Genomic DNA, 144179 nt, shown 5'->3' with positions numbered 1-144179 from the left:
CTCTCCAACTCGACCTCCTTTCACCAGAGGCTCTGCAACTCCACCAAGCCAAGGATCAATGTTTTCCGGTGTGCCATAGAGATCCAGAATCTTTCTTGCCAATTCCGGATTTTTCAGTACTTCCGCCAGCTCCCTCTCATTTTGCGGTTGTGAAAGACCACAGAACTTGCGCCATTTGTTGTATCCTGTGAACATATACGCTGTGTTGAGGAAAAAGCTTTTTGGCGATTCTGACAGCTCGTGTATGCTTGAAGACAGGAACAGATACCGGGGATGGCGTGGTCACGTCCACGCTGCATGTTAAGAGCGGCCAGATCTAGCGCCATCTCAAAAGAGAATCTAAATATCATGTCTCTCAGCTCATCAGTCAAGATGGCGTCCTGCACATTCAACTTGGCCGGACGACTTATGATGCCCCTCAGGACCGGATCTAAGCCACCTGAAAGCATTTTCAAATACACAGTCCTACATTTAAATGCAAAGATACAGAGGTAGAAACCAACAATGGATGTTGTGTCTACCTTCAAAGACAATCCTCCATGGTGTGTTCAAAGCTGTGTGAAGCAATGGCGATGGATACAATGGATGTTCATTGTAGGCCGCGTCAAGACGCGCGACAAACGGCTGAATCAGGGTGTGCCCGAATCGATAAGCAGCTGCTGCAAATACGTTTGCGATACTTGGGTCTATGTATTTGTCATAGCCTGGATAGATGGAAAGCTTTCTGGATACGACGTCAGGGCCGACTATGTTGCCAATATAATCCCTGAAAATAAAAACCTGGGAGACAAAAAGAGAGCAGTTACTGCGTGTCCCCAAATATTGGCAGGGAAAAGCCAGCGCTCACTTGTTGGTAAGCTCCCACAATCTTGCGTGCTTCTTGGTACAATCTCTCTCCGCTCCAGCTAGGGTTGAGTTTGGCCAGGGCCCGAGCCAGACGGTTGTGCTCACGTAGAAACAAGGTATGGATCGAGGTCAGAATAATGTTCTCGTTGGCGCGTTCGTCACCTGTGGAGTAGATGTCCAATTAAATGTTTGCCACTGGAATCCAGAATCTCCTTGGAAAAAGGCCTTTCAAAACTGCCCCTTACCAGCCAAAAAGCAAAGCACTTCCTCAGCATTTTTATCATTGGTGATGCGGGCTCTGGTTGCGCAAATGTTAGCCATCGCTTTGGTGAAGGGTAGAAGTTCACGACCCTTGTCAGTGAATTTTTCATTAACCCTCAACAAGCCCCTGTCTGTGGTTAGGTCGCGGAGATCTTTAGCTTTCTCCTCGTCTGAGCCGTACACCTGACTTGCGTCGATGAAGGCCGTGAGGGCATTCAGCTGCTCGCGTACTGCGGGAGCGCCAAATATACTGCTGGTGTGGCCCGATCCGCAAGTGGCCGTTGATCGGAAGAAGGGGATGCACTCCTGGATTCCGAAGCGTGGGTCGTCCTTGGGAATCTGTATAGGGGCAAGACGAGATGAGAGGGTGGACCCGCAATTCACAAAGCTTTTTAAGGATGCTGACCTCAATAGGGAAGCAAGGCTCAGTGCGTTCACAGCTCTCATCACAGTCGAGTCCATTGCTGAACGAACGGATGACTGGAGAGTGGGGTGCCAAAGTCTGGTCGTGATCAGTCCATTGTCCGAAGGAGGGTAACAGGTGGGTAAACATTGTATCGTCCACCACAGAATCAATGGCTGTAGCTAGGATGCGGTTGGACACCTCTCTAACCTGAAACAATGAAAGCAACGTTTAATCAACCAAAAAATGTAATTACGATTCTACTTGACATTGATTCTGGACCTATTTTTACTTAAGTCAATTACAGCGTACCCAAAATATTTTTTAACCAAGTAACCCCAGCCAGTAGTGTTGGTTAGAGATACTAAAATAAATTATGGATAAATAGATAAGTAAAACGACTAATAAATAAGACTACGGACCAATCATTGGGTATAAGTCCTTAATGATTCGAAATCAAATGATCTACTGGATTTTGTATGAAACTACCCGATGTTTGGAAGAAATTAAGAAGTGGATGGGGGCACTCCTGACCCAAATGTGGTTTTATATGAGCTGTTTTTAGCCTATTGAATGTATTTTTAAATCTAGTCTCTTTTAAATAATTACATGATTTAGGAATTACTTTAAAATGTTATTTTGCAATATACTTTTGAAATGTATTTTAAAATCTCACGTATCCCCCAAAGGGCCGCAATGGTTACTCAGGGTGAACAAGAACCACCCTATGAGAACAAATGCTCTATGGTAAGGTAATTTGGATTTTACAAACACTTGATTGAACATACCAAAGGAAGGAGGAAACCATTGACGTTTCTTGTTGGGTCCCACCCTCGGGGCACAGACACTCCATCCTCGTATTCAGCCGGTAGTAATCGTAAGAAAGGGATGTTAGAGGCTCCCCAACGTGGATTTTCCCTAGAAGAACGTGAAATCAATCAGAAAGTTTGGTGAGCAAAAACCAATCAAAACTTCAGATCTGGAAGGGGGTGGCCTCCAGGAAATAGGAATTTTTGTTTTCTTACTCGTTGTTACAAACGCCACTAGCAGTACGGAAGGTATTAACATTGGGAGTTGTCTTGCAATAAGGAGGGCGGTGTTTAGGTGAGCAGCCTGTCAGCTCCGCAACAAATTCCAAATCCTCTTCAGACAGAAGGTCTAGAAACATAATTATACCAGCGACCATGAGACGTACAGACAATCAAGAAAAATGTAATGCAGAACCAATGAAAGTAAGCAATCAATCTTGGAACTCCTCAATTGTTGAGGACTTAGAAACATTGATAGTATTTTCACTCACCAGTGGCATTAATGGAGCGTCTTGTACGCCTTAGCGCTGAACTTTTGATAATATTCAGTGCAGTGTCCATGTAATCAGCAGATCGGGCCACTTCGCGGGTAAGTCCGGTTGGTTGCTTGAAAAAGCGCAGCACATCCTGAGGTCTGGCTCCGTTGCGCTTTATCCGATCAAGGCACCTGTGCATACATCAAGAGGTTAAATTTATCAGCCACAAAGCTCTTTTACTTGACCAAAAACTGGCGCATCTTCATTTAGGTGCCAAGTCTAGTTTAACCTGTTTGGCAATTTGGCAAAAGCATCGCGCCTTACTCCGTGTTCTGGTGGCACATATGACAATTTAGTCACAGACGGTACAGTGAAACCGTAAAGTAGGTCTAGAATGTGGTTTTGGTTGTTTGGGAGGGTTTGAAACACTGTAGACGCCACTTCATCAGTGTGTTTTTGGTATTATCATCACATTCAAACCAACTTTGCCAAGGGGGTAGAGCCGAAGTGATCCTGGTATGTGTTACTCCCCAATTGCCTACTCCACTTAACTCCATCTCAACATCATTCGCTTCTGTTTTAACAAATTCCCTGCACGTAACACTCGAGAATCTTTTTGTCATGTGGAACAAGTTCTTCTCCTGCAACAAATTTAAAGGTAATAAAGCGGCCGTCGCCATTAGATGGCAATCAAGGTGCCTATGTTCATTCCCACAACAATGCATCAACGCCACATTATACCTTTGCCCATCTACAACACCACATACACTTGACACATTGGTTTGACATGGGAGATCTTGTGCTGTGCTGTGGAAAATTATCCTATTAGTTTAATTGAGACATTATGTACTTACCTTGAATATGTGGTGACGTGTAGTTACCAGCAAAACAAGTAAAGGCTGTTCCACTAGATGGTATGTTCAAATTAACCTTGCTGGATCCTATCCCAGTCGACTTATGGTGAGACGTGTAATAGCCAATCATAGGGCACAAATGGTCGACTAACGTTTGGCAAGTCTTTAAACTTTATAAATGAGATGGGAAATTATGTTACAAGAAACTGTTGTAAATGCCTGTCAACAGGATAACCTGAGTAGGGTCTATTACATAAAGTCAAATACAATGATTTTGTTATACAATGCAAATTCTATAACTGCAAAACATTTTTTTATAATCTTTATATTAGAAAGGCATTATTTTGTTTTCATAATCAAAATCATAACATAACAACATTCTATCTCTTTCAAAACATTCACAATTTATGCCAACTAAGTTCCTCATTTTATTACTCTTTAAGCACATTGTCAAAGTAGCCCAAAATGGAATTATCACTTGTAAGAAAGGTTGGAAAAATCTTGAAAGGAGTGCACACTTTAAACTCAGAATTTTGAAATAAAAGCATCACGACAATTGTGTTTGCTTGCTTCTGATGCAAAAGAAGAGGAGTGTGTAAAAGCTTAACAGTATATTCCTGCTAGGTTTGCCAATGGGTAAAACGTATTGACAGGTCTATTAATAATCAGAGAATAATGTAAATAGTAATGTAAAATAGATTAGATGGATTGCCTGGGAGATGGTTCCATGAAAATGTTTGCTTTATTCCTTCAATACTCATGAAAACCTTTATCAAAACAGAATAAAATATAATAACAAGAGAACAATAAACCTGTTAGGATAAGCAATATTTTCAGATTTCAGCACCTGAAAAATATGGTGTTTGTCAAAAATATGAACTCACTCTGTTCTTGAGTATTCATAAGCTGCGTCCACTTGATCTATGGCTGTGTTGACAGCCTTTTCGAGGGTCTCCCTACTCAGATGTTCTGGGGGAAATTTCAAAATAAAATCTCAGTAATAATCAATAATATCAACAAAGATAAAACATAGATTTGGGTATACTTACGGGCATTCACCTGCCACTGCAAGCAAAGCGCTGCGAGCACCAGGCACGCACGCCAAAACATCTCTGGTTAGAAAAAAAAGCAAGAAAATAGCAATATCTGGTCAACATCACAGAATTACAACCAGCATGATAAATATGAATGCTAAATAAAAGTGAAGCAAATTTTTGAGGTATTTTTGGATTAAAAAATTATTGACCTGTAATGTAGAAGCCCCAAGATATGTAAATGTAAGCAGCAGGGACTGCTTACTAAGGAAGTCGTTACAAGTTCGCTGCTTTTATAAAGCCGCGTCACTGGAAAGACTGTAATCGTCACCAAGAATTTAGAGCATTTTGTTTTCCTTGTTTCATTTTTTCTTTTGTTCTTGCCTTGAGCTCCCGGTTCAACCACTTTTAGCTTCTGATAATTATGGAAAGTATACACTGACAGTCGGCTCAAATCTGTCAACTTATGCTTTATTACAATTAAACAAAACCCTTCTTCCAGCCCAAAAAACACTCTGTATTAAGATATTTCGTCCGAAATACGACAAGATAGATTAAATTTCACTCTTTTGATTTATTTTATTTTTATTTTGTTATTTGAATTAGGGATCAATTGTTGTAAAATGTTTCCAAATTATTGTACAGTCAGAAATATGAAATCATGCAGAGTGTAGCAAGGCGTGTTTAAAATTAAAACACGAAAATTTCAATAACTCAAGGTATGTATGGAAAAACAGACACACAAAACCTGTTGCTAGCTGATACATAACTACTTCCTGAAGAAGCTTTCGTGACAAGCCTGATTATCAGTTCATTTCCCAGGTTCCCTTAAAACACTTGTGCAAAATTCACAACCACAACCACATTTATTTTATTTCCTCTTCTTTTTTTAATTGAATGAAATATTTTCTTTTCTACTTTTATTACCGGACTCGCAAAAAAAATCAATAACTGCATTATTTTTGATAACATTTCAACATTTTCGAATACAGCTGAGAAATGTACCACTAAAGTTTTATTTTTGCATCCACGCAAGAATACAATATTTCATATATGTTTTTTATTTTATTTCCTTATTTTAGTCGGTTTTAATATCCTGTGCTCACAACGATCATGCTTAATAAAGTTAAATAAATAGATCTAAGTCTTATTTCTGTGTCTCATTTACAGTGACTTTAATTATTATGTTCTAAGGTTGGGCGGATAGATCCAAATACCGATATTATCGATACTGAGCAAGTGCTTGAATTGGATCGATACTGTTGTCCTGGGTGCCATACATTCTATCGATTTTATCTAGAACTACAACAATGCTGTTAGTGGATTGTAGGATTATACTAACGTTTTAAATTTTAAATTGGGCGTGATTATATTTCCACTTTATTTGCACTGCTGACTTCATTTTTGAAATTTTGTAGAATGGAAAGTATTTTAATCGTCTCATTGACGTATTTATACAGTAGTTGTATTCTCAATAAATGTTTATTTTGTTTTTTACCCTTGACCTTTGTTCTGAGTCAAATGAGTAATGAAAAGATTTATTTTTTTGTATTGTACTTCTTACGTGGCAGCACGGCGGCTGAGTGGTAAGCGCGTCCGCGGCACAATATTGAGGTAATGAGATCGAACCTTCCTGCGTGGAGTTTGCATGTTCTCCCCGTGCTTGCGTGGGTTTCCCCCGGGCACTCTGGTTTCCTCCCACATTCCAAAAACATACATTTCAGGTTAATTGGCCAGTCCAAATTTTCCATAGGAGTGAATGAGCGAGTGAGTTGTCTGTCTGTGTGCCCTGCGACTGGCCTGCAACCAGTTCAGGGTGTCCCCTGCCCACTGACCGAAGATGTCTGGGATGGGCTCCAGCAACCCCGCGACCCTACTGAGGATAAGTGCTGCAGATAATGGATGGATAGATGGATCTACTACTTACACTATTTGCACTTTCTGACTTTATTTTCAAAATGTTGTGCAATGGAAGGTATTAAAGTTGTAATGTTGAGATTGTAATATATTTATCTGAATTACATTGCTGCTTTTTGTTTTTTGATTTGACGCTTGACTTTGGCTGGCAACCAGTTCAGGCTGTCCCCTGCCCACTGCCCGGAGATGGCTGGGGTGGGCTCCAGCCCCCCCGCGACCCTAATAAGGATAAGCGGCACAGCTAATGAGATGAGATGAATGAGACTTGACTTTGGTTCTTAGACCGTCGTTATAGAAATAGTTCTATTTTCTGTTCATTGATTATTGATTTGGATATTTTTAAGCAAAATCTTCAGTTTCGGATGGGTATCAATGGATACTACTAAGGTTTGGAGTGTTACCCTAAAAACGTAATCTGATATTAGATGCTTCTATTAGGTGATATTACTCGCAAGTATAATATCAGTTTCCATTGCTGCGCTGATGACACTGAACTATATCTTCCGATGGTGAATTCTGCCCCACTAAACTGTGGAAATATGGAGGCCTGCCTCACTGAGATAAAAAGATGGATGTCATTCAACTTCTTGCGCCTTAACTCTGAAATGACCGAAATGTTAATTATTGGTCCATCTAAATGCGGTGACTTCTTCTCAAAAACTGCTCTGAACATTGACAAATGTAATATCACCCAGACTGACTCAGTCAAAAATGTAGGTGTCATATTTGACCCCAATCTGTCCTTTCAAACACACATTAAGAATATTACTAGAACAGCTTTTTTCCATCGTCGCAACATTGCTCAAATTCGCCCTATGCTTTCCCAGTCTGATGCAGGGATTATAATTCTTGCGTTTGTTACCTCCCGTCTCGATTACTGTTATGCACTACTCTCCAGTCTCCTGAAGTCCAAAATCAAGATCCTGCAACTGGTACAAAATGCTGCAGCGAGGCTTTTAACAAAGCTGAGAAAGTTTGATCACATTACCCCGATTTTAGCTAAACTGCATTGGCTCCCTGTTGGCTTAAGAAGTGATTTTAAGGTTCTGTTGGTAATATACAAAATCATCAGGGACTTGCTTCTCATATTTTTCAGATTTGATTTCCCCCATGTTCCGGACCGGATCGTTCGCTCTGAAAATGCTGGTCTACTAGTGATCCCAAGAGCCAAAAAAAGATCCGCAGGTTCGAGAGTGTTCTCCATTCAGGCCCCGGTTGTGGAATGGTCTGCCCCCTGAGATTCGATCTGCAACCTCAGTGGAAATGTTTAAATCATAGCTTTGAACACACTTCTATTCTATAGCATATGAATAACCTATATTTTATGTTGACAATATAATAATAATAATAATAATAATAATAATTTCCTTTGTTTTGTCATTCTTTGTAACAATATACACAGAACGAAATGTCGATACACCTGACCCGTTGTAGCGAGCCGATGCAGCCGCAGCCAACAGAGGGCGCCGCCATTTTACCAATGTTATAAGTCTTAGGTATGACTCGGCAATATCTGTGTATTATTTGCTATTGCAACATCCATTGCAGCTTGGTCATCCTGGAAGGGGGATTACCTCATGTGCGGTCCCTTCTCAAGGTTTCTCCATTTACCTCATTTTGAGGTTTCGAGTTTTTCTTTGCCCTCATGTAGGTTTTAGATCAGGGAATGGTGGAATAATAATCCGTAGTTTACAATAATCTGTGGTCTGTGCAGCCCTTTGAGACTCCTTGTGATTAAGGGCTGTACAAAAAAAACACGATTTGACTTGACTTGATACAGTTACAAGTTACTTGTTGAAAAACGTAATCAGTAACGTGATGCTATAATATTGCAGGACTGTAATGTTTTTTGTAGCCTGATTACGCAACTTTGGTTTCTTGCTATTATGTATTGTGCCCAGCAAAATAAATTTTTGTCATATTCCCACATTTCAGGCTTTGCGCTTAAAGCTAAATAACTGAAAAGCTTTTCTAAGAATCAACAACATGTGAGACGCAATTGTGAAGTGAAACCAAATTATTTCACTATTCTATATTATCTTTACAACGAAAAAAAACTAAAAGTAGATGTTGCAAAAATATTGTCCCCCTGTTCTTTCTGTTCAGCCAACTGACTCCAGAAGTTCTGACTTCTGAATGATCCAATGTTGACCTAAATGACTAATTCTCGAAACATTTACACTTTCGGAGCACTGTGCGAGCAATAATATCAAAATGTGGAGAGCATAACACCACTGCAAACCTACCTGGCCATTCCTCTAAACTGTTGGCCCAAACTAGAAAATACTCATCAGAGAAGCAACCAAGAGGCCCAAGATCACATTGGATGATTCACAGCCATACACAGCTGAGATGGAACAATCTGTGAAAAGAAAATTCGTAGTACTTTGCATAAATCTGCACTTTATGAAGAAGAAAGTGAAGAAAGCCCTTTCTGAAAGAAAGGCGATTGAAAGAAGCCACATGACAGACAAAAATTACAATGCCGAACAAGGTGCACTGGTCGGATGAGACCAAAATCGACATTCTTTGGGTTGAATACAAAGCGTTATTTTTGGCGTGAGATTAACTCTAAACATCACATCGAAAACATCATCCCCACCATCAAACATGGTGGTGGCATCACCATGCCCTGGGGTTGCTTTTCTTTACCAGGAAGTGTGAAGATTGTTAGAGTTGCTGGGAAGATGAATGGAGTCAAATACAGGGCGATTCCGGAATAAAATCTGTTGGAGTCTACGAAGACTTGAAAATGGGGCGCAGAATCACTTTCCAACAAGACAACAACTGTAAATATAAAGCACAATCTACAATGGAATGGTTTTAAACTAACAATATAGAGTTTTAGAATGGCCAATGCTATTACAGCCTGGTCATCTAAGAAGGATTACTACTTGTGTGGCCTCTTCTCAAGGTTTCTTGCATTCCTCATGGGTTTTTTTGAGTTTTTCCTTGCCCGCATGTCGGTTTCAGATCCGGGGATGGGGTAATTGTGACCTGTGCAGTTCTTCGAGACATTTTGTGATTAAGGGTTATACAAATAAATGTCACTTGACTTGACTTGACAAGTCCAGACTTCAATTCTATAGACTATAGCATTTGTGGAAAGATCTGAAAAATGCTGTCCACAAACAATCACCATAAACCCTCAAGGAACTTGAGCTGTTTTGTAAGAAACAACAGGAAAATATTACTGTTCAAAGATGTGCAAAACCTTTAGAGACATACTTAAAAAGACTTGTGGTTGTGATTGGAGCAAAAGGAGGTTGTACAAAGTATTAACTCAAAGAGGTTTCTTGTATTTGTTAGTACAATATAACATGTTGAATACATTTGGTTTCCTTTCACAATAGGAAATATTTTTTGTATTTTTCTGTAAGTTTGAAGACTGAAATTTGGCGATATGTCAAAAAGTTTTTGGTGGGCCAATACTTTTCAAGGCTCTTTATCAGACCAGTATCATTGCAAAAACGCATCAGGGGAGATCTCATATGAAGACACATTCATAATCATTTCACAAAGATCACTTTGCTTATAACATGACAGGTTTACACACAATATCCATCCATTTTCTGCACCCTATATCCTCACATGTGACACGGGGGGTGCTGGGGCCTGTCCCAGTTATCTTCAGGCTGTGTCTGGTTGCCAGCCTGACGCAGGGCACAAAGAGACAGACAACTCACTCGCTGATTCACACCTAGGGACAATTTGAACTGGCCAATTAACCTGACATGCATGTCTTTGGAATGTAGGAGGAAACAGGAGTGCCTGGAGGAAAACCACGCAAGCACGCGGAGAACATGTAACCTCCTCAAAGGGAGGCTGCGGTAGCTGACTTGAACCCTGGACCTCTGCACCCTCGGGCCACCATGCCGCCTCAACACAATTTTATACTGAATAAAACAGTTCATGTGTAAAGATTGTGGCCCAATTGATTTGCTGGTTGAATTGGCATTAAAAAGTTCTGCTTTATGACCAACTAATAATAATATTGACATCATCAACTGCTCTTGCCTGGCATAATTTAAAACCAGAAGTGGGTCGTGAAGGCCTGCTAGGCCTTCTCTGAATGCCTTAAGAAATATCCGAATCATGTAATGTTAATTATATTTTGTCTATCAACATTTTTTAATTAATGATTTTTGTGCCGTGCCTAAATAAATCAGAAAAGGATAAATACAGTAATTCCAAATTGTCAATCAGCTTCCTTTTGTCGTGTCCAGCATGGTCGCCGTGGCAACTGGCTGGCCCCGCCCCCTGGGCAACAGCTGAAGCAGATCGCCTAATTTGCGCGTTTGCTTCTTAAGGGGGGTTTAGGGTTTTGCGGGTGCTGGCTCATTGCATTTTCTGTTTTGCATTTTCTGTCTGCATTTCCCGTTCTGTTTTGCTCTGTCCTGTTTTGTTTGAGTCGGAGGAAACCTGTGTTTGCACGTTTTTTTGTTAAAGCCTGTTTGTTCTGTCTTCTCCCTGAGTTTTGGACGACTTTTATTTTACCAAATAAAAGTTTTGATCGTCAGCGCAATTGAGTTCTCCCTTCCTGCCTCCTGCCTCCGTTCTGGTCCGGTCCACCCCGTGACACCTTTCATTGCTTCTCCCCTGCTTGCACTGCTACCAGGCGCATTTTACCAATTACATTTAAGCCATTACTTGTTGAAAGGTTCAGAAATCTACACAAAGGCCTTCAAAAATGTCTGTAAAGGCGTCCTGCAGCGTAACATAAGTGTGATATCGCTGTTGATTTAGCCAATCAAATTTTGATTTGTTTCAAATGGCCAAGGTGGAAGTCCTAGAGAGATAAAATTTTGGGTGGAAAATAAATGTCTGGGTAAAGTTGTGGCACGATGTTATGGTGCAGCTGTCATGTCGTCTGGATTACAGGTATATACGGGCCAAAGTTAAGGAGAGTGCACCATGTGTTGTTCATGAGCAAACCCGCTCATTGAGTTTACAAACAAAACATCACTAATTCAGACTGGAGTGAAGGCCCAAGTGTAAAATTTACAGCACGCCACTAGGGAGGATCGGCTTTTGTAACCTAAGAGATTTAATGAAGAGAAACGATTTGGAATTTTGTCATTGTGAGGGGTTTTTGTACAGTCATCTCCTTATCTCCTTACAAAGTCAAAACCCATTGATGTCTGGTCTCCTGATGTTGAATGTCTACAAAACTATAAACTTATCAGTAGCATTTCATTGTAATTATGCATTTCCATAGTTATTTACTGTATTTTCCTTCTTATACGGCGCACTGGATTACGTATAAGACGCAGCTGCAAATTTCTGGAAAATTTTTGGGTTTTAGGTGCTCCTTATAGTCCAGGGAATACGGTTCTACTATTTGTTTCCAGAAGATTACCATAAAAAGCATGTATGTGTAATGGACTTCTGTTGTAAATGCATAATTAGTTGAAGGTGGAAGTAGAGAAACCAGAACCTTAGTGATTAAAATGTTCATGAAAAAATAATAACATTCGCAAAACTTTGTTTAGTAATTGTGTGTTGTCACTTATCTTCACTAATTGCAACCTTGCTTTGGCTGTCATGGCAAGTTGGTGGTATTTACGCCACGCCGACGATCTCAGATCAAGATTTAGATGGTTAGTTTGTCCAGCTAAATAAGTTACGGATTGTATTTTCAGTAGGTAATCAACACCTTCAGAGCTTAAACAAGATGCAATTCCAGTCGGTTAAATATAGTTTTCATGGAGACTTGATGAGTCACAAATGTAATGCTGATTGCTCGGCTTACTTTACAGCAGGGGTGTCAAACTCATTTTAACTCCGGGCCACATGGTGGGAAAAACATTCTCACGTTGGCTGGAATCGTAAATTAATCGCATAAAAAGTATACTTCAGTTGGAGTGCCGGGGGTCTTTTCTGAGGCTCACAGCTAAATCATGATTCAGGGATGGAAGATTTTATTATAAAACAATTATTGACGGATTTTTTCCCCCAGCTAAGATTTAATCTCTTCTAGTGTTTATAAACTGTGCATTTGAAAGGCAAAACAACAAATGAAATAATTTCCATTACAGCTTATTTAACTTGGGGAAACCCATGCAAAATGGAAAATGACTAAAAAGCTTACATTAATTTAAAGGATTAATTTTATGATGTGATAGTCTTTCTGCTTCTTATTTTCTTATTAAAATGTTTACCTAGATATTGTAACTTTGCTGTTCAATTTCATATCTATTTTCAATATCTTTAAACTTCTGCAAAGACTCCCAGGTGCTATTTTTTGAATTTGTATTTTTCGTATTGCCTTAACCTCTTAACGTTCCTGTAGAATTTGCCTAAAATCCCAATACAAGATGTATGACGTCAAGTGACTGCTGTTCTTGAAAGGGAGCACTCTGAAGTTTTTTCCCCAAACTGATATAATCACTGCAACATTGAGTAATCTGAATTGGAATACAAAGAAGGTTTTTCGTCCCGCCTGAATTTTTTTTTTAAATCAAATGTCTGCAGATGAGTGTAGCATGGGCATATTAGCTGGAAAACAGGTTATACAATAGCTTGAAGCCTTATCTAGTACCTTGTCAAATTTTATCAAAATCTGAAAAACTAAACATTGTATTTTACACATTTTTCTAATGGTCGGGTAAAATGTGTCCAAAAGTGGCCGTTTGGAGATGACCAGTTCACAGCCCTAAAACCTTTGCAGTTGTGTATTTTACTTTGGCCGATTTTTAGACGTTGTCAAAGAGTTGTATATGTTTGACTTCTCTTTCTAGAAGTCAAGCCATGATTGTGCACACTTGCGCGTAATACTCGCAAGTAAAAAGGGATCTCGGGTTGCGTACGCCCACGTTTATTTTCGGCTTTGATCAGATAGTAAGATGACGTAAAATTACGATGGGAATTTTACTGGCTAGCCCATGTGTCAATCCACATTTTATTAGTCCACTATTGGCTGAAGATATTCAAAGCCGAGTTTTTTTTTTAATATAGGCACTTATAGGTTGTCACAGGCTAAGGATCAGGAAAAAAAGCTCACAATTGTACTTCACAGGAACTATGAAATAGAAATCTGTTTTTATGATAAATGATTGACATACATTTTTCCAAGAGTCTGTTTGAAAGTGCATCAAAGTTTAACAGTTCCGAACAAAACATCCGATAATTGGTGTCAGAGTGTAAACTGTAATGAATTACTGTGGATTAGGAGCCATTGGGCGTGGTTGATGAGAGTAAAAGTATTTAAGTGACTGTTTTTACTACCAGTTGTTTAAAAAACATTTTTTGTTTGTTTTCACAATATGGTATAGGATTTCATTTTATCTTATGACATCAATACAAATAAAATTTTAAGTCGATTTCGCTTTGCTGAAGTGGCAAAAATGAATTCAAGAATATCCTCTTTGGGACTGAAATTTTGCAGGAAAAAAATGTATGCTTTGCTGTTATGCATTACAGTATACGAGTGTTTAAAAAAACAGTTTATGAAATTAAAATGGAGAATTGCATTCTTTAATAAAACACACGCTTCAAGTATAAGAGTTTAAACCCAAAAATCTATTTGGAAAACAGTTGGATTAAATCTTATTTTAAGCCTTGGGATCCATAAAAATGTTTTCACATCACATTCACTGAAAGTTGATCAACAAATAGACTTTAGTGAAAATATCTCATTTGCAGGTTGGATTAGTGTGGTCGCCACTGGTAGGGTCAAAAAATGATGTTGATTCCTCAACTTTTGCCACAACTCCGTGTTAAATAATTTGAACCAGAGCATGGAGGAATGATGATCTGACTGTTATTTTTGAGCTTCATTTTGTATTTAGATTTGTCTTTTGGTGGAACCGCAGAAGGTTTTTCAGATCAGGTTGTGCAACATGCTTTAAATGTCAGCATAAAGGTGCCACTCAAGTGTATAAAGGTATTTTTATGGGTTTTTTTTGTGTCTGTACCTTGTGAGTGCAGTATAAAATGATTATTCCTTAGTGGGAAACAGCACATTGGTTAATGTACAAAGCACAAACAAAAGGTAAAAGTATACATTAAATGAAGGTTATAATTTTGTTATCAGGTTTGTTTTTTTGGGTGTGTCTTTTAAAAGGAAATGGTAGTCTTCACAAATGCATACTTCTTCTTTCATTTTCATCCTCACTCAAGATATTTTAGTAGTTAAGGAACATGGTTTATTTTAAAAAAACATAATGAGTTGATATGAAATCCCTTTTTTTTTTCAAATTCATTATAAAATTTGTAAACTTGGTTCTGCAATTGACAAACCAAATTTGTTCCATAATTGTTTTTTGGAACTCCAGCATCTCCAGCAGCAAGTGTAATCCACATCATGTTTGGAGTAACTCAGGCCTCCCGATGACAAGTCTCACGTTTGAATTTCTGAAGTTGTGTGGGACTTATTTGCTTACCAGGAAGTCCTTTCAATTCCCTCTGCTTTTAGCCCTTGGGTGACTGCTCAAAGGTTGAGCAGCCAAGTTTTGTTCCACATCATTTTGCACACATTTTCAACAATCCTAGTCATGACATTCAACACGCCCTCTAAGTACAGGACTTTTTTCCACTGTTTACTGGAAGGAAATCAAAATGATAAATGAAAAGACCACCCTAAAATAATTTTAAAAAATCAAAATAGAAAAATCATACTGAGAAATTCAAGGATGACTTGATGCTCTGCAATCTTTTTAAATGAGCTTTACCTTACCTTGCAACAGTTCAGTACTTTTTTACTAGTTTATTAAATATAATAAGAATTTATTTTTAAAATATCCTCTTGAACAGGTAGCTCACATCTTACATTGTGAAATCAAAAAGGAGGGAATAAATCACTAAGGCGGGTTCCAATCGAGGAAAGGAAAAGTCACAGAAACAAAAGCTGAAATTATGCTGGTTGAAAAAAAAACTTAAATGAAAGGGTAAAAACACTTGTTGTAAGTGATATATTGTGTTTTGCTGTTTCCCCAAATTAGTAGTTGTTAGGCCTGCACAGTAATAAACCCCTGCCCCTTCCCAGCTCCAAATGCATCTCCAGTGACTCCTTTCCAACCTGGATAAAACTGTTGTCTTATTTGTTTGAAAAATAAAACTCATTAAAAAGTGCTAAGAACTTGTTTAGATTATTCAATCATACCAAGAACTCCATTGTTTTGATGGATGGGTTCCTCATGCCATGGGCACTAGCTAAAACCCCACCCCTGTCACTTGTCCTTTCTCTCATTTAAACAGAGGACATCCATGATTTTCATTACAAATTGAAATGAGGGGCTGGTTAGAAAACATAACAATTTTTCTTCTTTTGCAGATATATTGATATATTGTGAGGACTCCCATTTTTGGGATAGAATAGAATAGAATATAATAGAATAGAATAGTTTTTACTGTCATTACTGCCATTGATAATAACATAGTGAACAAGATAGATATAGAACAAAAAATGTTAGAAAAAAATAAAAAAAGGGGGTTCACACCTAAATACTGATTACAGAATACAGCTGTGTTCTGATCTGTTCTCAATTAAAAGCTATGAGTCTGCAATATCCTTGTCACATATGCGAAAGGTTTTCTCCAGATTCACTGAAAGTGTTGCCGTTCCTAATGTCTGTATGTTATGAAATTCTCCGATTATTTGAATATTGTTGTTTAACTATCTGACAGTTTGCTCACACATATGAGTTGAACCTCAACTCCACCCTTTCCGCCGGTTCCCTTTATAGCTACTAATAATACCTGCTCCTTATTAACTTGTTCTTTGTTCCAAAAGGTGTGTTTATTGACTTTTGCACCGTTTTTTTTGTCTATTTCCATTTTTTGTCTTTTGTGTTGCAGACATGAGATTTAAAACACACAAATATAACAACAAAAATCTAAAACATCAGTTTGTACAATAATGACCTTGTCCAAGTGACGCATTCAATTGAACACAGATGAAAAAATGGATTTGCAAATCTGTTTTCATGAATGTTTTACACTTGCCAACCTAATTACAATCAGCCTTCCTTTGTTCAAATGGCAAAAAAATATTACCTGTTACACACCTTAAACAAGATCTCAACCAGTTGAATGTGTTTGTGCCTGGCATGCGGCAGAGTTTTTTCCCTTTGTACCTGTTTGGTAAGGTGATTTAATGATTCTTGTTGTTCCCCAAGATTCCAACTATTTCCCTTGACTTATAGAATGCTTCATGTAAGTCCGACAACCAGCTTTCTTGGACCTATAAAAGCAACAATATTGCAAATTTAAGTGAAAGATATATATTGAAATAAACAATAGGAAAGGAAAAACAGGGTGAATATAGTCCTTGAAGTCCTTTAAAATGCTTGACTTTGCATGTCGTGTTTTCAAAGATAGAAAAGTGCTTGAATTTTGGGGAAAGTGCTTGTAAATGCTGGAAATTGCTTCTATGTTTCTCAACAAGTCTGCTTAAAGATGATGACGCCGACACTGCTCTTTTGTCATTGCCTTTCTTCTTCCCTCGTAGTTAATAGCAGCTGACACTATTTTGTATGGCTTTGTCCTAATAAGCACCATCGCCTCCTATGGGCTACGCCCAAGAGGTCTGATGCATTCTACACCTACATAGTGCACTACAAAACATGTATTAGTCAAAAAATTACGTATAAAAAACCTTCCATAACTGAAAATGAAAAAGCTACATATTACTTTCATTTTACCCTTACACTTTTATCAGGAGAGATTTGTCTAAAAAATATAACACTATAAAAATTGTATATTTATATTTTCATAATGTTAAAGTTTGCATTGTAGTTATTTAATAAACATATACAAATTTACTAACTTAAACCTATGTATTGTTGTCAAAATGTTGAACTAACTCAAGGGGTGGAAGTTCCACTATTCAATGATCATGATATTTCTAAGCAAAAAGTATCGGATCTGTATCGATCGATACTTCCTTGTATTTTCTTGTAGTGAAAACATCACATTTCAAAATTCCCACTCCTATGGATGAAATGAATCAGTTATGTCCAAACTATGATCCAGAGGCCATTTGTTGCTGATCATCTTCCTTTTGGTTTCCTGCGACATAAACTAAAATTTACGTTCACTACACTAAATCTGTTTTGGGACCTTGTAGAGCATTTATAAACATGCAATAAACCATTTTTGCCTAAATAAGGCAATCAGTTCATGTGTTGTGTATTGGTCAACTACAGCCTGGCTGCGCCCATCCCTTTCTAGGGAGGGGGGTCTGAGGTTGCTCCGCACATAAAACTGAAAGTACTGATTGCCATGGTTACCAGTAGCAGGAGAGACCTTGTGAACTGACTCAGATATTGCTCCTTCATCATCTGGTCGAGGTTGTTGTCAGCGAAGCATTCTCCCACTCTTAAGAGATGAGCGGGATCTCGGCTAGAAGGGCTGCAGGCCCTGCAAGTACAGTGCCTAGTGAAAGTATTGAACTTTTGTCATATTGCCACATTTCAGGCTTCAAACTTTAAACTAAAAAAATGAAAATATTTTCTAAGAATCAACACTATGTGAGTGTTGTAAAAATATTCCCCCATTTTCTTAAAGCTCAGCCAACTGACTCCAGAAGTTCCCTGATGACTTCTGAATAGTTCAATGTCGACCCAAATGACAACGACAGAGTGCAAAACGTGCGTCAGTAAGTCTCAGTTTAATAGCATCTGAACAGAGATTATTATGACGCATTATGACAGCATTATGAAGACCAAAGAAACACATGAGAGGCTCAAGATAAAATTGTGGAAAAGTTCAAAGCAGGAATGAAATACAAAAGGATTTTGCAACGTTTAAACATTTCCCGGACCATTGTGCGAGCAATGATATCAAATTGGAGAGATGATCAAACAACTGCAAACCTACCAAGACCTGGCCATCCCTCTAAACTGTCTAAAAAAACAACGAGAAAACTAATTAGAGAAGCAACCAAGAGGTCCATGATCACATTGGATGACCTGCAGTCACACACAGCTCAGGTGTGACAGTCTGTCCATGAGACAACTATTAGTCACACTCTGCATAAATCTGCCCTTTATGGATGGGTGGCAAGTAGAAATCCCTTTCTGAAGGAATACCGTACGAAGACCAATTTGACGTTTGCAAGAAGCCACGTGGGAGACACAAGTAACACGCGGAACAAGGTGAACTAGTCATAGTAGACCAAAATCAAACTTTTGGGGCTGAATGCAAAGCATTACGTTTGGCATAACCACCCTGAAAACACAAGCCCCACTATCAAACTAGTTGGTGGGAGCATCATGCTCTGATTTCGAAACGGGGACCTTTCGCGTGTTATTTTTAAATATTTCTGGGGGAGTTTTTTTGGGAACTCTTTTTAAGTTTGGGGTACTGATTATGACCGATTACAGGAGTAAATGTGCAAATTGTTTTGTCGTTAAATTAACACGCCCCAAAAATGTGTTCTTTTGGCAGATAACTTTACTATTTTTACAAATTTTGTATTTATTTCACAAACCATTATATTTCATAATTGTTCACAGTTATATTTGCACCCTGGAACTGCAAGTCTTGAGGAAATATAGTATGTTAAAATAAATTTGGTTCAAATTAAACACGATCAAATGAGAATTTGACTTAAGAACCTTACATATTTTTATTCTAGATTCTTCAAATGTTTGAGGTGTATTAACTCTATATTTAATAACTGATGTACTGGACTGTCTCAGAAAATTAGAATATTGTGATAAACTTCTTTATTTTCTGTAATGCAATTAAAAAAACAAAAATGTCATACATTCTGGATTCATTACACATCGACTGAACTATTTCAAGCCTTTTATTATTTGAATATTGCTGATTTTGGCTTACAGCTGAAAAAAACTCAAAAATCCTATCTCAAAATATTAGAATACTTCCTCAGACCAAGTAAAAAAAATAATTTTATAACAGCAAAACTAAATCAAACATTTGAAAATGTCCATTGATGCACTCAGTACTTGGTTGGGAATCCTTTTGCACGGATTACTGCATCAATCCGGCGTGGCATGGAGGCAATCAGCCTGTGGCATTGCTGAGGTGTTATTGATGCCCAGGATGCTTCGATAGCGGCCTTCAGCTCATTTGCATTTGTAGGTCTGGTGTCTTTCATCTTCTTCTTAACTATACCCCACAAATTTTCGATGGGGTTCAGGTCAGGGGAATTAGCAGGCCAATCAAGGACAGTGATGCCGTGGTCAGTGCACCAGTTACTGGTGGTTTTGGCACTGTGGGCAGGTGCCAGATCATGCTGGAAAATGAAATCCTCATCTCCATAGAGCTTTTCAGCAGATGGAAGCATGTAGTGCTCTAAAATCTCTTGGTACACAGTTGCATTTACTCTGGACTTGATGAAACACAGTGGACCAACACCAGCAGCTGACATGGCTCCCCAAACCATTGCTGACTGTGGGAACTTCACACTGGATTTCAAGCAACTTGGATTTTGCTCCTCTCCAGCCTTTCTCCAGACTCTGGCGCCTTGACTTCCAAATGAAATGCAAAACTTGCTTTCGTCTGAAAAGAGGACTTTGGACCACTCTGCAACTGTCCAGTGCTTCTTCTCCATAGCCCAAGTCAGACGCTTCTTCCGTTGTCTTGAGTTCAGAAGTGGCTTGACCATGGGAATACGGCTATTGTAGCGCATTTCCCAGACACGTCTGTGAACTGTGGCTTTTGATACCTGGACTCCAGCTTCAGCCCACTGTCTTTGAAGCTCCCCCAAATTCTGGAAGCGGCTCTTCTTCACAATTTTGTTAAGGCTGCGGTCACCTCTCTTGGTTGTGCAGCGTTTCCGGCCACATTTTTCCCTTCAAACAGACTTTTTGTGGATATGCTTTGAAACTGCACTCTGTGAACAGCCTGCTCTTTGAGAAAATTCTTTTTGTGTCTTACCCTCCTGATGGAGGGTATCAATGATGGTCCTCTGGACAGCAGTCAGATCAGCAGTGATTTAGTTTACTGAACTGAGTGTTTTTAAGGCTCAGGAAACCCTCGCAAGGTGTTTCGAGTTAATTAGATGATTCAGGTGATTAGTTGAATAGCCTACTTGTATACTTTTTCATGATATTCTAATATTTTGAGATAGGATTTTTGAGTTTTCTTAAGCTGTAAACCAAAATCAGCAATATTCAAATAATAAAAGGCTTGAAATAGTTCAGTTGATGTGTAATGAATCCAGAATGTATGACATTTTTGTTTTTTTAATTGCATTACAGAAAATAAAGAAGTTTATTACAATATTCTAATTTTCTGAGACAGTCCAGTATATTCTTATAAACAGTGTGACAAATACATTTTTGAGAGCTGAAATTGCTATGTGTTGAAAATGTGAAATTATTTTGTAAATGCTTCATTAAGTAACGTACGTGCTTACAAATAGTTTTTGCAAAAATGTTGTCCTGTATTTATGTATTTTCTTACTGTCTAATTTAGCTAAGAGAGTGGACTACTCTTCAGTGCTAGGGTCTCAAATTTTTAGGTGGTTTCCAAGAAGGTTGATCTCCCTATATTTTGTAAAATCATTAACTGATTGAATTGCAAAACACAGTTGATAATGTTTCATATTGTTTTTAATTAAAACAATATAAAATTACTTGATTAGCTGGTGTGGTATAATTGATCAAAACGTGTCAGTCGCATACTTTGATTTTTCTGTTTGAAAAGATGAAAAAGTTTGGACACCCCTGGTTAAATAATTTTTTGTTCTTAGATGTGTTGGACTTGTTTTAAACACTTTCATGTGCTGCGATGTTGTGTATTACACAAGGCACAAATACTTGAAAAGTTAATTATTGCATTTTTTGACATCCTTATTTGAAGCAAACTAAAAGAAAACAAAAAAAACTTTCTGGATCAAGAAAATAACGTACTGTAATCTTCTGGAGAACTTACATTTGACTACAGATTCTAATCAATAATTCTTATTGGTTGTGTTTGAATGTTTTCCCTGTGACAGAAGCAAGACGGGGAATTCTACCTTGTGCAATTTCCGCATACAGCCTACCTAGAAGTCACACCTTGAAAAATTGTTGAAAAGAGTTTTGACTTAAAGGTCAGGATATGTCGCAACATATTCAAACTTGAGAATTATATGTTATTTATGATTGTCAGTCTTAATGATGAGATTATCAGGGTGCGATAAATCAGGTTTTAATCATCAATATACACAGGTACCTGTTGTTCAAACACAAGACATACAATTGTGTGAATATTTGTCTTATTGCACAAAACATCTACCCTGTTATTGACACAGCTTGTGAGGCGATTGTAAGGTGAAGAAAAGCTACGTATGTGATGGACTTGGTGAAGCAGTCCTTCTTTTTGTGTGACATTGCGTCAATGGGAACTCATTCATCCATTCATTCATTAATTCATTATCCACACCGCTTATCCTCAGTAGGGTCCCGGGGGTGCTGGAGCCCATTCCAGCTATCTTCGGGCAGTGGGCAGGGGACACCCTGAACTGGTTGCCAGCCAGTGGCAGGGCTGAATGGGAACTGTATGTGAAAATAAATTCTACCGGATAATAAACTCTGCTTTAGGTGCAAACAGTTGTAAAATTGAAACATGCCACTAAATTAAATAGTCCTTTTTCTATTTGTTATGAGCCAATGACTTTTTATTATTTTAGTTATTTATACGCCCTTCGTTTATTTATTCAGTGTATTTGAGTCTAGTTATGATCATTTACATTTTAATGTAGTAACTTGAATTCTTAATGTACCATTCATTCAGTTGTGAAACAATCTCTACATTGTTCCAATTGATGTTTTGGTTTTCTGTTGGGAGGCATGTGGTCTATTTTTAATGAATTTGAATTAATCATTTGTGTTTGGTTTGATTTGTTATATTTCTTACCTTGTACTGTAATATATTTTACTTTCTATTTCAGAGGTAGTGTGGTTTTATGGCTGAAAATCATTCCTATGGGCATCTGCTGTCATCCTTATCAGTGTGGACGAGCCTCCCTTGGATCCCTTTCCTCACAGGGTTAGTCTCTCCCATGCTACAATTGTATTTGTTTTATTATTTGCATTATTTTTATTTCTTTATCTATTTATTTATGTATTTATTTAACCGTTGTTTATGTCAGTGTATTGTACACTCAATCATTTATACAGCACTGTGTGTGTTAAGTAATAGCCTGGTAAGAACTAATCAAATATTTTCTGATTTGATTTTTGATAAACGTTTTTGTCAGAGCCAGTTTTTTAGATATATACATATATGACAGGGCACTTGTGAGAACATCCCAGCCTTGTTCCCGTTGCAATGGTTTTTTCACGTTTTAGTTGAATAAAACCCTCAAAGGAACTGCTATACTCTAGCGTTTGTTATAACCGTCACGTCTCACAACCCAGATGTTAAACAAACACACAAAGGAAGAAAAGTCTGTTCTCTTTAAAAAATTATAATTGTTTATAAAATATCTCAGTGTATTGAAAAAAGTAAACAAACTCATGCTCAAACTTGTGACTTTTGATGAGTAAAATAGGATAGAGGGGGGAAAAAGCTTAGGTCACACTTATTTGACACTATTTAACCATTAATGCTACAAGTCATTTTTTTCCTCATAAATATTTGTTCTTCTGAGGGCAAAATTATTTTGGTCAATTTTAGAAATATTTTTTACTACTTTTTTTTTTAAATAAACATATATCGTTGTCCTATTTTTTTTTCTCAATGATTGGTGCTCCACACTGCAAAAAAAGACAGTTTAAAAAGCCTTGTACAACAAGATACTTTTAGAATGTTCTATCAAGACTAAATATAGCCTTCAATATAAAGGGACAGCGTGTCCACTTGATGTCACTGTATGGTGTAGTGCAACCGAAAAAGAGTATTAAAAAGCACAAGGAAGAATACAAACTACAGAGACTGAAAGTGAACTAGCTACATGATTTTGCTAGGTTTTTGTTATTTGGGTACCCGTAGCACCATGATGTCACACAATTATGTCAGCTCCCTCAAGGTCAGGCTCATGTTATGTATCATAAATGCAAATTGTTCGATATACAAAAATGTTTTTAAAGGCACATTTATATGATAGTTCATGAGTTTTGCTTATTATTCAATTCTGTAATGTTAGCACATTTGCCTAACAAGCGTAAGGTCCCCAGGTCGAGACCGCATGGAAACATACGTTGGCCTGGAGAGGGACGGGCGCCACCAGGCTGTACTTGCCCAAGACACACTACAGGAAATGGTGCCCCTACAACCCCAGTGGTTAACGGATCCAACCAATCAACCATATTGTTTTTTTAATGAATGCATTATTTTTCGTCACGAGAAGGTGCTTAAGAATACACACAGTCAGTTTGAAAAAGTGAAAACAAAGCCATCAGAACGAAATAATTCATTTGACAAAGCAGAGGGAGGAGCCAGTATGAACATTAGAAATAATGTTTTGCAACAATATTCATACTTGTGCTATAGAGAAATTAACCCGCAACTTCCTCCAACTTAAGTGTCCTTTGGTAACCTCGAACGTCACGGAAAGTGATAGAACAATCAGTGGAAGATCGCCAACAATTTTCCAAAGAATTAAGAAGAAAACTGAGCGCATAGACAGCTGTTGTCATAGAATGGGTAAAATAGAAACAACAATAAAACTATACTACTACTACTAAAATATTTAGTTAGTTATAACTATGGACAACTGTACAAAAGTTGTTCAAGCACTGTGTGCATATTTCCGGGAGGGTAGCCACAACTCTCCGATTGGACTCTTGGAAGACATGTGTTTCTGTTTTTTGGGTGTGTTTTTTTTCTTTTTGGTGGGGTTATATGTGTGTTTGTTACTTAGTTTGTTTGTTTTTTCAATTGAGGTGTTAGTAGTTAATGTATATTTTGTGTGCTGCAAAAATCACTGTGGAGGGCAGCACGGTGGCGCAGTGGTTAGCGCGTGTGCGGCACAGTTCTGAGGTCGTGGAAACCTCCTGCGTGGGTTCAAATCCCGCTCCCGGCCTTACTGTGCGGAGTTTGTATGTTCTCCCCGTGCTTGTGTGGGTTTCCTCCGGGCACTCCGGTTTCCTCCCACGTTCCAAAAACATGCATTTTAGGTGAATTGGCCGGTCCAAATTGTCCCTAGGTGTGAATGCGCGAATGAGTTGTCTGTCCCAGTGTGCCCTGCGATTGGCTAGCAACCAGTTCAGGGTGTCTCCTGCCCACTGCCCGATGATTGCTGGGATGGGCTCCAGCAACCCCGCGACCCTACTGAGGATAAGCGGTGCAGCTAATGAGATGAGATGAGATAATGTACCTGGCGCTTGTGCGGCACAGTTCATGTCATGGGAACCTGTTGTGGGTTCAAATCCAGCTCCAGACTTCCTGTGCGGAGTTTGTATGTTCTCCCCGTGCTTGCTTCTGGGCACTCCGGTTTCCTCCCACGTTCCAAAAACATGCATTTTAGGTGAATTGGCCGGTCCAAATTGTCCCTAGGTGTGAATGAGTGAATGGTTGTCCGTCTTTGTGTGCTCTGCGACTGGCTGGAAACCAGTTCAGGGTGTCCCCTGCCCACTGCCGGGAGATGGCTGGGATGGGCTCCAGCCCCCCCGCGACCCTAATGAGGATAAGCGGTACGGCTAATGAGAATGAGATGAGATAATGTACCTGGGCTGAACCACCCCATTAAGAGAAAGAAGATATTCAACTCAAAACATTGCAAAGCTCAGTAGCTTTATTACAAGAGAAACAATTGACGGAGTTTAAACATAAGAAGTTAAAAAGAGAATGGGTTAACAAGGTGTTTATTGCCTCTTATGGTAAGAGAAGGGGAGTTGCAATTTTACCTGGAAAAGGGCTAACGTTTGAAGTTGAAAAAGAAGTGAAGGACAATCTGGGTCGATATGTTATGATTATAGGGTCAATGGCTGGTAGGGAAATATCAATAATGAATGTTTATGCACCAATTTAGGAAAAGGGGACATTTTTTTCCATTTTTAGCCAAAGTAATAATTAATTGTGCGAAGGGAATGTTACTTATTGGGGGTGATTTTAATACTGTACAAAATGGCAAAGTGGACAACTATGCATCATTACATGGACCAAGTACAAAGAGGTCGAGAGTGTTGAATAACATAACTAAAGAATTGGGACTGATAGATCCATGGAGAGATAAGAACCCCCTAACTAAAGACTATACTTTCTATTCAAACCCTCATGGCAGCTATTCAAGAATTGTTTCTTTTGCATTTCAAGACAACATATGCATACAGTAGTGGAGTGTGGTATAGAGAATATTACTATAAGTGGCCATGCCCCAATTACTTTAAAATTAAGTGTAGACAATGAACCAAATTTTAGGTATAGAAGGATGAATGTATCTCTCCTCTCAGATAAAAATGTAGTACAGGAAATAAAACAGTGTATAAAGGAATATTTTCAAATCAATGACAACGGGGAGGTTTTTCCATCAATATTATGGGAGGGAGTGAAAGCTGTAATAAGGGGGAAAATAATTTAAATATCTTCTCGACTGAAACTACCCGGATTAAATATTCAAAAGAAATTGGAGGATAAGATTAAGGAACTAGAAGAAGAACATAAAAGAACACAAAATGAATCCAGATTGCAGGTATTAAAAACAACCAGAGGCAAATTAGATGAACATTTGACAAATAAGGCAGAAGGGGCTTTGCGCTTTGTGAATCAGAGATATTATGAAATGGGCAATAGAGCCAGTCGATTTCTAGTCTCTTGCAGACGCGTTTGCAGATTATTATAAAGATTTATACAATGACTCAGAAAATTATTTGGATAACTGCAAGGCACAAAACCTTTTGGGAAAACTACATTTACCGACTCTGTCTACATTAGAAATTATTCGCCCCATTACAAAACAGGAAGTACAGGATACAATAAAAAACTTAAAAATAAATAAATCACCAGGAACGGATGGATTCCCAAGGGTGACCTTTTGGTAATGCTGAAAGAGCCCTCTTCATCAATACCACCACTGCTGGAGAACCTTAAAATATATGGAGAAGTAGCTGGGTATTTAAATAATGAGAGCAAATCACAGAAGCAATGATGATATCAGGAAAATGTCCAACAGATGTGATAGAAAGATTTGATTTCAAATGGACAAATAAAGGGTTTAAATATTTGGGGGGGACTTTTACACCACATTCCACACAGCTGTTTGATGCAAATTATGGAAAGTTGATGAAAGAAATAAGGAAGGATTTGGAAAGATGGGAAATTTTGCCGTTAAGCCTTACCGGGAGAGTAGAAACAATTAGAATGAACATATTACCAAGACTATTATTTCTGTTTCAATCTCTTCCTATTCTGAAATGTTAAAATGTTAAATAAATTGATAACAAAATTCCTGTGGCAAAATAGGAAACCTAGAATAAAATACAAAACCCTGTTAGCTTCTAAAGAAAAGGGGGGCCTAGACCTACCCAATATTAAATATTATTATTGGGCAGCTCAAATTAAAGCTCTTATTTTGTGGATTACTATAGACAAAGATACAATATGGGTGGACATGGAGGAGCGATCTTGTCCAAATATGCCTGTGGAATCGTTACCATACATATCAGTAGTAATGTGGAAGAAGTTAAAAATCCAGAATGAATGGATTAAGGGAACTATTAAAACATGGTCAACAATGCAAAATATATATATATATATATATATATATATATATATATATATATATATATATATATATATATATATATATATATCAAGGTCTCTGAATAGGGCTACAAAAATAGCGATTTTAAACCTGGGGTTATGGATGTAGGATTTGAAAAATGGGCCCAAAAAGGATTGATGTTAATTACCCAAGTGTTCGAAGGACAGGCAATGAAATCGTTTGAACAACTTCAACAAGAATTTGACCTACCTAGAAATTATTTTTACAAATATTTGCAACTAATGCATTACATCCAGAAACATGATGAATGGGGGAAAATATGTAGGGAGCCTACTAAAGTTGAGGAATTATTAATATCATACTCAAAAGGACAATCAATAAAGGGGGTTATCTCAAAATTATATAAAGCTCTGCGAATGGATCTCAGTAATGATGACATGGTGGTTAAGGAAAAATGGGAACAAGAAGCTAATGTAGTGATAAAAGACGACAAATGGGAAAAAACTTTGAAAGAGGTACACAAAATAACCAGCAGCCAGACATGGAGGGAGTTTGAATGGAAAGTAAAAATGCGATTCTTCTATACACCCTCTATCACTTCAAAATGTAAAAATACCTCAAATCTATGTTGACGTAACTGTGGGAGGGTCGGAAATTTTACGCATATTTTCTGGAATTGCCCTGTAATATTAAATTTCTGGAGAAGTATTCAGACAGGAATAAAATTAATTATTGGTTGGGAGTTGCGGTTGGACCAAGTGACCTATGTATTGGGAATTTTGCCAGAATTATTGACTGGTCAACATAAATATACCTGTATACTCAAGGTTATGCTTCTGGTAGCAAAGAAAATGATCACAGTGTCCTGGCTGAAACCACAACCTCCCGACATAAAACAATGGAGAGACAAATTGAAGCAAATGCTCATTATGGAAAAAATCACTGCAAGACTTCAACTAAAACTAGATCAATTCGAGAAAAGATGGAAGCTTATCACACAATTTTTACTTGATGTCTAAACACCTCACTTTTTATTTTATTTATTTTATTAACATTTTTTGTTGTTGTTTCTTTTTGTTATTTATGGGTATGTCAATTGTATATATTTTTTGTTTGTGTTGCTATATTTTGTTTGTTTGTTGTACATGATTCAATTGTTTGTTTGTTTGTACATGATTCAGATTGAATCGTTTCTTGTACATGATTCAATTGTTTGTTTGTTTGTACATGATTCAAATTGAATCGTTTCTCCGGCGCCGTCACGAATGGCAGCCACTCCAGCAGCTCCCGTGTTATTTTCGATTGTTCTCAGTTATTTTCGATTGTTCTCAGCTTAGGGATGCTGCTGGAAAAGTGAATTTCCCTTCGGGGATGAATAAAGTATCTATCTATCTATCTATCTATCTATCTATCTATCTATCTGTATGATGGAGGAATCAAACCTCTGTCAATATGTGTGTGAGAAATAAAATGTTATAAAAAAAAAAGAAACAACATGATGTCAACATTTAAATTCTCTATAATAAAATAAAAATTCCAAAAGAAGCCTACTAGAACAGATAAGCCTTAATTGTAAAAAAAAAAAAAAAAAGTGGTTTTCTTACTAATTAAGTGTGGCACCACCATGTTCATGATGCAGAAAATGAAAAACAAAAAAGGTGCATAAACATAACTTTCTAAGAAAAATATGATTAGCGTGTCCGCAGCACAGTTCTGAGGTCATGGGTTCAAATCCAGCTACCTTCCTGTGTGGGGTTTGCATGTTCTCCCCGTGCTTGGTCACTCCAGTTTCCTCCTACATCACAATAACATGCATGTCAGATTAAATGGCCGGTCCAAATTGTCCCTAGGTGTAAATGAGAGAGTGAGTAGTCTGTCTCTGAGTGCCCTGTAACTGGGTGGCAACAAGTTAAGGGTGTCATCTGCCCACTGCCCGATGATTGCAGGGATGGACTCCAGCACCCCCGCGACCCTACTGAGGATAAGCCGAGCTGATAATGGATGGATGAGCAAAGCATAGTTGTTCACATTTAACTTTGCATTGCAATCATTGCCGAAAGAAAAGGTTGCATCAGCTATTTCTTTGACGGCTTTCTGCAGTTGTGTCACATTTGTCTTGGCCGACAGTTTATTGAGAATGGGCAAAAACAAAGATATTTACAGCGGTAGCATGGTAGCAACACATCTCACGAAGGGGTGATCGCACATTTACCTTGGATTGCGTACGTACAAGTGAATGACCACGAATTCTCCTGTAACTGTAAAGTTCTTCTTTGAAATAAAATGAAAAAATGGCAAGATTTGAACATGGTCGCAAGTGTTAAGAAATTGTTTTAGTGAGATGAACGGTGCAAAATGACGCTATTTTAATATGCCTGTGCTTTGTGCTTGTTGGCCAAATCGAACTTTAGAGTTTCAAAGTGTTATATTTTACAGCTAACATCCTGAAAAGATAATAGAGGGGGAAAAGTGGTTCATGATAACGTTCGTGGTGATGTTTGAATCCCCCGGGAAAAGTGGCATCATTTTGAAATCTCACTCCATCAATCAAGAACCACAAATGTCACTGCAAAAGCAATGGTTGAAGTGCAAAAGTATGTTGGAGCATCAAAAATCCCCAGAGTTGAAAGTTCCCTTCAGTATTGGGAATCACGGAAACAAAGTCTTCTCATATCTATGCAGCTCTGCTTCACCTTTAACGTGTGAAAGAGTCCTTTCAAAAGCAAGTGAAATTCTCTGCAAAATAAGAAGCCACCTGAGTCCAAAAACTTTGGAAAACATTTTGTTTTTGGTTAAAAAGCACTTTATTTTACCTCTTTATTTCACATAGCACTTCTTGAATTTATATAAACATAGACAAAGTAACACCAAACAATTCATATTAGAATACTCTTCAAATGTATGCAGTAGCTTGCAAAACTATTTGGCCCCCTTGAACTTTGTGACCTTTTGCCACGATTCAGACTTCAAACGTAAATATATAAAACTGTAATTTCTCGTGAAGCATCAACAATAAGTGGGACACAATCATGAAGTGGAACACACTTTATTGGATATTTTAAACTTTTTTAACAAACAAAAAACAAAAAAGTGGTTGTGTAAAATTATTCAGCCCCATTGTGTTATTACTTTGTAGCACTACCTTTTGCTGTGATTACAGCTGCAAGTTGCTTGGGGTATGTCTCTATCAGTTTTTCACATCAAGAAACAGATATTTTTCCCCATTCCTCCTTGCAAAATGGGGATGCATGCTCAGTGAGGTTGGATGGAAAACCGTTTGTGAACAGCAGTTTTCAGTTCTTTCCACAGATTTTCAATTGGATTGAGGTCTGGACTTTGACTTGGCCATTCTAACACCTTGATATGTTTTTTGGTGAACCATTCCATTGTAGCTTTTGCTTTATGTTTTGGATCATTGTCTTGTTGGAAGACAAATCTCCGTCCCAGTCTCAGGTCTTTTGCAGACTCCATCAGGTTTTCTTCCAGAATGGTCCTGTATTTGGCTCCATCCATCCATCTTCCCATCTTGTTTAACTATCTTCCCACTGAAGAAAAGCAGGCCAAAACCATGATACTGCCACCAACATGTTTGACCGTGGGGATGGTGTGTTGAGGGTGATGAGCTGTGCTGCTTTTACGCCAAACATAACTTCTTGCATTGTTTCCAAAAAGTTCGATTTTGGTCTCATCTGACCAGAGCACCTTCTTCCACATATTTGGTGTGTCTCCCAGGTGGCTTGTGGCAAACTTTAAACCACACTTTTTATGCATATCTTTAAGAAATGGCTTCCTTCTTGCCACTCTTCCATAAAGGACAGATTTGTGCAGTATACGACTAATTGTTGTCCTATGGACAGATTCACCCACCTCAGCTGTAGACCTCTGCAGTTCATCCAGATTGATCATGGGCCTCTTGGCTGCATCTCTGATCAGTTTTCTCCTTGTATGAGCTGAAAGTTTAGGGGGACGGCCCAATCTTGGTAGATTTGCAGTGGTCTGATACTCCTTCCTTTTCAATATTATTGCTTGCACAGTGCTCCTTGGGATGTTTAAAGCTTGGGAAACCTTTTTGTATCCAGATCCAGCTTTAAACGTCTCCACAACAGTATCTCGGACCTGCCTGGTGTGTTCCCCGTTCTTCATGATGCTCTCTGTGCTTTAAACAGACCTCTGGGACTATCACAGTGCAGGTGCATTTATACAGAGACTTGATTACACACAGGTGTATTCGATTTATCATCGTTAGTCATTTAGATCAACATTGAATCATTCAGAGATCCTCACTGAACTTCTGGACAGTTTGCTGCACTGAAAGTAAAAGGGCTGAAAAAGTTTGCACACCCGCTTTTTCGTTGTTAAAAAGGTTTAAAATATCCAATAAAGTGTGTTCCACTCCGTTATTGTGTCCCACTTATTGTTGATGCTTCACAATAAATTACAGTTTTATATCTTGATGTTTGAATCCTGAAATGTGGCAAAAGGTCACAATGTTCAAGGGGGCCAAATAGTTTCACAAGCTACTGTATGTTTTGTATTCAGATGATAATTTACACCCCACAATTGAATTGCATGCAGCCAAGCATGTTATACATGTTTCTGTCCACATGATGACGTTGTCGAGGTAACGGATCATCTTGAAGCCCCTACGTGTGTGAAGTATTTCCCTGTGGGGCTGGACTGCTTTATGGGGTTTAATTTAGCCACCACGGCAACCACCAAAGACAACAACTAAAAGACAAATTTTCTTGTCTATGTTGCAATTTATTCTCTTCAGTATGGTTGCCCTACAGCATTGTCATCTAGAACTACAAGGCCCACCTTTTACGCAGCACTTGTTTGAGTTTTCTTTTCAGCGCAGTAGTAAATATGTGCTTGTTTCTTAATCCATATCTGACTCTGTTGTAGTTGCCATTTTGAAAGGCTTCAGGCGTGCGAGAGCACCGCACCTTTAACGTTCTGCAGCCAAAGAACGTTAACGTCAACCCCAAATTCTTCACGCAGTTTGTGACAGGTGTGCTTCAGGCTTTATAGTTTCGAAGTGCTTTATTTTGTGAGCTGACATCTTTTTTGATCTTGATTTAGTGTTCATTAATTTCTGAAAAGAACACAATTAAGTAAAAATAATTCTTAACATGTTTGTGTAATAGGTAGAGACGGCGACAGAGAGCTGACGAAAAGTTTCATGAGTAATTAACTGTACCTGAGATAAAGGTTACCTGCTGGGTTTTAAACCTATGTGCTGTGAGACCTTTTCTAGTGTGTCACAGGAAATTACTCAATTTTATCTTTGCAAAAGGCATGCCATTCTTCAAAATCTTCGCTTTTTTAACATTGATCAGCCAAGTAACTGTAACAATATTCTATAAAAGTGGGTAGCAGCATATTACTGTATATTTTCTATATATACTAATTATCTGGTCATGAGGCAGTACAGGAAAAATAATCACACACTATAAACTGTTTAATTTAATAAAGTTGTTTAAAGGGAAGTATGTATTGTTTGGCCACTAGATGTTACTGCATTGTGTTGAGCAACCAAAAGACACAAGAATACAAACTACAAAGACTTAAAGTGACCAAACCGCACCGTTTTTTTTTTCTCTTTCTTTCTATTTTTGCCCAGACTTTTTGGAGATGTTTCGTTTCTGGGTTTGCGTGGCAGCAAGATGGCGTAAAATTGTACCAGCTCACTCTAAGTGAGGCTCATCTTATGGGAAACGAAAGCAAATCAACCCTAGCGTATATAAATAATGCCTGTAAATATGACACTTAGTGTAAAGTTTTACTAAATGGCTGTATGACAATAAAAACGGATTTGGGGTGACAAGGAGCAACAGGTAAGTTAGTGATGGGCAAAAGGAAGCGCGGCTTTGAAGCTTGTTCAAAGTAAGAGTGGGCGCAACAAATGAAGCTTCGCTTGAAGCGTGTGTCAGTGATGTAGCATCACGTGTCTGGGAAAATGAAGCATCGTTTCCGGGCGAGCTCATCGAGCAGATTTGGTCATGTGACCAAGCCCGTCCCATCGATTGCTCTTACTGACATTTTACGTAGCTTGAAATTTGTCTCGAATCCGTTGCAAATGTGGCGCAAGTAAATACGGAAATTTCGGCTCTGTCGGCTCAACTCAGCTGTCTCTCAGTTCCTAAATGGTTCTTTCGATTGTTTTTGTTGTTTTAATCCATATTATTATGAAACATTATGCATGAAATAAGTCAATTCAAAACGATTTCTCATAATATGAAATGAAATGAAATGATCTGCATTTTATTAGCTCTTTTCAAGTCAAGACTTCCCAAAGCGCTTTACAGTTTGCTTCACATTTCCCAATAGCAGCCGTGCAACCATGTAAGGCGCTAACCTGCTTATTGGGGGCATTAGGGGTTCAGTGTCCTGCCCAAGGACACTTCGACGTGTAACACGGAGGAGCCGGGATTCGAACATGGGATGATCCCATGACGAGCACTCTACCTCCTGAGCCACTGACGCCCAGTTAGTACAAAATTATAACACCTTTTAATTTGCCACGCTACAGTGAACTTTTAACTTTTTCAAAAGCATATTCAACTAAAAAAAATTTAACTGGATGAAAGTTTTTTTGTCCCACTAGAGGGCACTAAATATTACACACTGTACTTTAAACTTTGAACCTTGTGATACAAAGCAACTTTAAAGTCAAGCAACTCAAAATACTGTGGTACCTCTACTTACAAATGTCTTTACCTACAAAAGTTTCAGGTTACAAAATACCTGAACGGGACAATATTGCCTGTAGTTACAAAGATGTTTCAGGATACAAAGCCAAAAATACTGTACAGTGAGTGCTAGCATTCGCCACTCTCAGAGTTCTACCTGGCAACTCCCAGCATGCTCTTCGTTTCCCCTTCCCGCTCTGTAAGCAGTCAACTGTATGGTACCACTACGAAGAGCTATCATTCCTAACGGACCCCACAAAAGACATGCAGAAAAGTGGACAAGGAACAAAGAAGAGGAAAATACTTTTTCTGGCCATCAAAACAAAGCAAGAGATAAAACAAAGGTAAGACACCGCCGTGGCAGATGAGTTCAGACACGACGACGAAGATGCGGACAGCATTCCATCAGCTCAAATTAAAGACATTTCAAGTTTTAAGTTTTAAGTTTTGGTTATTTTAAAAGGGACAAGTATGCTCCATAAACTCATGTCACTTACCATAACATTTTAACCAAGGCTTATTCTCGGTGGCTGTCCCCGGAAGGGCTATCATAGAAAAAAAACATACATAAAATACACAATGTTAGAAAACATCACAATTGCAGAGGCTACAGGTTGTCACATATCAATTTCCATGAAGTCTAAGAATTTGTGGAAATAAATCACCCAGAAAAAGTGTTGAGGTCAGGCTATCGCTCGTTTTGATGACGTCTGCCTCGAGCATTCCCGTCGGATTGTCAAAAGCAGGCAAAATCAGACGTCATTGGATCAGTTTTTCAAGAAACGTAAGGCAAAAAACACTGCTGAGAACCAGTAAACAAAGTGGCCAATTAAAAGGTAAATCATTTTTTATTATTTACTTCTTTTTTTTACATCATGGGCAAATCGTTTTGTGTTTATTGTGCGGTCATATAATTTGAATATGCAGTTCTTTCATGTTCTAATGCATTTTTATGATTTATTAAAAATGCATCATAGTTTTGCATTCAAAAGGTGTCTCTACTTACAAATGTTTCAGGTCACAAAGCTACTCCCAGAATGATTTCAATTCAAAAGTAGAGAAGTATACTCAACCAATTCAAAGTCAATCAGACAGAATCCGTGGAAAATGCACATTGACCAATCACAAGAGGGAAAAAAAGGTCTCGATGGGAACTGGTACTTGATTGGTGGGCAGCCGGCTCCCTTTCATCTCATAGAGCCGCTTCGTTTGAAAACGACACATCACCAGTAGCAAGCTTAGAGGTTTTTCCACAGATGTGAAAATTATTTTTTATCGGTTGTTGTGCTTGAGTTAGTCAGTGATTCAGCAAAAGTGATGTCATATAGTCAGCCATCCGGTTAGTTCATTGAAATGAAATAAAATGATCTGCATTTATATAGCGCTTTTCAAGTCAATGACTTCCCAAAGCGCTTTACAATGTGCTCCACATTTCCCAATAGCGGCGTTGTATTGCAGCCATGTAAGACGCTAACCTGCTTATTTGGGGTATTAGGGGTTCAGTGTCTTACCCAAGGACACTTCGACATGTAACACGGACGAGCGGGGATTCGGACTGGAATCCCTTGATCCCAAGACGAGCGCTCTGAGCTACTGCCGCCCCCAATGAAGAAATTCAAGAATTGAAAATGAAGAATTCATTGACTCAGTTTAGGCTGGAGAAAACTTTGTCCAAGAGACATAAAAGATTAAGGCTGACATTAAACACAATTGTTTTCTTGAAAAAAAAAGCAAAACATGTTTAAAATTACATGCATCCATGAATGTACTTTTTTGTTGTTGTGGAAAAAACTGTTATCAACAATTAATATTGATTATTCAGGACTTTATTACGACATCACAATAATGAAGCTGCAATACTGACTACTCAAGTCAAGTCAAGTCACATGCAATAGATTTAGCATTGGGTAACAGTACACAATCATATTGAACATCAATAAAAGACAACAATCGGTAAGATGTTGAAATTTGTCCAGAAAGTGCATGGCAGCAATGACGCCTCAAGCCTCTAAATTCGTCCAAAAAATCCATAACAGCAACGACGCAACTCCCTATCTCTGCCGGCTGGTCGATGCAGGCGTTGACATGCTTCAGGTCCAGACGCTGGTCCGCTGACTCATATTGAACCGTCCTTCTCCCTCATATCACCATCAACTGGAAAAAGTTGGAAAAAGACAGGACAAACAACTCACGACAATGAGCTGGACCAACAATCAATATTTCAGTTTTTTCTGGGTTAAGGTGCAAAAAATTAAGCGAAATCCATCTTTGAATATCAGTAAGGCAGGCATCCAGATTTCTACAATTTAACTGACCAGTTGTCTCAAGTGGCAGATACAGTTCAGTGTCATCTGCATAGCAATGGAAACTAATATTATACTTATACGAATTATATCACCTAGCGAAGGAAAATAAACACTAAAAAGAAGGGGGCCAAGTACAGAACCTGTGGAACGCCACAGGAGACATCAGAATGTTTAGAAGTCATATTGCTGTAGTTAACACATTGCGACTTGTCTGACAGGTAGGACCTAAACCACTAGAGTTCCTGAGATACTGATGCATTCCAGAAGAACAAGTCATATGTTGTGGTCCACAGTATCAAAGGCAGCAGTAGCATTGATGAGGCAGCGAAATCTATTGTTAAGAGGAGATTGTAGGTTATTTTAGCCAGTACGTCAGTAAAGAGGTGAGTGAAACAGAGAAGTAAAACATTATGTGACACATGTCACCCAAGGTTTCATTGGTTCATGAAGCATCACTTCACCCATCAATACTCACGGAGAGAAAATTTTGGTATGGTAATTGTTGTGGTCCAAGGCAAAGATTCAGGTTGATTTGTTGGTTTGGCCTTGAGGGGAAGTCTCGTAACACGAGCAAAAATAACAAACAAAAACAACACTTATATTCTATACCTTATAAGTGACCTATATTTCATGTTGGCGATGTCTGCGTATTCATTGCAGCCTGGTCATCCTGGAAGGAGGATTACCTCATGTGTGGTCCCTTCTCAAGGTTTCTTCATTTTCCTCATGCTGTGGTTTTGAGTTTTTCCTTGCCGTCATGTAGGTTTTAGATCAGGGGATGATTTAATAATAGTCTGTAGGCTGTACAAGGCATTGGTCTGTGCAGCCCTCTGAGACTTAATTGAATTATGGGCAATACAAATAAACATGACTTGACTTGACCTGACCGAATTCACAAGCCATGTGCTTCTTCTTTTTCTTCTTGGGGTTTAAAGCTGGCATCTAATCTCTTTGCTGCAGTACCGCCACCTGTCACCACATGCTCATTATGTTGTTGTTTGATGAGTTGAGTTTATTTTTACCACAAGGAGGCGCTAAATACTACACAATGCCCTCTTGAGATTACGCCACAAAAATGATACAATAAGTCAAACAGAGTAAAAATTGTGCACATAATTTTGCTGGTTTTAATTTTAATGTTCTTATTTTACTAAAAACAGCACAAACAAAAAAATTAGAAGATAGTGAACATGTTTTTGTTCCACTGGCATATAATTTTTACTCGTTTTTTATTTTTAAACCCCGTGTTACCTCATGAGCCATGGTACGCAGACGTTATACTGTCAATTAAGGCAACGTGATAATTTATTTTCTTTTTTTTTAACATAAAACTGATGACGGGAATTGATTTTTAAATAATGTCGGCGAAAACTGTGCTTCGAGAGGTTTTTGATGAAAAAAAGTGTGCATTGGCTCAAAAAAGGTTGAGAAAAATGATTTACTTTACTAAACCTGAGATTACGGTTACTTAACACGAAAATGTTTGTTTCGCTCACTGCTGTTATGATGTCAATGCAGAGCAATGCCGTTTCACCAAAGTCAATATTTTCAATTTGCTCAAAACTGATTTCTACAAGGTATACAAGCTGCAAATGCTCCAATGTTTACTGTTTCAATCCACCCAAAAATTAGATACGTAGTCGTTTTGGTGACGTTTGCGCGACGGAGGACATTTCCTGCTGAGGTGACAATTTTCAGCAAAACCCCTGTTCAAGGCATAATCCAACTGCTTCGAACCTCGCGACCGCTAGGGGGCCATCAAGAGCGGCTCATTTAGACTGGGAGGTCGCTGGTTCGCGCCTCGGCCGAGTCATACCTAAGACTTATAACATTGGTAAAATGGCGGCGCCCTCTGTTGGCTGCGGCTGCATCGGCTCGCTACAACGGGTCAGGTGTATCGACATTTCGTTCTGTGTACATTGTTACAAAGAATGACAATACAAAGGAAATTATTATTATTATTATTATTTATATAACTAAAAAATGTTTTTTCGTGTGTGAGTGATGATTATTGATATATATACTACCTAACATACATTATATTTAATTGAAAAAATAAAATTAAAAAAATTATTAATAATAATAACAATAATAATAACAATAATAATAATAATATAATAGTGCTAATAGTAATAATAATATGTAAACAGAGAGTAGTTTCCTACAGCCCATCTGCTCTGTTTTATTGTTTTAAAATTCATTTTGTTTAAAACTGCCTGTTGTTAGGAATTAAATATTATAATGTACCAAATTGTTCGAATCAGACTCCATTAACCAAACACAACCTACATTCACCTAACAATGCGCGCTCGTTTCTTGATGGAAAAGATGACCAAGAGACCAGTATTTCCACACGGGGGCAGATTAAAATTCTTAAACAATTTAACTAAGTGAACTCCATGGCCGAATTAGCCGAATCAGTGTCGCTCGAGTCTCTGATGAGCCCTCTCTCAATCTCCTGCCTTCTTCTCTCGGCCCACATTTTCCCGCAAGCTAGTCTGCCGGCTCCTCCCATGGGCGTGCCAGGAATGCCCCCACGTGGGCTCCACCAGCTCGCCTCGATGTCTGGAAAAAATCAAAACAGCAGAGCGTTTATCAAAACAATGCCTTCCGTCCTCCGTCATCAGGGCCCCTCCGCGTCTAGATGCGCTGATTATCTTATCAGCCTCACGTCCCGTTCCCGCCATTCCTGTAAACAATATTCTCCACTAGGTTGCACTGACCTCGCACCACAGCTCCGCCAGTGAATATCTTTTGCATTAAATGTAATTTGTATTAGATCGTACAAAATCCTTTATAGTCAAATGTATAAAATCCTTCACTGTCTTTGAACATTTGTTGTTTAAGTTCATTTAAAACATGATTTCTGTTACCTTGTTTCAGTGTATTTATAAATTTATTGAAAAGTGTTTGATTGACTTTAAATTCAGTTTTTGTCGTTACTTTAAAAGAAAAGTCATTTATATAGCCTTGTTTCATGCACCTCCGTGCATTTATACATTTATTTGGGTATTTGAGTTTAAATTCCGTTTTTGTACATTTGTTGTTGCAATTTAAAACAAAAGTCATTTCTGTTTCCTTGTCTTAGGTACCTCTGAGCGTTGATATGCTTATTTAAGTATTTGTTTGACAGCAATTTCAGTACATTTGTTCTTGCAGCTAATTTAAAACACAAATAATAAAGCAGATTGTGTTTGCAGTAAATAATTTGCTTATTTGTTACTCTGAGATGGCTTAGTTAACTTTAATTATCCCACTTTGTACTATATAACTTTGATTATTTAGAGTAAATCTAACATAGACTGCTCTTGTAGTTGAATTTTGTACTATTTCAGGATATGAACCATAGGTAAAACATGCCTGGTTCCCCTTTGAGGTTTTATGTCTTGATCCTTATGTGGCAGGTATGGGAAGTGGGTCATTTTGCCAAATATACCGTACATTTGAAATAATGTTTCTGCAGGTTTGCAAATCTGTTGCCTGCTTCTTTCATCTTTAACTGTGGACTAAGATCTAACTACAAGAGAATATTCCAGATCTAGTGTTTAAAGTATATTTTTAATGAGAACATGGAATGAGTTGTGGTAAATATGCAAATTACAAGATCTAATTTCGCTTGGGCTGGTGTTGCATCCTAGGCCATTTTATAATACTGATAAATTTCTAGCCATCATGGATTTTAGGAAGTTACAAACTAAATTCAAAATGTAATTCAATGATTAAGCTTTGTAAAAAGAAAAAAAGACGCAAAACGAATAGGTTGGATGGAAACCCCCAGCACTGTACACGTTCGTCATTTCTGGAGATGCCACATCCAAGATGGCTGACGTGCTGACGTTCAACAGCCAGGCTGATCTGCAGAATATAGCCATTTCCCCCCGTATTGGGTCTCTTTGTGGTGCCAGACTTTATTGCAGTTGTAAATGAAAATCGTAGAACATTTATTTACAAACATTAAATGGTATAGAACCTTCCTTTTTTTAATCGTGTGTTTGCTCTTGTCACGTGGAAAATGACGTACGTGTTTGCGTTACTCTTGCTGAGATTGACAACTTCCGGAGTGTCAGAAAAATATCTCTTTAGACTACCTGCCTCCCATTCCGTTGCGTTCCTGTTCCAGCATCATGTCCTCATATGGATTTCTCCTCCTTGTTGGAATGGCATCTCTATGCCCTGGTAAAATGACTCCGGATGATTAATGTTTTATTATTGGGATACAATGGGACGTTTTCTATTTATTGGGAATTGATGATTAATGCATTCCTTTCTGATTTACATTCAATTTCGGCCAGTCTACCATTACCTTGTAAATATTTCCGCTATATCCTTAAATTATTTTATTTTATTATTTAAAGTGTTTTATTACATGTTTATCCCAGAGTGCCACGTCTAATCTCGTCATAAACAATGTGCCGAAAAACCGATAACAATGAAGACAACTGTATTATTTTTATCCTTATGTTATATTTATTTCTCATAATAATTGCTTTGTATGTGTTCTAAGGAGAGTCTATGACCATCAAAGATCATCTGAACCTTGTGAAAGAAAATTATGTGGTAAGAATTCAAATCAAAGACCCTACATGTTTACCTTTTGTTCATCACAGGAAGTCTACCAAAGTACATCTAGAATGTTTAGGATGGTTAAGTCAAGTCGAGTCATGTTTATTTGTATAGCCCTTAATCACAAGGAATCTCTAAGGGCTGCACAGACCACCGACTATTGCAAACTACAGACTATTACATGATCCCCTGATCTAAAACCTACATGAGGGCGAGGAAAAACACAAAAAAACTCAACATGAGGAAAACAAAGAAACTTTGAGAAGGGACCACACATTTTATCTCTCTTTATTTCTCTATCTTTTTCTGTTTCTATTTCTTTCTTGTAATTTTCTCAGTTTTTTCTGTCTTATTCTTTTCTCTTTTTCTTTTTTTATAATGTTTTTTTCACTACGCGGAATTGCTTTGCTTAGTGTCAACATCAGATTTTATTTTTTTATGTCGTTTAGAGCAGGGGTGCTCACACTTTCTCAGCATGCTAGCTAGCTACTTACACTGTGGTTGGTTGGATCCCCTAACCACTAAGGTCGCAGGGACACATTTCCTATGGTGTGTCTTGGGCAAGTACAGCATGGTGGTGCCTACCCCTCTCCAGGCCAACATAACCAGGGACCTTTTTTGTGTATTAGGCGAATGTGCTAACCACTGCACTACGGAAAGTCAAAATGATCTACCCACCACAAAAAAAATAAAAAAACATTCAAAAAAAAGCATCCTCATCATTAAAACTGAAATTTCACACTTAAATAAACCAATTATATTTGATAAAAAAATATGTAAAACAATAGTAAACATCGTTACTCGATTCAAGTCCGGTTTTTTTTTTTATTTCCCTTTGTCCAATGATGCTCTGGCAAGAAATAAGTATGACTGTACTGCTGTAGTACAGTTCGATTAACCGTAAAATATTAAATACCCTGTACTCAAACCAGGCAAATACTTACGTTTGTGGTTAGTATTCAAAATTCCAACATATACCCAAATAGTAATTTAATTAACAGTATTTTTTTCTTTATGCATTTGTAAAATTGATAAACTCCAACATTATACATTTTATGGTATGTAAATGTAAAATCAATATTACATTGCATTTGGACTCTTGATCATAAAATGCTTAAATAATATGCAAAAAAATAAAAACATAATTGTAATAAATTACAGCTTACATTGACAACATTTGGAGTTCTCTGATTTGCTACTGCTGCTAAGCAACATTTATGCTGAAATGCCGCATCTGACTGCTAGATTGCAGCATCTCCCAACAAATACAATGCACTGAATACCTTTGGGATCTACCAGTACTACCTCAGTCATCCACCAGTAGATTGCAACCTATGTAATGAGCACCACAGATTAAGAGCAATGGTCTCAAACACGCGGTTCCGGGATCAATATTATGAAGCCCTCTTCTTAATATGTATTTTCAATGAAAGAGTTTGATAAGGATCCTCTCTCTAGGGAGCTCTCTCCGGGAAAGAGATTGTCACAGCTGTTGAACTGAAGCTTAAAGGAAAGTGGATACACCTTTCACATAACTGGGTGGAGTTCTGCCTTTGAGCCAAGTGTGTTAATGTTTTATCTGCTTGAGTGTGGTAATGAAACAGAACATGGCTGTTTTTGTCATTCTGTCATCATATACCACAAATTAGTTTGAAAATAGCCATGTTTACGACAGTTGGTGGTCAGAAAAGGAAAGGTTAAAGACTAATTAAATACATAAATTAGTATCTGAATATAATAACTCAATTATTTACACATATATGTATAAAGTTTAAATTGTCTTATTTTCTGTACAATTTTCTTTGTTACTGACTGATTGATTGGTGGATTTTTTCTAAATCATTTATTTATATTTTTTATTTTTGAAGCTTATTTTGTATAGAAAATGCAGCCAAACTTTACCCAGACCCATGCTCTGGCGGCTACCAAGAAAATTGAGTTAGAGACCCCTGATTTAGAGTGTGGTGGTGCTATTATTTGTATGATATTTAAGATCAATTTGATTTTTTTTTTCCTGTTTTTTTTCATTCAAAAGAGGGCCACCTGCTCAGAGTGCAGACAGATCATCCAGCTCTCTGCTAACATGATTCCAAGCAAAGGCAGTAAGGTGGCAATCGTTTTTACTTGTCCATTCTTAATGCACGCAAATATGTCGGGGGGGGGGTTTCGAAAGCTAAATGCATTATGGCTATCGCTTTTTCTTTCTCCCGCAGGAGAGTGTGTATGAAACCTTGCATGCCCTCTGCCAGCACCTCCCTGACCAACAAGCATTGCAATGTGATTCTCAGTTGAAGATGCATCTTCCCAAAATCCTGCTTGGTCGCGGGGTAAGTTTGTTCTTGGAACTATTTGGCCTTTGTTTTACGATGACATGCATTTTTCTCACCTAGGAAGAGGAAGCAAACTGCTTGGCTTTTGGGCTGTGCACCTCCGACAAGAACGAGGAAAGGATGTCAACGCTTCCCAGCCGTGACGGCATGGAAGCCATACCAGCGCTCAACAACATGCAAGTAAGCAGTGGCGGTTCTACAAAAAATTACTCCCTGGGGAAGAGCCCATCCAAGCACCGCCCCAGCCCCTCTTCCCCACCAATAAAATGCCAAGACACATATCTACCAAGAATAAAAGAGCACAACTGCTTAAATGAAATAATCTAAATACACTAAATACATCTCATCTCATCAGCTGCACCACTTATCCTCAGTAGGGTCACGGGGGTGCTGGAGCCCATCCCAGCAATCATCGGGCAGTGGGCAGGGGACACCCTGAACTGGTTGCCAGCCAATCGCAGGGCACACGGGGACAGACAACTCACTCGATCAGTCACACCTAGGGACAATTTGGACCGGCCAATTCACCTGAAATGCATGTCTTTGGAATGTGGGAGGAAACCGGAGTGCCCGGAGGAAACCCACGCAAGCACAGGGAGAACATACAAACTCCGCACAGTAAGGCCGGCAGCTGGATTTGAACCCACGCAGGAGGTTCCCACGACCTCAGAACTGTGCCGCACACGCGCTAACCACTGTCCCGCCGTGCTGCCCACTAAATACATAATAATGGCAAATACAGTGGGGCAAATAAGTATTTAGTCAACCACCAACTGTGCACGGTCTTCTACATGAAAAGATTTCAGAGAGGCCTGTAATTGTCCACATGGATATACCTCAACCTCATTACCTGTATTAGTGGAACCTGTTTTAACTCATTGGTAATTAAAAAGGCACTTGTCCACAACCTCAATCAGTCACACTTCAAACTCCGCTTATAACCAAGACAAAAGAGCTGGGAAAGGACACCAGAGACTAAATGTTAAACCTGCACCAGGCTGGTAAAGACTGAATTTGCAATAGGTAAAACACTTAGAGTAAAAAATCCACTGTGGGACCAATCATTAGAAAATAGAAAACACGAAACCACTGAAAATCTCCCTCAAATTAGTGCTCCATGCAAGATCTTACCCAGTGGCGTAAAAATGATAACAAGAACAGTATTACTCAGACCTAGTGGATGACCTACAGAGAGCTGGGACCGCAGTAACAACGGCTACCATCAGTAACACAATGTGCCGCCAGGGACTTAATCCTGCACTGTGCCTGGTTAAGGCAGTAAACGTCCAAGCCCTTCTGCGGTTTGCCAGAGAGCATCTGGAAATAAAGAGCAAAGGCAGAATGTCACACTTTCACTTTACCTCCTGAAACCTTGTTAGAATATGACATGGGGAAATTGTGAATGTGTTTAATTGCTGTTAAAAGTGTCGATAAAAATTGTTCAAACCTCATATTGTTAGAATATGATATAATGAAATTGTGAATGTGTTTAATTGCTGTTACAAGTGTCAATAAAATTGTTTAAACCCCAAAAAATATATATGTTAAAAATGTCGACAAAAATTGTTTAAACCTCATGTTGTTAGAAAATTATATAATTAAATTGTGAATATGTTTAATTGCTGTTAAAAGTGTCGAAAAAAAATTGTTCAAACCTCACATTGTTTATTTGCTGTTAAAAGTGTCAATAAAAATTGTTCAAACTAAAAAACTAAAATTTGGATTATCCAGAAGAGGACTGGGGGAATGTTTTATGGTCAGATTAAATTAAAATAGTCATTTATAGTAGAAATATGTGTTCTCGTGTTTGAAGGAGAAAGAATACTTAATTACATCCGAAGAAAATCATACCCACTGTGAATCACGGGGGTGGAAACATCATGCTTTGGGACTGCTTTTCTGATTAGGAACCAGGAAAACTGATCTGTGCAAAGCAAAGAATGAATTGGATCAGAACCCAACAAACTTTGTGAAAATTTGCACGACCAAGCTTTTGGATTTTAGGTCAGGGTCTGTTTGTCATTTCAATAATGACATTGCTGTTTATATTATACCAGTATAATCAAATCAGTAAAACTTCACTTTCGAATTTACTGTAATGCGGTGTATTTTAGTAAATTGTGTAAATATGACCTCGCACTGGTGAGCTATTTTCAGAAAAGGTCCGCGGGCATCTCAACTCTGCTTAGGAGGCACCCTGGTGCTCGCGGGTCCCGTGTTGGAGACCCCTGTTCTAGAGCACTGGCAAACTATTTTGTGGGCATACGAAATAACTTTTTCAATTGGTTGAAAGAATAACTTTGTGTGTTACTGTTGGTGCAGACAAGAAAGTCAGTAAAACATCCATCCATCCATTATCTGCACCGCTTATCCTTAGTAGGGTCGCGGGGGTGCTGGAGCCCATTCCAGCAATCTTTGGGCAGTGGGCAGGGGACACCCTGAACTGGTTGTCAGCCAGTCGCAGGGCACACAGGGACAGACAATTCGCCCGCTCATTCACACCTATGGACAATTTGGACCGGTCAATTCACCTGAAATGCATGTTTTGGAATGTGGGAGGAAACCCACACAAGCACAGGGAGAACATGCAAACTCCACACAGGAAGGTTGGATCTCATGACCTCACAACTGTGCCATACACGCGCTAACCACTGCGCCGCCGTGCTGCCCTCAGTAAAACATGTCAGAACTAAATTAAAGCAAGACTACGATTGTTTCGCGCCTTATACTTAATTCAATAAAAAAATACTGTTGATTCAAATAATACACAAACTATCATTTAGATGTCCTTTTTTAAAAAAGAATACTGATAAGTTGAAAAATTTGGATTAGTTTTATATTAATATGAGGCCCATCTAGTGGGAGCTGACATGATTGCTTAGGGTACCCATCAAAAAACAAACTTTGTGAAATACTGGGCAAAAAATGATAAAAACGGTGCAGTTTAGTCACTTTGAGCCTATGTAGTTTTCCTTGTTGCAAACGTTTTGGGTTGCACTACACAATACATTGCCATCTAGTGGTCAAATATTGCAGTGTACCTTTCTAAAAAATGTATTACCGATGTTATAGGTAATCAAAAGCATTTGGTTTAATTTTCAGCATGAGAAAACTTCTTCCGTCAGTAACATATGTAAATATAAGCGAATGGAGTGCTTTGTTTCTGTTTGCACATTATACACTCAGCTCATTTGTTTAATTGTATTATGTATCTGTTCAATATTAATAGAATAATGCAATTATGCAAAAGTGGTGAGCTTATGAACAATTTGCCATACTTATAAGGTACAATGACGTGACTGATGAAAGAACTATATAGTCTGACTAACATGTGCTTACAGCTTAGTTAGGAGTTGTAGCAAATTTCCATGCATTTCTAGTCTATGTTGATGAGACTTTATTTCTTCACCCAGGAGCAGTACAACCCAGCGTGCACCCTGTGCTTGTTCATTATCAAGAAAATGGAGACTCTGTTGCCCCAAAACATGACAGAGGTATGTTTTACTTTGCAGTTTCACTGCATATTCTTCACCCTGTTCCTTTTTTGCCACTCTTTCTGCAGGACACGTTGATGAAACTGATGGGCGAGGTCTGCGATCTTCTGCCCCAGAGCTACAAGGACGAGTGCGACAACTTTGTTGACAAATACGGCGTACAGATCGTGGAGTTCCTGTTGTCCTCGGCAGCTCCTCACACCATTTGCATGCTACTGCACATTTGTTTGTTCGAGGGCTCTCCAGCTCCAGGTCTGTTACGGCGCTTTGGGATACAATGACAATTCTAACTTTCTAACCAAGACCGGCATCGCTTCGCAGAGGTACCCGTCCCCTCGGATTGTGATTCTTGCCATACACTGGCTGCGCTAGGCAAACTTCATCTGGGTACAAACGCCACTAAGACTCAGACCTCCTCATTTTTGCACAGTGTGTGTGGTAACCACCCTAAAGCAATACCAAAGGTAGGAGTCTTCTACCCAGCTAAATGTTTTTCAAATCTGGAAAGGTTTCAAATCATGGTATATTGTTTATGAATGTACTCTGGCTGCCTGAAAGGCTTATAGGAAGGGCAAACTGTTCTGTCAAGTGAATATGTATCCTCTGTAAAAGTTGCTATACACCATTTTTATGTTGCTTTATTGTACAAATATCACTTGCCGTTTTATGATTGCTACTCAAACAAGCTTACATCAAAACTGATTGAATCTTGTGTCACCAAACTTTAAGAAGCTAGAGCTACTTCTGTGTTACTGATTAGTGTAGAGGTCTATGAGTTTGATATTTGATATGCTTATAGTTTAGTAGACACTTAAAGTTGAAAGCTTCAGGTACTTGGGTTGAGACGTGGCTGCAGTTGGTGGAATGGAGAGTGAGGTATTGCACAGAGTGAATCAAGGAAGCAAGGTTTTGGGTGCTCTGAGGAGAGTGATGAGCAACAAGAGTATGAGTATGGGTGTTAAGAGGGGACTGTATGAAAGTGTGATCGTGCCGACTGTGTTGTATGGTGCAGAGACTTGGAGCCTGAACGCAGATTTGAGAAGGAAATTAAATGTTTTTGAGATGAAGTGTTTGAGAAGTATGTTAGGAGTGACAAGATTGGATGGATTGAGAAATGAAATTGTGAGTGACAGAACTGGACTAGTTGTGGAACTGAGCAAGCGTGTGAATAAGAGAGTACTCGGTTGGTTTGGACACATGGAGGGGATGGATGAGGAGCGAATGTTGAAGAGGATCTACAGAGCATAAGTAAATGGAAGGAAACCTAGATGAAGGCCGCGATTGACGTGGATGCATGGTGTTATAAGTGCACCGGAGGAAGGAGGTCTAAATATAGTGGAAGCTCGAGCTCTTGTTGGTAATAGGAATGAGTGGAGAGGTGTTGTAAAAGGATAGTGGGATATTTGGACGCGTTCTAAGTGATGGGCATGGCACCCATATGATGCGGCAGGGGTAAACCAGTGAAAGCTGTCGGGCCCTGCTGTTGAACAAAAGAGTGTGTTGTGTCACCCTGACCCGAGTGACATGGCTGCTTTCTTGTGTCCCGTTTCATCTGGAGGGACGAAAGCATGACCAACTTGGGTGCCTAACTTGTTTGGGTGTTTGGGCATTTGGGTCGGCCATGGTCCAAAAATGTTTGTGTGTGTTTTTGCTATTTTTTTACCTTTTTATTTTCTTTGTTATTGTCTGTGTTTGTCTTGCTGTCGGTAACTCCTCCTAAGGGATATGACGAAGGAAGGAAGGAAAGAAGGAAGGAAGGAAGGAGCTCAAAATAAGGAGAGGAGACCTCAATTAATTTTGAGCTTGCGAGGGGACGAAGCGCGGACTGTACAAAACCCTTCTGTTGTAAATTTCAAAATCAGTTTTAAAGGTCTTACTCTTTGATCTTTATTTCATGAACTCTGCTAAGGTATAAAAAGCAGATCCATCCTCTCAAAGAACCGCAACATTATTGATAGATAGATAGATACTTTATTCATCCCCTAAGGGAAATTCACATTTCCAGCAGCATCCCTGAGCTGAGAACAATACAATAATAAAGCCAAAAGAAAACAATATACAAATACCCAGTGTGACGTGCAAATGCCCACTTTAGCATGTTATATAGATTAACTAAATAGTGCTACACAGAACACATAATGCAGTAAGATCCAATGTAGGTGGTGTGGTTTAATGTGGGCCTTTACTCTGCCGGGTGGAGTTAAAGAGCCTCATGGCATGAGGAAGAAAAGATCTTGGCTAGTGATGACAATGATATAAACAATTAAAAATCAGTCAAACTAACAAACAACTCTGGCATCCAATGCAATCTCCTTTGCAGGTGTCCTATATTAAAAACAAAAACAAGCATAATGTACTGATCATTATCCATCCATTATCTCCACCGCTTATCCTCAGTAGGGTCTTGCTGGTGCTGGAGCCCATCCCAGTTATCTTCGGGCAGTGGGCAGGGGAACCCCTCAACTGCTTGCCAGCCAATCACATACAACTCACTTACTCATCACACCTAGGGACAATTGGGACCAGCCAATTAAACATACATGCATGTTCTTGGAATGTTGGAGGAAACCGGATTGCCAGAACGAAACCCACGCATGGACAGGGAATACATGCAAACTCCAGGAGGCTGGTAGCTGGATTTGATCCCATGACCGCAGAACTGTGCCGCGGACACACTAACCTCTCAGCCGCTGTGCTGCCCTTACTAATAATAATGCCGTTACTATGTCATCATATTACTACTAGGTAATTTTTAAAGTAGTGCTAAAATAGGCTTAGTCAAGCACTACTTTGTTTGCCTGTTTACCCTGACTTTTTTCCCCCTTTAAGTCTTTATTATGTCTTTATCCTCGTTCTAAACAATGTTCTCTATGTATTTATCAGCACCAATAAAGAATTTCTTGAAAAGGGCAGTGGACGATAGTCTAATTCTAAAACAGAGTTTTTAATGAGTTTATCATATTATGTAAAGATGCCATCGATCCATCCATCCATTATCTCCACCGCTTATCCTCAGTAGGGTCGCAGGGGTGCTGGAGCCCATCCCAGCTATCCCCGGGCAGTGGGCAGGGGACACCCTGAACTGGTTCCCAGCCAGTCACAGGGCACACAGGGACAGACAATTGGCTCGCCCATTCACAACTAAGGACAATTTGGACCGGCCAATTAACCTGACATGCATGTTTTTGGAATGTGGGAGGAAACCGGAGTGCCCGGAGGAAACCCACGCAAGCACGGGGAGAGCATGCAAACTCCACACAGGAAGGTTCGATCTCATGACCTCAGAAGTGTGCCACACATGCGCTAACCACTGCGCCGCCGTGCTGCCCTGTAAAGATACCGATCATGTACAGTAATCCCTCGGTTATCGCGTTTAATGGGGACCAAAACCACCCGCGAAATGTGCAAATCCGCGAAGTAGCGACACCCTTTCAAAAATGCTTAAAAAATATATAAATATATATATATATATATTTTTTTTTTTTTTTTAGACCTGCGAAACTCTGAACCCGCGAACGTGGACCCGCGAAGTAGCGAGGTCCCACTGTATATTATTTTTGCCAGTTTTAAAGTAGATTCTACCAATATAAAACCCTCTATAAATCTATTGCATTGTTTACATTAGTTGATTTGCTACAAGATCACAATGATCCAGCACTGGCGAGTTATTATTGAGACCCAGTCCACAGGCTACTTTAGGGACTACCTGCAGGCATATTGATGATACCTGCATTACAACAACAAATAATGCCTCATGGCTTTTGTTTTGTCAGTGTGAGGCATTCATCAAATTCTATGGCGCAAGACTGCAGCAGGTTTGGGAAAGCCAAGTGGACCATAGAGATATGTGCCAAGTAAGTGCAGAGGGCAAAAAAACTTGAAAGATGTTACAATTTGCTGCCATGGTCTTGACTTTTTTTTGTCTTTTAGAAAGCAAATTTGTGCTCTTCAAAGAAAACAGAGCTTCTGGGAAGCAATCCTTGCACTTGGGGACCAAGCTACTGGTGCAAAGACATAAACACAGCTCAGAAGTGTGGCGTAAGTTCTAATACCATATGTTGATCCAAGCACAAAGTGCAAGGGTGAATTTGTATATTGGTTGCCAGAATGACTATGCATCCACTGGATTCACACCATTTTCAGAAAATGTTTTGGGTTGGCACCATTGTAAAGCGTTTCTACATCTGTGAGTCAGATTTTGGTCCTTTTTCCAATAGATTTTTTTTTGTTTTCCTTTCAGAATGTGGCCTTCTGTAAGAAGCACGCTTGGATCAAGTAAACCGCTTTTAATCAACAACATCCACGTAATACACACTATCACTTTTGTGATTATTTTCCCCTCGCTAATTTATTCTGCATAGAAAAGTAGGATCGGAAACGAGGATTTGATTCCTTATGCCACTTTTATTACTGTATTGTGCTCATTGAATGTGGAAAGTGAGTGCTGGTAGTATTCAATTGTGGAACATGATGGGGGGGCATGAAGAGGTTAATTGTTTTAGCTCAAATGTACAAAAAAGCAGAAAAGTGTTTATTTTAAAACATGAACATAAAAACCAACAGTTGAAAAAGTACATACATGATTTTGAATTGTATTCTTACTAAAAAATAATAGGAATCCTGCTTCTTTCTTGAGATGCTCCGTTTTACCACTAGAGGCCAGTGTGGTTGTTTGTACTTTTATCACTCTCTTGTCTCTTCCAAATCTACATGAAATGAAAATGGAAGCATCATTAGGAAGATCTGAAACTGAATACCATTAAGAGAACACAAATCCTATACATTCGTTGATCAGTCAGTGGAGCCAGCAAAGTAGGAAAGCTGGTAAACATTAATTTTGTAAAAACTTTCAATCAGTTTGTCCTTATTTTCTTGAATATAAGAAATAAAGAACTTCATTCATAATTTTTATTTGACTGTGTACAATCTAAATCACAAATGCCCAAAGGCCAAATGTAACCGCCATGTCATTTTATTTGCCCCTTGAGAGCTAAAATGTCTGAATGTCTAAAAATGAAATATCCGAGTGCTTAGACCAAAAGCTACATTTCCCACAATGCTTGTCGCATATGATACGTGTAAAGTGACTGCTTGGTGCCACCAAGCGGCAGTGATTCCATATCAATGCCAATGGATTGAAAGATAAAGGGTCCCAAACAGTTCTACATTTTGTTAATTGAATATATTTCATTAATAATATACTGTATGTGTCGTGTTATTTTTTCAAGATAAAATTAATGTGTGTAATGAGTTACTTACAATAAACACTAGTTACATTTATTTGACATAACATTTAATACATTTATCAGCTACACCAGGCCCTTGGTGAAAATAAATGGTGCAAAATAATAATTGTTATAATGATACTGATAATAATGTCCAATCAAAGCAATGTTTTGGGTTAGTAAATTTTCTAACGCCAAAATTTCCATACACCGAAAAAAATTGTTGGTAGATAATGACATCACTGAGCTTAATTGGCTTATTTCATAGTTTTTTATATTTGTGTTTTTTTTCACATTGACTTCACATTGTTCAGAGTGTGGAAAATATAGTAAAATAACAGTACAGTAAATGAGTAAAACAGTGATCATGACCCTATCTATTTAATTGTATTCTTACATCTTACTTCAAAATAGTTATTGTTAAATATTTTTCTCAATATATCTGTTTGACTTGATACAATGCAGGTCAACAAGTGCATTAAAGTGCAAAATTGTAAAAACTAAAATATTGTCTTACATAATGGTTATTTGCATCATTAATGTACATTTGAGATGTGAAGACTTGTGGGGAACAAGGAAAATAATTTGCAAACAGAAAAATGCATTTCGGAATGAATACTATATTGTTGTGTTGGCCTTGAGTTGTTTTTGTAGGTTTGGACACTTAATTGCAAACAGTCACAGCTTCTGTCGATGTATATTTGCATTTGTTAGGATTAAATGTGTGGTGATGCTTAACTAACCCAATAAAAAGTATGTTTGCAACCAATTGGATACCTTTAATAAATGAAACTCTAGCAACACAGCCATACAGTCATATTGGCAGCTCACCTGTATGTATGCCTCTGACAGTGTGATCATCTGGGGGAGGATGTCGATCACCTGCAAATCCTGCATCTCATACCACTTGCCAGTCCCCTAAAAGGTGCATAGGTTTAGACACAAAACCGTGCTCAACTCCAACTAGTTTTTCTGCTTCATAACACATTCAGGCTTATGATTACAAGGTCACAACTTCTGAACTAGTCCCAGAAATGCAAATCCATTTTGATGAACGTTTCGCGTCTGAACTTACGTGATGCAAGACATGTATCCTATAGGCTCCTTCAGTTGGTTTTCCATCATGCACCACATTGGCGACTAGGTCGTAGGTCGTGTTTTTCTCTGTAACTTGGGCTTCTTCCGTCAGGTACTCACGAAGATCCACATTTCTGTATAAAAAAAACAAAAAAAGTGTCTCAACTCAGTTCACATGATCGATGCATGCCGCGACCCATTTTATTTTGCCGCCAACCCTTACGTAATGGGGAAGTTGACGATGGTGGGGTTCTTTTCCACAAAGAAGTTATTCTTGGTGAACCTTTTGATGCAAAAGATGAGGTACGGCGGGAGTTTAGTCAATTGGAACCTCTTCAGGAAGTTTTCCTTGTATGTTTTGTACTCCTGGAGACACATTGGAAATCAGGATTCTTTCTAAATACATAGGAGTTTTTGAAATGTATGATTAGTTTCACAATGTGTGCTGCAATGGTGTAAACTTGTTAAATTAAGAATTTAAAAAGTAAATTACGGCTCTTGTATTTATGTCCCAATAAAATATATTTTTATGAGAACAAGGATATTACAGCACTCAGTATTGTCCGATGCCCTTAAGATCAGGGATGTTATCAGCAGGAATTAAAGATGCTGTATTAATGTTTTTTGTTTCCCCCAAATCTGATTTGGGCACACTAGTTTAAATCTGGATGATCAGCATGGTGCAACACTTAAATATATATCAAAAATTACTTTGTCTAAAAATACAAAAACATTTTGCACCAGTAATGAAATTGTCATAAATTAATATTTTCTACAATGATGTATTAATGTTTTGTAATAAAATACATAGAATGAAATGAAAACGTTTTTAGTTTATCCAATAACCCAGAAAAATACACACATTAACTAATCATTAAAATAATGGTGTGTTGCTGCATTTGATTACTTATATATGAGCATCAATATCTGACTGAAATTTTTCAAGTCATGTGCATTTTATTTCACATGGTCTACTAGTGATTCCATGAGCCAAGAAGAAATCTGTAAGTTTCTAGCTAAGTACAATTAAATCAGATACTCATTTGGGGCCAGATATCAGATACATTTCAAAGAAGGACTCTCCAAAATCCACAGGTGAACAATTACCTTCTCGGTGCTGCCATTGAACTTTCCCAGGATGTTGAAGAGAGGCACTTGTGGGATGATGAGCTGCTCCTTTTCGTCCTTATACAAAGGGGCCGTTGGGAGGTCGAGAGTCAAGAACAAGAACGTGGACTCTGACATCGTTTCCTGGTATTCGTCTGTCAAGAGCAGCGCCTCCTTTTCTTCCGGTGTCTGGAAACATGATAACACGAAAACTTGTCAATTAAAGTGGTCAAGTGGGTTGAGTTTAGGATCAAGTAACTGCTGGGGTGCCTCTTTACACAAGCTTAATGAAATGAAATGATCTGCATTTATATAGCGCTTTTCAAGTCAATGACTTCCCAAAGCGCTTTACAATGTGCTCCACTTTTCCCAATAGCGGCCTTGTATTGCAGCCATGTAAGACGCTAACCTGCTTATTGGGGGTATTAGGGGTTCAGTGTCTTATCCAAGAACACTTCGACATGTAACACGGACAAGCCGGGATTCGAACTGGGATCCCTTGATCCCAAGACGAGCACTCTACCTCTTGAGCTACTGCTGCCCCCATTAATTCGTTCCAGGATCATGCTCGTAGCTTGAATTGCTCGTGCAAAGAGCAAATTTTCCAGATTTCAAATAATTTTAAACTGATCGGTCCATTCCCGTCACCCCAAAAGCATCCAGGTGAACCCCTAGATAAGTCTGTGCAGGCTTTTGACATTTTTTGTGATTAAGAGCTATAAAACAAATTTTCATGATCACTAAAAACAACTTCAAATACTTATTAAACATATATTATTATTATTAACAAAATAAAATGCAAGTTTATTATGAGCACTAACCACTAAGAAAGTTGGCATAAGGGATGTTGGTGTGTAGTGCAGAGTAAGAAGGGGGGTTGTGAGTTAGAGCAGGGGTCGGGAACCTATGGCTCGCGAGCCATATATGGCTCTTTCTATGAGTACCTGTGGCTCGGAGACAAGTTTGATTGCATGCAAATTTTCTCCATCTCGTCCAAAACGCAAGCTATTAATCCTGTTCAAAGACTCACAAAGCCAAACCAAAGCTGACATGAAAGTTGTGCTTGGCACTATATATAGGGCACGTTTTTCACTACAATTTACAGTCAAGGTGTTGCACGAGAAAAAAAAAAAAAAAAAAAAAAATCGTTCTGGCTGTACATCGCTAAAGAATCCGTTATATAAAACCTCACTATATTATCTGTCTTCAGTGTTCAGATACCTTATGATGAATCCACAGAACACACTGTAAATACGCCAAAACACCGGAAGAGAACTTAAATTTTTTTGATTGGGTGAGTGGGAGGGATGGGTGGAGCTATGCAAAAAGTGCAAGCACTCCCTCCCATCTCTCGCCCTACGCCGTCTGCGCCATAGATAAGCACATCAGGCTCCCTGTTTGCAGAATGTTGTGACGTTTTTACAAAATAACTGCTTACATCTGGTTTTGAAACCAATATGTGTGGAAAAAAAAGGGTCAAAATGAGTTTAACCGATCTTGAGTAATTGCAAGAAAGACACAAGTTTAAAGTGGTATGTTTGTTGATTTTGGGACACGGGCTCTGGCATTATTCTCTTTTCATAATTTTTATCAAATCATCAAAAATAAATGTGCTGAAGACTAAGCTTTTGTCTGTGGCGCGGGTTTAGCAATTTAGTAAATTTGTCTCATAATATATGGTGTGGCTCTTTCCCAAAATAAAATTAATATATTTTGCTTTTATGGCTCTTTGAGTCAAAAAGGTTCCCGACCCCTGAGTTAGAGTGTCTCAACTTATATGGTTTCCCCGTATTTTATGTTTTTCAATCATTTTAAAGTATGTGCACCGTATAACAATTATGGGGGATTTTCTTCTTTTTTAAAAGACAGTTCTCCTTGAATCTAGATTGTTTCGGTCACAGGTGGCAGACAACAACATCATTGTAGATTGCTAATATTGTCGCCGTATTCTACATAGTCGGTCTTGCTGCGAGTATAGTTTGCATTTTGTGTTTGTAAGCTTGATACGTGGAAGTGCAACCATTAATACGAAGAGCAGTTGGTTGAGGTTGACAGGTATGAGATCAAGAGACTGTAGATAATTAGTAGAAAACTTAAAGTACACTTTAAAGTTACTGTAACTTTAAGTTAACGTAGGCACAAAAACTTTTACAGCTTTTTTTCATCCGTAGTAGTTTGCGAGTGCAAACTGGAACCAGCTGATCCTGGCAGGAAGCGGTTACGAGCAGTGAGAGGACTCTAGTGATAGGATCTGGGACTGCTAGTGACCTGAATTTTGCTTTGCATAGGGAGCAACATTTTTGTTGCAGATAAAACTCAGGTATCGAAATTCCCGTGATTAGTGGTAATCATAAAGAGAGATGCAACTGTATTCCATTTGTGTTCCCCTTGTTTGAAAAGTGAAAGGAGTCACTGGCTCTAATCTGGAGCTGACTCACCAAATCAGGGTGTGGTAGCTTCTTTGAGAAGATTCGCATGGAGCCTTGGAACGCTTTTGTCAGGATTGCTGAAATGCAGATCATCCGGATTACTTGCAGTTGCATTTTTGAAACAAAGCAAAATTAGTAGGAATTTTTAAATTCCTTTGACTCACTTGGCTTTTTCTTTGTACCGCCAAGAGCACCATGCAAAGCGTTCAAAAACCATGTCATGAAGTCCACAGCATCTCCTGCAGAGCGCAAACCAAAGGCCAAAAGTCATCCCCACAGAAAGCATTTCATTCTGTCTCTATTCTCCTGATGTGATTTGAAACCTTGCTTGGTAATTTGGAAGTTTTTCTTGCTGCAAAGAACCACGGCCTGGAGCATCTCATGAGGGGATACATGAGCCTTGAAGTTCCTCGGATTCCAAAGTTTGCGCATCAGCTCTCCAAAACGCTGCACCAGAAGGAACATGATGTCACCCGGTGGTCTGCGGATCCCTCTATAGTTTTCCTCTTCTAAGAAGTAGTTTCGCAGTGGGGGGACGTTGGAAAAGGCCTGGAAGACAAACCAGTCAAGTTAATAGGAAACCTCTCAGCAACCTCTCAGTTCCCTGAAGTGAAATCAATTGATCACACCTGTAAGACAACATTGGCATAGTCGTTGGCTTTAATGTTGTTGAGGCCAACTATACCCGGCAGGTAAGTTGTCCCGTCGTAGGCTCTGTAAAGTTTGCCCTGCTTGTCCAAGCCTGAAATGTGCTGCTTCGTGAATGTAGGTTTTAGCACATACTGTTAAAAAAATAAAACGAGAAATTTCAGAACACAAAAATTGTAGAGAACAATAAATCCTGCATTGTCAAAGTCAAAGTAGACATTAATAATTTCATAAAAAATGAAGAATGAACTTTATGGGGGATCTTAGTGGTGGATTCAGTCTTCCCTTTCACGCAACCTAGCCCACGAATGCGTCCGCACACTCGGCATATCCCAATCTCGTCGGCGCCCCTGCGTTGCGCAAAAGATTTTTGTGCGATGGATAGATATTCTCATGCCCAGAGAAGGTCTGGGCAGTCCACCATTGCACAAACGTTTAGCTTAGAGGGAACATGTTTTATCTTAAAAGTATGAGTTTTACAAGATAACTTTACGCCAAAAGTGGGAAAAGGGTTTTACACCAGTGATGTTTTTTGGATGAGACCATTTAAAATATAGAGTATACATATATGTTTCTTAAAAGAAATACATGTAGCGCCAGTAAAGATGACAAAAGTAGTGTTACTTTGAGACTCTTTGTGATTAAGGGCTATACAAATAAAAATGACTTGACTTGACAAGCCAAGGGGGATGAAAGAAAATATTTTACCCCCAAATTTGAAGTATAAAAGGGGAACCAAAGAAGTAAAAACACCACCCCTCAGACTACGTATACTTGTACTACTTTGATTGGTGAATTTCGGAAAAGAGTGACACAGATCAGAGAGTGAAAGACGTTTTTTTTTATATTCTTAAATGTATTTAGCCACAGATGTTTTTAAATCATTTTTGTTTAGAAAAGCTCTATGATACTGACACAAATGTTGGAAGTAGTTTTTTTGGACAGACGCTCATTTGTGTGCCCACCAACATCATTTGGAAACGTCTGGTTAGGAATAATGAATTTTGTTTATTTTTGTCAATTTCGGATCTTTGATCACATCTCAAAGACAATATGCCTATTGTATGTTTATAAACTTTACATAAGCACTCACCTAAGTTTAGGTCTAAAAAAGAAAGACTATTAGAATGATAAAACAAATCCACGCTGAGCTTTCTGGGCCGTCTCACCGTAATGTCTTCTAGTGAAGAGTCGATGATCTCGTAGTTGTCTGGCAGACAATAAAACTTGAGCGTGTGCAGATTGAGGAACACATGATGGGTAAACTGGACACTGTGGGTGTATGCGTGGGATTTTAAACCTCGACCTAAACAGTGAAAGAAATTACAAGTACAATTTAGCGGTGATAATCAGTAAGAGAAGCAGATGACATATAATATTACAAATATATTATAGGTTATAGTTTGTTCACTGTTAAAGTTCTCATTTAACTTCACAATTTATGAACTGTCTTTTTCAAAATTGATAAATGTGTATATTATACTATGAATATCAATACCATTAGTATGTAACATGTCAATGTGCTGTGTGTCTGAAGATGCAGAGTGAGGCGCGCAATTCTCTTGCCTCATGGCACAAGGCAATAGTGAAACCAAGGATTTCGATTTGGCACACACCTCAGCCTTAGACAAGAGAATTTGTGATAGTATAGGCAAGCTATCAGCAATTCATCCAGGAACTTTTTTTCTCTCTGCATGGACTTCTTTCATGTAAGGGGATTACCCATCTACTGATGCTTTTATTCAAAAGGAGAAGTGCCTGGCCTTCATTTATAAGTTGAGGTAAGACCGTTAAACGTTTTATTTCTATACTAGTTTATATATTGTTTTCTTCTTCTACAAATCCCATTCAAGCCAAACTTTTGACATCCATGGTAGACTTTATCATGCACCCTATTTTTGCACACAAAACACAATCTGTCTCCAGAATGTTTGAAAAATAAAAATGTTCTTTTTATAACTGGAAGTGGCAAATATTTACCAAAACGGAAATGTTGGAGTGGTTTATCATACACAAAAACTTAAAAATAAAGTAGGTGTTGACTAAATTATTAAGTCTTAACTCAAGATTTTTTGGGGGTTGTTTGAATTTGAACATGTTAAGACTACTGCTTTTCGCCCCTTTAAAACGCCTAACGCTTTTTTTCTTTTAAGACTTTTACATAATTGAAAGTAAAAAAGAGCTGAATTTTGGTCTTTTTCCATACATCCATTATCTGTGCCGCCTATCCTCAGTAGGGTCCCGGGGGTGCTGGAGCCCATCCCAGCTGTCTTTGGACAGTGGGCAAGGGACACCCTCCACTGGTTGTTTTGTTCCTTTTACAAAATGCATTACAGCCTGCCTGGGGAAAAAAAAGATAACTTCTTGGGTATTGCTCATAAATGGAGAAGGAAATGTTCTAGTGGTGTGAAGACAAAAGACAAAATTGATATGGAGTGTCTCGGCTAAGCGTTTGTTTAACACAAATAGATTTTAAATAAAGTAACTAGTAACTGTCAATAGTAATCTCTTCTTTTTTGAGTAGCATGCCCAACACTGGCCATGACGGGGAAAAAATGTTCAGGGAATGAGTCATAGCCACGACATTTGTTTGTTTTGTTACCAGCCTTTAGTGTTGTAATTTATTTTGTACTGGTTGTATTTTTGTGGGAAACATGATTTGTTTGCTTTACATCATGGAGTTGTCTGTTTATGTTCAACAAAAAAACGATTTGGATAGGAGAGTGGCAGTTTTCTATAATCAAATCTAGGTAGATCTAGACCATTTTATAAATCCTGAATTATATCTGCTTGTGTGTTCGCGTGAGGCGTATGGTCTCTGAAACATCCGGACCGATTTTCATGAAAATGTACACATAAGTACTTTCGGCCTCTGGGACCGTCTTGAGCTAGGTTTCGTGTTAAGGCACCCCTAATAGATACTAACAAAATCGATAAACATCTGTTTTAGTGTACAAGCGGCTCTATAGCTTCATGTGGTCCTACTGCTCTTTGGCACTCCCTAGTGGCCTCTTTTTCAACAAACCACGGCTACAAAATCCTCACTCAAGTAGAATGCACAGCAATGCCGGGCCATTTAAATTGTGATAAGATATGGGTTTGTTTGTTTATTTGTGAATATGACTATGCCTCAACAGACAATAACCTCGTTACTGCAATTTAGTAACTCGGAAATGTCTTTTGGTGACTATGTACATACCTTGAAAGTATTTCCCACATATAAGGCAGGCATAAACGTTGATGTGTGAGAGGGAGATGGAACATAGCTTCTCAAAGTCGAAGTCCAGCACGCTCCTAAAGGACAAATTAAAAAAATAAATATTGCGAACTCAGGGATTTGATAGCAGATTGCTTGCAAGTACTGAATATGGAACTGTATGCAGTTTACCTGTTAATGGTGTCAAGATACGGACAGTGGCGACTTCTTCGGTCCTCTACAACACGACCTCGCACTTTTTTGACTGGTACTGCAACACCAAAAGAGAGTTTAAATATTTCATTCATTTAACCAGACATGCTAAGAAACAATACTGTTTTATGCAATCTTGGAAATTAATCTCTCGATGATTAGATTTTAATTATATTCAACGTGTCAACAGGAAAATTAGTGTCTACGAGAATGTATCTATCCCGAGTTTGAAACGTGTTGACATTAGCAATGTGCTAATCTAAATCTCTGGATATCTGCAACATTATTTTCCCCTTCCCACCTTCCTCGTCGTCATCTTCGTCCAAGTCGTCTTCTCGTTCTCGCTTTAGAGGAATTGCTGCAGTTATCATTATGTTACTTATGATTCAAAACAAGTAGAATTGACTCAATTGTATTATTTTTCTCAAGCTAATCGGTCGAACACGGAACGCGTAGTAGCCCGCCGTGCTAACGTCATTCACTGCGACGGAAAACAGTCGGCCACAAAACAACAGAAAATGAGACGTATAATTGATTGTCATATATATTGTTAAACATAATTTTACATATACTGTGAGATTTTTATCAAAGTTGCATTCATAAAATAGTGTATGAAATGTTTCTCTAATTTTTAAAAACACATTGACCCGGAAGTAGTTTAGTTGATTAGCAACTTTTACCACTTAGCTATGTAGCCTTTTGTCACCTATTTTGTGTCGTTTCAACTTTATCGGCACAACCATACTGCCATGTTTGTTGACAATGTCTCCTGAAATGGATATTTTGAGAGACGATGATGACCAGGACTTGAAATACAAACGCGGGGGGCGTTTGGACATGAGCCACGGCTTCCTACACCATATCCGCAGGAACCAAATTGCCAGGTTGCTAACGTTGATGCTAGGCTAGTCTCTATAAGTCAGGGGTGTCAAACTCCTCTTAACCGAGGGTCACATCGGGTCAGTGCTTAAGGGGTCTGGTGTAACTTATAAATGTAAACGAAATGTGGTAATAATAAATGTAACGACTGTTTCTTGTAAAATGCATTTTTATTTCATCCACAAACATTACTATTGCATTGAAAACATGTAAATGATCTGCTTTTATATAGCGCTTTTCAAGTCACTGAAAACGCTATATGACAATGTGCTACACACTTACCCATTCACACACACACACTCATACATTGATAGCAGTGTCAGCCATGCAAGGCAACTACCTACTTATGTAAGTAAGTGGACTGCATTTATATAGCGCTTTTCAAGTCACTGAAGACCTCCCAAAGTGCTTTGCAATGTATTTCACACTTACCCATTCATACACACACACACACACACCGATAGCGGCCTCAGCCATGCAAGGCGCCTACCTGCTTATCAAGGGCATTAAGGGTTAGTGTCTTGCCCAAGGACACTTTGACGATTATCTTGGAGGCAATAAACAGCAAGGTGTCTAAAACATGGCTACTCATATGTTTTAACTAAATATAACAACCCAAATCTCCTGGGACATTTTTAGGATAATTTATTTTTCAATTTATTTCTCAAATCCATCCTTTGGCATTGATATTGGAATACTAGCATGGATGACAGGCATTCTCAGAAATGTATTTTGTTTGGTCAAAGTCGTGTTGAACATGTTTTGATGTTCAGACCTTTTAAGCTCTGGCGGATTACTTAAAATGATGTGGCGTCCCAGATTTGGCACTCAGGCCATGAGTTTGACAAATAATAATAATGTGATGTATGCAAACATTGATAGTGCTGAATGTACTGCCAGATTTTAATTTACTGTTATTCTAATTTTATTTTGGCAAATATGCAAGTGTGACTCGTTTTTGCAGTAGACTGCACCTATTAGCGCATCATCATCATCATCATTTTGCCTCCTCCCTTTTTTTTATTCACTCTCCCGTACATTAGAGCAAAAATACCCCCAAAATATGTACCTCTAGAAAAGGGGAGGTTGTTCAGTGCATCAAGTTTAACCTAATTTATTTGTTTGATGGGTCACTTTACTCAAAATAGAATGAACTTTCTTGAGTAAGTTGTATTTTAGATCTCTGCACACTTTAGTACTTCTTCTGTTCATCTTTGCTGTCCGACTGGATTTTTTAAAGCATTTGAGTATTTTTTTTTGTTGATGTTGTTTTAGGAAAATTTGAAAAAGGAAACATCAGCATTTTTAAATGTGCATATGGCTATATACTTTATACTATTAAAAAATAATACTACTGTTTATAACATGCATTAAAGTAACCCTTGAGCCAATTTTGAACAAGTACTTTTAAAAATGATTCTTACTCATGACTATTCATGTCGTTTCTTCCTTCCAAGAGATGACTATGACAAAGAGGTGAAGTTAGCCAAAAATGTTCAACGACGAAGGCACACAACAACTCCTCAACGGCCCCGGCGACCTGACATTCAGGTTTACCATCCCCGTCAAAGACGTAAGGTGTTTTTATGTTTTACGTTTTTTTGACTGCCTTTCCGACGTCTCAACTAAGTCGAAGTCATGCTCGCTTAATTTTACATTCTAGACGAATCTGAGCCTCAGGCGAACGTCGATGCAGAGGAGTGGAATGATAGCGACTCAAGCACTGAGATGGAGATGCAGGGAACTGAACTTTTCTGGCTTGACTACCAGGCAGACTCAGGGATCATTACATCCTTTCTAGTGCACAAGGTTGCTGAACCATTCCCTTTACGATTTCGCACTTTCTCTTTTCAAATTTCTCAGTGATCTTCTCTATTCTTAAAGGATGATAAGCCCGCAATGGTTGTAGAACGTGTGGCTGAGAAGAACGTCCTAGATTTAGCTATGAGAGCAGTCCTGGAGATCCGCGTGCGAAAGGAGATTGACAAAAGAAGAGACAAACGCTGAGGGAGGAATGCAAAAGGTTCGTTGGCAACAGACGCACGGGAGGCAAAACCTTGCAGCGACATCGTCATCCTGATCAGCAGGAAAGCTGCAGACCGCGCCGGCTTGAAGGAGAACCTGATTGTGAAAAGTCGGCAAGCTGTCGCGAGACGTCGTGGCTGTGTTTCACTTGTACTTTTGCTTCTTCTGACTCCTACTGCAGAGGAGCGTTGTGCACATTTTTTGTGCTCTCTATGAGCAGTGCTGCAAGCAACATGTTACAAAGGGTTGAGTTCCTGAAACGCAATTACTTTTGTCAGTAATGAGTACGATAACACATTAATAATACAATTTTGCAGTGGTGGACCAGAAGGCCTTCTCTGCTTACCTAACCAGACGACATTAGCACAGTTGCAACAAAAGTCAATTTCATTTTAAATTTATTTTTCCAAATGTTTAAAAATGTTCTCCGTATGTTGTACTCGTCATGATTTATTTTATCCATTTGGTCACACTCCTTCGGTTACATTTAGGTCAGAGCTTTTTTCCTATCAGAATTCAGCGAGCCTGTGTCGTCAACCTGTATGAAATCTGCCCACCGTTGCAATTTTGGAATTCTACTGACGTTCAAACATGGTGCGCTACACCGATATTTAGACCATGAAATACAATGTTGTCTGATCTTTGACTGTTCCTCCTTCATTCACGAAGAACCATCTATCATTTAGCAATACAACAACTAACAAGAAAAGAAAAGGGGCATTTTTATAGATACCTACAAATTTCAACTTAATGTACCGTATTTTCCGCACTATAGGGCGCACCGGGTTATAGGGCACCCCCAAAAAATAGTTTTTGGTCCTATATCTTCCATAGATAAGGCGCACCGGATTATAAGGCGCTACAATGGGAATGTGGACAAAACAGTCAGATAGTTCAGTCAAACTTATTACCCCCTTAACATTCCGAAAGCTTGCCAAGAAGCAAATACGTGTCGTAGAGACGTGGGGATGCGGTGTCTGTACGATGTCACTCAAATGCATTGTTCCAAATATCATTCGGAAGGTTAAAGTCTTGGGATTCAAGAAATGCCAATCATTCCTTAGTTTCTATATTCTATTTCGCTCGCAACTTTACTGTGCATATGACAATAAACACTTGGAATTGAGTTTAATTTAAAAAAAGACCCATCACAGAAACATCGATATCACTCTGAAACAAGATACTGGGAAAATATATAGCCGGAGTAGCTCACCGACGTCGTTGCGTTCAATAATAATGTGCAACCATGGTCCTCTTATATCCGTGAGTGTAGTAAATCCAGGAGAGTAAAATATTTACAAATACAGTACAGAATAGTAAAGTACTATTTTCTCTATGCCGTCAACCCAACATGCTATTCACATTCATCTTTTTTGGCCAATTGCAGGCTTTGTTTTGCCCCTTTAGCCTATGCTAGCCTGTAAATGATAAACAGGATCCGCTCTCTTTACCTCCGAATAACTTTAGCCAATAGTGATCGATTCAACTGATGATTGACACGTCTTTTTCGGCCAATTGCAGGGTTTGTTTTGCCCCTTTAGCCTATGCGAGCCTGTAAATGATAAAAAGGATCCGCACCCTTTACCTCCGAATAACTTTAGCCAATAGTGATCAATTCAAATAATGATTGACACATTGGTTAGCCAATAAAACGCCAGTATATAAATCCAGCATACACCGCGGTCTACTTCGCGTTCGGGGGAAAATCTAGTCGGCGGCTGCTTTGCATTGGTTGCAAGACTTTGCGACTTAATATTGAACCACATATAAGGCGCACTGTATTATAAGGCGCATGGTCAGCTTTTGAAAAAAATTAAGACTTTTAGGTGCGCCTTATAGTGCGGAAAATACGGTAGTCCCAGCTCAAGTACCTAATTTCCCCCAACTGATATTCGGACATTTTCCCTGCTGTATATACTGTACTCCTAAGCCTTATTTCAATTATGAAATAAAATACTGAAATCCGGGGGTTAGTTTACCTGTGGATATTTGTTTGTGTGTCACCAGTATACAGGAAAAATGATGTCTACGTGTCACATAATTGGAAGTAAAAAAGGGCTGAATTTTGGTCTTTTTCCATCCATCCATTATCTGTGCCGCCTATCCTCAGTAGGGTCCCGGGGATGCTGGAGCCCATCCCAGCTGTCTTTGGACAGTGGGCAAGGGACACCCTCCACTGGTTGTTTTGTTCCTTTTACTTGTAAAAAAAAATGCATTACAGCCTGCCTGGGGGAAAAAAAGATAACATCTTGGGTATTACTCATAAATGGAGAAGGAAATGTTCTAGTGGTGTGAAGACAAAAGACAAAATTGATATGGAGTGTCTCGGCTAAGCGTTTGTTTAACACAAATAGATTTTAAATAAAGTAACTAGTAACTGTCACTAGTAATCTCTTCTTTTTTGAGTAGCATGCCCAACACTGGCCATGACGGGGAAAAAATGTTCAGGGAATGAGTTTTACCCACGACATTTGTTTGTTTTGTTACCAGTTTAGTGTTGTAATTTATTTTGTACTGGTTGTATTTTTGGGGGAAACATGATTTGTTTGCTTTACATCATGGAGTTGTCTGTTTATGTTCAACAAAAAAATAAACGATTTGGACAGGTGAGTGGCACTTTTCTATAAATAACAGGGATGGAATTGAAATGTTTTAAGTAATATTTGTCTTGTATCAGAGAGCAGCAAAACGGTAGCAGAGCTAATATTAAAATGTCTGATTGGTGCTGCCTTGAACAGGTGAAAAGTTTAAGGACAAGAGTAAAGTTCTTACAAAAAGCTACTATTCATCCTTGAAAACACTGGCTTTTGTTACATTGTGGACTTAGCGGAGCTAAGCTAATGACATTAAAGGGACAAACAGCGCAGTAGTCCACAATCATTTCATACATTGTAAAAAGTCCAGTATTGGAAATGAATTGAGCTTGGTGTGAACAGAAGTGCGTAGTTAAATCTTGGCAAACAAGTGAAATATGTATCATTTCAGGTAAATCCATCTAATATCTAAATTACTGTAAACATCCATCTATCCATTATCTGCAACGTTTATCCTCAGTAGGGTCACGGGGGTGCTGGAGTCCATCCCAGTCATCTTTGGGCATTGGGCAGAGGACACCTTGAACTGGTTGCCAGCCAGTCGCAGGGCACACAGAGACTGACAACTCACTTGCTAATTCACACCTAGGGACAATTAGGACCGGCCAATTAAGCTGACATGCATGTTTTTGGAATGTGGGAGGAAACCAGAGTGCCCGGAGGAAACCCACGCAAGCACGGGGAGAACATGCAAACTCCACACAGGAGGTTTGATCTCATGACCTTAGAACTGTGCCCCACACACACACACACGCTAACCACTGCGCTGCCGTGCTGCCTGGTTACCATAGACCAGGGGTGTCAAACTCATTTTAACTCGGGGGCCACGCTATAGAACAAACATTCTGTCGGGGGCCGGACTAGTAGATTAAAGAGAAAGAAAAAGAGAGATGAAGAAATAAGAGAAAGAGGGAGGGAAAAGGAGAGAGGGCGGGACAAAGAAAGAAAAAGAGAGAGAGGGAGAGAGCGTGAGAAACAAAAGAGATAAGAAGTCATGAGAGAGGGGGAAAAGAAAGGGAGAGGGAGAAAGAAATCCAAAGAGAAATAGAAAGACAGAGGGAAAGAAAAGAGAAAAGAAAGCACGAAGGGTAGGAAGAGAGAAAGAAAAGAGAGAAAAGGAAAAAAGGAAGTTAGAGCAAAAGAAGTTAAAAAGACACAGAGAAAGAAACAAAGAGCAACAAAGGAAGAGAAAAAGAGAGACACAGCGAGTGAAAGAGACAGAGACAAAGAGTAGGAGAAAAGGGGTGGAAGAGAGAGAGAGAGAGAGAGAGAAAGAGAGAGAGAGAAATACAAGTACGGTGTCTTTGTTCGAGGCACTTGGCTTTGGCAACATCGAGTTGACATATTTCAACCTGCCGCTTGTTTTTGTCTTGCGCTTCTCTGAGTGTTGTAGTTTTACTTTTTTATTGTGTTTTTTTTTTTGGTTATAGTATCATATGACAGTCATATACGATTCGTTTTTCTCGTTTTTTAAATATTTCCATACATCCATTAACATAGCTCATTTTATTCGACTAGAAAAAAAAGGATGAAAAATATGTTTGCAGTTAAAAGGGAGGGTGTGTGTTGTTTTTTTCTTCAAATAATAAAACAAGCAAAAACAATACTGATTTGTATAATAAGCATAAATCACATGAACTTTTCATTCGTGGAGTTTAATACACTCGTACCTTGAGTGGTTAGCAATTATTTATATAACAAGAGCATCACCTAAATTCTAAAAGACGCTCCAAATACCCATAAAGTGGTTCGAAAACGAGAAGTAAAACAGTGCGTTTTGGTCACTTTGATTCTTCGTAGTTTCGATTTTCCCCCGTGCCTTTTAGCACCGGTTATCGGTTGGTACTCAAAAGGAATCACCTCATGACACATTGCAGCAACAAAAACTAACTATTTTGGGGTTGCAGGGTTTGGTTTAATTTTCAGCATAGAAAATTTTCTGTAATTGGCTTGTATTAACAAAGACGATTAGAGTGATTTGTTTCTGGTAGTGACTGCATACTATCCACTCAGTTCGACTGTCTAATTCTAGTATCTGTCTGTTCAATATTTATAAGAGAATGCATTCTTGGCGAGCCTATTGACCAGTTACTGTTCTTCAAAAGTGCGATAGATATGACTGATGAAAAAAATAAATAGTCCACATAATGCTTACAGCACTATCCCTTCTACAAAAGGTAAAATAGCAATAAGTAAAATGAGCATAATAATATGGCACCATCGTCGTGTGTGTGATTTTTTTTTCTTAGTGTTGGCCTTAACCCATAAGAAAAAGCCCACCCTTTTAAAACAAAACTATTTGACAGAGAACGATTTTAATGAGTCCTTGTCTGTGGTCAAAGTTAATGACTTATCGACAGACGGGTTATTCCTTATTCCCGACACCAGGTGGGGCCATAAATCCAAATTTCCACGCTGCTTATCCTCAGTAGGGTGGCATCTTTGGCCAAAGGGCAGGGAAAACCCTGAACCGGTTACCACTCGTTCATTTACACCGAGGGACAATTCGAACCTACATATTTTTAACCCAAGCAGGCACGGGGAGAACATGCAAACTCCACCCGATGAGGCTGTGGTAGCTGGACTTGAACCCTGAATCTTTCGTATCGTGTGGAGGAGTGTTAACCATCGAGCCGCCCAGGACAGCCATTAATTTTCTTATTGATGTGTGTGTGAATGGGTAAGTGTGAAGCACATTGTAAAGTGCTTTGGGGGGTCTTCATTGACTTGAAAAGCGCTATACAGTATAAATGCAGACCAATTACCACTTGAATCTACAACGAAAAAAAGGAGAGTATTATTATTTTTATGAAGTTCATTGTTGATAGCACAAGACTGACGTTTCAAGCTGCGATGCGTACGGAGAAATTATAGAGAACGGTAGACAAAGAGAGAGAGAGAGAGAGAGAGAGAGAGAGACAGAGACAGAGAGAGACAAAGAGAGAGAGACAAGAGAGAGAGAGAGAGAGAGAGAGAGAGAGAGAGAGAGAGAGAGAGAGAGAGAGAGAGAGAGAGAGAGAGAGAGAGAGAGAGAGAGAGAGAGAGAGAGAGAGAGAGAGAGAGAGAGAGAGAGAGAGAGAGAGAGAGAGAGAGAGAGAATTATATGGATATAGAAGAGTAAGACAGAGGTGGATAGAGATCAAGAAAAAGAGAAAAACTGAGAAAACAAGTGATAGGGAAAGATCAAACGAATAAAAAGAGAGAAAGATAGAGAGTGAGACATAGAGATAACGAGAGGGGTTGGTGAGAAAATGTTTCGAATGAAGCCGACTCCTTATTGTTGGGGCCCGCCTTACGTCATTCTCTTCAAAGAGCCAGCTCACTGAGCCATTTCTTTCGCGAACGACCCATCATTCGTACCATTTCGCACAGAAACAACTTTACACCACTTTAAACCAAACCGTTTCAAACTCAGTTATGCGTTAATGATTTCCCGTCCCAGTTTTGAGGTTCTTGAGTCATACCTTAAGTTATGTCGGCCTGGAGCCAAAGTAATAATTTACAATGCCACGATTTGCTAAGAAGTTAAAACGGGCTACGAGGAACGGCGTTTTTGACAAATGAATCCTCGAGGCAGGGCCGTAACCCCGCAAACGCACATAACGCGCATTGCGTAGGGCATCAAGTGCCCAGGAGGGCACCAACAGAAATTTAGGGTCGTGAAAAAAGTGTAAAGTGTTAATGATATGCGCCAAGATGGTTATACAATAGAAAAACCTTTGTTCTTCGGGCACCCACATGGCTTGCAACGCCCCTGCCTCGAGGAAAAGCAGGCGCCAAGAACGTTATGAAGGGGATCCAGATGGGCTCTGCTATTGGAGGAAAGGAGACACACCTTCTTCAGTTCCCTTCTCTGCTAAGATGTGACTTGACTGAGGATTGGGGACAATATGTTCTCATGCGCTCTTGCTTCAGCAATTGGCTGAAAGAACTCAATCACGGGGCGGCAATGGCTCAGGAGGTAGAGCGCTCGTCTTGGGATCAAGAAATTGCAGTCCGAATCCCGGCTCCTCCGTGTTACATGTCGAAGTGTCTTTGGGTAAGACATTGAACCCCTAATACCCCCAATAAGCAGGTTAGCGCCTTACATGGCTGCATGGCCGCTATTGGGAAATGTGAAGCACACTGTAAAGCGTTTTGGGAAGTCTTGACTTGAAAAGCGCTATATAAAATGCAGATCATTTCATTTAACGTGCAAGTTCCTTAGAAAAAAAACTTAAAGCAGTGGTGTCAAAGTCAAAAAAGACGGAAGGGATGAATGAATAAAATGTGAAGCTACAAGCTTAGGACTGGACTGATCGAATATTGAAAGATTTTAAAATGACGCATGTATCCCAGTAAAGCTAATTACATCTACCGATAAGATCACAGATTTATTCCAATATGATTGAGTTAAAAAAAATCTTATGGCTCTGTCAGTAATTTTTATTTTTAACATATGCACAAAAGACAAATTTCATCTCATCTCATCTCATTAGCTGCACCGCTTATCCTCAGTAGGGTCGCGGGGGTGCTGGAGCCCATCCCAGCATTCAACGGGCATTGGGCAGGGGACACCCTGAACTGGTTGCCAGCCAATTACAGGGCACACAGGGACAGACAACTCACTCGCTCATTCACACCTAGGGACAATTTGGACTAGCCAATTCACCTGAAATGCATGTTTTTGGAATGTGGGAGGAAACCGGAGTGCCCGGAGAAAACCCAAATTTGCTAGATATAAAAATCCCCATTACATGAAAGTGGCCACTACAGACACGCCCCTAATTACGAACATTAGAGTTACGAAAAACGGTAGATATGAACATATTTTTCAGAATGTTGATAAATATCCGGATATTGCTGTAAGTTAGATTTTGTATTGTGCGGACCTTTTTCCGAGTACAGTACATTACTGTTGTAATTCTGCTGCTACCAGCGTGTGGCGCTGTAAGAGGTCACCCAGCATCCACCCGAAGAAGAAATCAGGCTTCTACTTCCTGGAGTGTGTGTATACACACTGCCCTGCATCTCTAGCACGCTAAGAACTTTTTTTATTGTTTAATATCTCGTGTATCCATTCAATATGGCTGGTGTGAAGTGCAAAGCAGAGGCGAGCCGTTTTTCTTTAAATGAAAGTGGAATAAGAAACCTTAATGCGGTTGAGAAAATGGTTGGATCACTTTTTTCCAGCCACTTTCCACCACGCAGGAGGAAGTAGCCTAACTCTTGAAGCCTATCTTTCACAAGTAAGTTAAATGTCACTTTATGTATTTTTATAGAGTATTATAAAATGTTGTTTTTTTAGTACAAAACAATACAGGTTACTTATACAAGCCTTAAACATACTTATATAAACCTTAAACATACAAAATATAGCACTGAAGCAACTTACCAACAAATTCAACGTACAAACGATCATCCTGAACCAAACTCGTTCATAAGTAGTGCAGCGTCTGTATTATTATATTTTTGCAAAGGCTGGATAAAATATCTTCAAGGAAAAAAATGATAGCAATTTTTATAAATTCAGGAAACTGCAATAAAAATAAGTACAATAAGTAACATACAGTGAAAACAAAAACACAACGCCTCCTGGCTTATGATACAAGAATGAATCAAGATCATCTCAGGGGCTGAAGAAAACCATCTCGGTGGCTGGATGTGAATTTAAGCATTTACCTTACGAAAATAAAACTTGCACATATAATTTGGGAATTGTAAAATGTAATTTTCTAAATGTAGTTTTGTTCAAATTTTTTTGCATTCTCTCTCTCTCTCTTTCTCTCTCTCTCTCACTCTCTCTCACTCTCTTTTAGTAAAAACCCCAAATCGGTTTATTCATTTTTAGTTTTTCTTGGTTTTGTAAAAAGAAATAGAATAATTTACATGTATTTTTCCCTTTTAAAATAAACATCTTTATTCACTTAAAACATGTTTAAAATACGGTAAAAAGGAACTAGCATACAAAAAAATGAGCTATATTATTTGTCAAAAAAATAACTATTCTTATTTCTGATTACTATTGTTGTTATTTTGCAGCGTTGTAGATATACTCTGAATCACAGTTTACTTTGATGCTTCGTGGATTTCCATCTTGCATTCCATTCTGCAGCAGACAACTCACAGCAAATGCTCTCAAGAGGGCAGGTCTCCAAGGGCTCTGTGTGTGTGTGTGCGTACGTTGGGTGGGCGTGACTGAGATAGGCTTGTGTATGCTATCAGTCCAACAGCATACAAAAGCCTATCGAAACAAATTGCGAGGGATTAGATATTAGCAGCTTGTTACATTAAAAATACATTCATAAATTATATAGGACTCTGAGGAAAGTCAGAAGACCATAATATAATGCTGATTGAGAGAGAGAGGTGAATTTGAATTTAGTTTTAATTGCATTTGAGTCCAAATGTTACAAGACATGGAGATCTAAAAGGCAGGATATTACGCTATAAAATGTATTGCATCGGCTGTCACCTTATGCTTTTGGAAAAGAAGGCTGCATGCAGGTCCTTGTGAAGTGAGTTTAATAATCTAAACATTGTACGGACAGATACTGCCGGAGGTACACGCAGTGAGCCAAGGTTTTTTCTCACGAGTGGGAAATCTCAAATAGTCTGCACTCCAGTCTGAAAGAGTTCCCCATTCAAGGCTGCAGTGCCAGGCGGGTCGCGCAGGAATAAATATAGACATGTAGGTAATTATAAACATGCAATTGAGCCACCGCAGTATTTACAATGCAGGAGTGCGGTGATGTAACTCGTTTGCAGATACTCTCTAATGTAGCCTATATATAATATATATATAATATTATATATATATATATATATATATATATATATATTGTAACTGATTTATTTCAACATGCAAGAAATAAAGAAATAAAGGTCCAACAGTACAGCAAGATACATAGAAAGCTGTACACGTTCCCTTTTAACCATCAAGAAATAAGAATATTGACAAGATGTTGGTGTATTGCGTCATGCATGTCACAACCAGCACAAAGGGTAGACCCAATCGCATAACGTTTACTCACAAGTTAGAGATAGAAGGGAAGGGTAGCGCCCGCGATCCGGTGCTCGCTGGATGCGAGAAGCAAGCCGCGCACAGAATCGGAATGAGTTCCGAATGTGGAAGTGAATCTTCCAGAGCGCGAGATCGTGGTGTCGAGGACAGGAAAAAACGGGTTGACAGCCGGGACAGGAGAGCAAACGTGGTCGGGATCAAAAACGGGTAGTAAGCCGGGACAGGAGAGCAAAATGTGGTCGGGATCAAAAACGGGTCGTAAGCCGGGACGGGAGAGCAAAACATGGTCCGGATAAAAAACAGGTTGTAGCCTGAGACAAACAGGGAAATCAGGAACGGACGGGTAGAAAACGGGTGCAAAAACGGATGGTTTAAGATCAGGTAATTGTGCAATTGTAATCCTGTGGAGTCCTTTGAGACATTTTTGTGATTAAGGGCTATATAAATAAATGTGACTTGACTTGAAAAAGCGGGACCGACGGGAGTCAGAGTCAAAGTGCTTGCCTTGTAGAAACAGAGGTTTGCTGACGGACTGACAACAGGCGAGTGAAATGACTGAGCTCAAGAAGGACAGGAACCAATCAGGAAGCCAGCAGAGGCTGGCGCCAAACAAGTGGTCACAGGTGAAATTAATGAGTAATCATGACAATGCAACCAAAAATGAGTGTTTAAAGCACAAAGAAAAATACAAACTATGAAGACTCAGAGTCACCAATCTGCACCGTATTTGTTCTATTTTTTTAGCTAAGCCTTTCGCAATCTTGTTGGTTTGTTTCCGGTACCCGGAGCAGCAAGATAGGGGATAATTATGTCAGCTCCATCTTGGTGAGGGTTATGTTTTGTATAACTGCAATTGTATCAATCTACTAGTATTTAGGAAATGTGTGATCAGGTTTTTCTTTCAATAGTTTTATGATTATCATTTTTGCCACAAGGAGGGACTATATAATACACACTGTTCCTTTAAAGGTACAGGCACCATCTTGTATTTTGGTCTCACTAGCCTGTATTAGTTTCTACAGTTAGTCTCTCCTATTAGCCCCTTTTCTGGTCAATTCTGTTTCAGGTGGCTTATACATAGTTTTGCCATTCTGAGGTAATAGTAATTTATTGTAAAACATGAAAGAAAGTACTCAATAGTTCCCCCCCCCCCCCCCCCCTTTAATCGGATGATTTTTTTTCCCTATGTTTTCCAAAGAAATAAGTAATATTACAAGTATCTTGTACAAATAAATTTACGACAACCATTTGTGGAAAATAAATGATTACACATTTTACCAAGATAAAACATTTATGGACTCAAAATGAACTTCTCCAGTAGTCAAACCGGAGTACTTAAGAATATTTTCTACTGCTTTGAAAAAAATTATTTTACAACCCCTTCTAATATCAAGACCAGAACAGGAGAAGGACCCAGATGGGTAACGTTACTCACAAGATTTATGAGATATAGAGGGAAGCAAACCGCTCACGGGATAGGAGCGTGTTCGGAATGCGGAAATGGATCTTCCGGACCAGGAGACCGTAGCGTGGTCAAACAAGAAAAATGGGTCGTTATCCGGTACGGGAGATCAGAACGTGGTCGGGGTCAAAAAACGGGTCATAGTCGGAGACAAACGGGGAAATCAGGAACAGACGAGTGGAATACGGGTGACAAAAAGGGACCGACGGGAGTCAGAGTCAAAAATGCTTTCCATGTGTAAACAGAGGTTCGCTGACGGACTGACCAAGGGCGAGTGAGAGCACTGAGCTTAAATAGGAGGGGGAACCAATCAGGTAACCAGCAACAGCTGGTGTCAACGAGAACGCACAGGTGAGTGCAATGAGTAATCATGACACCTAAGTGGTAAAAACTGTTAAAAAGTCTAAATATCTATCTCCGGGCATTCCACACTTTGTTAATATTAGTGACGTGAAATGCAATATATAAGCTGTAGCACAGGGAAAAAACTCACAACTCGTAAATTTATACTCTCCTGCGTTTTTGGGTCAAAATGACCCGCCACTGTAACTCTCAATTATATTTCATTTAACTTTAAATGAATTTTCCTAGATTGTTATCAAAAGTAGAAATGAACTGTTGTTTTTGTTCACATTTTCATGTCAGATGGATTTAAAAAAAGTACAAAAACGGCCCTTAAGGTGAGGACAACACGAGGGTTGCTGCTTATTTTCGAATGAAAGAAAAATTACAGCTTGGTTTGACTTGCCATTAGCTTGCTAATATTACCACTATTGTTGTCAAGTTGTTGAAAAGGCGTCAAAGGCGCATTGACAAGTAAGTATATTGCTCTGTAAGTATATTGCTAATATTACCACTATTTTTAATGTTTGGGGCAGTGGTGTGCGACAAATCACAATAATTGGTTCCACTATTTCATTCTGCAATGAGCCAAGAGAAATTCGTGCCTCACTCTGCATCTTAAGATGCTCACCCCAGTAATACGTTACATACAAATTGTGTTCTTAATGAGTAAATTCAGCAATTTTGAAAAATAAAAATCCCCCAAGTTGTCAAGTTCAACGATAAAGAACTGAAAAGATATGACCATTTATTATATTCTTAGATATATGTTTCCATAATAGCAGGTGAGCCTGTGCCTCACCTAATTGCACGACACTGCTTCATATATTTGAATTGACACAAGCCTAAAATGTGTTTACATAACATTATACGTGTTTTAATTCATCCATCACTTTTTATGTTATCTATGTGGACACAGGACAGATGAATAACATACTGGTTGTTCAAAAAACCCAACATCTTTGTCCAAATGCTTCAAGGCTCAGACTGAAGTGGAAAATAACATTCAAGCTGTTCTCAGGCGACAGAAAATAGTTGACTCGAGGGACAGCTGTTGCCCAGTTTCTCCCTGACAACTTTGGTGACTTCCACAGCGTGTGAAACAAGCTGTTATCTCCTTTGTTCACTGATAAAATGGGTCTTCTGGGAAGGCATGTTCTCTGGGAGTAACCACTTTCGATTTCAAATCCAATAACTGGATTGGAAACACACAAGAACAGTACCACATACGGCCTCGCGGTGCGGATAAATCCTTTCAGTTTATTGTTTGATGTTGTGCCATTTGATTTGGTTGACTCATTTTTTGTCCATTTCCAAAGGCCAACCTTTTAAGAGCAGCAGCGCAGGTTAGACCAAGCCATAGAACAATCGCTGATCAAATTCGACTCGCAGTGACTTCAATTTTCACTGCAAATGGTAATGTGGTCACAGTAAACCGCTGCCATTTATTTTCTTAGACTGGAGTATTTACATTTTGAACACTCGAGATGCAAAACACAATATCTATAGTCTTAAGTAGTTGTTTGCAGATATGCAAACTTATAAAAATATTTATCCTGTGACTTATTTGGTAATTTTTTGGGGTAAATGTTATTGAACTGATGTTAAGGTGAACTATTCTTTCAACGCAATTTTATTACAATTGAGGCCAGTCTCTATCTTTTCTTACTGATGGTCTTTCATATTTTTGTCTAAAGCTCACACGATAACCTTGGAGTGCCATGTCTAATCACGTTGCATACGATGGTTCACCGTGTCGATATCAATGACAATTTTACTTCTTTTTGGCCTGCCTTCCACATCGAAAAATGAGTTGCCGTTAACTAAAGGTACTTGCAATAAATATAAAATGTTCTGCATTTAAATAGCGCTTTTCAAGTCAATGAAGACCTCCCAAAGCGCTTTACAATGTGCTTCACACTTTCCCTTTTGCACACTAACAGATAGCGTCAAACATGCAAAGCACGTACCCGCTATCTGGCGCATTAGGAATTCAGTCTTGCCCAATGACACTTGGACATAGAACAGAGGAGCTGGGAATTGAACCTGCGACCTATTGATCAATATTACTTATTTCTGTAGTAAAAACAGCCGAATGAAGAGGGGGTAACTATTAGACGAGTTTTTTTATATTTGACATAAGTACTATTACCTTTTCAATGTCAAAACAATTCCACCTAAAACAGAATTTACCAGAAAACGAGTAGTCAAGAAAAAGGTAATTTTCTGCCAGTGCTGTTTTTCTCCCAGATAACAAATATGAATTAATATTTTGAGTAAAATTTAGTCTAATTTTCCTCTAAAATGGTCCACTTTGAACTGAATGCAGAGCTAATTTCATACAACAGAGGACAAGTAACTTCAGACATTTAGAATTACCAAGGCTTCAATCTTTTTTACTGTATTCTGCAAATATTAAACCAGTTGTTTTAAGGCAACCACTTACTCTCAACAATATATACACCCTTGTGCCAATATGGCATCCTATTTCATAATATACTAATTTACAGGTCTAGTGCAGAAATTTATTGTGAAGTAAAAATAATATCAAGTTATGGCTTAGCTTCCGAATGGCAAACAACTGAACCAAGAAAAACAAAACTCAAATGTTCCATTGAAAAGACAGACAAGTGAATTGTTTCAAGTAGGTTTATTACAGAGCACAAGGGAAGAGACCAGTCCGAACATGAAACAAAGAAAAGAGCAACGTGTTCGCGGTAGAACCACAATTGTGTGAGGAGTGTGAATAAACAGGTGACGGGGAAGAAATAGAAAAGGCACGTTTACACTTACTGTAGCCAACGAATATGACCTGCAATAAGAGCACTACATTGGATGGCCATGTAAACAAGGCTGGTTTCTCTGTACTACACCAGCCAAATCTTGCCATCATACTGATGAGGATTTGCAGGGGAATTTTTAACTCTTTTTAAATGAAAATCATTTTTGCTGTTGAAAAATAAAAAAAGAAACTGCTCATTATTCACACATCTGCAGTCTGTTTTGAAGGCAACCAAAGCTTTTCTGTACAACACTCTGGAGCTTCAAAAAAACAAGCGTCAAGTCAAGAGGAATTCAAGATTCAGTAACAGTGTTTAAAAGCTGCCACCTGAAATCTCAGCTTCTCTGTATCCACGCTGAGATCCAGGAAACAAATAAATAGCGTTGACATTGGAAATCCAATAAGATTGAAAAACTCCATCGGACAAAGATGCAAAGTCAGGTTTCTCTGTAGCTACACCTGCCATCAATACACATTTGGAGTTTATGGGGCTATCCTTTTATATTTAATAAAATAACGGACCACATTAAAAAAAAAAATTCAATTACTGACAAGTTGATCTGAGACTGCTGCAGACCAAAGCTGTAACATAGCAGCCTCTGACTTTTCTGTAGGACGTCAGAACATGCAAAGGTCTGCAGCGGCTCGTGGTTAGTTTAATTTAAAGATCGTAGGATTTGGCAACTCTTCAGCATGCAATGCATAGCATGGTTTTCCATTGTTACAGCGACAACCTTTTCATTTCATTGTGCCGCTCGGGTACCCTTGGTAATTTCAAGATTTCATCGTGCCACTCGGGCATCCTCCGCAAACTAAAGGACCGATGCCAAAAAGGAAAAAAGGTAACAAGACTTGCGGGAAGCAGATTCACAAAGGGAATGTTTGCCAAGGTAGACAAGATGACCTTTCGTAATGATGAGGTGAAGGTTTTCTACTTCTGGCTGTACGTGCTCCTCTTGCAGTAGCACCAGTGAGTGAAGGCCGACCACACACACACCCGTAGATTTCTAGACTAATGCCGAAAGAAAACAACTACAGCCTATAAGGCCCGAGAAGGGATGAATAAAAAGCAAAGAATTTTCGAACCCAATGTTTAAAAAAAACAAAAACCGATTAAAGCATATTGGATATTCATGTAGAGGATGAGGAACTAAAAAGAGGACGTAGGTGAAATACAGATAATGGCATTTCACCCCCTGAACCTTGGAGGCTTCTCTGTAGTATACACCAACAAGCCTGGGGGGCGAAAAGCTTAACATGTTTAGTATTTGAGCTTTTTGGGAACCTCCCATGGAAAGGAGTCACGGCCAAAGTGGCCATAGGCTGCCGTCCTCTGATACAAGGGCTGCTTCAGATCCAGATCCCTAGAATACATAACCCAGAGGTTTAACAGCAACCAGAGATGCATTTGAACACACTGACGCAAAACATTTCAACCTCAGAGATGGGGCCTTGAAGCTTCTGGGAGGAAACAAGGTGCATCACTTACCCACCTACTATCCTTTTTCTTTCCTCTAAGAAAAGCAGCAACTCCCCAAAACTAATTCTGAACTTTCACCATGAAACACTGAGCTACCTTTTGACTAAACTTTCCTGTAAACGGCATTTTTTTCCACAAACCCAAAAAAATAAAATAAAATAAAATAAAATAAATAAAAAAAAAAAGAAGCCTGGAGCTGCAGCATTGAAACAACTCGGCTGACTTCAGTCATACTTTACCTGACAATAACTCCGGGACGAAGGTCAAAGTTCTTCCTGACAATGTCCAGCAGCTCCCGCTCACTTTTCTTGGAGGTACCGTAGTGGAAAATGGAAATGGAGAGGGGGTGGGCAACCCCAATGGCATAAGAGACCTGAGAAGACAAGCGACATGTAGTAAGACCACATGCGATGGAAGCTACGAGAAAGATCTTCATACTACACCTTACCTGTACCAGAACTCTCCTGCAAAGCTCCGCTTTCACCAGAGATTTGGCAACCCACCGAGCCGCATATGCGGCGGAGCGGTCCACTTTGGTGTAGTCTTTCCCAGAGAAAGCGCCGCCTCCGTGGGCCCCCCAACCGCCATAAGTGTCAACGATGATCTTGCGCCCGGTCAGCCCGGCATCACCCTTTAAAGAAAACAACGATTAGTTGACATTGACAACAAAATCAATAATAAAAGTAGTTGACAATGAATTTCATTGCTAGCTATCGCCGCAGGACACGGTTCTCCGACAGGGAGCCGTGTGTATTATCTCTAGTGAGTCACTCAACTGCGATAGTCTCCGTCTCAAGCAATAACAAACCTACAGAAACGGTGGCGTCAACATCAAGTACATGTACCACAGGTTTTAAAGTCATGGATCATTTTACAGGGTTCATAAATCTATTTACGAAATTCAAGTACTTTTGAGGAAAATGTAACAATTTTCCCAGTACCATTAAAAAAAGGACAGTGTGAATCATGTATTTTGTAGATCCACAAATAGCAAATCATTATCAACATAGTTATTATTATTAAAATTATTATCATAACTGTTATCACTATTGGTGTGTGAATGATATTTAGTGATTAGAGTTAGTAGATGGCTAAAACCAATTTAATCTGGTATTATATCATGATAATTGTTATTATAACCTTTTAAGTGACTTTTACTGTTAACAATATTAGTATCCAAATAATGTTAGTCAGCTTAAACCCTATACAGTCAATAGGTGGGTAAAGCTAATAATCAAGCTTTTTATTATAATAACAATAATCATTACTTTTTATGTCATTATTGGTATCAATTACGTCTATTCTGATTGTTATTGTTAAACGTCATAATGAAATTGCTGTCACTATCATATTATGCAAATTCATCACAATCTGGATCTACATTTACAAAAAAATTAGGTGAATAAACATGTTGGTGAAAACCAAACAAAAAAGTGCTTGAGCGTTATTTCAGACTATGCATGACTAAGGTTTTTTAAATGAATGCATGTAGTCTGTCAGTTGTATAAATTATAAAAACGACAAATGTCAGTTGGCAAAATAGTTTGATTTCAGACCGTTTAGAATCATTAAGTACTTTTATTAGACTTTGCAGTTGACCACTGAATGCACTTAAAAAAATACACATATTTATTTTGTTTACTATTCTACTGCTGTCAAGGAGCCAGTTCTTTACAGAAAACAGTGTTTATTTCAATCCATTATTTATTTGCCTGCAGCTTGGAAAAAAAACAGACAGAGGCGTATTTACGAACTTGGGTCTCTACTGAGCACTGCGCCAAATTGTTTTTTTTGTACAAGTCTGCAATCTTTTTAATTTTTATATGCATTTATTCATGCCAAAATAAAATTAAAAATAATTATCGCCCGATTTTTTTGACAAACCGGTGACAAGTCGTCTAATCAAAATAGTAATTGGTTGTAGCAGTATATGTAAACAAGTCACAAACCTACTGGACATCAAAACGCTTACCTGAGGACCACCAATGACAAATCTGCCACTCGGCTGCAGGTGGTAAATGGTGTCATCGTCCAAGTAATTGCAGGGAACGACAGACTTGATGACTTTTTCTTTCAAGGAGTCTCGCATCTCTTCAAGGCAAATCTCTTCGTCGTGTTGAACAGAGATGACAATTGTGTGCACGCGGACGGGGAGCATGGCGCCGCGGTCCTGGCGGTACTGCACCGTAACCTTAGTGATTTGCAAAGATGCCTCAGTTAATGACTCAATAAATAGATTTTAATTCCAGAAATATTTTTTACCTTGCCACAATCAAGCTTAGAGAGTAACTAAAATAAAAGGGTGTTATGAAATTAGAACACCAAATGAATGTAATTGTATTTCTTTACAGTTACATGAGAAAAAGACGTAATAAAATCACAGGTATATTTAGTTAAAATAAGGCTTGCATTTTATTTTAAGTATATTAATATAAACATAATGCGCCAATAGACGAATCGTGTCCATTATCATTTCAATCGCTGACACGTGAGAGAGAATTTAGGTTTACACAGGACGTGTGCAAGCCGTATCTATTGCGCAGACTGTACAGACGGCCACCTTGGCATATCTAATTTAAACAAGTACAACTTGACACAAGACATCCCAGAGTTTGTCTGAAAATTTAGAAAGGGAACACCTGTTGTGGTTTAAAACAGTATTGGGTTCTTAATGTCATCTTTATGTTAACGAAAAAAGAGCATATCGTGTCTGCCATGTGAAAAAGGAAGTTATATTTTTGCCTCAAACTATACTACACGGTAAAATTTTTAGAACTTTTTTGTAGGACTAGAAGCAACTACCCAACCTCGGTTTCCTCAAATTCTTTTTCAAGGTCGTTCATTTATCCTTGACAAATTTGGTAACTTATTTGTATTATGTTTAATTTGCCTTGTATTAGCATATTTGGTATTGGAGTAATCCAAAAGTACTCTAAAGTAACCAAGTTACATTAGTGCAATATTATAGTCTCCGGATTAGGTTACTGATCAAACTAAAGTGTCAGTGGGTTTATTGTCATCGATAATATATTGAACATTGTTTGCAACATAATAGATGACAGTCCGGGATAAACGTACCACCAAAACTGAAGAGAGAAAATTCAGATTAAATAATCTCAGGATGAATCATCGATGTGATAATTGGTTGCAACCTTTCGAATTTTGATGATTTGACACTGATTGCGCCATTTATAGTACCATTGCGCATTAAAATTACACACGACATCGACATCACCCACGATTGCCATCCAATGGATCGTAGTCGGCTTATGTAATTGTGTATTTCAAATGTATTGGCCACTTTATTGAATGTTTCTATAGCACTTTCGGAGTGTCAATTTCTCGCCTAAAAAGTGCCCCACAAATACATTTGGGGTTATTGAAAAGATTAGATTGCAATTGACTATATTTTGGGATATTTTTTTTAGAATTAGCATACAAAACAAGAAAATGTAAGAATAGTAAAGAGGGGGAAAGGTCAAAAAATGTTTTAAGGCTATACTAGTCATAAGATGTTTTCTCATTTCAGTAAAGAAAATGTTATGCAGAAAATGTAATTTTTTAGTTCACTCCCAAGAGTTGGAGAAGTGCATTTATTGTGCATTTTACTTCTCATAAATATATCGCATGAACAGTCACCAAATGTGCCCATCTTTTCAAATTTCTAATTCTAAACCTCAAGTCCCACAGATTTATTTCAACTAAACTTGAAGAAAATGTGAAGGTGCTATGGAATCTAGAACTAACTAATTCAATAACACAGTTTTTACGTTGACACAATATTACTACACAATGAATTGATTGGCAAAACCTAATTTTCATTTAATTTTACCTTGTGTAGCCCTAGTGATATGTAATCTCTACAGAAAGGAAAGATTAGTACCTGTGTCTTTGAGTCAGGCCGGAGCCACGGCAGAATTCCATTGCGCCGGAGCTCGGCCATCTTGGCGTTGAGTTTGTGAGCAAGCACAATTGTGAGGGGCATGCACTCCTTTGTCTCATCGGTAGCATAACCGAACATCAAGCCCTGAAAAGCGAGGAAAACAACTCCGTCATATTGAAATGACCTTTCAAGACAGCAGAACTGTGGTTCTGGAGCGTGAAAACAACCTGGTCCCCAGCTCCGATGTCCTCTTCATTGCGATCAACGTGGACACCCTGTGCTATGTCAGGAGACTGCTGCTCCAAGGCCACGAGGACATTGCAGGTCTTGTAATCAAAGCCTGTTCAGAGAACACAAGTCTGAACAAAGACTTAAAGGATGCAACCAACGCTGGCTTTTGGGGGGTTAAACAAAATAAAAGGTGGGAAAATTTTTGTTTTATCAAATTAAATAAGTATCTATTTACAACTGATTAACTTTCTTAGATGGCTTTTGAATTAGCAATTATAATCACCAAGTTTTTGTGAGATTGTTCGCATTTCCAACTTAATGCGACTCTTAAGCGTGTCCTGTGTGAATGCCACCATGTCCCACTTGAGCAGAAGAGGACATGCGACATTGCACACAATGCATCGTTAGCGGAAGTACTCATGGCTGCTAACGCCGCACTGCGTCTAGCAATTTGAACGTTATTGCGCGACTGTAGGCTGAGCAGAGTTGCCACCCAAATATCAAATCAATCCAAAACCTCACTTTCCTTCCATTGAATCCTTTCTGTGTGGTGTCAAGTTTACAAACATTCCCTTTCTGTAAACTTGACACCACACAGAAGAACATGCAGCTAGAAAATTGAATATTAGTAAATCAATGGTCCACAAGTGGAGGAAGCTTAAAATCGATCTTGAACTTAAATAAACCACAAACTCACTTTTGCCCCTGCTGTATTTTTAAATACGCATGCTTGTATGCTTGTCTGTGGTGTTAGAAAGAACATAGGGCACCCGCGCCTATTGTGCAGTGCGCCCAGTGCAGATATTAAAAACAGAAATGCTCAAGCACCACCAAGTTCAACCCTAACATTCCCAACAATTATAGCGTTTTAAAAAGTATTATTTCCTTAATAAAAGGACAGGATACTCATAATTGATTAAATACACCAATTAAAAAGGCTGCAAAATATAATAAAATGGAAAATGTGAACACTGCAGTGTCAAAAATACTTCACTGCCTCAAAATGGTTAAGTCCATTTGATTCTAACACTGCTCTGGAGATCCGGTCCAGGCAAAACTGGGCCAAATCAGGTTTACACAAGAAAAGGTTTGGTTAAAAACATTCCACAGTTCCAAAATATTTTTTAATTTGCTATACAAAATAAGAGCTACAGGAAAAAAAACATTACAAAATAATGTGAGTTTATAAAGGATTTAATGTGAAAAAAATCAAAGGGCTGTTTTTGTACTTATATACGTGTTGCTGCTAAGCCTTATTTTATTTACTGCACTGTTAGTTTTTGTTCTGAGTGAAAGGTTAGTCATTAGTTGTGTTGTAATTCTTGTTTATTCAATGTAAAAGGGTTGCAAAGAGCTATTAAGTTTTATTTGAATTTATAACAAATATTCTTGGTTTCTTTGTGCACCATTAAAAAAATCTTATGCTAATTTTTAAGCTTTTACAGCAAATTAATATCGGTCAGCCTCATCCTCAATACTAATATTCGTTACCTGCCCTGAAAAACCTGCATTGATCCATCCCCAATACATAGATTAAAGCAAACACAATTCGTTTTCTGATTGATTAATTGAACAATAGATAAAATGGTCAACAGTTTAATCTATTTAAACAATGTTTTGTTGCTGCGCTAAATAAAATCGTTCAATTTCTGAGAATTATTTCCCAAAACGTCAGCCATGCAGAAACATCTAAACCCACCTTTAGCAGAGTCATCATAGCCTATCTGGCGAATGGTGTCCCGCACAATTTTCTGGTAGTCCACCGTGGCTCTTGAAGTCACCTCACCAGCCAAGAGGATCATTCCAGTCTTAGCAACAGTCTCTGTTAGAACACACAAATAATATGATGCAATCAAAAACCACATCAAAAACGAGCTTAAATGTGAGGAAAGCTTACCACAAGCAACCTTGGCATCGGGGTCTTGCTTGAGATGAGCGTCGAGGACCGCATCGCTGATTTGATCGCAGATCTTGTCTGCAAACAAGTTTAAGGTCAAAAGCTCAGCGAAGAGCACCATCTTTTCCGCAGGCACACGGGATTGTTCAGATGCAACCCCAAAATACCCTTTGTCAAATATATATACTTAGGCGCATGGAGTTAATACTCATGTAAGAGCTGCCACATCTATTGGGGCGCTGTGATATATTTGTGTGTAACCGGTGCGCATTTTTATACACTTACAATAAATATCACTGCAATGATTCATCAATGGTAAAATGGCACTGGCCACATTTGCAAATCATTATATGCAACAGGAACAAATCCCTACTAAACCACTTGTGATACAGACGGCATACTAAAAGACAATTGATTCCACCTCATAATCACACTATTTTCACAAAACTGCACCATAAACAAATATTAGAGAATAGAAGAAACAGAAAGTCGTTCTGAAAATATAAATAAACGCAAAATAATAACAACGGACACAACTGTTCTAATGATGAATTTAACTTTACATTTAATTTATAACGTACAGGACGATTTTCTGTTTTCCCTATTCAATAATATCCTTTTCTGGCAACAGGAGTAAACATAGTAAGATCAAATCAAAAGCCTTCCGTTCGTCATATGTACTACTGGTGGTCTAGGGGTAGTTTTTAGTGCGCTCACCGCCGAGACCCAGGTTAGATTCCCGTAGTAAACAATGTTTGGTAATTTTCTTTTGATCACCTATTGCAAAAATGTTTGATAATGGAAATATATATGGATTCTGTAGGTGGGCCAAAAGGACACATTAACATCTGCCAATGAGCATAGTTACAGTACCAGTTTCCTACCTGAGAAGGCTTGTCTAAGGCTTTTTTATCGTTTGCAACTCCATAAACATATTTTTTTTAAGAATTCTGGTCCAATGTGGCTCTTGTTACCACATTTTGGGTTGCAGGCCAGAAGGTGAATGCACAGCATCCACATGATGGCAACAAAGTATGTGAAATAAAGCAGACAGTGTCCTTTATCAATACAGCTGTACAATAAAGCAACACAATTATCCATAATATTTTAATAGAATGGAATATACCTTTTTTATCATTGTTACAAAATGGGTTGAACATATTGTGACAACGAAATTGGAACTGGCACTCTAGTCTTACAATATACTGTGAGGATAAGAAAATCAAAAAAGATAAAAAGATAATTTACACAATATTTACACAAGAAAGTGTGGGCATGTAGAGGCAGAAGATATTTACATTGGGTTTTTAAATACAGATTTGATATCGTATTAGTGCAAAATAGGCAACATTATGCAAAGTAAGGCATGAATACAATTTTACATCTGAATGAGGTAGTGTTTTTGCAAGAGTTTCAGTTTTTTGTGCAGTGTGTGTTAAGGGTGGTGATGGCTCTGGGGAAAAAACTATCTCTTAGTCTGTTTTTCAACAACAATAATAATAATAATTAGAGCACAGAATATTTTTTGCAAAAAAAAAATATTGCCATTTGGGTCGTCCTTAAAAAGTCAAATATTTTCTCTATTAAGTGTGTGTTAACAATACCCGTTTGAGTTGAAAGAGCTCTTAATTCAAGCCGACTGAGGCTGAGATCACGACTTTAAGACAGGAGATGGCGGCAGAGACCAACGAAGTTCCAAATGCCGTACAGTTCCAATAAACAAATACTATAGCCTGTCAATTAGTGTAGTGGTTTCATTTTGTGATACAGTAAGTTAATACAGCACACCGGGTTAGAGGGCGCACTACCACATTTTTGGCCAAATTGGGATTTTAAGGTGCGTCTTGTAGTCCGGAAATTACGGTACATTGAATCAGACCGCAGAGAAGCATGTGCTCGGTGGGAGTGGCCCAAAGAAGGAAAGAGCCGCCATTTCAAACATGGGCACATGTGCTGGGGGCCCACAGCTACCCGGCGAGAGGATGAAGAAAAAAAAAAACTCCGCTAGGCGCAAAAATTTCAGATCTTTTTTACCACCAAAATGTGTTTTAATACGGGTTTCGGTTAGCCTCCGAGGTGTAAGGAAGGTTGAATGCATGAATTTGCATTTCATCTATGTAACAGTAGTGAGTTATGAAGAGAAATCGACCGAAATCCTTTCCTCATTGTCATCCAAACTACATTCGCAGTCCATTTACGTCTCCGTCACATTTGGGAAATCCGTGTTGAAAAGCATTGTTTTTAAGTGACAATACGGAAAGAGCAAGATTACATAACTTAAATACAGAGTAGCTGAAACGATGATTAGCAAGCTAGCTATTGACGCGTGTGCCGGATAGCCCAGGTCGGCCTCTCTTTAACCTTAACAAAAATGACTTCATTGCTAAATAGAGTCCCACAACCCCGCACCGACGGCGAGTTGCCGGATAATGACGCTCGAGGTGAGCCGCTACTTACCAGGATGCCCTTCTCCGACAGATTCCGAGGTGAACAAGAAGCAGTCCTCGTCAATGAGAGAGTTGTGAAAACCATTCATCTGGCCGTTCATCATCGTTTAAGATTGTTGTTTGAGAAGAGTCCAAAGACAATCTATTGGCCAACAAACGGGAAAGTGCTTACAATGGCGACTGTAATGAAGGTCAGCCCCCCCCTTTACTGTACTGTGATGTGATCCGCGGATTGCGATACCCTTATGGCGCCTGATCTGATATTTATTCCAGTAGACGTGACGTCATAGGAAGTGGGCGATACCAATGAGCGGGTGGAAAGGGTGTGAGGGAGGCGGATCCATAGACGTGTTCGTTATTTGGCGGGTTTTTCTTTAATAGAAAAAAACATGTGAAATTTGAGACTTTATTCGATTTCTTAAGTTGGTCATGTTGGAAATGCTTCCTGGTGAAAACATTTTACTCCCCACTGCCATCTTTCTAAAGACAAGTAAATTAGTAGGGGAATTCCGACTATTTTTAGAGAACCGGTTCTTTAGGCTCTGCCCTCGAAAGAGTCGTCTCTTTCGGCTCTCAAACGTTTTTTTTTCCAGATTTTTGTTCTTTTTAAAGAGATAGTGTGTATTATTTGACCACTATATGTCACTGTACTGTGTCATGCAGGATAACAAAAACGTGCCAAAAAGCACAAGAAATAACTATGAAGTGACCAAGCTACACGATTTATTTTCCTTTCAGCTTTTTGCAATAAAACAAAAAGGAACAGAAAAAATTAGTAATTAAAGATGAATGAGGAGAAAAAGGAAAAACGAGAAAAGGCAATAAAATGAAGGAGTAAGCGAAGGAATAAAAAAGACAAAAAAGAATAAAATAAATCAAAAATGAGAAAGGAAATAAAAAGGGAAGCAAAAAAAAGAGGAAAAATGAAGAAAAAAGGGGGAAAAAGATAAAAACTAGGGATATAAGGAGAAGGGAAAAACAAAAAAGGGGGGAAATGGTAGCAAAAAAAAAAAAATAGAATCCCTGAAAAAATGCACATTGGCCAATCGCATCTCCAAGAGAAAGAAAGAGCCTGGACAGGAGCTGGCTCCTGAATGTTGGGGAGTTGGCTCCTGTCATTTACTTCATAGGGCTGTTACGTTCACAAATGACACAACATTAATGTGAATTTATCTCAGCATCAGAGATCTTTTGGACATTGGATTTTTGTCTAAATCTGTGGTGTCTGTTTTACGCATGATTTTGTCCAAAACGGATGTCTAAAATTGTCCAAATTTAGTTTGAAAATATTCATAGTCTCTTCAACTTACCCTTTCAACCAAGTCAAGTCAAGTCATTTTTAGTTGTTTAGCCCTTAATCACAAAGAGTCTGAAAGGGCTTCACAGGTTATTACACAAACTATTACACAAACAAGTAAAAAGTAAAAAGTCTTATGGACTGGACCTTGGTGTATTTTTAGTTTCGTTCCGAGAATGTTTTCTTTTTAGATTTCCTAGTTTAGTGGTTAACCAGGCAAAATTTGTTCAAGATCTGAAACTGGAACAATGTTGAGGCTTGTGACTCCAAGAGCCAAGAAGAAATTTTAATGCCATGAGCGTTTTCCATTTGAGCCCTGGTGCTGTGGAATGCTCTGCCCGCTGAGATAAGATCTGAAGCCTCAGTGCAAGTGTTTAACTCTAGACTTAAGAACACACGTTTATTCTATAGCTTATGACTGATGCCGACCTCATACTTCTGTTTTCCAGTCCTCTCCGACTGCCTAGCTGGTGGTGGAGCTAGGGAGAACGACAAACCGGGATGATTCAGAAGACCAGCACCTGGACCTGAAAAATGTTCTCATCTGTATTGACCAGCTGGTTAAAATGGGAGGCTGTGTTGTCGCTGTCTTGGACTTCTTGAACAATTGTACTTTTTTACCCATATTCATTGTTGATGTTGACAACCTTTTTGTGTATTGCTTCCCAATGCAACCTCGATTGCCTGTAATGCAATATTTGAGTTTTTCCTTGCCCGCATGCAAGTTTCAGATCATGGGATGTTGTCATTGTGGTCTGTGCAGTCCTTTGAGACATTTTGTGATTAAGGGCTATGTAAATAAATGTGCCTTGACGTAAAATGTAATTGAAAACAGTTTAGAAAACAATTGCCAATATCGGGGCCAAATATATAGGGGGGCCAGGGTGGGCATGGCCCAACCACATATGAGTTGTGAGTCATATAATGTAGCCTGGCACTGGATACAGAAAACGGACAATAGAGAGTTGGTCTTACGGTTACGGTTACAGTTACTGTTGGCTGCAAGCACATAACCTCTTGTTATCTTCATGCATACACATCACACATCCGTCTGTACCAAAGGCGTTCAGTAACAATAGGAATGGGATTACAAAGAACAGCAATAACATTGCGGGGTTGTTACACTAAATATTTGCTCACATAAAAATAACATGATAAGTATGTAGCGGTAGGTAGATAAATCTTTAAAAAAATAGATAAAATAATGCAGCCTCAACTGAACACAAACCAGTGTCCTACTTGCCCAATCCCGCAGAAATGCAGAGTGCAAAAAAAACAAAAAGCCAGCATTTAGGGGTTGCCCCCTCAAGATTAGTGACCACTCTGGTGGGTAAACCTAGATCGGAGTCTGGCTGACATACATTTTGGTTGATGAATGACTTTCAGATAAGGCAGCACGGCGGCGCAGTGGGTAGCGCGTGTGCAGCACAGTTCTGAGGTCATGAGTTGGAACCTTCCTGTGTGGAGTTTGCATGTTCGCCCCATGCTTGCGTTGGTTTCCTGCGGGCACTCCGGTGTCCTCCCACATTTCCAAAAACATGCATGTCAGGTTAATTGGCCGGTCCAAATTGTTCCTAGGTGTGAATGAGCGAGTGAGTTGTCTCTCTGTGTGCCCTGCGACTGGCTGGCAACCAGTTCAGGGTGTCCCCTACCCACTGCCTGAAGATAGCTGGGATGGGCTCCAGCACGCCCGTGACCCTAGTGAGGATAAGCGGTGCAGATGATGGATGTGTCAAGACCAGAACGGAGACAGGACCCACTTGCGTTATGTTTCTCTCAGTTTCATTGGATGAAAGCAAAGGGTTGCCCCCACGATCCAGTGATCGCTGGGCGCGGGAAGCAGGTCGCTCTGAACGCGGAAGTGAGACTTCCGTGGCGAGCGGTGTCGGGAACGGAAAAATGGGTCAGTATCCGGACAGGAGAGCAAAAACGTGGTCGGGGTCGGAAGCGACTTGTAAGCCAGGAAAGGAGAGTAGATGTGGTCGGGGGCGGGAGAGTAGACATGGACAGGATCAAAAACGGGTCGAAGCCAGGGTACAGACAGGAGCAACAAACAGGTTGGAGTCAGGGTCGAAAAAAAGGCTTGCCTAGTGTAAACTGAGGTTCGCAGACGGACTGACAACAGGGCACCGATAGGAGTGGGTATAAATAGGGACAGAGCCAATCAGAGTTCGAGGCAGTCGGCGCCAAAGGTGCGGGCACAGGTGAAGCATATCGGTAATCATGACAGGATGGATGAATGGACTTTCAGATACAATATCTGAGTTAGTTAACTTGAAATGTGTTAAGGAATTGTACATAGAACTATAACTAATAGAAATTATATTAACTCTTTCACATATTTGGGTCATAATGAATGCACTTCATAATTATTCTCGTATTTCAGTGTAAGTTTATACATCTTGATTGAACTACTTGAAGAGTCTCGAACAGGGGCCGGCAACCTGAAATGTTGGAAGAGCTGTATTTGACCAAAAAACAAAAACACATATTCCGCTCGGCTCAAACAGGGGCAGACAATATAAGCAAAGGATCTGACTTCCACCCTTGTCTCGTAATTACATAGGAACACCCAGAGTTGAAATCTAATATTGATTTTACACATGGAAAACGTTAAATTTGTATCATGATTGTCCCCATACAGAAACCATATTAGAAGAAAAAACATTTCTTTCCTCCTTTTTCAATTTCTAAACACTTTTGGGAAAGTATCACGGCATCACTTTGCAGCGCTAAAATGCCACATGTGGGCGTTGCGGATCCAAGATCAAGAAAAAGGGCTGGCTGGTATGAAGAATGGATTTTTACACTACCTCTAAAATTTCATTTTGGTCATGGCCCGCCCTCCCAGTATAAAAGTAATCGTCAACCATTTTGACGGGGCACTCTTGAATCTTACAAGTCATTGTCCTGTAGCTCATTTGTGCCCAGAATACTCTGTTATAATAACAATTTAAAGAAACTGTTTCAGCAGTCGCACTTGTCATACCTGTCTCACAATTCGAATGTAAACGAATACACTGAAGATGAAAAAGGACTTTCCTTCTTCAAATTATTACTGATCATAATCATATTGTCAATGTCTTAAATTCGAATTACAGACACTTACAATTGCCTTGCAGTCAGGTGATTGTTTTACGAATACAGGCTACAATTTCAACTGAATTGTAAAGGTAACCTCCAGATATCATTTTATAAACTTTAAAGTGAAAAAAATTGACAGCTTAAATTTGAGTGGGGTATTATTTCAGCACACTCTGATGATAGGGTCATTTGGGGGCAAAGGCCATGGATCCAGTTTCCTGTATTACATGTGGTTGAAAGTTTCTGGAGCATTGAAATTTGCAAAGGTTGTTAACAACACACTCCAAAGCATTTATTTGTCGTTTACTGGGTCTAAGGCACAATGGCCCTATTGTTGATGTTTTACAAAGGCTGTAATCTTTATTACCAGCTCAAAGTCAACTGATTCAAATATTGAAGAATTTTATCTATTCTTATGGTTTTAAAGTTCAATGTTTGATCTAGCCTTCAAGTGAAGACTTTGCTAGCTCCCCTTAAAGTGGAAGTCTGTCAAAAGGAATTCCTTCCAGTAATATTATGTACGGGCCTCTAGTAGTCTAAACATGACATTTTGTGTTTGTGGAATATGAGTAAAAAAGCAAATTCCGCCTGGTTTATCATTAGCTTGTTAAAAAGGCTTTTTAAGTGAAAACAACATCACAGTAGCTCAGGCAGGTCAACCGTGATTGGTCATTATCTCAAGTGAAAGTGTTCCTGATGTTATCTTCACTCAGAAGTTGTCATTCCAAAAGATGTATAAAGGTGAACCAAATGACTACATCTCAAATGTCTGCCAGGTCATGTCGGTATGTTTGACCGTAATGGGTAGGAGGACGAGGAGTTAGATTTTCAGAAACCACGATGGGAGGTCGCCACAGCATCCAATGCGGTCATGCAAGACCCTGATAAGCCTAATACAACAGGCTACAGTCGATACAAGGACAGTTTACTTGGATCTCTGTCTCATCTTTTGCCTTTTATGGTTGAAGCCAAGTTGTTGTCGCAGAATTGTGTGCTTTAAAATATCTGAATCATGTGAAGTAGCTAAATATAATTACAAATCGATAACAAATATATTAATATAAAGATAAACAAATGCTTCCAATACCAAAAATAGATTATCAAGATAAATAAGAATGAATAAAAAAATGACTTGCACATTTGCTTCTTCCTTCACTCAGCCCATTGTAAGAATCTTACAAGGAGAAGGGCAATGGAAATAAATGTAACATTCTCATCTCATCTCATTAGCCGTACCGCTTATCCTCATTAGGGTCGCGGGGGGGCTGGAGCCCATCCCAGCCATCTCCGGGCAGTGGGCAGGGGACACCCTGAACTGGTTGCCAGCCAATCGCAGGGCACACAGGGACAGACAACTCATTCGCTCATTCACACCTAGGGACAATTTGGACCGGCCAATTCTGAAATGCATGTTTTTGGAACGTGGGAGGAAACCGGAGTGCCCGGAGGAAACCCACGCAAGCACGGGGAGAACATACAAACGTCTGGAGCAGGATTTGAACCCACGACGGGTTCCCATGACATGAACTGTGCCGCACAAGGGCTAACCACTGCGTAAAAGTTATATGTTTTGTGCAAGCCCATTAAAATTATATCACATACTTTTTTGGTTGACTTCTGTTTTAAGTTACTAACAATAGTTCAAAAATGAAAGAACATAGAGTTTTTTTTTTTAATTCTTTAGCAGCAATTGTTTGTTGAGCTATACAAAGATAAAAATCAATAGAAATAAAATGTCACATGTGGATCGTTACCTATCCTAGTTCATAAATAATAAAGGTAAATAGAATAATATGGTTAAAGCCAAGTTGTTGTCTGTCACGGTCGCCATGGCTACCAGTCTGCCGCGCCCCCGAACTCAGCTGCAGCAGATCAGCTGATTGCTGGTCTGCTATTTAAGGCTGCCGGGCCGACTCCGCTGCCTGCCGGGCCGACTCCGCTGCCTGCCAGTCCGACTCCGCTGCCTGCCAGTCCGACTCCGCTGCCTGCCAGTCCGACTCCGGTGCCTGCCAGTCCGACTCCGCTGCCTGCCAGTCCGACTCCGCTGCTCCTGTTTTGCCGGTTCTGATTTTGACTCTCTCCTGTTTTGCCGGTTCTGATTTTGACTCTCTCCTGTTTTGCCGGTTCTGATTTTGACTCTCTCCTGTTTTGCCGGTTCTGATTTTGACTCTCTCCTGTTTTGCCGGTCCTGATTTTGACTCTCGCCTGTTTTTGCCAATTTTGACTGTCCTCTGTGTTTGCCGGTTCTGAATCTCTGTCTGTCCTCTGTGTTTGCCGGTTCTGAATCCCTGTCTGTCCTCTGTGTTTGCCGGTTCTGATTCCCTGTCTGTCCTCTGTGTTTGCCGGTTCTGATTCCCTGTCTGTCCTCTGTGTTTGCCGGTTCTGATTCCCTGTCTGTCCTCTGTGTTTGCCGGTTCTGATTCCCTGTCTGTCCTCTGTGTTTGCCGGTTCTGATTCCCTGTCTGTCCTCTGTGTTTGCCGGTTCTGATTCCCTGTCTGTCCTCTGTGTTTGCCGGTTCTGATTCCCTGTCTGTCCTCTGTGTTTGCCGGTTCTGATTCCCTGTCTGTCCTCTGTGTTTGCCGGTTCTGATTCCCTGTCTGTCCTCTGTGTTTGCCGGTTCTGATTCCCTGTCTGTCCTCTGTGTTTGCCGGTTCTGATTCCCTGTCTGTCCTCGTGTTTGCCGGTTCTGATTCCCTGTCTGTCCTCGTGTTCGCCGGTTCTGATTCCCTGTCTGTCCTCGTGTTCGCCGGTTCTGATTCTCTGTCTGTCCTCGTGTTTGCCTGCCGGCCCCCCCCCCCAACCCTGCCGAGCGTCGAACCATTCCGGGGCGTGAGGTAGTATTTATTTTTTTTTTTCCTTTTTTGGGGACCTCAGGAGCTGTCCCTTAAAGGGGAGGCTCTGTCACGGTCGCCATGGCTACCAGTCTGCCGCGCCCCCGAACTCAGCTGCAGCAGATCAGCTGATTGCTGGTCTGCTATTTAAGGCTGGATTTTGGGTTTGGCGGGGGCTGGCTCATTACACAATCCCAGGTCTGTTATGCCTTGTCCTGTTTTAGGTTTAAACATTTTCCGTCTGTTATGCCTTGTCCTGTTGAGTTCGTGCCGGAGGAACTCTGTATTGTTCTGTTTTGGTCCCGGAGTATTGGGCGACTTTTACTTTGTTAAATAAAACTTATGATCGTCAACACATATGAGTTCTCCCTTCCTGCCTCCTGCCTCCGTTCTGGTCCGGTCCCCCACGCCACCACGCCTTGTGACAGCCCCCTTCCACTCCGCCACGTGACAGTTGTCACAGAATTGTGTGCTTTAAAACATCTGAATCATGTGAAGTAGCTAAATATAATTACAAGTTGATAGAAAATATATTAATATAAAGATACACAAATGCTTCCAATACCAAAAATAGATTATTAAGATAAATAAGAATGAATAGAAAAATGAATATAGGAGTATAAATTAAATAATACACTGTAGAAAATCATTATAACTTATTTGCATACTTAATTATTCAATACTTAATAATTGACAATTTTATAGACATTCTTCCTCCCCTTTTGTTTGCTTGCCTTCCTTTTCTGCTTCATTGATTTCATGCTGACAATATCTGTGTATTGTTTGTTATTGCATCATCTGTTGCAGCCTGGTCATTCTGGAAGGGGGATTACCTCATGTGCGGTCCCTTCTCAAGGTTTCTTCATTTCCTTATGTTGAGGTTTTTGAGTTTTTCCTTGCCCTCATGTAGATTTTAGATCGGGGAAGGGTGTAATATTAGTCTGGAGTTTGCAATAATCTGTGGTCTGTGCAGCCCTTTGAGTCCCCTTTTGATTAAGGGCTATGCAAATAAACATGACTTTACCATCAAACTAAGACTTTTCAGATAATACTTTTATTAATACAGTACTGAACATAAACACAGTAACCAGATGTGTTCTAGAGTAATTTGTCATGTCGTGTTCATTTGTATAGCCCTTAATCACAAGAAAGCCCAAAGGCCTCTACAGACTCAGACTATAATCACAAAATCCCCTTAACTAAAACCTACACGAGGGGCAAAGAAAATCAATCATTTTTGCAACATTTGATTTTGTTGAATTGTAGCCAAAGGAAATACTGTCTATTCCATGTGCACTATACATAATTACACCAAAAGTAGACAGCGGTGAGCAACGCAGGTTTTGGCGGTATCTTTCATTTTTAACTTCATTATTCCCAATGTAAAAAAGCCCATATCTCCATTTCGCTTCAGGTGATTTGTGTAACCATGTAACATCATTACGCTTCCGTGATGGGGACACGTCGTACCTGATAAGTTAAGTAAGTGAGCAAAGTATGGTCTGGTTTAAACAGGAGCTTGGAGCCAGTCCCAGAATATTGCAGAAAATAGCTAGAAGAATAAAGCTTTATATTTCATCTGGAGTTCAGTTGCCTTTTAAATAAAATGTTTCTCCATTTCTTATGATGTGTTATCTTACTCAAACTTAGAAGTCAACCCAAAGGATTTCCCCAAAATCATATGCTGTACCATCCCATATTAGTCTAAACTCAGCATTTTTTAAAGAAATATTATTGTGTACGTAGAAAAAAAGTTAAATCAAAGTAAATAAAAAAATCATATTTCCCCTAATTTTTTTTGCAATACAGTATGGGTTAATATCCAGCTGTTTTGAGATTAAGGTGGTGGTAATCATATTGTCTTTAATAAATAAACAATCCAAGCCAACATTATAGTCTACATTCTCTCTTCTCTCCATTGTACTTCCCATTTGTATCACCTGAAAGTGGTACGATCCTTCGCTGGTTGCATCAGCGGTTGCATCAGCGCACACGAGTAAGCATGAATTTGCAAAACGGTAGCTTTATTCTCCGAGGGCAACAGCATGATGCAACATACACCTGCGATTGCTCTGCAGGGGACAGGGTGAGGTTTTTGCGTTCCTGTAGCGCAACTTTGTTCAGAAATCATTATAAACTTCACCAAGTAAACATGATGCAATTCTCAGTGGTAAGGATTCAAAACATTTATAAACAAGGATGAGGTGATATGAAGTTCATCTCATGTTTTATTTGTATAGCCCTTAATCACAAGTAGTCTCAAAGGGATGTAGTACACTAATAGTGACATAAATATAATCGCCGGTGACTTCAGTCATGCCAAAAGTCTTTACTCCCTATATTTGTTCCAAACCTGGACTGTGCTATCGGGAGAAATAAAACACTGGACACAATGTACAGCAGAACAAAGATGCATACAGAGCTGCCCCTTCCCTTTTGTGGATGGATCCAATCACCTGTGCCTTACCTTGACACCCAAATATAAATTCCTAGGAGGAAAACACAGCCTGTGGCAAGGAAAACTCAAACATGGTCTGGGGGCGCTTTATCTCTACGCTGCCGGACTGCTTTCAGAGTACTTGCTGTGAAGTGTTTGAAAATCATGACCTACAGGTCCACACTGACACAATAATATTCTAACATTTCTCATGATTTCAACTTTGAGAGTTACGTTTTTTTTGTTTTGTTTTTGCTAGGTACATAAAAAAGTTTTGGGTGCTCTGAGGAGAGTGATGAGCAACAAGAGTATGAGTATGGATGTTAAGAGGGGACTGTATGAGAGTGTGATTGTGCCGACTGTGTTGTATGGTGCAGAGACTTGGAGCCTGAACGCAGATTTGAGAAGGAAATTAAATGTTTTTGAGATGAAATGTTTGAGGAGTATGTTAGGAGTGACAAGATTGGATAGATTGAGAAATGAAATTGTGAGAGACAGAACTGGAGTAGCAGTGGAACTGAGCAAGCGTGTGGATAGAGAGTTCTCGGTTGGTTTGGACACATGGAGAGGATGGATGAGGAGCGAATGTTGAAGAGGATCTACAGAGCAGAAGTAAATGGAAGGAGACCAAGAGGAAGGCCGTGATTGACGTGGATGGATGGTGTTATGAGGGCACTGCAGGAAAGATGTCTAAATATAATGGAAGCTCGAGCTCTTGTTGGTGATAGGAATGAGTGGAGCGGTGTTGTGAAAGGATAGTAGGATGTTTGGACGCGTTCTAAGGGATGGGCAGGGCACCATATGATGCGGCAGGGGTAAACCAGTGAAAGCTGTCGGGCCCTGCTGTTGAACCGAAGAGTATGTTGTGTCACCCTGACCCGACTGACATGGCCACTTTCTTGTGTCCCGTTTCATCTGGAGGGACGAAAGCATGACCTACTTGGGTGCTTAACTTGTGGGTGTTTGGGCATTTGGGTTGGCCATGGTCCCAAAATTTTGCGTTTTATTTTTCTTGCTACTTTTTCCCCTTTTTATTTTATTTGTGTTTTGTATGTGTTTGACTTGCTGTTGGTCACCCCTCTCGAGGGATATGACCATGGTAGATAGCTGGATCGACATAAAAAAAAGACCGAACCCTCTCAATTATTGTCTAATCTGTATCAGTCAAAACAACTACTTTGTTTAAATGACACACGTTTGGTATGTTTGTCACCAGCTTCATCAGGACAAAGCCAAAACTAATAAGTCTTTACTGTATTGTAAAATCCATTGGAAGAGGGGACACTATTACAAATTGGGGTAGAGAAAAAAAGAGAAGGAAAGAATGAGAGAGCCAAATAGAAGCAAAAATGAGAATGACAGAAAAAAAGGAAGATAAAAGAGAAAGAGAATGAAAGAGAGAGAGAGAGAAAAGAATAAGAGGCAAAGCGGGGAAAAGAGAAAAAACAGAGAGAAATAAAGAGAGAGAAAGTATGCGGTTCAACATCACTTAAATGATGCATTATCTCCATTTTGCCATTAAGAATCGTTGTGGCCACCAATTTTCTCAAAGGCAAATTATTTTCTTCATTGATGACTCAATAATTTTTGATACACATCATAGAATAAAACAATATTTTATTGAAATCTCTGTTTAAAATCAACTTGACAAATCAAGCTTTTAACATTACCAAAACCAATTTTCAATGATTCTGAAATGAAGCTGGCTCACTGGTGAGCAGAATTCAGGCTTACACAAACATAGTTTATCTGAATAAGAAAATAAATACATAATTTAAAGAAAATAAACTTTGTGGCATAGATTGTCTATATGGTTATATGTAATACTTTGTTTTTTTATCCTTCTTATATATATTATTCTATTCCAATCCAGAAACACACAAAACCAATAACGATCTGAGGACAGATATTTTCTAATAGATCACAGATCATGACATATATTCATCTAATTCACTTCACATTATTATAATTTTTACATCTTATTATAAACATAGATCCACTATTATCTTCCTTTATGTTGTTAAACTGTGGTATCATTCAAATCTTCAGACTTATGCAGTTGTGCCTTTTTTGTAGACTTCTTCACCTAACGCTTACACAGAATATACATTTGGAACTGTCTTGTCTAATTCCCTAACCACGTTCACAAGTGACAACGAGTCCAAAACAGCACTTGACGGCACAAATATCACAGTACCGGAATGTAGAGTATGTCCACAACATGCAAACATACGCAGTCGTCACAAACAGCATTTTGAAAAACACGCATACACACACGTACATACACGTCAAATCTTAGATGTCCACGCTGAGGTAACGGCTACACAAAACTGTCCTACTCTATGAGTTAAAGTGGGTCGGTGTGTTAAACGTCACACCTCTACTAACCTGCCAACAAATCGTTTTGATCAGGAGGGAGAACCATTGCAAAGACAACACAGTCACTGGAGAGGACACTAAAGATGTGAAATTCTACTGGACCAGAGAATATCAATTATCACACCACAATTTCATAGTAATGTCGTGTGCTACGATTGTAGTTCCTGATGGCAAAAAGCAAAGCCTTATTGTTGCTCTACATAGAGTAGGGAAGTCAAACTCAGTTTGGCTCTGGGGCCGGATCCAGACTATCTGTTCTGAGGTGGGCCTGATCCGTGAAAAAATGTCCACTCCAAATGTTTAGCTTTGTTTTTCAGTATTATGCTTTATCATACGGATTACTTTGGTAGCCTACCCTACATATTGTATTCACGGACGACAAGGTATCTTTTCCAAGCCTAACCCAATTACATACCTACCAACATTCGACTACTGCTTTTTGCCCCTTTGAAAACATCTACTGCTTCAAACTAAATCTGCAACTTTTTCTAATATAAACAACAACATGACAAAAAATCTTGACTCGAGACTAGTATTTTTTTCTATGGCTGCTTTATTTTGAAGCGAGACTAAGTCTTTGTGCGTGAATAAAGCCCTCCGACGATCGCATTTGACTTATGTTTTGGTAAAAGTTTGTAACTTCTGCTTTTTAACAAGCACATCTTGTTATTTTCTTTTGTATATATTCCGGAGACGGATTGTGTTTTGCGCATGAATATTAAGTCTGTGATCAAATCAACCGCTTTAACGTGAAAAGGTCAGCATGTATGTTTTTATTCACAAACAATGGAGGCATTTTTGTCGTGTTTGGCATTGAAAGTGTCAACTGGTTAATTTTAACAGTGGAGTGAATGCAGTTTTACACCTGAACCCACTTAGCATGCTTTACGAACTCAACACTAGCCTCCTGCGACCAGAGAGAGCCTTTAGTATACATTTATTTCTATTAAAAAAAATATAACTATGATAGGTAAGTCTCTGGGTCTTTTCTATTTTTTGACATATTTAGAAATTTATGGCGGGCCAGATTAAATCATCAGCAGGCCGGATCTGGCCTGTGAGCCGTATTTTTGACATGGCTGACATAGAGGAATTGCCATGTAAATTTCCACTAGTCAATAGACAGCTTAATATAGTAGGAAAAGGATTTCTGCTAATTTGTTCTTCTTCTTTACCCAAATTGCTTAAAACATTGCGATGGTTTATGGCCGTCATGATTAGCTTGACAATATCAACTGCCCCGCAGCTCTGGCAGGACAGCTGTGCTGTGTCAGCTGAGATTGATCCTCTCACAAACTCTGCAATCCTCGGTGGTGGTCTATTTAAAGGACCCCGACTTTTTGCACTGACATGTGCATAGATAAAACTGACACGGCTGCAAGCAGGGGGAGTCCTACTCAAGACCACCTGTAAGAGTCTTACACTCTTTTAAATTTTAAGGTTAGCCATCCAGAAGAGCCACTATTGTCTCACTGTGATCATAGACAACAGTGTTTATCAACTGGTGGGTCGCGACCCACCTTTGGGTCACCGACTTTGCCTTCGGAAAATAACGCTCCGGAAAAAAAAACCTGAAAACACTTCTTATGAGTAGATGGTGATAATGTTCTGCTCGATCACATTTCCTTTTCAGTCATCAGAGGGAGTATATTTCATTTTATTGTGATTTTGTTCGTTTTACTCACTTTTTCTGCCCATAATTTTTCTCAAAAGGTTGGTGATATGTAAAGTGGAAAACAGTAACGACAACAGTGACTAAAACGAAGACAGCAATGATTGCTAAATGAAAAAATAGTGTCAGCCACTGAAATACTTTAATTTATTTTATTATGTGGCTATTTTAAATTAGTTTTATGTGGTCGCTTATACGCAATGCAAGCTTACTGTATATGAGAGTACATACATACTTGAAATTATTTAGTTTTTTTCTGGTCACTTTGTTTTGGGGGAAAAGGTGAATATATAATATTTTTTTCTGCTTTAAATTGCAAAATCCCTTAATTTGATAAATTTGAGAAATGGACATTTTTTCTTGTGGGTGGCATCTTGTCATTAGAGTGGAATGGTGGGTCCTCGAGTAAGACCAGTTGAGGACCACTGATATAGAGAAGGGGGATGGCATCTTTTTTTTTATCTAGACCTTAAACAACCGTGCCAAAACAGTATCTCAAGCTTATGACTTGAGAAAATGCCCTTGTTTTGTTAACAACAATTGTACTCCAATGGTTATTGACTAAGAAAATGCAACACATAATGAGAAAAGTTATAGATCTCTCAAAATTGTATCCCAAACAGCACAACTCAAAGTCAACAACACTCCAGTGGTTAATGTCAAACAAGTGAAACCCAGTTTTCACTTGTCAGGCACCAGTGTCCTCTTTTTGGTTGTTGCTCTCCTCGAAATTTGGCAGTGTGGCGCTCTCTGCTGGCCGCTTCACAGACTCGCCCTCAGATGGAACGAGGGAGGGAGAAGCCTCGCCAGTGATGTGTGAGGCCTTCTCCTGCGGGGGACTGCGACTGTGACCGGGGCCTTTGCGACGATGGTAATGTTTGGTCTTATGGGGACTGGGACTACGTGATCCGGACTTTGCCAGGTCGACCGTGCTGTCATCCTCGGAGCTGAGGTCGGAGCTATCGGAGGAGCTGGCTTCATTGCCGGATGTTGGAAGCTGGATCTGCATTTGAGGTGAAGGAGAAGCACTGTTAGGTCAAGCAAGGGAGTAAGTTTGGTTGGGGCAGTGGTGGGGACCAAACCCAACACCTAACATAACCTGAGGAGCAATTTCCAGTGACGTATCCTTTTTCCATCGCCTGACATTACTTTTATATATTTCAAACTTTCTTGCTGGTTCCAGGCTTCTAGTTTCTTAAGCGGCGCTTATCACTATGATCTTAAGGTCGGCAGGATAGGACAGACGTATTCTGTTTTTCTACAGGCATGGTGTATTACCCTTTAAGGCAGGCTATCGCTATACCAGTATGTGTGTGTGTAAACAGGTAAGCGCGGAGCACATTGTAAAAGTGCTTTTGGAGGTCTTCAGTGACTTGAAAAGCTCTATATAAATGCAGACCCTTTACCATTTACTAGGGGTGGGTGGATGGATCCAAATATCTATATTATGGATACTTAGCAAGTGGTTTTTTTTGGGGTGGATCCCTTAACCTCTAGGATCGTAGGGGCACCATTTCCTGTGGTGTGTCTATGGTGGCGCCCATTCCTCTCCAGGCCAACAAATAGTTCCACCCAGTCTCGAAGCGGTGACCTTTTCCGTGTTAAGCAAATGTGCTGTACCTGCACTATGATACTATTGTCCTGAGAACAATACATTGCTATTAAACCATTTTTTTTAAAGCTTCTCTGCATTTAAAGCGCAGTCCCTCTCTCTCGCTCAGCCAGTGCAACTCTCTGCAACTCTCCAAGTTTATTGAGTGTGTGACGCACAGATACTTTTATGCTTACTTGGCCGGCCCCTCTCCCAACCTGGCCACTGGCTGTTCTCCTGCATCCAGCCTGCCAGGCAGAAGAGAAGGCCAAGGAGAGTTTTATACCGCCAGAGCAATTCGCCTACCCCTACTAGAAGCTAAAAATGACAGAGGCAAACAGGAAGCTCAGCGCGGTGTGGACTTTACCACCAGAAAATGAAAATTCCAGGTGTGAATGGTGTGATAAAGTGGTCTGCAACTGTGGCAAAGACACAGATTCACATAAACCTACTAAAATGTCGCTACTTTTTTGCTCTATTTGAAACATTGCAGCATTGAATACGGTGAAGCTTATTCCTTCTTTTTTTTTTGGTGGCGTTGTGAGAAAAAAAGCAGGCTGCTCTTTTCAACAACACATGCATACTAAAAGCAAAACACCACAGTTACGTCTGGAAACATTTATGATACTCTTTTAGAGAAAAAAAAATATTCAATGTTTTTTCTAACACTTAACATAATACCACGAGCAAAAGTCCTTTTTGTATAATTACAACATACTCATGATATTTCAAATTTTCACCCACAAAGCAAGTCCTCAATTTATGCATCCAAATTGAAGAGCAGGGAAAACACTCTATCAAAAACGATACACTTCTCTTTCCAGATCGTTGGTCAGTTTGCTAAAGTTTCCTTTAATCCTCAAGGAACAATAACAAGCGAATGCAATTTGGTCTGGTACCACAACGACCACCAATAACAACACAAACTTCATCATATTAGTGTTGCAAACTAGGACTGCTGTTTGGAAATACAGGGCTCACATTTAACGCGAAGTAGCCCTCATTTGGATTTTTTTTCCGGCACAGTAGTATATTTGTGCTCGTCTTTGTAATTTCTAACTGAATCTTTGGTCACCATCTTGAATGGTCACATGATCTAAAAAGGAACGTGACTTAGTGTTAGATTGGACCTCTCAGATATTAGACTTAAGCTGGGCCATTAGGTTGCTGTGACTTGTCCTTTTTTGGCTAAAATCACTTTTGCAAACATTACCTTGTTCCAAGAAGTTAAGACCAGTGCGTCACACATAAGCTCACTGGTGAGTAAAACGAAAATATTGAGCTTTCCGGTTCTTATTTTTTGTGTAGTGAGCATTTAAGATAAAATAACCCGGCTGAATTTCAGGCCGACCCTTACACTAGACAACCAGGAGAAAAGCTAAAAACGGCGCAGTTTGGTGTGTGCGGGGCTTAAGGTCCCAGAAAGTTTTTGAATGAGTTGGTGATTACCTGAAAAGGTTCCGTTACACCCACAAGAGTGCTCATGTTGTTGCTATAGTAACCCAGGATAAAATCTCCCGAGCCTTTGGGCAGTTCCTCTTCTGTAAAGGTGACCTAAAAAAGAAAAGTGGGGATATATACATTAAATGTGAGCACAAGTTTTCACAACACTCCGCCACATTACCTGCTGTTCTTGTCGATGATAATCAGCTTCTTCCTGTTTGGCCCACACGTAGCCTACATAGTCCTTGTAGTGCTTGAAGCCCACCTGAGACAGCACCAAACGAGTCACTAATGGCTGGTAAACCAAGTTTGTTACTCAGACTAAACATGTGTACCTTATATAGTCCTATCCAGTCCCAGGAGCTGCGAGAATAGTTTGGTGCAAGCCTGAACTTGACGATGGCTTCAGCAACACTATTCCACTCATCCTCTACCAAGACTGTGACCAGGGGAATGTCCACCTTGTAAGGGAACTGCAGAGGAATTGGGATCATGGATGGATCACAACTATTCGTTTAAACAAGAAATGCATGTGTGGGTTTTATACACTTTATGTAGTATATCAAATTTGATTCAAAATCACATCTTTTAATTAACAAAAAGACAATTATTTGAGCTTTCCAAATTTTTTAACTTTTTACTCGCGGCCGTCATCTCCTGCCTTGTGTTATCATTCAGCCTCTGTCAACTTGTTCATGATGCGCGTGCAAACACCTGAATTTCTTAGTTGTGCTCGGACAAACTCTTATTTTTTCCATCTTTCTCGGGGTATGGGTGATGCACGATGCACCCCACCTTTAAACATTGAAATTGCCAGACAATACGACATCAAAAGTAGGAATGGTTTATAACTGTTTGTACTGCATATGCTGATAACCATTAACATCCTGCTAATATACAATTTTATACAGGATAACGGTATATTTTTTCCTACATTTCGCATGTATTATAAGCTGTCATGATTACTCATTGCACCCACCTGTGCCCGCTTGTTTGGCGCCAGCTGCTGCTGGTTACCTAATTGGTTCCCTCTTCTATTTAAGCTCAGTGCTCTCAGTCGCCCTTTGTCAGTCCACCAGCGAACCTCTGTTTACACAAGCAAGCACTTTGACTCTGACTCCTGTCGGTCTCGTTTTTTTCATCCGTATCCCACTCGTTTGTTCCTGATTCCCCGTTTGTCTCCGGCTACGACCCGTTTTTGACCACCTACCACGTTCTGATCTCCCATCCCGGCTAACGACCCGTTTTTGACCACCGACCATGTTCTGATCGCCTGTCCCGGCTGACGACCCGTTTTTGACGACCGACCACACTCTGATCCCCCGCTCCGGCTATGGACACCTTTTTCCCGTTTGACCACGCTACAATCTTCCGCTATGGAAGATCCACTTCCGCATTCCAAACACGCTCTGATCCCGTGAGCGGCTTACTTCCCTCGTCCAGCGAGCATCGGATCGCTAGCGTGTGTTTTTCCTCTATATCTCAATAAACTTGTGAGTAAACAATACGCATCTGGGTCCTCTTCCTGTTCTGGCCTTGACATAATCTTTCCACTGCAAAAAAAGTACTGACTTAAACGATGAAAAAATTCTTGTAATATGTCAGCTAGTGGATGTTTATCGGATCCTAAAAATTTGTTTTAAAAATTAAAAGATCAAATGCTCACTGCCATTCAATTTAATTTCAACTATTTTAAAGGATAGTTTATTTTCACTTTACCAAAAAAAAAAAAGAATAAAAAAGCAAAATCTTTTTATGTGTCAGATGGTAGATATTTCAGCGGATTTTAAACGGACACTGTACCATTTGACCACTAGATGTTGCTTAGTGCAACCAAAAACGGGTGCTCCAAAGCACAAGGAAGAATACAAATAACTGTTTTTGGAAGAAACTGTAGCATTAAGAAGGCGGACAATCTTGTCAACTTCCTCTGCATGAGCCTTATGTTGTGTAAAATTACCGGAAATATAAAGTTCCCGACCAGCGGATATTTTTTTAAAATGCATGTTTTCATGATAGTTGGTGTATTTTTGTTTATAATCCAAATTAAAATAGTTTATTTTTAATAAGTGTTTTTTTATAACTAGGAGGTGCTCAATAATACTCAATTCTGTGTATTATGAGTGTTCTATTGTGTTCTACTAGACTGTTGTGGCAAGCGCCCTCTTCTATGTGGCAGCGTGTTGGGGAGGCAGCGCCAAGAAGAAGGATGCCTCTCGTCTTAATAAACTGGTGAGGAAAGCAAGCTCTGTTGTGGGCACAGAGCTGGACAGCCTGACAACTGTAGCTGAGAGACGGGCACTGAAAAAGCTGCGGCCAATCATGGACAATTCATCACATCCACTACACAGCATTATCTCCAAATGGAAGAGCAGCTTCAGCGACAGACTGCTGTCACAGTCTTGTTCCAGGAGATCATCTCTTCCTCATGCCATGAGGCTCTTTAACTCCACCCGGGGGTGTAAAAGCCCACATTAAACCACACCCCCTCATTGCATATTACCGTATTTTTATTACAGTTTGTATTTTATGTAGCACTATCTTAATACTCTTTATCAACATGTTACATTGGGTATTTATAAATAATATTCCTTTTACTGTATTATTGTTTTATTTTCAACACAAAGATACTGCTGGAAGTGTGAATTTCCCTACGGGGATAAATAAATGATCTGTCTGTCTGTCTGTCTGTCTGTCTATCTATGTCCCTTTTAAGTATGATTTTCTGATACTAAAGATAATCAGTTATTTGCATGCTACACAATTTTTCTAATTTTAAGGATTATTTTTGTTATTTTACTTGGAAGCTAATTGAAACACATAGCAAAATAAGAAAAATGAAGTTTCAAATGAGTAAAATCTTCTGCCATTTGGGTAACAATCCATTTATAGCATTGTATTAAAAACTAAGACTAACAGTGATAATTGACATTTATCATTACTATTAGTTAAGTGTTATAATAATAATAATAATCATTACGATGATGGCAATTGTTATTATTCTTTTTATCATTATTGTGTGTGTGTTCATCTTTGTTTAACATTTAACAAATCCACTGTCACGTTTTAGTTAACACTATGATCAGATTGGACTATCTTAATGCACCCCTAAATAACCAATTCCCATGTATTTCTTTTTTTATTTGTTCGATGAATATAGATCGAGTAATGAACGCCGATCCTTAACAAAAATTAGGGTATAGCAGTTATATCCTTCCCACAGACTCTCACCTGCAGTGTGAAGATGGAAGAAACGGGTTTGTGGTCGCTGACTAGAAATTCCATGTGACTCCTGTAGTTGTGCTGCGTCACTTTAGTGCCGCTGGTCATGCCTGGAACCGAACTGCGCTTGTTAGGACTGGCGGCGGGCCCCGTGGTCCGCATACGCCACAGAATACGATCCGTCCAAGCCGGTTTACGTTTCTTTCCGCTGGAGGAGGACAGAAAAGGACTTCTCAGATCATACGTTCAAAATCGTACTATGAAACACTCTTTATACCAACATCTCTGAACATGAGAATTTCGGTATATTCTGTTTTGTGTACGAAACAAATCTTGCTCGCTATACAAAGGAAAATCCAGTTTATGAGCTATCTCAGAGGCTACCACTAGAGACTGGTCTAGACCGCTCATGGTTGCTCACTGCCAGCATTAGCTCTACCAATTTGCACATGCAAACTACTACAAGGAAAAAATTGTGCTGTAAAATGTTTTTGTGTGTAAATTTATTTAAGTTACAGTACCTTTCATTTTAAGTTCACAGTGAGTGCTTACAAATCATCTCGATCTCATACCTGTCAATCTCCCTTTGCTCCCCTTATTGACGGTTGCAAATCCTCCTTATTAAGTGAAAACACAACTTACAAACACAACGAGGCAGCTATTCACTCACAGCAAAACAGACCATGTAGACTTCCCTGACAATATTAGCATTCTATGAATACGTTGTCATAGGGTACCAGTAAGTGAATCCGGTTTAGAGGCAAAATGGGCAAGACAAGATAGTTTTTTTTAAATAAGGTTCCAAGATAAAAATTGTTAGACAGGGTATAAAATCTAAAAATATGGAAATAACATCTAAAAATACAGGGAAAACGCAAACGCGTACGTTGAAAGGTATACAATCTCTGTGATTCCTCCCAGCAATACTGAACAGCTGCACACAAGCTGTGTCATGTAGCCTTCTTCCAAACCTTTGATAATTCATTACATTTTAATATGTTGTTTTCCTTCATGTTTTCTGTCCTCTGTACTCTGTACAGCTGGACGCTCGTCACCAACCTTGTGTCATATACGTTTGTTCCAACATCGAACTTGTATGTGGGGGGGAACTTCAGGGGCCCCTCTCGGAATCCTTCCAACACCGTTTCACTGTCCTTCGCGATGTTAAGCTGAAACAAATTATCATATTGTTGCATTTCTGGTTCAACCACAATCATACACTCTCTTGACACGATGTTAACAAAATGGATGCCATCCAATTCAAGAGCTGTATCAATATTCAATGAGATGCAACAGTAATAAAAACATAAAAAATCTGAATTTAAATTAATAATACAGAGGTAATAGGTGGTACAGTATTGTTTTTCTGCGCTTTTTATGTAATTTTTTTAATGTTCTTGTATATGATTTAAGTAATAGTCAAATGTTGACCCTAAAAGACGCCCCCACCTCTTTCGCTCGGCTACCGTGACTTGCGGCATGGCGGCATAGCTGCGGTGTATTAGGTTGATATGATATTTTACAGTGGTTATATTGAACAAAAATTTTACAAGCCAATTCCAAGACTTGTTTATCATCAACAGATATTATCCCTCATTTTAGCTGCATTGAATCAAATGCAACAATGATCAAACTTGCTGATTCTTGCATATGTGTAAGCTATAATGTGTGGTCATCCTCCCAGCACCAGCATGGATATGCTCAGTTTTTTCTGTAAAAAAGTATCAAGTTTAAGTGAAGGTATTTTGCGCACTGACTCACAGTGAAGCGAAATATGAACAGTGGCTGAAGTTAAAAACTTTCCATCCAGAATTAAATTTATGATGTATTCTGATAATTATGTATTTACTTCTCATCAGTTGACCACATTATCATTACATTTTGATGGATGATCTATAAACCTTTTACTATTTAAAAAAAAAAGTTGTGAATTGATACTAGTTATTATCATTATTATTGTTATTATTATAACATATGAATAATTATTATATGATTATGATAATGCAGTCTTATCTTCTTGGTAATAAAACAGCTTGTGTTCGTGAACACATAGGCGTTATTCTGAGTTGAATCAGGACCTGCTTATTGGGATTCATGTTTGCAGTCTTTCATTGCACTATTGTTTTTATTCACCTCCAAATTCGGCCAGTATAAAAGCCCTACCTTGTAAATATTGCCCATTTATCCAAACACTTCTCAATTTAATTTTTCTCTTTTAAATCTTTGATAAGTAATCAATCTCCTGGAGTGCCACTTCTAACCTAGTTGTGAACAATGTTCATGACATTGTTATCAATGACAAGAAGACAATTCTAATTCTAATTACAGACGCTCCCCTACTTATGAACATTCGAGTTACAAACAACGGTACATACAAGCATTTTTTTCGGGATTTCGAAAAATATCCGGACATTACTGTAAGTTAGATTTTGTATTTTGTGCATGTTTTGCTGTAGTGCTTCTTTTCGCCACATGGCATCCACCCCGAAGAAGAAATCCTGCTTCTACTTCCTGGTTTGTGTATATACACACTGCACTGTATCTCTAGCACGCTAAGAACTTTGAAGTTTTTTTTGTTTAATATCTTGTGCATCCATTCGATATGGTTGGTGTAAAGCTACAAAGAATAGGCGAGCTGTTTCTTTTGAAATGAGTATGTGGAATAAGAAAGCTTAATGCAGTTGAGAAAAAGGTTGGATCGCTTTTTTTTCCGTCCACTATTTACCACAGAGGAGGAAGTCGCCTAAATCTTCCAAAAGTAAGTTATACTTAATTTTATTTATCTTTTAGTCAAGTCAAGTCATGTTTATTTATGTAGCCCTCATACCTGTCAACCTGTACGTTTTTGCCGTACAAAGTACGTTTATTATGCATTTTAAGACGAGAAAATCGGTACGGAAAAAACGCAAATTTGTCAATTATTGGTACCATCCGGTATACACCGACTATTATGAAAAAGCAAATCAATCAAGTCAAACGAGTTCGAGTTGTGTAGTGAAAGGAAGTCTCGTCTCTTTTTAGAGAGCCGTCTTTTTCGGCTCAACTCATTAAAGAGAGCCTGCTCTCAAACGGCTCACTTGCTTTGATGCATTATATTACGAATTATTATGTTGTATAAAGAAGTTAAGAAAAAAAGGAAGTATAAAAGGAGAAAATGAAAAAAGACAGGTTTGTGGTTATCCCTTTAATCAGTATATTACCAACAATAATTTAATGCAGAAAATGAATTAATAAATTGAATAAGAAAATGTATTATTCTACTTAATTACATTTGCATGTATTTTTTTCCTTCTACAGTCAACGTCTAAGCTACTTCATTTTGGAACTTTTTTTATAATAAACCTCATTCATGTCGAGCAACTCAGTATCTCACAACAAATTGTTAATTAACAATATATATGATATAACGAAACACATGTACAATATAACATGTTACACTACAAAAACACGTTTGAAAAAAAATATGGTGTAAGATTATTTTGTATTTTGTAAGGGAAAATATGATCGTTTGTAAGGGCATGGAGCCCTGGAGGTTGACAGGTATGAGCCCTTATGAGGAGTCTGAAAGGGCTTCAGAGACCACAGAATGTCAACGCTTAACGTGTAGCTTTGTTTTACAATACTATGCTTTATCATTCAGTCTGCTTTGTAACGTTATAGAGCATATTATTTTAGTAACCGTTTATTTTTCAGTTTTAAAACAATACAGGTTACTTATACAAGCCTTAAACATACTTATATAAACCTTAAACATACATTTCATAAAAAAAATATAGCACTGGAGCAATTTACGAACAAATTCAACTTACGATAGATCGTCTCGTTCGTAAGTAGTGCAGCGTCTGTATGTAGTTTACTCCTTTGTAATTCTTTAAAAAGCCACACGAGGGGACCAGAGACTTTCATCAGAGAAAATAACATAGACAAATACATGTACCTTCAAATCAGGCGGCCTGACATCATTCCAATATCAGTAGTTTCCTTCACCGGATGAGTTAATGAAACATTCTCCTACATTCTTGTATGTTTGTTCAATACTCTGATCAAATCTACATTCATTTAAAAAGGTGTCTTACCTGATCTTTTTCCCACAAAGTGGACAGCTTGTTATTATCAATGGCTGTTTTTACAACTTGCATTTCCAAGTCATCAATGCGGAAATTGAGATCCCCGAGCCAGAACACCACACTGTTATTCAATTAAAAAAATGACAGACATTTCTGATGATTATTAGTTTACATTATTAAACGTTATTTTCCAAATTCATTCCAAACAAAACCTTAATCTAAAAAGTGTGAGTGAGTTTTCTGGTGACCTACTCGTGGTCAAGAACACCAGAAGTTGCCTGGCCCTCAAACTGCTGCTGTTGCAGGATGCTCTCAAAATCTTCCATGCGCTGATCGGAGTTCTCCATGTGAGCTGGCAGGTGACAGTTGAGGAAGCAGATAGTGTGACCGAACACTGACATGCGGGCGCTCACTCCACCTTTGTTTCCCTGCGAAAAGGATGGAAAATATATATAAATCAATTCAATAAAAATAGTCCAGATCTCAACCCTATTGAAAACCGGAGGTGGAAATTGAAAACAATTGTCCACAGCAAGGCCCTGACCTGCAAAGATGATCTGAAAACTGCAATCAAAGAGAGTTGGCACCAGAAGAATACTGTTTGTCACTCATCAAGTCCATGCCTGCAAGCTGTCATAAAAGCCAAAGGTGGTGCAACAAAATACTAGTGATATGTTTTGTTTGTTATTTCTTGGTCTGTTTTTCATACTTCCATGTATTTTTTTTTCAGAATGGAGTGATTCCATATTTATTTCCCTGCACTTGCTCTTGAAAGGTAGCATTTACTGACCGTTGCAATGTTTTTTTATTTCTTTTCGTGTTTGTGAATGCCAATATGTTGCACTTTGGAATGACCTTACGATTGTTTTATGTTTGCGATCCAAGTTTTTTTCTACAGAATAAAATGTCTGAGTGAGGGCTTGCCCAAGCCTGGTTATTGCATTCTTTTTGTAAGGGGTTCTATGTAATATATTTAAGATACGATCGCAGTTTTTTTTGCTGGATATGCGATCATCCAGACATCAAGCGCTCGGTGCTACGACCACTCGGGAGTGTTTATTAGCCACAGACTGCTATGTCAACAAGACCCAGCGGCCTACAAAGCAGCGAAGCAGAGTGGCAAGACAGCGGCGTGACCGCCGGACGAGGAAGCAAGGTTGTCGGGCCGGGCTAACAGCTAGGCTAAAGGCTAAACGCCTCTCCCATCCATTCTCCAACGTTCGCTCTCTGGACAATAAACTGGACCATTTAAGAACTGGGAGTGGCATTGAACCGCGAGATGACGAACTGCTGCGCTAAAATTCTGACGAAGACATGGTTAACCTTATCTATCCCGCTGACGTTCAAAGAAACTGTGCGGGTCAGATGTATCGACATTTCGTTCTGTATACACGTGTATACGATTGACAATAAAGTAAATCTGAATCTGAATCTGAATCTGAATCTATGTGTCAAAGAATACTTTCACCAAAGTAAAAGTTTCCAGTAGCAGGGGGGGCTGGGCTTGTGGCCTGTCTCCCGCTCTTCCTGAGGCCCCGCTTCATTGAATCACTAAAAAGTCCCGGGTGCGTAAAGCTTGCAGAATGTGCTGACGGATGTCATGCACTCCAGACAACAGCAGGATTTAGCGTACAAGTCGGGGTTGCGTAAGCTGGCTGCAGTCCTTTAGGACAATGCAAACAAATTATCTGCATGTAATTGCATGATTAAAATGTGCAGGGCAATTCATTCTTTCTTTAGTCTACCTTTTGCTTAGTTTTGGTTTGCTTTACTTTCCAAACATTAGCGATACGACACGACAAGTTTATCCATGCAAAAAAGCACGGCATTGTTCGGTATCTTTGCTTTCTGCCAGTCATCAGCAGATCAAAAAAGGTTGAAAAACACTGCGCGAGGGATAAAAAACAAAAGTTATAGCCACAGGTTTGTATCTTATGAGCAGTTAAGTTGTAACCAGGTAGCTTGGTTCACTGTATGCAGAGCTAATTCGGGATATTTGTTTGCATAAATATGGAATATTGAAATCAGCTGAAAGAGTTAACATATCCATCTGTCCCTTTTTACCTGGAACTGAAGATGTTTTGATCAGGACTGTAAACCATTTCCACAACCATTAGCAAATGGTAGGTCACCTGTTTTTTGGAGGCCAAATTGATCTATCTATTGCAATGTTTCGCAGCCTTTTTTAAGCCATGGCACAGTTTTTTCAAAGAAAATAAACCTTGAGGAACACTGCCAGTAGAAAATGTAAATAGTAATAATTCATTACACTACATTAATACATTGGAATTTACAAAAAATAAAAAAATAAAATGTATTCATATATTACATTTTAACAGGTAAATTGCCAAGACAAGTTTTGGAGCCTAGATTTAAAAAAAAATAGATCAAAAGTAGTAGTTATTTTTTGGCATTTTTCTTGTAAAAATGATCCCTTCAACCATTATTAACTCTATTACTTGTTGAACAGATACTTTTGCAACATGATATTGCAATGGATAATGAGCAACATTGTCTGATATGTTTGGGTATTTTAGCTAATTTTCAGAATTAGTTTTCTTAATTCTGGAAGATCAACTTCTATGTTTTACCCATGTTTCATACAGTGTTTGATCATTTAAAATTATTTATTGTTAGACCGATCTTGCCCATTTTGGCTCTAATCAGAATGGTCTCAGTGGTAGCAAACAAAAAGGTCATTATAATTTGCTAACATCGTCACAGTATTCTACATACCGTAAATTCCGGACTATAAGCCGCTACTTTTTTTCCCAAATTTTCAACCCTGCGGCTGATTCAGAGATGCGGCCAATCTATGTAGTTTTTTTAACGGCCGCCAGCAGCGGTCGAGTATGTAAGGTAAGATTTAGACCGGTGGAATATATGCGGCGAGGAAGATCACAACTTCTGAGCGTAAACATACCCTTATCGTGCAAATTGCACAAAACAAGGCTCATGACGCAGCCTCCAGGTCAAAAGCAAACGGGTATATTGCTGGGGTGTATTGAAGTAAGGGAGCGTGGAATGACGTCATCATAATAAGGTTTCTTACCGACATTGAGAAAGTCAACTTAGATGTCCTTAACAAGGAGGAAGAAGCGGATGGTCTGCCGTGATTCTAACAAATACGGCATTTATGTCCTTAACAGACTAATATGCAGGTATGCGAGCGTGTCGTTAGTAGCGTGAGGCTACCTCCCAAAGGCACGGTTTAGTATGAAAGTTATATTATTATTATTAAAGCTATGAAAACTCTCTCGATGTACCGTCTTTCTTTGTAAATATGTGTAATATGTATTTGCAACTGTATATTTTTGTAATGTATTTATTTGTATTTATTTGAGACACTTATTCTGCACGAGCAAATTAAAATAGAGAGGCAGAGCAAACGCGGGCTGATGGGAAAGTGGGGACCAGTAAAGGTGAGTTTTTGTGGACATGGCGGACAATAATGGATATATATTTTTCCTACCCTTACCTTTGGAAATATACACTTTTTTTCCTTGGATTACTATCAATGGGCACCCAGAATCTGCAGGTCTGCAACAAATTTTAAGTACCTAAACCTTTTCACATGCACTTTGGCTGCTGTGATTTTTGGACTGTGTGCTTCAATGAAGGAATAAATGGGGTTGTGCACTATCGATGGAATAAGAGCTTGCTCTGTCCACTCCACGCATCGGCCCGGCATTGCAGTACCTCCGGGAACGGTGCATTCGCACTGATCGCTGCATGGCTCTGTGGCTAGGACCTTGACTCGGCCTCTTGGCTGAGAGCAAGTGTCTCGGCCCCTTGGCTTTGTAGCGTATTATGATTTGACTGATAATTGATAAAGAATATAGAACAATAAACCTTACAAAATCCCCCCCACATTTAGTTTCAATCGCGGGACTTGAAGTTTGGTCTGGATCAATTTCGTGTTTTTTTGTTGTGGGTGAATGCTGCTTATATACAGGTGCGGCTTGTGTATGGACAAAATCGGTTTTCCCCCTAAAATGTGATGGGTGCGGCTTATAATCAGGTGCGCTCTATAGTCCGGAATTTACGGTAGTTTTTTTTTTGCTGTGACTAAAAATGTGCCACATTGTGTTTGTAAGGTTATTGTCACTTAATAAGGGGAATTGCCATCAATAATAAAAGGAGCAATTGGCTGAGGTTGACGGGTATTTTTTCCTGCAGCATACTAGACAAGGTTTCAAAGCACACTGGTGGAGAAATATACAGTATCTACGACCTTTACATCATATTTTGCACATCAAAAGACTTGATTAACCGGAATATTCCAAGCATTATTTTGGCTCCTATTGATGTGTACCTAAAGTATTGGTCAGTGAGTGTGTATGTATGTGTTTGAATCAGGGATATCTGTCACTTTCACAGTGTAATGCTTTCTCATATCCGAGTGTTAAAAGTTGCACTGTGTAAGTGTATGTCTCACCCAGTAACCCCCCAGGCCGGTGCGGGTAGTCTCCGTCTGGACGCCGCGAATGAAGGGCAGATGGTAGTACTTGGCAAAAACTAGCAGCAACACGCCCTGCATCCTCTGGGAGGTCACCTAAAGACAACACAGCAGAAGCCATTGACATTTACAAAAAACAAATACATTATTAATAGTGGAATATTTCCTTGTGAAATCGTATGAGTAAGATAGCACTGGAGATTAATAAACAGGCTGTATGATCTCAATCCCAGCTTGCTGATCGGCCTAAAGCGCCATTTCAGCCCACTAAATGTTGTAAATGAACTCAACCACTGCTTGACCATCACCAATTAGTGTCAACCCTCACCGTGGAAAAGGGTTGGCTTTCACAGTAAGTGTCTCTTAGTCTAAAGGTAATTTGTTTTCTTTCTCACTTCTTTGCATTGACTTTATGTTATGCATATTTTGAGATTTTTGACCACCACAACAAGTGAAAAAAAAGGGTTTGTAGATAAACCACGTGCATTGTTTCAAGTAGAGCAAGACAAAGAATTTGCGTGCTAGGTCAATTTCCCCAATTGACATCTACTGTAATTTTTGGCCCCCTTTTAATTATCTCCACGGGTCCACTCATCCCAACTGGAGGCCAATGAAGCATAATCTGAGCCGAAATGCCCTGTGGCCAATAATAGATGCGCGCATTGCCACATCACTGAAGACACTCTTGCTTGTGTTGTTGCTGGCTAGAACGTACAACTTTGTTGCATAATCACTTAAAAGTTCATCCAATAATAATTGCAACTAAGGCTCAGTGACTGTAGTTCTAAACATTTTCTTTTCATTGCTGCCCTGACTTATTGCTGCACTGTTGTTAATAATGGGCAAACATGCCTATTGTGTAAAGTTGGCTAATGTCTAGAGGTTATACAATGGCTGTAAATCTTGAATATCCAAATCTCTCAATGAGGTAATATGATCTACTAGCGTCGTACTGACAAAATGGTTAAAATAACTTTAGGGGTTAGCAAAATCTTGGATACACCCTGAAACAATCACGAGAGTTAGAAGACATACGCATTGTTGCCAAAGGCCCATCAACACGGGAAACATTCTGCTCCCAAAATATAACAGCACCCCAGGAGACGTTTGTTTCACTCTCTTGGCTCGGCAGCCGCTTCACGCTCGCATAGTCGATTACATTGCTCGCCGTGCCCTTAGCACCAGCAAACATCCTTTCACAACGAAATACGGGAAACCAAATGCTTGCAATGGCATGTCCTGTTACTTCATATGTTACAGGATATGTGAATGTTGCTTCTACTCAAGTTTGTTACTGTTTACTCAGTGGCAAAATGGCAAATTTAAGATAAGCTGGAGCAAAATTTCAGTAACACATTTTGTTGAACATGTGTGAGTACACACGTCTCAGGCAAAGTTAAACATTTTTAAACACACTGTTTATTAAGCCTGCGGCTTTAACGACCTGACATCCCTGAGCACCTACTTCCTGCTGCTGATAAGACCCACCATACGTTCTGTGTTGACATTGCCAACATGGGTATTTCAATTCAGACTTCAAGCCTTTCTGTAAATTAGATATGAAGCATTTGTACAAACTGTGGGTGGAGCCTAAACAGTGACTGGATCCTGAAGAGGCTTAAATGGGCAAAGTAATTCTAACTCTGGAACTCAAATTCAAGCATCTTCTACAGGACATGAAAAAACTCTTGGTGGATGTTTACGTTTGTAACCCAGTGCCTGTTTGGGCCTGTCGGTGCAAAACTGTTTAATACTTTCACAACTGTGAGCTACATATTAGAAATTACCTTCAAATACATCCAACCTTTTAACGTAGAACTAGTCCAACATTTTCTCTGGTAATTTAAATAAAAATCGTGTGATGATGATAACGAATCTAATGCTTTTTAAATTATCTCCATTCCTAGTGGTCTGGTGATTACACAGTGGATTTGGGATTATTATTATCATTATTATTGTTATTATTGGGTGGGTAGGTGTATTGCTTAACCACAAGAGTTGTAGGGGCCCCATATCCTGTGGTGTGTCTTTGGCAAGTACAGCCTGGTGGCTCCCATAGCTCTCAATGCCAAATAATGTTTACACCTGGTCTCGAATGTAGTTATTGGGCCAGGCCGCAAGAATATTGTCAGACATTAAAATGATCCGTGGTAAAGAAAATGTTGGGGACCACTGTTTTACTGCAAATATTTGAATGCACTTTACAGTACTATCAAATTATTGATGTGATCAAAAGCTTGATGCATTTAGGACCTGTTATTACAATTACACATTTTTTTATCTGAGTTTTTTTTAGTTTTATCCGTTTGATGACTTTTCTGTGCCATTTCGACTTTAAAATGGTCTTCACGGCTTGAAGTTTTGCCACTCTCAGCTGCCATCTCGTCTTAAAGTCATGATTGCAGCCTCAGCCAGCTCATTCATCAAGTACCGGGTACTTTTTTAAATCTTTTTTGGGCTTTAAGTTGGCGTTTGGACCTTTATTTGAAACAAGACTTTTCTTACTCCTTCAGTTTTCAGTCTACACTAACAAAGAACCTGAGAAAGAGCATGAAAACACTCTTTATGCATGACTCACAAATTGCCACTGAAACGCTCTTCCACTCCTCCATGACAACATGACCGAGCTGGGGGATATTCAAGATCATGTGTTTTTCCACCTTCCGCTTGAGGATGCCCCAAAGATGTTCTATTGGATTTTGATCTGGGGACATGCTTGGCCAGTCCATCCCTTTTACCAATAGTCACTTTAGAAAAGTCTTGGTCATCTTAGAAGTGTATTTGGGGGTCATTGTCAGGCTGGAACATTGGCCTGCAACCCGGTTTCTGGAGGGAGGAGATCATTCTCTGTTCAAGTTTTTCACAGTACATTATTGAGTTTGTGTTTCCCTAATAAAATGCAACTCCCGAATTCCAGTTGCACTCATGCAGCCCAAACCATGACATTCCCAACACCATGCTTGACTTTAGGCACAAAATAAACATGTTTGTACTCCTCACCTGGTTGCGCCACACATGTTTCACACCATCTGAGCCTAGTCAATTAAAGTTTGTCTCATCAGACCAGAGGATATCTTTCCAGTAAGCAATGGCCTTTATTGATATATGTCTTTTCATTGTGTCAAAGTGATGTTTCTTCAGTGATATTTTATCAAACATTATAATTAAATTTCTGCAGAATTGTGCACTTGTGTGACATACTGTTAGTGTTAGTTGAAATTTGTAGTTGTATTTCTTGATATATTGAGTATACAAATAAGTAAGCTGTAACACGAAGCATCCAAAAGGAGAAAATAAGGAGGCCATAAGAATACAAGTTAGCTGTGCCCAATGAGCCTGGTAGAGTGCAGACATGCAAACATTACACGCTTGTTACAGAGCATCAGTCTATTTGTTGCGCATGGAATCAAAGAGGGAGAGGCAGCAGCAGCACAGAAAAAACCCACATATGTGAGTGTGGACTTAATTAACCATCAAAAAAAATCATATGAATGGAAGCCCAACCACATTTCAATCAGCAAGCACATGTTCCTGACCAAAAGCTATTACTGACCAGCACGTATCCGAAGGGGCTGAGTCTCTCCATGCAGACCTCGCTCCACTGGTCCGTGAAGAGAACATCTTTGAGCCGTTTGTTGATCATAGAGTTGACTTCCTGCAGCCTTGGAGATACAAGACACAATGTGCAATGGTCAATGAGAGTAAGCAGTAGGGCAGCAACAATTAGTCGACGTTGTGGATAAAAATCAATAATAGAAATAATCGACAACAAATACCATTGTCGACTATTGTCGTCAGATACGTTTTTCCAACAGTGAGGCATCGCTACATGAATATAATCTCTGCTGAGAATTACACATGCGAAATAGCATCTCTGTCTCAAGTGCTAACATAAACATACATAAATGGCGGTGTCAACATCAAGTACGCGGAACCAAAATTTCTAAAGTTTGGAAGAATTTTAGCTTGAATACGGCGAATTAGAAGACCACTTGCAAAGTTTGCAAAGCGGACCTTGTGTATAATGGTAATACCTCAGGGACGCACGAACATTCAAAGAGCACGTCAGACCGTTGAACGAAATTGAGTCTGACTTAGCTCGGTAAGATTCAAGTAACGTTTAAGCCGATACGGTTTGATGACATGCTTTGTACATTTTACATTTTCATACATGTATATTTCGCTATCATTGTTTCTGTAAAAAACAGCTTGAGTGTGTTGCCAGACTGTCCGACACACGGATTTTATAAATTAAATGCCTGCAGTCCGAAGAATAAACATCAGTTTTCAAAACATTGAAATTGATAAATGTCAATTGTTAAAACCGTTTGATTTGAATTTGTTGAAAAGCGTTAGTTTGTTTTGTTACAAACTTTGTTGCAGTTGACCACTGAATGTACTTCACAAAATGCATATAATATTTGTTTTATTTAATGTTCTCCTGCTGATAATGAACATGCTCTTGGTTTACAGGGATAAAAATGTTTCCTTGATTGCATTTTAATATGTTTTTGGTTTATTTATGTTTTTATGTCTCTACTGCCTAAGCACTGCTGCTAATTGGTTTTAAAGAGTGTATTTTTATGTAATTATTGTACAAATCTGCAGTATGTTTGATAACGGATGCATTTTTAATTGTAGCCATTTTTCTCGTGATTATTATAATTTTCCGCATCTGTAAATAAACTTGATCCTTATTTTGAGAAAAAAAATAGCTGACTATTCGACTAATCGTTACAATATTCAGTGACTAAGCGACTATTAAAATGGTTAGTTGCAGCCCTAGTAAGCCGAGAGAACCTTTGATTTTCTTAGGGATTTAGCATGAGTGGAGTCAAGATTAAAACCTGGACAAAACGAAATTATCAATCTAGTGCTGCTGCAGCGAGCACTCACCCGATGACATACATGTCTGTGTTCCCGTCACCTACATTCAAACCCAGCAACGAAGTGATGTCGTCAGGGGGCGTGGCTGAACCCACATTCCAAGTGATTATGTGCACCCTGTTGGAAAAGAATCGCATGAACGTTTTTTTATTTTTTTTGCAGCAGTGATATGCAATTATTGAAGGCAGAGGAGTCACAGCCTCACCTATCATAATAAAAAAAATGAAATAAAACTTACCATGTTTTCCGGACTATAAGGCGCACGTAAAAAGTGTGCCTTATAACTCGTGTGTCACCCAAAAGTAAAAGTTCATGAAGTTCAATATTTTGTGGGGCCAATATGATTTTTCATAACCACGTTAATCCTCCTGGCCATGGATTTCACCAGAGCCTCACAAATTGCCACTGGAATGCTTTCCCACTCATGACAAAATGACTAAGCAGGGGGATATTCAAAAACTTGTGATTCTCAACCTTCTTCTTGAGGATGCCCCAACGATGTTCTATTGGGTTTAGATCTGGAGCAATACTTGGTCAGTTCACCCCCTTTACCTTTAGCCCCTTTAGAAAAGTCTTGTCATCTCAGAGGTGTATTTGTGGTCATCGTCTGGCTGGAACATCGCCTTGTGACTCAGTTTCTGGAGGGAGGGGATCATTCTCTGCTCAAGTTTTTCACAGAACTGTACATGCTTGAGTTCATGTTTTCCGCAACCTCTAGACATTAGCCAACTTTACACAACGCAAATCCCCAACTCCAGTTGCACTCATGCAGCCACAAACCATGACATTCCCAACACCATGCCTGACTTGTACTCCTCACCTGGTTGCCGCCACACATGCTTCACATGATCTGAGCCATATAAATAATTTTATACATATATATATATATATATATATATATGATTTTTTTTTTAATAATACAAGTTTATGAGACTCTGGGAGGACCAATTAAAAGCTGGCAGCCTTCCAGACTCATCCAATGTCTTTAGTTGTTACAGATTTTTTATATTCCCCCATACAACATGTTTTGATATCAAACTCATAAGTTTTGAACATTATAATAATGATTTAAACAATGTAACGATCTTGCAAAACGAACTTGCCTGAAATCTTCCACACTCTGCGGCTGAGTGTCGGCTGTGCCAGTGACAGACAGAGCTCTGTGGCTGTGAGGGCAGAGGTGAGGGGGCACAGTCTTGCCTAAAGGCTGTTGGGGCACCGAAGCGGCCCTGACTGCATGGCGTCCCGAACCTTTGATGAGGGGCCCTGGCCGGTCTCCCGAGGGCCTGACGGCTGGGCTGCCAGCAGCCTTGGTACGACTGGCCGCAGTGCCATCTGGCTCGAATGGGCCCTGGTCGTCACCTCGCCTGGATTCGGCTTTGGGGTCGGCTTTGGGTTCGCACACGTCGACGGAACCTTCTACTCTGGCACTTCTCTGGGGCCGCCGAGGCCTGGCATTGACAGCGGGCGGCCCGGTGGAGGGCTCACATGCCGTATCTGAATGTTGCGGTGCAGTAGTCTGAAATGTTAGCATGTCTGCTGTTTCAGTCAAATTGTCTTTTGGCATCTGGCTTTGGGCAGGGTTGTTTTGTTCCATTTTCTTTCTCCTCTGTCACACAAACCGAAACAAATTATTGATAAGGATGCTTGAAAACACTCCTCTCAGTACAGGTACTCAAGTCTCGTTCTGTGGATAAAATGAAAAATAAATGGATTCCTTAAACACTGGGATTGGACAACTACAACCTAGCGACCCCCATCCTTCCCTAGGAAACTTTAGTATATTTTTAAGCTGTTTTTCTGTTAAAAAAATAATCAGTGTCAGTACTTTCAATAACAGTGACCGTTTTATATTCAGAAGCTAGAAGTTTCTGGGGACAGTACGTATTATTTGACCAATACAAAATATGGAGACTCAACGTGAACAAAACGCAACATTTTACTTCACATTTTCCTTGCCTAGGCCTTTTTGATGTTTTTGGGTACCCATAGCAGCAAGGTGGCGGACAATTATGTCAGCCTTCTTTTAGGTGAGGTTCATGTTATGTAAAAAAATAATTTCTCGACAAGGACAGCACGGCGGCGCAGTGGTCAGTGCGTGTGCGGTACAGATCTGAGGTCATGAAATCGAACCTCCTGTGCAGAGTTTGCATGTTCTCCCCGTGCTTGCGTGGGTTTCCTCCGGGCACTCCGGTTTCCTCCCACATTCCAAAAACATGCATTTCAGGTAAACTGGCTGTTCCAAATTGTCCTTAAGTGTGAATGAGCGAGCGAATTGTTTGTCCCTGTGTGCCCTGCAACTGGCTGGCAACCAGTTCAGGGTGTCCCCTGCCCACTGCCCAAAGATTGCTCCAGCACCCCCGCGACCCTACTGAGGATAAGCGGTGCAGATAATGGATGGGTGGATGGATTTCTCGACCAACAAGTATTTTAATGAATCCTTTATTATATGACAATTCACGTCTCATCTCATCTCATCTCATCAGCTGCACCGCTTATCCTCAGTAGGGTTGCGGGGGTGCTGGAGCCCATCCCAGCAATCATCGGGCAGTGGGCAGGGGACACCCTGAACTGGTTGCCAGCCAATCGCAGGGCAGACAATTCACGTATTTCTACTAATTATTTGACTTAATATTGATATTTAATAAATATAAAGTTTAGGATTAGTTATATTATTTCTCTTCATGTACTGACCATATATATTTAGTATATATTTAGTAACCATTTATCATTTTCATTGTGGTATTTAACGTTACATGATTAAATGTTGATTACTTTTTTAATTAAACAAAAAAAAAACACTTATTGCTCATTTTTAGGATTTTTTCCATATTTAAAAAACTGAATTAAATAATAGTAATTATATGTATTAATATATATTTACCGTATTTTCCGCACTATTAGGCGCACCGTGTTATAAGGCGCACCTTCAATGAATGATATATTTTAAAACTTTTTCCATACATAAGGCGCACCGCATTATAAGGCGCTATAAGCGCATGCTGGTTTAAGATCAGGTAATTGTGCAAATTGTAATTGTAATCCTGTGCAGTCCTTCGAGACATTTTCGTGATTAAGGGCCATATAAATAAATGTGACTTGACTTGGCTACAGTAGAGGATGTAGTTACGTTATGCAACCATTAGATGGTGCCGCGCTAAAGGGAATGTCAATAAAACAGTCAGATAGGTCAGTCAAACTTTATTAATAGATAACAAACAAGCTTTCCACAATCTTCATTCACTCCCAAAATGAATAAACAGCTGTTTTATTATTTTCTCTGAGGTAAAGCATTTTCGTGACACATCTTTAACATCTTTGAACAACAGCAAGGCATAACATTTTACTTTTCCTCCATTTAGTCAACACGCAAAAAAACGTCTGATACTGTTATGGTACATTAAACGCAATCGCAATATAGTGACACTCGTAATGTGCAAAAACAATAACAAGTACAAAACAATAACAATAAAGCAATAACATAACAACTGTAAAATGTAAAACGAAAACAGCTCATCCTCATGCGTCTTCCACTTCCGCAACATCGATTCATTAATGTTAAACTCTCTTGCTGCTGCTCTATTTCCGTGTTCTACTGCGTGACTGATCGCCTTGAGCTTAAACTCTGCGTTGTAAGCGTGTCTCTTAATAGGAGCCATTTCAGGGTCTTTATACAAACACAAATAAAAGAGAATCGTTGTTTAATATTTCCCAGTATGCACAGCGCACTTCTTCTTCTATGCGAAAAATGGAGTCGGTGGCTGCCTCTCTTAGTTGTGAGACCTTGCAATTCAATATTGATCCATATATAAGGCGCACCGGATTATAAGGCGCATAGTCAGCTTTTAAAAAAAAAACAACGATTTTATGTGCGCCTTATAGTGCGGAAAATACGGTAATTTTCAAGTACAAGTTAACTATGATAAAAATATAGTAAAATAAGAAAAATAATACTCAATGTAAGAAACGTATCTGTTAACAGACACAATTTTACAGTGGGCATGGGAGTTAGAGACACTATGTTTGCTTTGAATTAAAAAAAATATAAGAATATAATTAATATAAAAATACAGATTTTCTAATCGGAAAATAGACTACATACCTGTCAACCTCCACGGCTCCATGCCCTTACAAACTGTCGTATTTTCCCTCAAAAAATACAAAATAATCTTAAGGCATATCTTTTTTTCAAACGTGTTAATTTATGTAGTTTTAACATGTTATATTGTACATGTGTATCATTCTGTACATATTATTAATAATGAAAAATGAAATATATTAAAAAAAAAATCTGGAACAATTGTTATCTAACTAAAATATCCATTAATAACACTTTTAATTTAAATTTGTAAATAAAGATATTTTTGGGAGAAAAAATTAGTTGGCATTTCTATTTTGTAAACCATACCACAATATCAACAATTGATGCTTGTATTTTAAATTTCAAACAGACTATTTAACAGGGACAGAAAATACAACACTTTGCAGCCTTGTGACTGTGACTGTGAAGTGATCGGCAACTGTTCGAGGTATGTTGTGCTCTGCGATGAAATGGCAAAACATCACTTCTGCAGCTGTTGAGGAGTCTACAGGTGTAGTGCCTAATTTGGACTCCTCTTCAAAATCCTCCTCCCCCCTCGCGTGAACGCGCATTCTGCTGCGCTTCCGACATCAGGCACTACAGCGGCAGAAGCATGCGCACAGTAGCCTCAAACGCTCGCTTCGTTTGCAACGAAAAAAACGATACCGAGATAGAGGCTGCCGCGGCGAACCCATTTGACTTGTTTGATTTGCCGTTTCATGATAGTCGGTGTATACCGGATCGTACCCATAATTGACAAATTTGCGTTTTTCCGTACCGATTTTCTTGTACGTCGTACACGTCTTAAAATGCATAATAAACGTACTTTGTACGGCAAAAACGTACTGGTTGACAGGTATGAGACTAGTACATTAAAAAGAGTCAATATATCATACCTGATATCACTACTAAACTGTTAATAGATGAATACCTGTTTAATTGTACTTGTGTAGAAAAGCACAGATTTTTCAAAACGCTCGCAACATTTTTATGACAAGTCAACTGAGCTTAATCTCTTGGCCCCAACAGATACCTCAGTTAGTCATTAAGAGTCTCCCCTGCCAAGTCTACTCCCGACTATTTCATAAACTTGAAAATCTTTAGCTGTAATGCAGCTGTAAAAGCTGCAAAACCTACCAATTCAAAATAAATACATACACAAAAAACAAAGACATCAGCCAGTTTACAAAAAAAATGTTGTGGCACAGAAAACACTGTGAGTGCATTTGGCACAGGGCCCGCTCTTGCCTTCCTGCAGTAACCAGGGATATGCTCGTTCACTCCCTATCAAGTCAAAGCACCTGACAAACACTAAAAACCAAACACGAGTTGGAGCTGCAGAAGACGCACAAGCTCACAGCAAAAGAAAACAATGCAGCTGCAACCATCATGGAAATACATTTAAAAACCATTGAGTCAGGCAAAATGCTTTTTCATTAATCCTTGAATGATAATTGCATCCCTTGATGAAGGATTAGAATGAAAAGACTTAATGAAGATTTTAATCAAGACTAAGCATGGGTTTCATTTCTCCTAATATTATCATCCCGATAAAACATTGATATTAACTCAAAACAGTGACGCTAAAATGCAATCCTATTTCTTATTTCTTTGCTAGTAATGACTCAAACAAGGGAAATTGATTTATTTGGTGCATGATATGCAGAGGAAACATGTATCTGCTTATCTAAATAGTTGTTTTTTGTTATTTAATTACATTTTGAACTTAGAATATGTGTAAGAATTCAAAGTTGCCCAGGGATCAGGTAACAGCACTCGACAGCCCCATGAAATAAAAAAGGTTCCTATACTTCATAACAAAATATTACACACTGTCCCTTTTAACTTGTAGCTTTTGAATATAAAACAGCCGTGAGTACACACACCTTAAGATCTCTGCGTCAATATTGATCCTTCACATCGATATTCAGCCATTCCTACTACAAATGAGCCAAAAATGATAGCAGCAGTTTTTTTCTCAATTAAAGATTTTTTAGGAACAATAAAACAGAAAAAAGAAGTTTAAAATGTTGTGAAATAAAAAAATAGTACCTAGGCAGCAGTGAAGAAAACAGTGCCTCACAGTTTATAGGTCCTAGGTTGGATTTTAGCTACTGGCCTTCACTGTGCGGAGTTAGCATGTTCTCCCTATGACTGACTGGGCTTTCCCCAGGCTCTTCAGTTCCTCCCACATACCAAAAACATGCATGAGGTCAATTGGCAATCAAATTGTCCCTAGGAGTGGTTGTTTGAGTAAATGGTTCTTTATACCATTCCCCTTAACTTATTTTAAACTGTGTTATTTTATCTTGTAAATGTCCCCACCCCATCGGGATGGCACGGTTTAATTTCGTTGTGCATTTCAAATGTTGCAATGAAAAAAAAAACTATTCTATTCTATCTCTGTGTGTCCTGTAATTGGCTGGCAAACAGTCCAGGGTGTCCTTTGCCCACTGCCCGAAGTCAGCTTGGATGGGCTCCAGCACTCCCGAAACCCTAGTGGGGATAAATGACTATAAAAATGAATGACCACTAAGTGTTGCTGTATTGTGTAGTTCAACTAAAAACAAGTGCCACAAAGCACAGGGAAGAATAAAAACTGTGGGGCCACAAAATGTCAAAAAACGCACCATTTTTCTCTCATTTTCTTTCCCTGCCTTTACATGGTTTTTGGTTTTGCATGGGTACCCGTAGTAGCAAAATGGCGGACAATCATTTCAGCTCCTTCTAGTTGAGCCTCATGTTATGCAAAATAAATACAAATTTCTAGACCTATAAGTATTTAAAATCATGCTCAAGTTTATATGACAGTTGTGAATTCTTCATTATGATTTAAATCTATATTGTTTCTTGAATGAATGAATTTTATTTTTTAATACTAGGAGGTGCTAAATACTACGCAATGTCTCAGAGTATGTTTTTTTTCTCTCCTTATTTTAATAGAATAAATACATTTAAAACTTAAGCATTTTCATACAAGAAGACTAATACTTTTAATGTAAGTTTCTTTTATTATTTTCTAAATAAAAACCAGCACATGGAAGAATAAAACCTACGCAGACTCAAAGTGAGCAAAACAAATCATTTGACTTATTAGTTTTTTGCCCAGCCTTTTGAGGCTTTTGAGTACCAATAGCAGCAAGATGGCGGACAATTATGTCAGCTCCCTTTCATGTTATGTAACATAAATTATAATTTCTTAAGTATTTTGAAAAATGCTTATTCATATGACAGGTCATGTATTTACTTATTATTTAAATCAATTACGTTTTTTAATGACGTATTTTGATCAATAATTCACACTGTCCCTTTAAAAAGTAAAATAAGCTAAATGAATTGCCAAAGGGGCAGTCACTGGATTACGAGTTTGGTGAAAATAAAAGTCATTTAGCTTTCATGTGTCCAAATAAACAATTAAATGTCCTTGAAAAGGGTGACCGTTTCCACATGCCCACATGCAGCTCTTATCTTTGTCTGAGAGCAAATTGTTCCCACGCGTAATGAGTGGTTGTCAGCAGGAGAAGCCCTCGAAAAAGGACGCGTAATAATTCTCACGTGGAAGTGGGCGGCTTCAAAATGATAAAAGCAGAGATAGATGGACAGTGGAGCAAGATGTCCCGTTTTAGCGGCTTCTTCTGCAGCTTCCTTGGGGCATTGTCTATTTCTCCCAGATTTAATCCGTCACTCGGCCTGCTCCCGTTTTCCGTCTCTAATCCTCACTCTCCCTTTCCTTCACTTTACCTCACTTCCGTGCATTCTATCTGATGACTAATTGTCTTTGTCAATTACCAATCCCATCATATGCACAACGAAGGGCAAAATAACAAAAAGTAAACACATCAGAAGGACGTTTTGAGGTCAGACCAAACCTAAACCACACGCAGCTAAATACACATTCAGTAAAGCTAATCTTTTTTTTCCCCGCAGCGGGAGCAAAAATTATTTCGCACAGGAACAGTCATGAAAGATAAGCGTTTTCTATTCTGCACACGTCCATAGAGGAGAGAGCGGAACAATTTGATCATAACAAATGTGTCATGGTGTTTACATGCGCCTGCCTGAGGCTGAAAGAAATGCGAAAGTGGAGAGGAAGGAGAGAACCTCAAGGAATGAGCTCGATCAAATGGACCCCGGGTTGATTTCTGACGGTTGCATTTTTAAAATTGAGTTAATGCAATCAAGTGCATGGCCTAATAACCTGAAATGCATTTTGTATGAGATTTAAGGGTACAAGTGCATTTACTTTTAAGGTAAATACATTACTGTCAGAACAACTTCACTTGAGAACATCTCCACTCTTCGTTTAAAGCATGTACAAAGTTATATTACTCTTAGTTGTTTTCTGTCAACCATTTTTTAAAAAAGCAACTATATTTGTGGTCAATATTTAAATTGTGTTTTGGTTTTTGCATCCTATGTGACCCTTTACAACACTACCTATTTTCACCTCCAACAATAATTACTCAAAAATTGTGACTCTTGGTGGTGTTGTTGTCGACTCTATATAATCTTGTTTAATGTAACTGAATGTCCGAATTGACAACCAAATTGTGGTACACATTGTTTGTGTTTGCATTCAATTCACTAAATAATTGTAGAACCAAAACAAGGACAAATGGTCCAGCCCACTTGCTGTTTGTCAAAATGAACCTCAACACTCATAGTAACTGTGGGGGGAGACACTATCGCGAGCCTTCTGGTGTGGTGCCAAGCCAGTATAGCGGAAGAAGAAATTGAATGGCAAATAGAAAATTGGCCACCTGCTCAGATAGATAAAAGCAGGTGTATATTGCTTTCAAACTCATATTCGTAAAAACATAATACAGACGCTCCCCATCTTATGAACATTTGACTTACGCAAAACGGTAGATATGAACATTTTTGGGGGGATGTTGAAAAATATCCGGACAGTGCTGTAAGTTAGATTTTGTATTGTGTGCACCTTTTTCCTAGTAGAGGACAGTGCTGTAGTGCTTCCTTCCGCCGCGTGGTGCAGTGAGAGTTCACCCAGCATCCACCACGAAGAAGAAATCCGGCTTCTACTTTCTGGATTGTGTGTCTACACACTGCACTGTATCTCTAGCACGCTAAGAACTTTGACATTTTTATTGTTTATTATCTTGCGCATCCATTTAATATTGTTGATGTGAAGTGTAACAAAGAGGCGAGCCATTTCTTTTGAAATGAAAGTGGAATAAGAAAACTTGATGCATTTGAGAAAATGGCCGGAAATCTTTTTCTGCCACGACGGAGGAGGACCTCTTGGAGCGCATGTCCCAAAAGTAAGTTAAACCTCATTTTGTCTATCTTTATAAAGCATATTAGTTTATTAAATGTTTATTTTTTTAGTAAAAAAGCAATACAGGTTACTTATACAAGCCTTAAACATACTTATACAAACCATAAACATACAAAATATAGCACTGAAGCAACTTACGAACAAATTCAACTTACTAATGATCATCCGGCACCCAACCCCTTCATAGGTCGGGCAGCGTCTGTATTAAACAAAATCCCATCTTAGTAAAAGTGTCTATAACATTAAATTATAAGCAGATCCTTGCGGATAAACCATTCACTTAATCATGTACGTGGATTCCATATATTTTAAAACATCCTTAATGTTGAATTAATCAAATGCAACTCATATGGCAGCTGACACATTGAATAATGTTTCCCCCATACAGAATAATGATGAAAAATTTGGTTGCATAGATCAGAGGTTTCAAAGTCAAATGAACTGAGGGCCAAATTAAAAATTTGACTACAAGCAGGGAGAGGGTTGGATTGATCAAATGAATGTTAAAAATGAAAGAAGCTGCTAACTGCTAGTTGCTAATGCTGTGCTAGGTGCAGCTAGCAACTGCTAAAACAAAGACAAAACAGACACTAAAGCTAAATGTGTTCTCACTACTTACATCCATCCATTCATCCATTATCTGCACCGCTTGTCCTCAGTAGGGTCGCGGGGGTGCTGGAGCCCATCCCAGCTATCTTCGGGCAGTGAGCTGGGGACACCATGAACTGGTTGCCAGCCAGTTGCAGTCACTACTTACTTTTTTTCCAATGTAGTATGTGCATTCATTTTTATTTTTCCCATTTTTTTGATTGGGAAGATCTATGCCGGAATCTACCTCAGTGACACAGCTATTAATAGTCTTTCCAGTTGACTTCCAACAAAAAAGTAACAGACATTTTCTATCATTCTCTCAACTGAAATATTCTCATTTAAATATAATTGGATTGAAATACAATGGAATTAAGTGCAAAAATAGATAAACCATAAACAATACTTTCATCAAGTATCGTACAGTAAAAAGAATATGCAAGATCATCTCAAGAATGTAGAAACTTTCTCAAGGATGTGGTCCGCGGGCCTTGACTTTGACATATGTGGTATAGACCAAACCAGGAACTAAACTATCATGGACGTAAACTGTATTTTTAATAAATCAAACATCAAAATACAGTAATAATCTACCATTAAATACATTTCAGTCAATGTGCATGCATAGCAGTGTGTCAACAGTTATTATTAGGATGTTTAAAAATGGTGGACAGTAAAGCTTGTTGTTTCATTTTAAAATCACAGCCCAGAGTGAGTGTTGTCGTTTTACCCCCTTGGGGAATGAATGTCCCTGCGAAAGAGGGAGAAGGCCCACCAATGTTGACCTTCACGCTAATAACATGCTGCCACAGCTGGAAATGATTCCTCCAGGTCCTAAAGCCTAACTCTTGCCCTACTCTGTTCCAGTAACAGTAAAAATTTTACCGAGCAGTTGACACTAAATATCCATAATCGATTCTGAGACATATACATCAATGATAATACACGTTGAAAATAAAACCCCATCCAGTCCCCTGTTGGACTGAACTAAATCCACAAGCATGGCAGCTAGTTAAGACCTAGATCATGTGCCTGTTGGGAAACTTGATAAGGACGTCAAACTCAAACCCATAAGAATAGAAGAAATTAAATCCACCGTTGTGGGTGGACTGAAACCCGAGATATGAGCCGTACGCCTCCAAAGTGTAAGACAGTGTCATTGACTGCGTGTTTTTTCCCAAAGCCAACTTGTTGCACAAGCAGCACATCTTCAAGTTGACGAAGAAAGGGCGTCTTTCCACGGCTAATAATTAACTAGTGCATATATTTCAAAGTCAAGGCCCGCGGGCCGGTTTTGGCCCACGAAAAGGTTTTCTATAGCTTCCTTAAATCTCGATACATTTTTGTATCATACGGTAGGAATCTTGTTCATTGAATGATAACTTTGATTCAAGAACATTTGTTTAAGGTTAATAAATATTTGCACTTTATTGTAGGGGTGGGGGATGGGTCTAAATACCGATATTATTGATACTTAGCAACTACTTGGAATCAGATTGATACTTTTGTCCTGGGATCGATAGTTCACCCCTCCCCCTATTGCCTCAAATGTAGATGGCGAAGTTTATCTCTCACTCACTCAGTACCCTCGGCCACTCTAGTTTATGCCGGTTTGTATGACTGACAGGCACACTTTTGGCACCTGTCCCTACCTTGGCTCACTGCATTATCGTGCCTGCCAAGCAGAAGAGAGGGCCAAAACTATGCGCACAGCCTTATCAGAAGGTAAATATGACAGAGGCAAAAGTGCAGTGCGGTGTGGACTTTTTTTCAACAACAAAAAAAGACAAAGGCAGGTTTCATTTGTGTGGTTAAGTGGTTTGGTGCTGTGGCAAATTTACATAAACGCATGAAAAAAGGTTGAACCATGAACCTTCTCACCGTGGGGCTGCGCTAACCGCCCACCCGCAGCACCGCACTGGGAAAATCGACCGGTAAAAAGGGTTGAGTTAGTAGTGAAAGAAACCAAAAGTTTCAGGCTGTAATGCTAATGAAATTAAATGAAATGATATGCATTTATGTAGCGCTTTTCAAGTCAAGACTTCCCAAAGCGCTTTACAGTGTGCTTCACATTTCCCAATAATAATAATAATAATAATAATAATTTCCTTTGTATTGTCATTCTTTGTAACAATGTACACAGAACGAAATGTCGATACATCTGACCCGTTGTAGCGAGTCGATGCAGCCGCAGCCAGAGGGCGCCGCCATTATACCAATTAGGTATGTCTCGGTCGAGGCGCGAACCAGCGACCTCCCAGTCTCAAAGCGGGCACACTACCATCTAGGCCACTGAGCTGTATAGCGGCCGTGCAGCCATGTAAGGTGCTAACCTGCTTATTGGGGGCATTAGGGGTTCAGTGTCTTACCCAAGGACACTTTGACATGTAACACGGAGGAGCCGGGATTTGAACTGCGATCTCTTCAACCCAAGACGAGCACTCTACCTCCTGAGCCACTGCCGCCCCGGGGGGATTCATTTGTAGCTAAAAGTCAGCTAATACTTTCCCCAAGAACCAACAGTATGATGCTAAGGTCAAACCGTCACCTTCGAAGTTGCGTCTTGAGTTGTTCTCTTTCGCGCTTCAAGGTGTTTCAGCGTAAGCCCTGCGTGCCAATGAAAGATCGCAATTTAGGTTGGCGCGATCTGTACGGCTGACATCCAGGGAGTCCAGGAAGATTAAAAAGGCGAAATCTGGTCAACATCTTTTTTTGAAGGGGCAGTGACGCTGGAATAAATTTACGTCTCACGGGTGTGATTCCTTTTTGGGGGAAAAGTGTCCTCTTTTTCCTTGTTTGGTGACATTAGGTTTGAAATTGACTGTGGGCTAATGGGTCTTCATTAAATCTGATTTTGAAGACAATGGGCCGAAATTAAGCAGGGTGAATCTGTACGCAGGGATGTCCCCCAAACCAAACATTGACTATTTATGGGAAAATTAAAGTAATTCATCAAGACAGCCTTGAATGTTTTACTTACAATCAAAAACTAGCCACGCCCAGCACAACATTAGCAGCAAGCATTAGCATCTTCTTATTTTTAACAATTTATCAGTCAGGCCCTAGGCTTGTAGTCAAATGTTTGATCTGATCTTTGTCTTTTTGACTTTGACACCCCTGAAACAATATGCCAAAAACTGCATAAATGTTTGCAGATCACAAGACCACAAAACCACAACTTCGACAGCAGAACAACGAAAGCCGTGGACTGACCCCGAGGTCACAGATTGTTTCCATATCGAAATAGGGAAATGACTAACATCTCCAGCGGCTATGTGTTCATTCGGCCTCATTACTAAACAGCTTCAAAGATATTTGAGCGGCTGAACAAACAGGAGGAAGGTTGTGTGATTCATTGTTGTGTCATGATATACTTTAAAATACTAATAAATAAATGAGCTTCTGTGGTTGATTGCAAGAATATAGCACTCCTGTTCGCTTTAGGTATAACCTTTCTCATTTGGCAAGATAAACTAATTAGATATACATTAAATAAAAGAAAATGTTCAATTACACATCCTAGTACAACATCTCAGGAGCAATTTGCGGCATGGTGACAATATTTCAGTGTCTACAACATGTGCTGAAAATTGTTTCTAAAACATCTCTTCGAGTATGTGTTTCTAGAATTCCACAGATGCCAAAGAACTATTATCAAAGTATACATACCTTTTAAGGTTTGTATCCATCCAACCTATGACCTGCTCGACTTACGTCCACCTTCACTTACGGCCAAGGCCAGGAGGTGCTCATTTTGCCAGCGGTTGCTTATTTTAATTCAAGGTCCGCAACACGTGGCAGCTCGGCAACGTGTACGACTATTTTGGCAGCCAGCCGGCACACCTATCTGTACACTAACTAGATACTATCTTTGCAGCGATGGTGCCATTGTAATGAATTTATAAACAATTGGTAAGAACCAATACCAGTAGTAGTAGAGTAGTATTATAGAACCGAAAATGTGTTCAATAAACCATTACAAAAAACATATATACCTGATAATCTTTGTATTGGTATTGACTTGTACCGCGACAAAAAACGTTTAACATTGCTTTCCAAAGTAGAGGTAAATCGTGTCAAAATCATAGCCATAATAATAGGTCTTTTAAAGAGACCCACCCCAAAAAACTTCAATAAATTTGTGAAGGTAACACCCACACATACTGTATGGGCTGACCAATAAAAAGACATTTTGAAATAAAAATGTGCTTTTCTGAGTACATCACCAATAAATATTGGTATTAACATCAGAAAAATGTTTGGGTTAAATTCAACACAAAGATAATTGGTCTTCTAATACTGTGTTTTTCCACTAGTGTGCCATGAGACCTTTTCTAGTGTGCTGAAGGAAATTTTACAATTTTATCTTTGCAAAAAACATGTCTATGGTCAGTATCTTTGCTTTCTTCTCATCGTCAGCTGAGTAACTGTAACAATTATCCATAACAGTAGCGGGCAACAGATTACGTTTTTGTCTTTTTATACACAAATTGTCTGTTCTTCACATAGTACAGTGATGTAAGGAAATATAATAACTTCTTCAGTTTGATGAAGCTATTTAAGATTGCACTGCAAAGAAATAATAAAATGAACAATATAACGTAAAAATCGTGCACCTTATTTTTCTTATCTTAATTATTACTTTCTTATTTTAAAAAGAACATAGTAAACATATTTTTTTTTTCACTTTTGTTATTTGAAGGTGAAAATACTGTATAGTTAGACTTGAAAAATAATTTAAATATAGTCATATATGAACTTCCAGCAAAAGTATTTACCAAAATGAATGAGCTGTGGTGACCACAAACAATAACAAAAATGTATACTGTCAATTTCGATATCTTAAGTTTAAAAACAATTAAACTGGTTCTGTGAATAAATGTTTAAACATTTCCAACAAAGCGTGTGCCTTGTTAGTGGAAAAAGTGTGCCTTTGCACAAAAACCTTTGAGAAACACTGTTCTAGTGTGAAACATTAACAAAAAGGCATCCACTTTTATTTTTGAGAAGCTAAAATCATGAATATTTTAAAAAATGTCTAATTTACTGAATACCTAACCGATTAATATATTACAAAAAAATGCTTGCCGGTTAATTTGTTAATCGATAAAGTTGTCAATCAAATTAATGAGTTGCTAAAGGTCTACTTTCCACTTCCTTGTGGTGAGAGCTCGTATTGCATTTTATACATTTATTTCTACATAGGACAGGACCGATCCTGCCCTATGTAGAAGTAACTGTATCAATAAATTCAGAAATAGGTCTATTAATCAGTGAATTAATAAATTAATACCTACAAATATATGCCAAATGAAAATAAAGACATGAATAAATCACTTATTCCCTAAATATATGACATATACCAGCTCAGTAGCCTAGATGGTAGTGTGCCCGCTTTGAGACTGGGAGGTCGCTGGTTCGCGCCTCGACCGAGACATACCTAATTGGTATAATGGCGGCGCCCTCTGGCTGCGGCTGCATCGACTCGCTACAACGGGTCAGGTGTATCGACATTTCGTTCTGTGTACATTGTTACAAAGAATGACAATACAAAGGAAATTATTATTATTATTATTATATGCATATTATTTATATATGTACATGCATTTTCTCTTTTATTTATTACTGTATTTATTTTGTTTTTTATTTAGTCATTCATTCATTCATCATCTGCATCGCTTATCCTCAGTAGGGTTGCGGGGGTGCTGGAGCCCATCCCAGCTATCTTCGGGCAGTGGGCAGGGGACACCTTGAACTGGTTGCCAGCCAGTCGCAGGGCACATAGAGACAGACAACTCACTCGCTCAATTTGAACCAGTCAATTAACCTGAAACGCATGTTTTAGGGATGTTGGAGGAAACCGGAGTGCCCGGAGGAAACCCACACAAGCACGGGGAGAACATGCAAACTCCACACAGGAAGGTTCAATCTCATGACCTCAGAACTGTGCCGCACATGCGCTAACCACTGCACTGCCGTGCTGCCTTATTTAGTCATGTATTTCAGTATTCATTTTGTCCTGTAATTTTTCCTGTATTTTTTTGATGTAAATTCCATTGTGTACTGTATTTGAATGGATATTTCGTCATTTATTTTGTGTATTTCGTCTCGAAAATCGTTATTCAAATGAGAGGGGCTATCAAACAGGATCAGCTTTTTTACCTATTGGTTAATAGGTGTAGTAGCACATTCCATCATCACTGATCAACCAATAGGGGAAAAACACAGGCAACTGAGCCTCCTACTCATTTAAATACAATTTTTGGAGTGATAAAAGTAACAATATACCCAACGGTCTTGAGAGGGATAGGCACCACCAGGCTGTACTTGCCCAGGAGACACCACAGAAAATGGTGCCCCTACGACCCGAGTGGTTAAGGGATCCAACCAACCAACCATGCACAACGAAATCCACAACGATGTAAAACATTTACACGACAAAATACAAGACAAAAATAAATACAAATTGCACACAAAATACAACAAAAAGGAACAGATTTGTAGGTATTTAGTCATACATTTATTTCTACATATGGGAGTTATTTCAGGTGTTTTCATTTATTTACACGGCAAATATTTGTTGGAGTTGATCTATATATATACACATTTATTCCTACACATCTCATCAGCTACACCGCTTATCCTCAGTAGGGTCGCGGGGGTGCTGGAGCCCATCCCAGCAATCATCGGGCAGTGGGCAGGGGACACCCTGAACTGGTTGCCAGCCAATTGCAGGGCACACGGGGACAGACAACTCACTCACTCAATCATACCTAGGGACAATTTGGACCGGCCAATTAACCTGAAATGCATGTTTTTTGGAATGTGGGAGGAAACAGGAGTGCCCGGAGGAAACCCACTCAAGGAGAACATACAAACTCCGCACAGGAAGTCTGGAGCTGGATCTGAACCCACGCAGGAGGTTCCCAAGACATGAACTGTGCCGCACATGCGCTAACCACTGCGCCGCCGTACTGCCTATTCCTACACATATGTTTGTTTATTTATACGGCATATAATAAGGTTGTGGTGTTTATGTATACATTTATTTATGGGGTTTGAACAATTTTATTGACACTTTCAAAAGCAATTAAACACATTCACAATTTCATTATATCACATTTATTTCTACATTTTTTTATTATTATTCCACGTCGCTTTTATTTGCTCTAATCTAAACCTCAAAATATTTTTTTTGGTTTGAACAAATTTATTGACACAAATAACAGAAAACAATCATGACAATCTCAACAGCAATTAAGCACATTCACAATATTGTATTCCAATATGACGTTTTTAACAGCAAACACAATGTGAGGTTTGAACAACCCTTCTCGAAAAACTTATTAGCAATCAAGCATATTCACAATTTCATTATATAACATCTTTGTTAGTGTCAATAGATCCGTCCAGGCCAAAATCGATTGTCCTCGGTCTGAATCTGCCCTTCATATAAGCAAAAACAAAACATCTATGCGACTGTCATTCACGCACACTTAACGCATAAATACAAGGATGACGTCAGCACGCCACGCGAGTGTTTATACTCGTCACTCACCTGTTTTGTGTTGCTTTCCAAACGATTCTTCTTCAAACGTCAGTCACAATAAAAGGCTCTTTCCGGTTGCCTTTCAAAGACGAGCTCGAGACTGACAGCATCGGCATCCCGGCGTCTGTGCGTCGTGTCCTCGGCTGAGGGAGCACAGGAGGTCGGCTGGATGCTGGAGACTCTCGGCGGGAGCTGGCAGGCTACATCTCTCCGAGTCGGACACACAAACCACAACACGTCCCTCTCTTTCTTCCCTTCTCCTCCTCCCCCCAGTGAGTGTCCTTCAAGGTAGCCTTATATGCTTCCCCCGCTTCCGGAAAGCGCCGTTGAAGGACACTCGACTGCAGCAGGACCGCCAAGTGACACCAAGTATGGGAGCTCCAGGACCCCTTCTCCCCACCCTGCACACACGTTCCCCGCCCCACTCAGTCCCTCTTTCTGGGAGTGGACGAACCGCCGGCTACTGGGCCCCGATTGGACCCAGATAACATTAAACTAATGGGGCGCTTTCAGCGGAAAAGTCGAACTATACCGCTCCCTTGCGTTCGCAGTGAAGAAGTGTACAGTGGTATGAAACACTGTCCGAAGCTTTTGGAGATGGTCACAATTCTCCATAAAATCACCATCATATGTGATCTGGTATTTTTCTCAGATGAAAGAACAGTGTCTGCTGTAACTCAAACCTCCCAAACAGTGATTGATTGTCATATTTCAATGAGGATAGCATGCAAACGACGCCAAAAGTGGAGTCAAGTTACATAACTCAGATTTGAAGCAACAGTAGGTTATAATTGACCACCACGCTACATCCATTGCAACATGGTCATCCTTTTTAAATTCCATCCATTATCTGCACCGCTTATCCTCAGTAGGGTTGCGGGGGTGCTAGAGCCCATCCCAGCCATCTTTGGGCAGTGGGCAGGGGACACCCTGAACTGGTTTCCAGCCAGTCGCAGAGACAGACAACTCACTCGCTCATTCACACCTGGGGACAATTTGGGCCGACCAATTAACCTGACATGCATGTCTTTGGAATGTGGGAGGAAACCAAAGTGACTGGAGGAAAACCCACGCAGGCACGGGGAGAACATGCAAACTCCACATGGGGAGGATGCAGTAGCTGGACTTGAACCCTTAACCTCCGCACCGTGGGGCTGCGTGCTAATCACCCACCTGACGTGCTGCCCCCTTTTTAATCTATTTTCTTATTTTAAGTTATACTTCAATTATTTTATATTGTATTTGTAATTCTATTGTTATTGCAACATCCATTGCAGCCTGGTCAGCCTGGAAGAGGGATTACCTTATGTGCAGTCTCTTCTCAAGGTTTCTTCATCTTCCTTATGTTGAGGTTTTTAAGGTTTTCCTTGCCCTCATGTAGGTTTTAGATCAGGGGAGTGTATTAATAGTCTGCCGTTTGTAAAAATCTTTGGTCTATATGTAAAATAGAACAGAATAGAATTGTCTTTATTGTCATTGACATCAGCGTCGTGAAACATTGTATGCAACAAATGGTTTTCATGGAAGGACTTTACGGAATTATTGTCTAAAAAACAACCACATTGTTGCTCATTTAATGCTTGTAAAAAGGCACTTGGACACTTCCACAGAAGTTTTAGCAAAACATGGACTGATGAAACCAAACTTGTATTGTTTGGGAGGTACACATAGCGTCATGTGTGGAGGAATAATGGAACGGCTCAGCAACACTTCATAACCACCATAACGCCAGGTGGAGGGTGCATCATGGTTTGGGTCTGTTTTGCTGCCTCAGAGCCTGGATAACGTACATTCATTAATGGAAAAATGAAATCGGCGCAGTGGTTAGCGCTTGTGCGGCACAGTTCATGTCATGGGAACCTGTCGTGGGTTCAAATCCAGCTCCAGACTTCCTGTGCGGAGTTTGTATGTTCTCCCCGTGCTTGCGTGGGTTTCCTCCGGGCACTCCGGTTTCCTCCCACGTTCCAAAAACATGCATTTCAAGTGAATTGGCCGGTCCAAATTGTCCCTAGGTGTGAATGAGCGAATGCATTGTCTGTCCCCGTGTGCCCTGCGATTGGCTGGCAACCAGTTCAGGGTGTCCCCTGCCCACTGCCCGGAGATGGCTGGGATGGGCTCCAGCCCCCCCGCGACCCTAATGAGGATAAGCGGTACGGCTGATGAGATGAGATGAACTGAAATCGAAAGTTTATCTTGCTGTTTTGCAGGAAACCTGAGGCTGTCAGACAGTTGAGGCTAAAAAAAAAGATGGACGCTGCAACAGGACAATGATTCCAAAGATATATATGTCAGAATGGTTTCAGAAGAACAAAATGTCATGTGGCCAAGTCAATGTTCAGACTTGAACACCATTTAGATGATTTGGCATGACTTCAAGTCACTGAGTAATGCCAGACATCCCAGGAATCCGACTGAACTACAGCACTTTGTAAAGATGGTTCAATTACTCAGGTGCTGGATCTGACAAGCACATGGTCTTTCCATGATATTCCGGCTCATTCTCCTTTACCAGATGTAGTTTCAACGAGGCTAGTGTCTTTATTACAGAGAAAACTAAGTAAGGAATGAGAATAAAAGTAGCATATGCAGATTTTTGTCTACAAATACCAGTGTCTATCATTTTAGTAAATTTTAAATAGCTTATTCTCCTGAATCATAGTGGGTGATGATAGAATCAAGCGAACATGCAAAAAAAACCACATCATAATCACAAAGGGTGCATGGGCCTAACAGGGCAGCATCATCTTCCTTCCCCATGCCCAACCAACTATCCTCGGCCCCGGTAGCACCCGGGCACGTCAATCCTACCCACGGCACCAGCATCCGCCGGAGAGTCGGGCCCGGAGTAACGCCACCAGAACGTCTTGCCTGCCCAAGCCCAGTGACATGGAAACAATGACAACAGGTTAAGGAAGATACAGACGGTGGACCCATACGCGTAACGTTCTCACACAAGTTTTTTTTTACGGAAATGGGGCAGTCATGCGCGTGAACACAAACGCCAGTGATTTGGTGATCGCTGGGCGGAAGAAGTGAGACAGAGAAGACAGGCGCGGGAAAACAGGAAGAGAGAGGCAGACAAGATCGAAACCAAACAGGACAGACAGGATCGATACCAGGTACAGGATACACGAGCAGATACCGGACAGGACGGGACAGACGGTATCAATACACGAGCAGGATACTGGACAGGGCAGGACAGACGGGATTGATACCGTATGCTGGTTACACGAGCAAGATACCGAACAGGACGCGACAGACGGGATCGATACCGGAAACAGGTTACACAAGCAAGATACCGGACAGGACGGGACGGACATGATCGATACACGAGCAGGATACCGGACAGGACAGACGGGATCGATACCGGATACTGGACACATGAGCAAGATACTGAACAGGATGGGACAGACGTGATCGATACCGGATACTGGATACACGAGCAAGATACCGGACAGGACGGGACAAACGGGATCGATACCGGATACTGGATACTGGAGCAAGATACCTGACAGGACGGGACAGACGGGATCGATACTGGATACTGGATACACAAGCAGGATACATTTTTTAGGTCCACGTACTATATTTATTCAGCACACAATCTCAATGTCACTGAAAATGTGTTTTTTTTCTCTTTAAAAGAAATATATAAACAAAAAATGGTCAGGAAAAAAAATTCTGTTTATAGTTTTGCAAAATCACGGAAAAATATTGTTAAAGGAACAGTCTGTGTGAATTATTAACCACTAGATGTCACCATATTGTTTAGTGAAACCGAAAACAAGTGCTCAAAAGCACAAGAAAGAATAACTCCAGAAAATCACCATTTATTTTAATTTACCGTAGTTATTTTTCCTAGCTTCACAAGGTTTTTTTTACCCATAGCAGCAAGATAACAGACAATTATCACAGTTCCCTCTCTATGAGAGGCTCATGTTTTGTAAAATAAATGCAAATTTCTTGACTAACGAGTATTTAAAAAAATGCAATTTGATATGATATTTTTTCAAAATATTTAAAGTGACATTGTGTATTATTTAGACCTTCCTAGTGGTAAAAAACTTCATTCATTCAAAAAAAACAATATTGATGGTAAATGGTCTGCATTTATGTAGCGCTTTTCAAGTCAATGAAGACCTCCCAAAGCGCTTCACACTTACTCATTCACACACACACTCACACACCGATAGCGGCCATGCAGCCATGCAAGGCGCCGACCTACTTATTAGGGGCATTCAGTGTCTTGCCAAAGGACACTTCGACATATAACATGGAGGAGCCAAGATCTAAACAATAAGGAAAAATACATGAACTATGATGTAAATGTGCATTTTTTTAAGTATTGGAGTTGGTTCGTTATATGTTTTATCCATATTAACACACGTTTCCATTAAAAAATATCATAGAGCAGAGGTGTCAAACTCATTTTAACTCGGGAGCCATACGATAGAAAAAAACATTCTCTCAGGGACTGGACTAGTAGATTAGAGGGATAGAAAAAGAGAGAAAGAAATAAGAGAAAGAGAGAGAGAGAGGTAGAGAAAGAAATACAAGTACAGCGTTTGTGAGAGGCACCTGGCTTTGGCGACATCAAGTGGACATATTTCAACCTGCAGCTCGTTTTTCTCTTGCGCTTCCATCACAGCGTTGTCTCGCGGGCCGGATTGAATGCCTTAGCAGGCCTGATCCGGCCCGCAGGCCGCCAGTTCGACATCTCTGTCATAGAGGTATATAAGATCCCCTTTTTCCGACCGCGCCCCCCTTTTTCCCGAGGAAAATATTTGACGTGGCGCGCGAACCGGATGTGACGTCACCAAACAGGATTCTTGTTTCACTACCATGATCATCTTCACATCGTTTTCAGGTGCGTGCAGGAACTGACGTGACGCCGGTTCTGAATCGGAACAATGTGGTTGCCGCTTCTCTTCAGTTTGCTTTCCTACGCTTCTGCCTATGAGGTGGACGTCAACAAGTTGGACGGCTTGGCTAGAGCCAGGGTCGAGGTATGTCCACGTCCGTGCAAAAGATGCGGAAATGTACATTACATTTAAGGTTCCGAACACAATTTGACTCCATTTTTAAAGTAGCCACTGCGTTAGTAATGGACTATGGTACGTTCCGATATACGTAACCTTACCTGCCAATTGCTCCCCTTATTGATGAATGCAATTTTTTTGTATTAAGCGATGATAAACCTTCCTTACAAACGCAACGTGGCACCTATTTATTCACAGCAAGACGGGCTACGTATTACAGGAGTCCCAAACTCAATTGACTTGTGGGGCCGTCGAAGCTAGAGTCTAGGTGAGGTTTGGCCAAATCCGGTCTTCCACCAAAAATGGTCAGATTAAAGAATTCCACAGTTCTAATATATATATATATATATATAAATTTTTTTATAGCCAAAAAAAGGCATTAACAATAACAGTGGAAATAAATCTATTAGTCAAAAATGCACTTAAAGGGACCGTGTGTATTACTCGGCAGTTCAAGTCATACATAAAAAACGACAAGCAAAAAGACAAACCATTATATATGAATGCATTTTAATTTAAATACTCGTTGGTCGAGACATTTCCATTCATTTTACCTTATATGATCCTCACCAAGAGGAACACGAAATAATTGTTCCCCAGAAATAACTGTTTTCCCTTTTTTATTTTATTTCCTTAGTTTTCATGTTTTTCCCTTTCTTTTTTTCTTTTGTCTTTTTTCCTCCTCTTGTTTTTCACCTTTTTGCTTTCTTTCACTTTTTTTTCTCCGTTTTCTTTGTCTCCTTCTCTTCCCCCCCATCATTTCCTCCCTTCCTTTACTTCATTTT

The 144179-nt window shown here is 39.2% G+C and overlaps 7 protein-coding genes across 7 annotated transcripts in view; 3 read left to right on the top strand and 4 right to left on the bottom strand.

The window, feature by feature from the left end:
• Nucleotides 1-4977, bottom strand: part of LOC148365480 (eosinophil peroxidase-like) — a 7018-nt gene extending 2041 nt beyond the window's left edge. The window contains exons 1-12 of the mRNA XM_088335813.1: nucleotides 4896-4977; nucleotides 4699-4761; nucleotides 4534-4618; nucleotides 2811-2986; nucleotides 2536-2668; nucleotides 2299-2428; nucleotides 1514-1720; nucleotides 1092-1446; nucleotides 848-1008; nucleotides 522-780; nucleotides 269-439; nucleotides 1-185 (exon numbers count right to left, since the gene is read on the bottom strand). The exon at nucleotides 1-185 is cut by the window's left edge and continues 53 nt beyond it. Of these exons, the coding sequence (XP_088191939.1) occupies nucleotides 1-185; nucleotides 269-439; nucleotides 522-780; nucleotides 848-1008; nucleotides 1092-1446; nucleotides 1514-1720; nucleotides 2299-2428; nucleotides 2536-2668; nucleotides 2811-2986; nucleotides 4534-4618; nucleotides 4699-4759 (1923 nt within the window). The 5' untranslated portion in view covers nucleotides 4760-4761; nucleotides 4896-4977. The remainder of the gene's footprint in view (nucleotides 186-268; nucleotides 440-521; nucleotides 781-847; nucleotides 1009-1091; nucleotides 1447-1513; nucleotides 1721-2298; nucleotides 2429-2535; nucleotides 2669-2810; nucleotides 2987-4533; nucleotides 4619-4698; nucleotides 4762-4895) is intronic.
• A 35221-nt stretch (nucleotides 4978-40198) lies between these two features.
• sftpbb (surfactant protein Bb) lies at nucleotides 40199-52542 on the top strand. The gene is made up of 11 exons (XM_088335811.1): nucleotides 40199-40337; nucleotides 40666-40718; nucleotides 42760-42831; nucleotides 42938-43051; nucleotides 43115-43234; nucleotides 46468-46548; nucleotides 46617-46800; nucleotides 46870-47012; nucleotides 50322-50402; nucleotides 50479-50586; nucleotides 50789-52542. The coding sequence occupies exons 1-11, from the start codon at nucleotides 40286-40288 to the stop codon at nucleotides 50825-50827; spliced, it is 1047 nt and encodes a 348-aa protein (XP_088191937.1). The 5' UTR covers nucleotides 40199-40285; the 3' UTR covers nucleotides 50828-52542.
• On the bottom strand, nucleotides 51059-60947 carry usp39 (ubiquitin specific peptidase 39). The gene is made up of 13 exons (XM_088335810.1): nucleotides 60745-60947; nucleotides 60423-60501; nucleotides 60234-60328; nucleotides 58204-58340; nucleotides 57016-57168; nucleotides 56710-56935; nucleotides 56551-56625; nucleotides 56396-56463; nucleotides 53958-54146; nucleotides 53074-53216; nucleotides 52849-52984; nucleotides 52605-52691; nucleotides 51059-51254 (listed from the first exon to the last, which is right to left on the bottom strand). Exons 1-13 carry the CDS (start codon nucleotides 60812-60814, stop codon nucleotides 51201-51203), a joined length of 1512 nt encoding a protein of 503 aa, XP_088191936.1. The 5' UTR covers nucleotides 60815-60947; the 3' UTR covers nucleotides 51059-51200.
• Nucleotides 60937-65957, top strand: c5h2orf68 (chromosome 5 C2orf68 homolog). The gene is made up of 4 exons (XM_088335812.1): nucleotides 60937-61327; nucleotides 62780-62895; nucleotides 62986-63131; nucleotides 63207-65957. Exons 1-4 carry the CDS (start codon nucleotides 61206-61208, stop codon nucleotides 63327-63329), a joined length of 507 nt encoding a protein of 168 aa, XP_088191938.1. The 5' UTR covers nucleotides 60937-61205; the 3' UTR covers nucleotides 63330-65957.
• An 11426-nt stretch (nucleotides 65958-77383) lies between these two features.
• On the bottom strand, nucleotides 77384-87729 carry mat2ab (methionine adenosyltransferase 2Ab). The gene is made up of 9 exons (XM_088335809.1): nucleotides 87479-87729; nucleotides 85022-85099; nucleotides 84824-84946; nucleotides 83121-83233; nucleotides 82894-83037; nucleotides 80983-81201; nucleotides 79459-79641; nucleotides 79250-79383; nucleotides 77384-78894 (listed from the first exon to the last, which is right to left on the bottom strand). Exons 1-9 carry the CDS (start codon nucleotides 87570-87572, stop codon nucleotides 78792-78794), a joined length of 1191 nt encoding a protein of 396 aa, XP_088191935.1. The 5' UTR covers nucleotides 87573-87729; the 3' UTR covers nucleotides 77384-78791.
• A 10989-nt stretch (nucleotides 87730-98718) lies between these two features.
• On the bottom strand, nucleotides 98719-138760 carry inpp5jb (inositol polyphosphate-5-phosphatase Jb). Its single transcript, XM_088335806.1, has 13 exons — nucleotides 138365-138760; nucleotides 121942-122447; nucleotides 120848-120955; nucleotides 119505-119613; nucleotides 115931-116047; nucleotides 111745-111920; nucleotides 111502-111613; nucleotides 108485-108594; nucleotides 107435-107633; nucleotides 104539-104676; nucleotides 104385-104468; nucleotides 104210-104314; nucleotides 98719-102172 (listed from the first exon to the last, which is right to left on the bottom strand). Exons 2-13 carry the CDS (start codon nucleotides 122433-122435, stop codon nucleotides 101858-101860), a joined length of 2067 nt encoding a protein of 688 aa, XP_088191932.1. The 5' UTR covers nucleotides 122436-122447; nucleotides 138365-138760; the 3' UTR covers nucleotides 98719-101857.
• Nucleotides 138761-143142: 4382 nt separating this feature from the next.
• Nucleotides 143143-144179, top strand: part of selenom (selenoprotein M) — a 9058-nt gene continuing 8021 nt past the window's right edge. Inside the window, exon 1 of the mRNA XM_088335808.1 lies at nucleotides 143143-143361. Coding sequence (XP_088191934.1) covers nucleotides 143266-143361 — 96 coding nt within the window. The 5' untranslated portion in view covers nucleotides 143143-143265. The remainder of the gene's footprint in view (nucleotides 143362-144179) is intronic.

This window comes from Urocampus carinirostris, chromosome 5 (assembly GCF_059441175.1).
Source record: "Urocampus carinirostris isolate Australia breed hairy pipefish chromosome 5, RoL_Ucar_1.0, whole genome shotgun sequence".
Taxonomy (NCBI): Eukaryota; Metazoa; Chordata; class Actinopteri; order Syngnathiformes; family Syngnathidae; genus Urocampus; species Urocampus carinirostris.
Note: the sequence above shows the minus strand (reverse complement) of the source record. Positions and strands in the feature narration are given on the sequence as shown.

Bases quoted from the DNA above. Each gene is read 5' to 3' on its own strand.
- sftpbb (XM_088335811.1), top strand. From the start codon at position 40,286: ATGTCCTCATATGGATTTCTCCTCCTTGTTGGAATGGCATCTCTATGC. The intron at 40,719-42,759 runs GTAAGAATTCAA...TTCATTCAAAAG, and splicing joins TTGTGAAAGAAAATTATGTG to AGGGCCACCTGCTCAGAGTG. The intron at 50,403-50,478 runs GTAAGTGCAGAG...TTTGTCTTTTAG, and splicing joins ACCATAGAGATATGTGCCAA to AAAGCAAATTTGTGCTCTTC.
- usp39 (XM_088335810.1), bottom strand. From the start codon at position 60,814: ATGATAACTGCAGCAATTCCTCTAAAGCGAGAACGAGAAGACGACTTG. The intron at 54,147-56,395 runs GTGAGTCAGCTC...TCATGTTTCCAG, and splicing joins AGCTACCACACCCTGATTTG to ACACCGGAAGAAAAGGAGGC. The intron at 51,255-52,604 runs GTGAGCTGCCAA...CATTTCATGTAG, and splicing joins TGTCAGAGGCATACATACAG to ATTTGGAAGAGACAAGAGAG.
- c5h2orf68 (XM_088335812.1), top strand. From the start codon at position 61,206: ATGTCTCCTGAAATGGATATTTTGAGAGACGATGATGACCAGGACTTG. The intron at 61,328-62,779 runs GTTGCTAACGTT...CTTCCTTCCAAG, and splicing joins CGCAGGAACCAAATTGCCAG to AGATGACTATGACAAAGAGG. The intron at 62,896-62,985 runs GTAAGGTGTTTT...TTTACATTCTAG, and splicing joins TTACCATCCCCGTCAAAGAC to ACGAATCTGAGCCTCAGGCG.
- mat2ab (XM_088335809.1), bottom strand. From the start codon at position 87,572: ATGATGAACGGCCAGATGAATGGTTTTCACAACTCTCTCATTGACGAG. The intron at 85,100-87,478 runs GTAAGTAGCGGC...ACTTGTTTGCAG, and splicing joins TGTCGGAGAAGGGCATCCTG to ACAAGATCTGCGATCAAATC. The intron at 83,038-83,120 runs GTTGTTTTCACG...CTCGCTTTTCAG, and splicing joins ACATCGGAGCTGGGGACCAG to GGCTTGATGTTCGGTTATGC.
- inpp5jb (XM_088335806.1), bottom strand. From the start codon at position 122,435: ATGGAACAAAACAACCCTGCCCAAAGCCAGATGCCAAAAGACAATTTG. The intron at 116,048-119,504 runs GTCAGTAATAGC...TGTTGTCTTTAG, and splicing joins GCCCCTTCGGATACGTGCTG to GTGACCTCCCAGAGGATGCA. The intron at 107,634-108,484 runs GTTGGTGACGAG...GTCCTCCTCCAG, and splicing joins ACAAACGTATATGACACAAG to CGGAAAGAAACGTAAACCGG.